General features: G+C 35.0%; 5 protein-coding genes across 7 annotated transcripts in view; 2 read left to right on the top strand and 3 right to left on the bottom strand.

The window, feature by feature from the left end:
- The window catches only part of LOC138321132 (tetratricopeptide repeat protein 28-like), a 20007-nt gene extending 16398 nt beyond the window's left edge, over positions 1 to 3609 (bottom strand). For both annotated transcript variants that reach the window (XM_069264573.1, XM_069264572.1), the window contains exons 1-5: positions 3486 to 3609; positions 3020 to 3203; positions 2564 to 2773; positions 1969 to 2146; positions 84 to 1591 (exon numbers count right to left, since the gene is read on the bottom strand). In XM_069264573.1, the coding sequence (XP_069120674.1) occupies positions 84 to 1591; positions 1969 to 2146; positions 2564 to 2773; positions 3020 to 3124 (2001 nt within the window). In that variant the 5' untranslated portion in view covers positions 3125 to 3203; positions 3486 to 3609. The remainder of the gene's footprint in view (positions 1 to 83; positions 1592 to 1968; positions 2147 to 2563; positions 2774 to 3019; positions 3204 to 3485) is intronic.
- A 5673-nt stretch (positions 3610 to 9282) lies between these two features.
- Positions 9283 to 13691, top strand: LOC138321133 (torsin-1A-like). The gene is made up of 2 exons (XM_069264574.1): positions 9283 to 9345; positions 9732 to 13691. The coding sequence occupies exon 2, from the start codon at positions 9743 to 9745 to the stop codon at positions 11129 to 11131; it is 1389 nt and encodes a 462-aa protein (XP_069120675.1). The 5' UTR covers positions 9283 to 9345; positions 9732 to 9742; the 3' UTR covers positions 11132 to 13691.
- A 770-nt stretch (positions 13692 to 14461) lies between these two features.
- On the bottom strand, positions 14462 to 17235 carry LOC138321134 (ubiquitin conjugating enzyme E2 B-like). The gene is made up of 5 exons (XM_069264576.1): positions 17117 to 17235; positions 16372 to 16496; positions 16250 to 16280; positions 15585 to 15612; positions 14462 to 14905 (listed from the first exon to the last, which is right to left on the bottom strand). The coding sequence occupies exons 1-5, from the start codon at positions 17146 to 17148 to the stop codon at positions 14648 to 14650; spliced, it is 474 nt and encodes a 157-aa protein (XP_069120677.1). The 5' UTR covers positions 17149 to 17235; the 3' UTR covers positions 14462 to 14647.
- A 4154-nt stretch (positions 17236 to 21389) lies between these two features.
- On the top strand, positions 21390 to 105129 carry LOC138321135 (transforming growth factor beta receptor type 3-like). The gene is made up of 17 exons (XM_069264577.1): positions 21390 to 21601; positions 22055 to 22262; positions 39730 to 39945; positions 43871 to 43974; positions 70127 to 70310; positions 70629 to 70752; positions 73994 to 74186; positions 79305 to 79485; positions 81507 to 81679; positions 83127 to 83276; positions 83801 to 84007; positions 84858 to 85008; positions 85490 to 85580; positions 87166 to 87349; positions 88101 to 88245; positions 90673 to 90858; positions 94441 to 105129. Exons 2-17 carry the CDS (start codon positions 22181 to 22183, stop codon positions 94536 to 94538), a joined length of 2469 nt encoding a protein of 822 aa, XP_069120678.1. The 5' UTR covers positions 21390 to 21601; positions 22055 to 22180; the 3' UTR covers positions 94539 to 105129.
- Positions 105130 to 117525: 12396 nt separating this feature from the next.
- Positions 117526 to 128915, bottom strand: LOC138321136 (uncharacterized). 2 transcript variants are annotated; one of them, XM_069264578.1, is made up of 9 exons: positions 128663 to 128915; positions 125573 to 125797; positions 122899 to 122946; positions 121916 to 122113; positions 121357 to 121422; positions 120943 to 121104; positions 119605 to 119694; positions 118812 to 118861; positions 117526 to 118449 (listed from the first exon to the last, which is right to left on the bottom strand). In XM_069264578.1, the coding sequence occupies exons 1-9, from the start codon at positions 128739 to 128741 to the stop codon at positions 118309 to 118311; spliced, it is 1059 nt and encodes a 352-aa protein (XP_069120679.1). In that variant the 5' UTR covers positions 128742 to 128915; the 3' UTR covers positions 117526 to 118308. The 2 variants fall into 2 exon arrangements, with proteins under 2 accessions (XP_069120679.1, XP_069120680.1); XM_069264579.1 differs by lacking the exon at positions 122899 to 122946.
- Between the last annotated feature and the right edge of the window lie 2406 nt (positions 128916 to 131321).

Below are 131321 nucleotides of genomic sequence, written 5' to 3' on the forward strand. Positions count from 1 at the left end.
TTTGATCACACTTTAGTTTCACTACGGTGACTATAGCTTGTGATTGAAATAGCTCATAATTATATTGTTTACTGTATACTGACCTGCTGTACCATGTTTTTGTCGTCCTCAGCCTTACGAGAGTAGAACCGTACAACCCCTTGACCTGGCGCCAGTACCCACAGCAACAAGTGACTGTCTATCAGGGAATAGAACAGTACATACGCACTCTGCTGGCTCACTAAGCGATTGATACGGTCAGGGCTCCACACCTCAAGTACTGAACCATGACTATAACTGGTCAGCCCTAACGACAACGAGGCTAGGTACCCGGGCTGCTGTGTCAGGTGTCGTCGCCGGTACATCTCTGCAAATTGTAGACATTCGTCTTTATTGCCCAGTTTGGCTAGAACAGACTGCATACCATCGTAACACTGCGATAACTGTTGGTGGTATTCTAGGGGACAATGGGTATCTTCATCCTGATGTTCACGTATTTTCATTTCCAAATATGGAATTAATTTCGAAAAATGTTTCCTTGCTAACTCAATGTCCATCATTTGTGTGGAATGTTGTTTTATACAAGCGATGTTAAATTCACAGAGTGTCTGTATGTCAGAGTAGAAGTAGTCCTGAGCTAGGTCGTAGGCCTGCTCGTAGTAATGTATGCTATACTGTTTTCTCTTCAGATCACGAAAAGCGTTTCCCATTTTACACAAAGCAGTAGCTTTACCTCTATAGTCTGTCCGTATACATGCATTATACATAGCTTCATAATTCTGTACTGCTGCCTCATAGTCCCCCTTCAACATGTAAGTATCCGCTAACATTTCCCTGGATATTGTCATCATTCTAGTGTCTTTGGATTTGTCAGCGATTGCGATATATTGGTCATGATAGGTAACAGATAGTTTCCAGTTGCGAAGAGATGCATAAACACTTCCAAGACAGCCATACGCCTGAGCCACACCTTTCTTATCTCCTGCTTCTTTAGAATTTTTTAAATACATTTCATAATTTTTCAAAGCTTCTTTGTAGTTTCCGAGAATTTCATTGAGCATCCCTGCATTGTGATACGACTCACCAATGATTTTTCCAGTCAAGTTGTACTTGTCTAATAGGTTAGTATATTGCCTAGCATGAACCACTGCACAATGCATGTTACCAATAGACTTGTATGCAATGCTGAGATTCAGATGGAGGCCACATTGTAGCTCACGTGTCCAGAAGTCCGGAATATGATCCTCAGTTCCGAACTCCTCTATAAGTTCTGACTCGAGGTGTAGTAGTTTCTCGTAGTAAACTATAGCTTGGTGGAGATCGCCACTCTCTAGGTACAAGGTGGCAATGTTCACCAGCGCTTTGGTCTGGTAGATTTGTTCGTGAGTAGCTATGGCAGTGGACAAACACTCCTGGTAGAGACTGATGGCCTGCTCACTATGCTTCATGGCAGAGTGAGCATTAGCCATGGTTAGTAACACACGCATGGTGATGCCTTTCTGATTTGTTTGGAACTTCTGGGCAGATTCTAGTACTTTAACACAAATGTCGTATTTCTTTGCCTGGAATAGACATACACCAACCTCGCTCAGCTTCTTATAGGCATCCATATCTGTCAAACGAATACAAAATACAACTAAAGTTTTAAAACATGTGCAATCCATCAATAAGATCACAAAGCTGACTATGTTTAATAATAGATAACTACAACATTTCATTTTGAAAAAAAATTCTTCTTCAGCTAATGTTTCTCACAGCATTTTAGTGAAATAATCAATTGCTTAAATAAATCTGAAATGAAAAAGAAAATTTCTTTATTGTTCTTTATTGTAAATGTTATGTAATACTTATCTTATTAAAGACTCATTTGAGATTAATTTTAGGTACTGGTCATGTTTTCAAGCCAAAAGACTTCAAAACCATATTGTGGAAAATGGCACCTATATCTTGTCACCACTCTACAATGTATGAAGAGCACTAAGTTATTACCCAGTAATGTTTCAGCCAGATCTATGGACAAGTTACAAATGTTTCCAACCACAGCAGCAATGTGATCAGTGATGTCCTCGGCATTGTCAGGGTCAAGGTCGAGGGCAGTCAGTAAGGCATTGATGGACTCACGGTTTTGGTGCATGTGGAAAAGAGTAATTCCTTGTAGCTTGTAAACCTGAGATGTCAGATGATAAAAGGTGCACAAGAGACATAACCAATATTATCAAATGATTCATGTATAGTTCTTAATACATGTATTTTAATGTCAATTTTATTTTGTTTTTTTTTAAAAACATTTTTATCTCTAGATACCTTGTAAAAAGATCATGTACATCAAATATAGGGAGATATCTTATATACAATGCATGTTGTCAAATCCTTTGTCAAATTTTTATTGGTGAAATTTGTTGAAACTGAAACTGCACATAGAATAAAATGACATTGTAAATTTGTGGAGAAGGGAAAAGTGTTTCAGATATTATCTTTGACCACATTCTTTGATCAGTCTAGGCTGGAAAGTTCTGGGTAAACCCTGACACATACAGCTAAGGTAAATTTCATTTTTCCATTACACATCCTTATTATAGCCTACCTCTGGGTTGTCTGCCTCAATCAGAATCATCTGTTCTGTATCCCTGAGTGCCCTGATGAAGTCCCCCTCCTCAAGGTAGGCAGCTGTCCGAGCCATCAACACCTCTACATTCTTGTCATCTATTTCCAGGGCTTCATTGTAGAGTTTTACAGCTTCTCCATAGTCATGGATGTGCATGGCTTCATCTCCTCTCTCCTTCAGTGTCTTTACCTATGATGATAATTAACTTACACTTGTAAATCTCTGTAATAGTTTATCAAATAAACCAATTTTAGAGAATCTAACAATTAACTATCTTGCAATCTGTCTTTATTTACCATTTACATGTACTGAAAATATGCCTACATAATATTTCTAATTGTTTATCTTTCATGACACAAATTGAACATGGTACATAACATGTATGTATGATTTACACAAAATAGCAGTTGTAAACTAAAGTGAAACATGTGTCACCTCGAGGAGTTCCTCAGCCTCGCTGATTGGCTCGCTACCCTCAGCCAGGCTAGGCATACTGAAGCTGTGAGACAGGTTGGTACCAAAGTGACTCCTACTCTCCATAGTTCACTGTCTCTTATTCATGCCCTGTCTTAGTCAAAGACCATTCTGACACTCCGGATGCCAATTTTTGACCGATTATCTAATCAAATAAAATAAACAAAATGAGTAATAGTTATTCGTCATTTGTATTATATCGCAATCACGCTCAATATAACACTGATACATCACATTTATGTTGGATGAATCAAATATGTTGTTAATTATTTGGTTACATTGTCCATGTTCTGCACACTGGTTGGTTGCAGCAGGTGCTTGTTCAGTAGAGTGAGCTTGTTATCAATTCTATGATTATGAAGGTGAAAATTCAAAGGCAAACATATGCAATAAATTTCAAATGATGCACTTCAAAGTGACAAATTACCTTTTTATCACGACATTTCTAGAGGTTCGTGTCAAGCCACCATAAACATAATAGATCCAATGATCAATTTTTGGCTTTAATTCACCGGAAGTCCTCGTTACTATACACAACATTCAACGATAACTTAACATGAGTAAGTATAAAATATCAACCGAACCAATCGTATACGAAGAGTTGTCGTTCCTTCAACACTATGCAAACTGTGTCCGTCATCTGGATTATGGAATCGCGGTTTTAGAGACCCTCACTGGGACCGGGGCTGACTGGGACCGGCGCTTGTGAGGCCCATAAAGATAGATAACTCGTCTATGCTTAGAGCAATACTATATGTCTATATGTCTACTGTACACGTGTTAAAATACATCGAGGTTAACCTGATTTTTAAAATAAGTGTGTTAGTGTTATTTCGGACTGAAGAAGGCTCTATAGTGGCTGAATATATATTCCATAGAAATGATTTTGATTTTACTTTGAATTTATTTTGGCCTTTTATTTCGGATATACTAGCTTTATACCGTTTTTCCTCATTATGATTAAAATAAGTGATTTAGTGTATATTGATATTATGTATTTTGTCAGCTCTATACCCCTGGACTATCTCATAGTGAAATTGAAGGCAGTTCAGCCGAAAACATTTGACCAATCACAGGCCAGCAAAGATTTCCTTTGAAGACTACAGAGAGAGCGATGACTAATATCAAAGCCACACAGTCGACCACAGTGTACCGTTATACGCTCTTTTGATGTACATCAAATGACTAAATTACCTGTTCTATTCTGTTGCCTCCAGTTTTACTATGAGATAGTCCAGGGGTGTAGAGATCGCTAGTGATCGGGAGCCCTGGAGTATCGAGGATGGTATTTTGTAGCTTTATCTGAATGTTACTGATAGTTGTTTCTATTTTCTTGCATTTTCATCCACGTTCCCGCTGAGTTATTTACCAATGTATGTTTTCAAATGAATTAGCTATTGACTCCATCCTTTTGAGTTCTTGTTGTTTAAACGCTAAAGAGAAAAAGAAAGATATTTTTTAAACATGTGGCAAAATTGTTTTAAAATAAAGAAATCATTTTAAACTTATGGAAATATTTTAAACGCTTTTAAATACATGCTGACAAAGTCTCAGCTCTAACATTTCTATAAGTATTTTTTTTTATTTAATTCTGATATGGTATATAACATTTGTAATGTTAAAGTACTCTAAAATGATATTTCTTTATTCAAAGCTTGTGCCAATTATCTGTAAGGTTCTAGTAATATTGTATCACTTAAAATTGATATTTGGTTCATCGTTAATTTGACCTATTGCTACGTTTACAAGTACATATCCACTTCACTTTTTGTAAATGTAAAAAAATGTGAAATGGCTTATACATGTGTGTATATGTATATATATATAATATAGAAAGTTAAGAAATGTTCTTTGTACATATATCATATATTTCTTCAAGAAAAAAACCTTCATGACAAAGGTATTTCGCCTTCTTTTTTGTTTACGTTTCTTGTACATTGATTTTCCACTTTTATTTATTTTCTTCTTTGTCTTGTTAAATTTTGTAACAAGCTAAACATGTAACAAGCGTACACATGTACATGTATGTCTGAGATATATATGAACGATTAAAGGGAGGCAAATGCTGTCAAAAAATCAAGAATAAAAAAAAATTGTAATAAAATATATCAAAATTCTCAGTTATCTTGATTTATAATTAGGTAAACCACCTATCACGGCATATATCTCAGGCAAATATTGCTACAAGGTTAAGACATAATGTTGAGGAAAATTGTTTGAAGCGAAATACAACACCACGGTCCTAGCCAGCACCGGGCCCAGTCAGCTCCGGTCGTGGTGAGCGCCAGCTCAGCTGTTTGACACTGTTGGTTTTAGATCGACATGGAAAAAAAAAACACCGTAAAGGCTAACGGTTTGCGATGAATAAGAAAGACAATCTTTGTCGCGTTGCATATTATGCTACAAAAACAAAAGACCCTACACTATCAGATGTATTCTTTGTCGTGATTATGCTTTGCTATTCAACATGAATTTCATTTATCCAAATATTCACATTTTATAGCACATTTTAAAAGGAAGGTTTATTGATTTATCGACCGTTTTTCTGCGAGTTTAGCTAGTAATTCCGATAGGTTTTAAACATCTGTTTTAAACGCAGAATTTGCATTTTTTTTCTTCACATAATTAATTAAGATATGTCAGAGGTTAATTTACATTGCACTGGACATCACTTTCTATAAATACCGCATTAGACTGCTATAAATGTTCACATAAGAAAAACCTTAACCCACTCCGTATCACATCTTTAGGTCACCTGAGACGAAGTCGTGGGTTGTCTGTTGTATGTACGTATACAATTTACATTGTCGACTTCTTCTCCAAAACTGCTCAAGCAATTTCAATGAAATTTTGTACAAACCTTCTAAGGCATAGTGCCAATTTAAACTGTGAATTATATGGCCTCCACGTCCCAGAGAGCTGTGGGAGGGCCAAAGGGGGTTAAAATTGACTAAAATTTCAAAGAATTTCTTCTTCACACACAGATGTGGTAGAATCAAGTATTCGTAATAGATAGAAATAAAAGGTCTTAAAGTCGTTTACAAAATTGTGAAGGAACCCTGTGGTCTCACGTTTCCCCCTGTGGAGGGGGGTCAAGTTTACTTTAGTTTATAAATGGAATACAATTTTCTGAACATTATTTGGTCATTTGTCATAGGAAATGAGTCAAATGTTGTCAGAATTATCAGTATGAGATGGCCATTGAATCATATTAATAAATTTCCCACCCCCATGGTCTTAGGGGCAAGGCCAAAAAGGGTCAAATAGGCTAAAAATTCAAAAAGTTTCTTTTGAAGTTCTTGAAATGGTAAATTCAAATACTCTTCATCGATGAAAAGGTCTTAAGATCCTTTACAAAAATTTTAAATTATATAACACTGTGGTCTCACGTTTCCCTCTGGGCAGGGGCAGGGTCAAGTTTACTATAGTTTATATAGGAAAAACACATTTATGAACATTATTTGCTCAGTTTTCATAGGGGTATTAGTCAAACTTTGTGAGAATTATAAACATGACATACATAAATGTAGTATTTTAAACCTTCTTCTTAAATCACAGATTTGATTGAACCAGATAATCTTCATAGATTACATGGTCTTAAGGCCCTTTACAAAAGTTGTGAATTTAATGGCCGTGGGATCTCAAATTTTCCCTTGGGGAGGGAGTCAAATTTACTAGAGTTTTTATAAGAAAAACACATTTATGAGCATTATTTCCTCATTTTTTTATAGGAAATGAGTTAACCACCAGGGAACAGTGGGACGGGGCCAAACGCGATCAAAATGGCTAAAAATTCAAAAAATCTTCTTCTGAATTCACAGCTTTGATTGAACCAAATACTCTTCGTAGCTTAAAAAGTCAAATTTATAAAGATCACTGACTGACTTCAAGGGTCTGATGGGCTAACATATAGTGTCACATGCCCTTGTTTAATTCTGTATCCAACCTCAGGTGACACTTAAGGATGTACTCCTCTGAGAAGTCATAATTTTTCTTGTATTAAACTTTTTTTCTCATATAGATTTTTGGAAATAGGAGTTCATGCCATAAAAGAAAATAGAAGAAAAAACATATGTCCGTGTGCTCGTTTTTTGAGCTATTGTCACTCAAAGATACCCAATTGACAAAAATATTAGATTTTATATTAATTTTGCCGCTTTGATCATATACACAAGAGATTAAAGCCATAATTTCCTAATGAGGTGTTTGATATGTATGGATGTTTGTAGAATTTATTTTCTGGTTGTCTTCTTTAAAAATATACCAGTTTACTTTTGATCAATAAGACTTATATTTTTTATCAGAATAACGACATATGCTATCCCTACCCCTTAATTTTGAGCTACAAAATGCACCATTTTCAGCAATTTTTGCCAAATTTAGCCCTTAATAGAAAAAGTTCTGGTATTAAACTTTTGTTAATATTTTGCATATCAACAGGGAAAGGGTTGTTCTTTCTAAATTACGCAGAAAAATGGGGGGTCCGTGTGCTTACTTTTTTGTCCCATTTGAATATTTGTTATTTTTCAGTATTTTCGGGTAAAAAATAAATGTGCTCAAATAACCATTAAATGTAAAAATAAAGTGTATCATATCACAAATTAATGCCCAATATTTAATTACCACGAACCCAGTAAAGATTTACAGCAAAAATTAGCTCGATACAGCTAAAAAATACTGGCACAGTGATGATTTAAGTAAACACAATTTCAGTAAAAAATGGTAAAACTGTGGCTCTACTCAAAGCGAAAAAAGACACAATTTCAAAATGGCCGCCAAATGGGCTATTTCTTAAAATCCCCTTATAAAAAAATCCACTAAAAATACAAATGTAATTTTTTGACAAAATTTGCAACTGGTAACTTCTACAGATACTGATAGATTTTATTTGAAAACCTCATAACTTCTTTGATCTATGTCGAAACGAGACTTCAACGGGACTGAAACCTCAGAAGAATACAACCTTAAGACCCATGGACCTCTTGTTAAGAAAATATGCATAAAATGTAATTTGCTCTATCACTTTGAGCAAATATACTGCATCCAAATTTATTTGTTTTAATAAGTCATTAACCCAGTTGTTACTTTAAGGATGCCGAGTGATGCATATAAAATGTATTACACCTGTAAGCAAAGTACTCTCAGTCAAAATATAGTACATGTATCGTATATTTACATCTTTTCAATATGTCGTCTGAAGATACTCCAATAAGTTCTAATCTATTCAGCACTTACTAAACAGACGACGTTTGACTTTATATCTATTCCCAATGAAATGATTTTTAAGTTATTGGGAAACTAAGATAGGAACTTAAAGCTATATATTTGCCATATAGCTTAATAAAGTTGATTTTCGTGGTTGTTTTCCTCGAGAGTATACGTTTTCACGGCGGTATGATACAAAGGATTTATTTCGCGATCTTGCGTCTTCAAACTCTAAATAATATGATGAGAGTTCACTGACATTTTTGTGTTATATATTAGATATTGCCAAATATTGTAACTTGTAATCAAACTAATTTAGCTTAGAGTATGCTTAACCACTGGCATTTGTAGTATTAAAATGATAATCTGACAGCTGTCTTGATAATACATGTGACCAGAATTAGGAAGGTTTCTATTATATTACCTTTCTTAATAAAATTAAGTCTGTGCATGTTTATCAAAAACAAAGCACGATATTTACGTCTTACTTTTATTCTTGAGTTGGAAAAAAGTATAACTTTTCTTTGCAATGAGAAGTCAAACTCCAAGAATATTAAATGAATTTATTTTTTTTTAAAATTAGCTCGCTCGTGTTTTAAAATTTCAAAATGCGAAGCCAAGAAATCGCAAATAATAAAATGCTGGTAAGACTGTTGGAACTCTTCAAGTTAGCGAAGTTGCCCCCGTCCCTAGCTACTGTTGTAGCGGAAAAGATATCACCTTCTGACTGACTCTTTCAGTCTGACTTTCAGTCAGTCAGAAGGTGATATCTTTTCCGCTACAACAGTAGCTACCCCGTCCCCTAAAATAACAATGAAATGAAAACGTAAGATAAAAGCCTTTAATTAATTTACCATAATGCTAGCATCTACCTTTTCCTAAAATTTTGTTAATCTAAAAAAGTATCGATATGGTTTTGAAATTTTAAAAGGAGAAAAAATATATTGTTGCATGTGTGGTTCACTTAAGGCACCTTAGGCGATCTCGTATACGCGAGTCAAGTAGTTTTTAAAGTAAACCGGTTGTGTCAAACTGAAAGTAGGATTACTCATTTACTCAGTCCTCTACCGAAGAAAACACGTGTAAGTGTTGAAAATTGTATTTGAAGTTATGTTCTGTGATCATATATGTGATAGTGTTTAATCATCATATAATCATTCGTTCTACTATGGTAGCGGAAAAGATATCACGACACATCCAGTCAGAAGGCGATATCTCTTCCTCTACCACAGTAGCTAAATTTTAGTAGAAATGGTAAACTGCCTAGTTGTTGCGACAGAACTTTGAACCAGAGTTTTATTCTAGTATAAGGGAATGAGAAACTTTGAAACGGCAAGTGATTGAACTTAACTTTGGGTTGACACTACATGCATATATTGATTGGTAAAGCAACCCAATCACTTACCCCTTAGGCAGTAACATTTGACAGATTATTTTCAGGAATACAGTTGTTTTTTTTTACTTGCAGTGTAAAAAAGCATGGATGAGGAAGAACCAATGGACATTTCTGGAGAGTCATTCTCTTGGGAAAGCCCATCAAGATTTCCTAGAAATTCTGCCAGTAGGGCCATTCCTCGTCGACAGTCATTTCCAATCAAACAACACTCAAGATCCGAGGATCGTCAGTTTCCGAGTAGCAGAACTCCGAAACGTATGTCTCTACCTGCTCAACAATCAAGTCCAAAACTAGATTTCTCTAGAGGATTTTCCCCAAGTAAATCACATCACTATCGGCCAAGTTCTGAGGTGCTACCTCCTTCACTGAGTGAACTGAACCATTCTACACCAATCAGGAGTTTGAGTGATCGGTATGAAAACCAGTCAAAACTTAAACATCGTCATCACAAACATAAATCAGAAGAAGAGGAAGATGAGGAGGAGGAAGACTCATACACGAGACGTAAAAATCTTCGGAGAAAAATTGAACGAAAACGTTCAGAACCTTATATAAGTATTAAGCAGAAATTGTCGTTCATGGGGTTTCTGATTCTGTTGTTTATTATGATCCATATCATAAATAACGCTAGACCTGGTCGGTGTCAGGTAACGTTGGATATTCCTAAACTTAAAGAACATCTGAAGAAGAATGTCTTTGGTCAACACATAGCCTCAGGTATAGTGATGTCGCTGGCAAAAAACTTGTCTGCTCATTTTCGTAAATCACTGAACAACTCTCAGACTGTTGTCTCTTTCCATGGGTGGTCTGGAATAGGTAAAAACCATCTGGCTAAAATACTCAAACAGACGTTTAAGCCGGCGAAGGTGAACACATTCCTAGTACCGTTACATTTCCCTCACAGGTCCCAGGACCAGGAGTACAAAGCCTTGGTTCCTCAATGGATCAAGGCCAACATGTCACTCTGTAACATGAATATATTTATCTTTGACGAGATGGACAAGGCATCTGACGGTGTTATCCAGGGGCTTCATACAGCTTTGACAGAAATCAAAAGTTCTAATATATCTTCAAGAGTCTGGACTTTGTTCATTCTGCTCAGTAACAGTAAAGGGTCGAACATCAACAGTTACTTATTCTCACAGCTGGAGAAAGGTCGTGGCAGAGAAAACTTAACACAAGAGGAATTTATTCCTACACTAACCAGTGATACAGAGGGGAGCTGGTATGAATCTCTCCTGGAGGAGGGACTTATCACACATACAGTGCCATTCCTCCCCCTCACACAGGCACATGTAAGGAGCTGTATCGTACGGGACATGTACCTGAAGAATATAATTCCTAACAAGGAAACTATAGAGAAGATCCTTGAGGAACTTCCGTTTGACCAGCCATGGGAGGAAAGTGACCAATACTCTACAACAGGCTGTAAAAGGGTGTCCTCTAAAGTCGACCTACATATGGACGATTAACTGAGGGATGTGCATATGGACGATTGCTCAGGGGATCTACATTATGGACCAACGTCATTAGTTAAACTCCATGTTAATGACAAAGTCAAATTATGTTTAACAAAGGACATTAGTGGTTATGTATATATAGATGACATATATATATATGACACTAATGTCACGAGTTAAACTCTATATTAAGTGACAAAGTCAAACTACATAAGGGCGACTAACCAAATGACCAACATATACATGTATGATTGGCGAAGAGAGAACTGCATTTTGAAGACTTTCATGTCCACTTAATGGTTAATCTATAGATGACTAAGTCATTGTCTTTTGTACTTAGAAAGTCTAACTAGACATATGGGAACGTTAATATACTAATTGACATCAATTGATTACTCGCTTTTCAATTAATTATCCCTATTTCCAGCATTTTTGATCCTTTATATATGCTGCCTGGCAAAAGGTGACTAAATTTAGGACTTTGCTTCTTTACACACACACTGAGGAGATAGACGACTAAATTTGCATCCTATACCAATGAACACCAAATATTAATATCGTCACACATTTGACGTCACACGTGGCACGCTTTCCAGTCATCGCTCATATGTTAGCATTCTTCCGAACAGCATGGATACAATTTGGTAGATCTGGCCTTCAGCTGCCACTTGCCGAAGGGTGAATTGTGCTCCATTGTGCTGTATAGTTAAATATTTGTCTACTTTGTACCGCATTACTGTTTGTATCCCATTATGTAATCGTGTTCGTTTTGTATGTCTTGATAAAGGGGCAGATCGCCTCGAAAATTTGACAATTTTTTTTTTTTGTCCACACGGTTGGAATTACTTCCTTGTCCCATATTTACCATTTGAAGTAATTTGTAACCAACAGACTTACGTTTGATCTTTGGATCCCATGTCATCTGGAAAATCCTGTTGATATTACTTCTTTGACCCCTATACATATGGGACAAACACTTCTAAGATCTAATTATGAAACACTGTTGATGAAATGCCATACACAATCATGTATATAGTCGTCTTTCTTTTTGTGTGGTTTGGTATTTAGTCTACATTTTTTATAACAAACAGCTTTACTTAACTGTGCAATACTGAGTCAGAGCATATATCAAATGTTTACATTCCATACTGATGAACACTGAGAATTACCATTTAATATGAACTAAATTTTTTAGAGTGTAATACATATATATGAATTAAGGTGTATTGTGTGACATGGGCCAGGTCCCTGTGTGAATTGAGGAATGTAGATGAAATAATTATTCATTAATCTATTTGAACAATTTTATAGTATTTTTTTTCAGGAACAATATTCCACATGAAATATGCCACCAGAACAAAATGAATATTATGATCTCGCTCATACATTTGTATATATAGTAAAACCTGGATAACTTAAAATCGATGGGACCATGACATTTTCTGTATATTCTAATAATGTGTTTATGTTTACTTGATTACATAATGAACATTTCCGTATTTATACACTGGTATCCTCCAGTCATAAGGCTAAAGTGTTTGGGGTAAGCTGGCCACTGGTCTCTAGAATATTTAAATTTGAACAGACAATCAGTGGCATTTGATAACGAGAAAACTTAATATATATAAAAAGTTACCAGTCCCATAATTTTTATACCGACAGATTAAGAGGTGCTTTAGATATAATTTATCATTTTTCTTCTTCTAAATTAAATGTAAGCCTAAATTAACATAAACAAAATTTCAAAATGAGCCACGAAGGCCTATGGTGATCATCAAAATTAAAACATATGCTGTAAATAAAATATGATAAATCATATATTGATTGGTACCAAAATGTGCTTTCATTATTAAATCAATACTTTCTATGCAGAAGTTTTTATTTTACAATGACTAACAATAACTTAAAATGATTATTTATGTCTGTTGCGCTGTAAAGTGAGAACACACTATCAAAAGTTTACAATCTCATTTCACTTCTTTACAGTATTATCACTACAATGGTATACACTGTAGTGACTGTTTTCATCTGAAACAAAGAATAAAGAAACATTTAGAGATTGTACAATATACATTCTGTGAAGTCTAAATTGCTACTGATATTTATGATGCATTGTAGAAGTTTGTCCATGATTTTTCTATAGTTTATTGATTTCTTAAGAGAAAAAAAGTAAAAAAAAAATCAACCAGTTATAGCACAAACTTTAATATCTTTAACCAATTTTAAAACTTTATTTATTAAAAAAGATGTATTAAAAATGATAATTTGTTTGATGATAACGTGTGTTGTAAGTGAAACCTGTCTATAAAGACCGGACAAGAGAAAACTGATCTCTATAGTTTAGTGGTCTTTATATGCATGTCAAAATGTGTTATAAATGGCCATTTGGGACCATAAGTAGCTTTATTATGCAGATTGATGATCTTTATACAGAAGTGCATTGCTAAGGCAGGTCTAACTGTACATGTTGTTATTGGTTGAAATGAAGTGCAGTGATTTATTGACTAATAGCAATACTTTGGATAAGATGTGAGGTGTTGAAGCAATAAATGTTTGAAATTTTGTTATTAAATTGCAATCACAGTTGTTTTTATTTCATTTTTATTTCAATCCATCCCCAATAGCTGTGGCTTTTTTTCTTGACACCATTCTTACAATGGTTAAATCAAAATCACAATTGATCCTTCTCAGTAAGTCTTCTTTAACAACTACTGTTGTCTGTTATTTCATTTTGGATGTTTTAATTTTTATTATCATTTCAATGTGGTAATAGAGGGGTTCCTCTCAGAAAACGTAGAAATGATATTTGACAACCTCTTCTTTAAGTTGATTTCTAGATTCTTATTTAGATGGGACCTCCTTGTAGCATCCTAAACATTCCTGGGGTTGATATCACTACTGTTATATATTTTATCCAACTCCAGACTATGTCATAGCAAACCTGAAGGTTCTGTGTGTGGCAACAGATAGTACACTATAGGTAGTTTGGTCCTTTGATAAACTTATAAACAATCAAATAATGGTACACTGTATGACTTGAAGCTGGGTGTCACTCTTTGTTAATCTTCAAAGCTAGTCTCTGTTTGAATGTGATTTGCCAGGGTTATTTTTCCTGAAATACCACCAGTTTTGCGGTGACATATTCCAAAGATGGATATAACAACAGTGATTATAGCGCCTGGTATATTGAGGATGTTCTTGTAGCTGTTAGCTATCTTGCTTCAGCATTCAGGTGGCATGTTAAATTGTAGGACTTAAGTCAATTTCATATGGGAATGAAACTTACCTACCAACAATGTCTAAACCAATTTTATCTTTTATTTTAAAATAGAAAAAATAGCGATAAGTACACATATAACTTTATTTTGGGAAATTAAATGTATTAGTTCTGTGCATCAAGGTTTCGGTAATATTTAGATTCAGAATCAAAATAAATAAAAAATTTTAACAGAAAGTACATGTAACTAGCCAACAAAACATATGTTACTCTTGATTAGTGAAATGTCACAAGAGCTCACATAATGGCTCTTAATTTTTATTTTTAACACTCTCCTGTGCCTTTGCATTATAATTTATTCGGAAATGGGTGTACTGGTTCAGTAGCTCATGATCCATGGAGTTTTCTGGTTCCGGCCGTGCCAGCAGAGAGAACAGAGCATTTATAATCATCTCCATGGAAGTTCCTGTGGGAGACCAGTTATCCTCGGACAGGAAGCCCAGACACACCTGTCCCAGCCGCTGGTTAACATTCAGGTGGTACGGGATACTGGCCGTGTCAAAGTTGATCTACAACAGTCAAAGCAGGACTGAAGATGACTTGGATAAATCAAGCAAATGTGTGCTCTGTTTTGTTAAATACGTGTATATAAATTCATGTACATGAAAACCAAACATATAATATTACATTATTTGATTATTATCATACTCATATTAAAGTCTGCTGACTTCATTCATTTATGTAAGTTATGTATAAAAGGATCACAAATCAAGATATTTGGGCAGTTAGCAGTTACATTTATATATATATATAGGGGTCAAAGAAGTAATATCAACAGGATTTTCCAGATGACACAGGATCCAATCAAACGTAAGCCTGTTGGATACGTATATATATTGGATATATACTGATATATATATTGGATATATATATATACAGTTCAAATAGTGGTATTCATAGGATTTCTAAATGTTCAAAACAAGGGGGATAACTCGTGTGGGATTGAGTTGTGTCAATAGTGGGTTTCAGCACAGGTGTTTTTTTCTCTCTATTATATTTAATACTGTGTTATATTACATATATATATACAGAGAGAGAAATGACTCTAGAGCCAAACGCCCGTGGTTTCAGTATGCTTTTTGCGTAATACGGTAGCTGATATTGCTGAATGTAAGCTTTGAGTTCAATATGAGACAGATATTGTGTGGTAGATGTAATTCCATGCTGACCTAGCTGGGTATAACTTACTGTCGGTGGCTTTAGTGGATAATCCTCCCTGACAAATCGTTAAGGAGTATACTTTGATCATTTCATGCATCAGCTAAAAAACACAGCCATTTGACAAACCAAATCTCATTATTTCATTGATAACTTGTTTTACAATAATTAGTCAAGCTGTATCCTTTTCTCCAAGATTACGTAATAGTATGCATTAGATGACCATATGATTGTAATCATGACAAGAATAGACAAAAAGGACCCAAAAAGCATTGCAATTAATTGCTTACTTACTAGTGTGTATGCTTCCTTGTGCCTAATGATGATCAAGAAAACGATAATGTTCTGACATCGTCTTATCGTTTGATTGTTATTGAGAAGTCACACAAAGAATGTTTAATCTTGCTTTGATGGCCTATAACACTCTGTATTTAATTTCATCGAGTTTTAATTTGCACCCATGTTGAAGTCTGAAAATGTTCTTCAACATTAGGATAGGTATTGAATTTAAAACTTGGATTGTAGCTAATACCTCCATGGGTATCTGTTAACTTTCCCTATTATAAACAGTATGATATTAATTATTTCAAGCAAAGAATCGTGACTTGACAATAGAAGCAGCACCACAACAGATTCCATTGCCTTGTCTAGCTAGGTACAATCTTGGCATGTTTTTTCATATATGATAAGGATACGGAATTTGGATAATGGCAGTGAAGCTTCCCCCTGAAAGAAGAAAAGATATATTGTTTATAATCAATCTCAATAAAATCAGTCATATAAAATGAAAATGGTCAATTTCATAATCTAGTCTCACCTTTGTAAGGCGAATCCTCTGGCCCTGGGATGACTGCCTGCCAAAGGTGGAGATTGTCATCTATAAGGGAAATTTTGATGCCGCGTGGCTGACTCTTCTCCAGCTGGACAAATTCCTTCTGTAATCTTTTAAAATACTTCATACTGTTTGATATACTTTGATTTTAAAGAATAATATGTACATTGTCACATTATTAATGCAAAAGAAGTGGATAGAGCCTAAACATCTGAAAAAGCCAAATTAACACGCATACATTTTACAGTTATTTGCCTTCAAAATGCTAACGATGTACTTTCGCTTTGCACGTATAATGTACTAATTTGTTGGAAAGACATAAAAGAGGTATATTGACGTAGAACGAAAATTGTTTCTTCGTGATAAATGATGAAAAAATGAATCTGGAAAAATCCCACTGACATCAACAGAAATTGTCAAATGCTCTATTTTAAACCATAGCTCGTATTCCCCTCCCCTGAATCCTCAGTTAATAAAACTATTCCGATGGGAGTACAACTACAATTATTGGATTAACATGTTTTAGTCTATTAGAATGAAAATCGAAGTCTCGATGCTTGATATTCTAAAATGTATGATTTGAAATGGTACAACTGATATTGCCACAGTTATTCCAAACTGTTCAATGTAATTCACTGTAATACTTCATTAAAAGTTTCGAGGGTTAAACATCATGTTGGAATCTGCTTTAACTGTATTCGTCATTCCAGAATATATACGCTTTTGTTACCGTTTCCTGTATTGCTGCTGTAGCGATGCCATCTTGTCCAATATTCTACTTTCTGTTTCGGTATGAAATACCGACTAATTGTGTTATCGTGTGTCTCTATAAATACGCACACGCAATTATTATAGACTGCACTTTCGTTTTGTTGTTTATGTTCAATAAAAGGTATTGAGTGTATTTTACGGAAATTTTGGCACTCTTTGGGGATAATGGTATATATCTAAATACTACCACAGGATCTGAGAATTAGTTACAGTTTACATACATAAGAGCAAGTGCCCTAAGACCATTTTAGACGTTTTTTGAGGCATAGATTTAATTTTTAGACGTTTTAGAGGTCTAGATTCTAGATTTTATCTAGACCTCTACATTACGTATTAAAATGATCTTAGGGCACCCTGGTGGGTCCATACATAATTTTATAAACTGTAACTAATTCTCAGATCCCTGTGAATACTGCCGTTTCGTTATGTCGGACGAGACTATTTTCATTATATATGAATGAACCTAATACGTTTCCATTAAATACGCATCGATTCAAGTGCCCCTGTTCACAACGTGAAATGACATCCATTACATTTCGTGGTGTCGATGTTTCTTAGAAGCCTTTTTACGCTCATGCTACACATACGTTGGCAGGTAAAACAATCGTTGTTAAACCTGAGCTAGATGATTTTCCCTTCGGCCTCGGTGAATATCACCTTTCTCAGATTTAACAATTCCTCGTATTAACCTACAAAAAGTCAATATTTGTATAATCAAACGTCATTCTCTGATCATTAATTGATTACATACATATAATATTTTAATCTTGCTTGGATCATGTGTAATGATCGCAAAATGACTGAAAATCAAAGCCCACGAAAAGCGATGATTTTACATGATCTCAACTCGACAAGTTTTAATTGGCCTTACTATGGGTATCACAGTCATTGCATTTTTGCCAAATATAAAGACATACAAAAATGTATATACGTATGATCTCCTCGGTAAATACTATTTCTGCTGTCATTATATACTGAGATAGTTCTGATACGTATACCAGACATTTCAATAAATATCAATTTTCAACGATAAAAATTACGTTGTCTTTATAAATCAATGTACATTTTCACTTTAGCAAACTTATAATATATATATATCAATCTTCATTGGTTTTTCGTTAACATCGGGACTAAACATTTATAGTATCCACGTATGTTTCTTTGCACTGTCGGTCAAAAATGGTAGCAATGCATACCGTAAATGAAATTATAGATAAAAGACATGACTCTGTTCTACTTGTCACGTTTAAAGGGAATGGAAAATTCGATTTTTTTTATTATTATTATTTCAAGGACGCTGATGTCAAGAGAGCAAATGGCAGTACGTGTAGGTCTACTCTACATATTCACTCACTGCGAATATTTCAAATGTTTCCTTAGCAAAATAACTTTGGGAAATGTTCTTGGTCATATCACAATACAATGAGTCCAAAAACAAATAACTTATGGTAAATTTGTATTTTGAAAATCAATTGTCGTAGTACATATCAAATATATGATTTAGCTATAGGAAACGTGTTGGTGGGGAATAACAGATATATGTTAGGTAAGGCTAATATTCTTGTGCGTGTGTGTAAGGCTGAATATGAATCCCGGGGCACATTTCACTCTTCATATAAAATTTGTATGGAGAATATGTTTATTTTTTTGTTTTTTTTAATGTGTTTGGAAAGCTAGACGAGAACATTCACTGAAGGATTCAAAACTAACAAGAATGCAGGTATTAATTCATATGGTATATTGTGAAATAAATATTGAATCAAAAATCAAGATTGCAAATAACAAGTAAGTAAGAACAAGTCTGAATTTAAATTGTTTAAAAGCGAAAGTAGCATAAAGATACATTGTTATTGAAATAATACAGTCAAATTTAATTAGGAATATTCAACAATAAAAACACTTTACATTTTTAAGATTTTTGTAAAACTATGCACAGTGTGTGAAGCAAAATGTAAATTTTGATTGAATATATACCTATATGCATGTACGTGTAGTTTAAATTTAAAACGGAGATAATTAAAGTTACACGTGATGTATTTTATACTCACGAATCCAGAAGAGCTTTTGATATGTTCTTTGCCACCAAAAGTTATCAACATTTTGAGAATTACAGTACTTAAAATGCATAGGTTTTAAATTTATAAGTACAAATAAGAGTTGAATATGATTTTCGGCATAACTGCCAAAAATCATTATATTTACATCTACAGTGCAGTGCATTGAATACATACGGTCAGACCATGAAGCCAAATTGCAGTCTACAATTTCATTTCACATTTTTACAATGTTATTAGTAATTACAAAGTGCACAATGCAGATATGTTACCATCTACATTTTGTGTACACATACATAAGATAAGGCAAACAAAAATTGTCTGTTTAGGGTTACCCGGTCGAATCTATTTTTTTACCCCGACTTTTTCCACTTTTTTTTACGAAAAAAAATATAAAAGAAGTCGGGATTTAGATCTCAGACTCCGGTTCTGGCCATTATTTTAGGGTTACATTGGCTAAAAAAAAAAAAAAAATCTCCCGCCCTACAGACCCTATTTTTTTTTTTTTCGCCAATGTAACCCTAAACAGACATATTAGTGTTTTGGGCCTAAGACATAAATAGTAAGAATTCAGTTACAGTGCATTTTACTTTTTTGTAACTAACTTACTAGGCATCATGTACGGTTGTCTGTCCATTTATTTGAGTGATTTTCACAGCTTATGTCATCAAATTTTATGGTTTTCAATAGATTACTGAAGAAAAAAATAACATGTCAAAGTGTTCTCCCAGTTACGGCCCATATAACTAAGTCATAATTATACGAATAAGTTTCTGTATGCATGAGCTGTAAAAATGCACATATAAGATATGCTGCATGATATCAAGAATGTAAGAATATTATATAGCATAACATTGAGTTTATAATGAAACTCATTAAAATCTTTCTTTTTTAAACAACTATTTTATTCTTCTCTCATATTCAAATTGAAATCATTCTTCCTAAAAAAAATTAAATTACGTCATTTCCAGTTATCCTCAAACCCATCCGTTTAAGTACATGTGCACTGTTTAGAGATTTAAGAATATAAACCAGTAAGTTACCGTGATTTTACATTTTTTTTCTGTTCTTCATCGGATTTTTCAAACAGCGCTTCGTTGCAAAGACAAATAATCCAATATCTAATAATGTGATTAATAGAAGTAATAATGTTGCATACACATGCATATTTAAAAAGATTGCTTGTAGATAAAGAGAAATTTCTAGTGGACGTGTATTTATACAGGTATCTAGTAGTCATGGATCAAACGTGTGTGGTAACATTGACGACTATTAAAGCGTATGACTGATGTATATATAATATATATATAATAGTTTTGTATCCGGCACCCGTTCATACCATCGCGTATAACGGTGAAATGTAACACTATGGAATGAATTAATTAGAACCTAACGTATTGGCGTTTACCGAATCCGTTGTCATGACAACGGCGAAATCGTTATGTAGTGGGGATGTGTTTATTGATCTTAAACTATTTATTCTTGTTTGCATTTCTGAAAGCACATATTGCAGATTGAAATCATTTCCGGGTTGTTAAATAAAACAAACGACGTTTTTAATTAATAATCGGAAACAATAGACTAATCATGATTGTAAATCCTTTTGATGTTCTCGCTAGGGAGTTGGATCAGATGAGGTTAAATATGTTATTGAAAGAGTTACGATTGATTTTCTGATATAATCTTTACGTGTTATAAAGTCAAACATTTAACGTTTGTATTTGTTAACCCACTCGATATAATGAACCTGAAAAAATGTAAGTTGCTTTATAATAAATTTAAAGTTTTGAATAATAGCAAATAATATCAATTAAGCACTTGAAACAGGTGCTACTGTTATTTTTTTATATGACGTGCTAAAGCAAGATTATTATCAAGCAAACTATTGTAGTTGTTTACGCCTGATTTGTCTTGTGTACAGAAATGCATTGAAACTTTTATAATCGATCTTCGGCTTTATCGTTCTATCGTAATAGTTTGTACACTACGTAACCTCGGTGCAATTTCATTCACAAATTAGTCTAAGTCAATGAAATGCTTGTAGTAGTAAGAACAATTCACATGAGCGCAAGCATGTTTACGATCCTGATCGAGTTCTGGCGCTTTTTGCCTTAGTCGATAGATGTCGCGGCAGTAGGTGTTGTGACGTTTCATTTCCTTATACGGAAATGTGTCAATTACATGCAAAGCAAAACAACATTATAGTGGTTCGCGATGCAAACAAGGTCGATGGCATTATCCTATTTGAGCTTAATATATAAGATGCAATGATTTGTTGATATTGTAATATCTCTTGTTGGATTTATTGTGACTATATTTTCAAGGATTGTTGATTTGAAGCGTGGGGGCTTTCTTAGTGTTTTTCGGCGAGTGGATCAATTCTGGAGGAGGTGAGTAGGGAGAGTTTATTGACATTTTGCCTCGATTATTTGTATTCGATCGACAGTTGCTCTGTCGATATATTTGCCCCATTATTCACATATTAGATGAAAGATACCAATATCACAATTATGCTAATTGATATATATTTCTGCACATCTTTAGCTAACTGTCAGTGTAGCGAGAGAGTTGATCAGTATTTTTTGGACGAATGCCCACGACCTTAGATTGACCAAATTGCGACCACTCTACCGATCACATGTGTACAAACATGAAGCATGCATTCCTCAATTCCTCCCAATGCCATTCCTTTCTAGAATAGTAACAATTATACTCGAATGTGTTTTGAACCTGCCTAGCCTCACGTGCAACGCTGCAATGAGGTTAGGATGTCGTGTGATGGAGTTCTGCGTGATAACATTGTACACGGTTTATTCGAGGTCGCCATTTTTTTTCTTTTGTAGGAGATCGTATCTGGGTCACGTTGATACGGGCTCGCTTTGAGTGGGAGGAAACCAGGTTATAGAGCTGGACTTGATTGCCAATGACTTTAAGACATCCCGATGTGACGGGAATCCATTTTTCTCACTATGCTGTATATTTTGCTTGTTGTGTTTGGATTATGTAGCGGGCTAGGTCTGCTATCGGACCTACAAAGGACTTCAGAAAATGGTAAGGTTACACCGTAAACAACGACAAGTGAGCTCTATTAATCAACCGTATACACGTGTGGAAAAAAACCTTGTTTAAAAATCTACTGAATGAAGTACGGGGGCAATACAACGTAACGGTATGCAAAAAGTAGTTGACCTCACGAGGTCAGGAATGAGTGTCGGGTTAAGGCTATTGCTGAGGAATTTATTAACAAAATTTAAATATCGACATTCTTTCATTCATTGCTATTCATGGAAACAGATGTTTACATGTATTAACACAGCTTGCACATTTTATTTAAGCATTAAAAATATTACATGATAACTGGTGATAAAATGTTCTAACAGTTTTGTGAGTATTTTATTTTGATTAATTTTATAAACAATACACCACATGCTAATGGTGTAATTAACGTGATGTGGAAAATTTCAAAATTTTCCTGTTTTTGGTCTGGTATTTAACACAAGGTACTGCATAATATATATTATACTGTAATAATTTCAAAATTGTGATCTTAATTCTTTTAAAAAGTAGATGCTTTTCAATTTTACCAATAATAGTACATAGCTACACAAAAAATAGATAGTCATTACCTATTATTCTATTATGGAAATAACTCTCAACTACCTTAATGCATGCCTATTTGTATAATATAACTTTTGAACTCCAACAAGATCATACTCTGCTAGTGTATAGTGTCCTTATTTTTTGACAAACATAATGATACAAATATTTAATAGAAAAGAAAAAAAGGAAATGAATCCTGCATACCAATAGAAATACGTAACCTGAAGAGTTTTAACTTTTGTGTGTAGCTATATGTCATAATATTATACATTTTATAATAAGTTTGACATTTGATGCATAAGAACAATATAATTATACTAGAACATGTAGAAAGCAGATCATTATATATATATGGAGTCCTCCATAAATCATAGAAAATTAGGGATCAATTCGGAGGAAGACCTTTGGTCATTGACCGATACTTTTCAAAAGTGGACATTATTCATCCATTCTTCCAGAATTTCCTTGATATTATGTTGTTAAAGGCCCTTAAATTTTTTCGAAATCTTGAAAACCAAAATGATTCCTAATTAGGCTTATTGATAAAATGTAAATAAAAAGAGCTACCTATAAGCACTTTTATATTTTATATATGGCCTTTGTTTATACAAAACCGTACCTGCATTCTGACCTCATTTATTTATTATATCTATATATAGAAACTAAGAGGATTGACATATGTGTACTGAAGATCATGATTAGTTTATTAACATTATTAATATTGTTTTACATTGGTGGAAAACAATCTTAATACAAGAAATGTACATATACTATGAAGAGTTACTTATAAATTCAGGGCATCCAACTTAAGTGTAGACCTAAAGCTTAAATTAGAGAATGTTTTTGACTCTCAAAAATCAGATTTGACTCTTGAGTTTGAAGTGTATTTGTCACTCTTTTGACTCTGATATATATTGAAATTGTGATTTGACACCTCACTCTATCTGCTGAGAGTCAAGGGTCATCTAGATCTGGATGTCCTGTTAATTTATCATTAGCAGCAATAGTAGTAAATGATGGTTAATAAATGATGACACAAAATTAACATTATATAAAATGTACAGTCACTATTTGTATATTGCAACAAAGATAGATATTCTATTTAACTTCCATTCAAGTGTATTTCAAAATACATGTGTTCTACAAAGTTCAAACCCTGTACATTGATGTACATTGTATTGGTGTGATAAGAAAAATCCTTGAATTATGAATGATTGATAGTTACACAGTAAAAGTTCACTTCTAAAACACTAATTCCCAAAATTTGATAGTTCCAGCAGGGATTAAATTAAAGCTCCAAATACAAAAGGTTGAGATAAAAATTACTATAACCAAGTCTAATTGGTCCCCAAACTCATTGATTTATCTTTCTGATACATAATGATGTATGCAATTTGTAGTTATGTCCAATGTAGTTTTCATATCAGTATTTTAAGGTTATAGTCTGGTCAAATAAAAAATATTGTAACACTATTTAAAAAAAGAAGGGTCAGTAAGTAAATAATTTTTATTCAACCTTATATAAACCATGGATTTGATTAACAGGGTATACGTATAATTGCTGTCTTAAATTTACAAAATATTTACCAAAATTCTTGATTTTGTGCAAAACCCAAAAAATCAAAGATGTTATTTGTTTGCTGGATGGTAAAACTGATATGAAGTGTTCAAGTTGGCACTGATTTTACTGGAAACCCAAATATTTTTTTGACATGGCGTTATAGATCTTGCCTATGACAGTGTTAATTTAAAGATGGAAGCTTGTACATAAGATACCAAATTATAAAGTTAATTGATTCCCAACATCTTTATTTATTAGTTATAATTTAACTTGTACTATATAATTAAATGAATAAAAAGCATATTGTATATGATTAAGCTATAAAGTCAATAGCTAATGAAAAACTCTTAATATTGCATGAACTTTTCACTATACCCTTGGTATATAAATTTATGTAGCCAATAGTTCAAGATCTATTTTCCCAAATTTTAATACTAAGATGCTATATAAAAGAATATTTGATAATTATTTGTCATATGATATGTCTAAAAATATATATATTTATTGATTTCTCATCAAATCAACTTTTATTAATATACATGTTTTATCATGTAGTTGAGATAAAATGTTTGATATTAATTAAATTAATTTTGATTACAAATTACATTGAATATTGAAAGATTTACTTTTCTTTTAGGATACTTTCAAATTAATTCTATATTTGGAAGATTGAATTAACCATGCAATATACACATCAATTGGAAAATATACTAGACATCTTTTTATATATCTAGTACTATTGATGAAGGATATATGCTGGGAAAGTGTGTTGATACATTTTATAATGATAATTGTTCGTAAAGCATTACACTCTGTCCTGGGAAAGTGTAGTTAATGATGATAAGAAGATACACGGAGTGGCTGCATGGGAAAAACCTGGGATAATGTACTTTATCGGAAGATACACTGGTGAATTTGTACTTTGTGTAAGGACAATCTATATAGCTACTAGTGATGTGTACTTTACTGGTTTGGTACTGATGTACTCCAAAGCCAATCAGCCTATTTTCTTAGTTCATTCTTAATTGAAAATTTCATATTACTGCTCTCCTATTTAAATATAGAAGATTTAGAAGTCAATTATATCCAGGCTGTGCTTCTAATTATGAAAGGATTAATTAATCAATGATCTGAGTTGCATGCTGACGTTGGGCTTGTAATTATATAATGTAATGTGATTTGTAATTCAACTTTTACTGTGATACGCTATACTGTCATGATCACAACACTGTGACCCTTTTAATGGACATTCCGATCATAATGTTATCATAAATATCTTTACAGTTTCATCAAGTTTGTGTGTTATTTTACAATTTAGTTCTATAACACATTCTACTTTTGGTATAATCACAATTTAGGCTTATTAGATGAATAATGATAATTTTAGATACCGTAGCTATATATAGAGTGAAAATGTTTGCTTAGGAAAAGTTAATATGTTGATGTTATTAGAAAAGGTGGGAATTATGTAAAATACTACAACATATTGATATTACTGACTTTTAAGAAAACAGTGTATAACGAAATGCTGAATTGATCATGATCTTCCTTTAATTAATTAGCTTGGACCTCCAAATGTAATGAAAGATGATCCACCGCTGACAAATAGTTTATTTTTCTTGAGAATAGTTTATTTTTCTCTATCAAACAGAGCAGACAAATTAGTATTTTTCTTCAGTTACAAAAGTAAGTTGTTTACACAATCACCACCATTGAAAAGTATGAGCTTCTAATTTTACTTCAAGATAAAAATCTTACAAAAAAATAAATTGCATTCCGAAGAATTTCGTGGTAGGTATGTACTGCATTTCCTTTATGGAATGTGAGTACTGATTGTACATGCACCAAACACCATACACGATTAAACACCAATTATTGTTCAAATGATAAGTACCATTTGATTTATGCTCTAAGTCGGTGATGGAGCATCTTTTATAGATTAGTATATTATCTCCTTAAGCTTGAATTGTGTTGATGACCTTTGGTGACCTTTTTGTTACCTAGGTCAGATATGATCATTGATATGGCCATGGCCATATATACTAATTGAATATCATATATATCAACAGGAATATATCAATTTAATATTTGAGTAAATATATACAGTTTGTAAATCCTACAAAGTCTGTACCCTTAAGTACATGCACATACACAGACTATAATTAATGATTATATCATAAATGTAAACGTCACTATATATATAAACAAAACATGAACATGACCCCTATATGGCATGGTCTATAATATGGTTTATAGATTTAAAGTATTTATATCAATGGGAATATATGGCTGTAATTCAAGTACTCAGTTTATTGTATATACTATTATAAATAATTTACACTGTATCTCGAAAATAAATGATGTATTAGCTATATATATGTATATATAAGGCTTACATGATGAAGTCCCCACCTAATAACTTAATTTCAGGTCTTCACCTGGATAGACATCTATAAAATGTATATTTCTTGAACTATACTGAACATGAGTAAACCTTCAAATCCCATAGATAATGGCTGGCCAAATATATAAGTAAGGATCAAGTAACACTCCAGGTAAAATCTGTCATTTGTTTGATATTGTGGTAACACAGGTAACCTTTCACAGGTAATCAACAGGTGTGTTGGAATACAGATGGTTAACAGGTGTGTCATTATACAGGTAAATTGTTAGTTGAACAGATATAGGTGAACCACATACCGAGGGAAAGGTTAGAGTTCCTAGGTAGAGATCAATGGGTCTATACCAGCTAATTAGCATTGGTATATATATTTGATGTGTCCTGCTGAGGAAAACTACTGGTAGATATATTTGATGTGTCCTGCTGAGGAAACTGTAAAGATGTTATTTGTAGCTGTGAAGTATGTGTATAGTACACCTTAAATTGTCATATTTTTTCAAAGGAGTCTAGAAAAGCGCAAAATGTTATACTGAACAGAGAAAAACATCCATTTAGCTTAATCTTCCTATCATCAAACATGGACAAATGCAACTTAGTATTTTTTATATATTATTGAAAATATTTTACTAGACAAGGTGAGCACGAGGCTCTATATTTTTCAGTTACATCTAACAACTTGAGTAGATTTTGAGATTTTACATTGACTGTTAAAATGTATCATCCCGATTTGGGACCCCTGGGATAGTAGTCTTATTTAGAAGACCGGTCTAGATTTATAAAGAGGTGGCATGGTTGCTAATTAATTAAGGCAAAGTTTGACTATATATATATAAAATTCCTTTTATCATCATCATCAATATAGGCATGGCTTTATACTACAAATACAATAAAAGGAAGGTCTCTTCTAGATCTCTGTGATAAGTAATAAATAATAAAATTAATTTCTTATAACAATTGTAAATTTCGATATGATGTAAACAAGTAATGTAACAAGCTGAAGAACATAACACTATATTCAGTAATGATTGTAATTTTGCAGACTAAGGAGAAATTTTATGGAAGCCCTGGAGTTGAGCTAACAGATTTTACAGCGTATTTTAAAACTCCTTTAACCTAGAAGTAGTTAAACATTACGTGGGAGGACATGACACAGTCTGAATTTACGGCGTGACAACATGAACATATTATTACAGAATTTCAGGTTGGGTGGCCAACTTTGTCATGCATGGCGTGTTATGAGAATGCTTATGTTCACAAATAAACCATTCTCTTGACACCCTTTTGTGGCTGACTTTGGTTTATACAGTCATTACACATTGCCATGACCTTAATTTATCCAGAAATTTAGTATTCATTTTAATCCCTTGAAGTTGCTACTTAAGACATATTCTATGGTCATCTCTATGTTCATTTCTTGCAATCTTGACAAGCTAAAATATTGGTCTGATCTTGATGATGCAGATTTCTCTAAGAACTGTAGAAACCATATTTAAAACACATATCCAGACTTATCCTTTCTGACCCTCATGACAATCTCTTCAGAATGCAACATGTGATGCTTCTGAGAATCCCTTAATCTCTGTCTTGTACCCCTTGGAATCTCATTAGAAATTCTTGTAGTTAATATATTGACTCCTCACCCTTCTGAAACATCAAATTGATCCCTATTACCTACATTGACTCCTCACCCTTCTGAAACATCAAATTGATCCCTATTACCTACATTGACTCCTCACCCTTCTGAAACATCAAATTGATCCCTATTACCTACATTGACTCCTCACCCTTCTGAAACATCAAATTGATCCCTATTACCTACATTGACTCCTCACCCTTCTGAAACATCAAATTGATCCCTATTACCTACATTGACTCCTCACCCTTCTGAAACATCAAATTGATCCTTCCTACATTGACTCCTCCCTTCTGAAACATCAAATTGATCCCTATTACCTAATTACTCCTCACCTTCTGAAACATCAAATTGATCCCTATTACCTACATTGACTCCTCACCCTTCTGAAACATCAAATTGATCCCTATTACCTACATTGACTCCTCACCCTTCTGAAACATCAAATTGATCCCTATTACCTACATTGACTCCTCACCCTCTGAAACATCAAATTGATCCCTATTGACCTACATTGACTCCACCCTTCTGAAACATCAAATTGATCCCTATTACCTACATTGACTCCTCACCCTTCTGAAACATCAAATTGATCCCTATTACCTACATTGACTCCTCACCCTTCTGAAACATCAAATTGATCCCTATTACCTACATTGACTCCTCACCCTTCTGAAACATCAAATTGATCCCTATTACCTATATTGACTCCTCACCCTTCTGAAACATCAAATTGATCCCTATTACCTACATTGACTCCTCACCCTTCTGAAACATCAAATTGATCCCTATTACCTACATTGACTCCTCACCCTTCTGAAACATCAAATTGATCCCTATTACCTACATTGACTCCTCACCCTTCTGAAACATCAAATTGATCCCTATTACCTACATTGACTCCTCACCCTTCTGAAACATCAAATTGATCCCTATTACCTACATTGACTCCTCACCCTTCTGAAACATCAAATTGATCCCTATTACCTACATTGACTCCTCACCCTTCTGAAACATCAATTGATCCCTATTCCTGATTGACTCCTCACCCTTCTGAAACATCAAATTGATCCCTGTTCCTATTGACTCCTCACCCTTCTGAAACATCAAATTGATCCCTATTACCTACATTGACTCCTCACCCTTCTGAAACATCAAATTGATCCCTATTACCTATGACTCCTCACCCTTCTGAAACATCAAATTGATCCCTATTACCTACATTGACTCCTCACCCTTCTGAAACATCAAATTGATCCCTATTAGGCTATAACCTATGTAATTCCAATATGTTGTATTGCATTTAGAATTAAATTGAGATTGAAAATCCTTTTAGACAGTAATTGTATGAATTGCACATCTTTGGAGGATGCAGTCTGGAATCATGGATAGATGTCACAAATCCCATCACATATAGGTATGATATAGGAACCGTATATGCTATATCTGCTGAAAACCATGCATATACTGGATAGATGTGATATCTCTGCTGAAAACCATATAGATGTGATATCTCTGTGAAAACTATGCAGGTGTGATATCACTGCTTGAAACCATATAGGTATCTCTGTTGAAAACCATATAGCTATATAGGTGTACATGTAATATCACTGCTGAAAACCATATAGATGTGATATCTCTGTGAAAACTATGCAGGTGTGATATCACTGCTTGAAACCATATAGGTATCTCTGTTGAAAACCATATAGCTATATATATAGGTGTACATGTAATATCACTGCTGAAAACCATATAGATGTGATATCTCTGTGAAAACTATGCAGGTGTGATATCACTGCTTGAAACCATATATGTATCTCTGTTGAAAACCATATAGGTGTACATGTAATATCACTGCTGGAAACCATATTGATGTGATATCTCTGTTGAAAACCATATGGAATTGATATCTTTGCTGAAAACCATATAGGTGTGATATCTCTGCTTGAATCCATATAGGTGTGATATCTCTGTTGAAAACCATATATAATTGATATCTCTGCTGAAAACCATAGAGGTGTGATATCTCTGCTGAAAACCATATATATGTGATATCTACTAAAAACCATATTGGTGTGAATACTTTGATATCTCTTCTGAAAACTATATAGGTGTGATATCTCTACTGATAACCATAAAAGTGTAATATCTCTGCTTGAAATCATATAGGTGCGATATCTATCCTAAAACTCCAAAGGTTACTGGTAATCTCCTGAGAAAATTTGTACTGTACAGGAATTGAATGATTAAAGAGCAATCTAATCAACATTAGATCTTCTATGTCGCTGCTCTCCGTAGATCGTCCGCTTGTCCTCTATGGAGAGTGACATAAAAGATCTAATTTTAATTAGATTGGATTACAGGGCATTTATTCTGAAATCTCATAGAGAAATATCTATAAAATTTTGAAGCTATAATATATTTCTTGAATTCCATATCTATAAAAACCTGAAATGAAATCTGTAGAGAACTTAGTAATGGTTCTTAGGAGGACTTTATATCTGTACATGTGATATATCTCAAAGAATTAACAACCGTGATCCCACGATCACAGTCTAATCACAGTTGTGGTATCTAACTCCCTGTTTTGGCCCCAGATATCCCTGTATAGGTGTTATCTTGTTTAGTTACTGATGCTGAAATGGTAATCAGCTTGAATAATGTACCCCATTTAACAAAATATTTCACTTGACCTCCTTTTTGTCTGACCTCTAGAGGTCATACAGGGAGACAAGTCTAAGGTGAAATGTTTGACCCAAAACAAATTCAGTGAACCAAAATCAATTATCACACACATGTTGTAGATGTTGTGATGCCACTATCAGACTGTTTCAGTATATGTAAACAGTGTATAAAGCCAGGAGTACTTGTGGGCCTATGTGTTTTGCCTATAGGTATGTTAGGACTATGAGGTGTGTGAGCCAGAGATGGGAGAGATCTTATCACTATGGATATAGGCTTGGTTTGCCTCCCACTGATCTGGTGAGGTCTCCACAAACCCTGCTATATACTGTACTCCATGTCAATCTCCATAGCCTCACATCACACCATCGGCTTTGTCAGTTTTGGATGAGACTTATAGTGTTGCAGGTGATCTTAAACCAAACTAGAAATGCCAAGGCCCCTTTATCCCCAGCTAGTTAATATCTATTGGGTTAATCCCATAGAAAATCCATCTCTCCACTTGTTCCCAGGAAATGAAACACAATCATCCTACCGTAGTAGGTATTTTTGTACATCGGACTATATCTATCACTTGGACTTGGGACTTGTTCATCCAGGGTGTCCCTATCTGCATGCATTCAGTGTCATTCTATCTACACTTTTTAATATATTCACTACCAGTCAGATTTTGTAGCACTGTAATTCCCACCCATCGCACATATCCTAAAGTTATTCCCACCCTGATTCATGATCATCTGATATGTAGTTTCCCTATCAGATTTTGAAGCACTGTAATTCCCACCCATCGCACATATCCTAAAGCTATTCCCACCCTGATTCATGATCATCTGATATGTAGTTTCCCTATCAGATTTTGAAGCACTGTAATTCCCACCCATCGCACATATCCTAAAGCTATTCCCACCCTGATTCATGATCATCTGATATGTAGTTTCCCTATCAGATTTTGTTTCCCCTCCTGATAGATATTCACCTTTATATAACTCTCTACATCTATATCTAGAAGATATTCCATCTGGGCTCCCTATATCCACCTACCGGACTTTCCTTTCCTACTTAGGACTTCATATGCTTAGAATCTACCAATTCTAGGAATTTCACATCTTTCTCCTCCAATAGGATTCCCACATTATAATTTCCCACTCCATCCATTCCCTACAGGTAAAACCTTCATATATCCTCATGATCATCCACCTAAATGACTTTTCCATTCCCATTTACCTGGTATATATATAGGACATGGACTTTTTCTGTCATTCTTTGTTATAGGTTACTCCAAGCGTCACTCATACCAGAGCTATATGGGTAATCCTGTCTTTTTTATTTATATAGTTCACTTTCTACAATTACACTATAATATGATGTATGATGTGAATCGCTATGCTACATTAGTATGACCTGGGTCTGAACTAAGTGACTTTGGGTGACCTAAAGTTGACATTTCACTGTGAATTTACTCTAAAAATGTCTCATTTTGTGGTTCTTATTCTATTTTCAACACCTCTATTGTCATCTGAAGACAACAATACATTAATATGTTACAGAGCGTCAGTTACACATGTCTGGTAACAATATAACTGCTGTAGATGTAGAGAGTACACGTAGTGCATTGTGACAGTCTCATTGCATTAAATTCATTAACTCATTATTATTATATTCAACCCTGAAGTTCATGAAGAGCTCTTTTGTATGGATAGAACTATTCTTAAGCTTGAATCCCTTTCAATATTTCAGATACCTCATTATTTTATGTACTTTTATTGAGAGCAGGATTTTCAAGCTAGCTGAATTAATGGGAAGTTGATATTTCAAAATCGAGCTTCATTGATCAGTTTTCAGTAATTTTCAACATTCAGAATACCTATTCTGTTCTGTTACATATGGCAAAGGGAATTAACGTCAGAAATTCTGCTAGTTTAATATCCACAAGTCGGTGTGTACCATGGAAGCTAGGGTCATTTAAGGACACATTACTACTAGGTTCAAAGAGAAAGCCAAAGTTCCTTGATGAAAAAACAACAACTAAAGCATTTGGTGAATATATGTGAGCAATATGATGTGATCTCTAGACCCTCATAGATCTCAAACTTGCAATAGTCTACAGCTAGATATCCATTGATAATGGTACTTTGGTCAAGTGCCAAATTATAAAAGTATTCATATGTACCGTTACTCCTTTTTAAGGTAGAATTAAAACCAAACTAATTTGAAGATATCAAATTAAAAGGGTATTCACGGTAAAGTTTACTTTGAATTGATTTTGATGTATCAAAATGTTGGGATATTTGCGGTAATCAAGTAAAAAGCATTTTCCTTATCTGCCCTATCACGTGTATCATGCGTTCACTGATAATGGTTCAGTGACTCCCAAAGGAGTCCTACATGGCCAAATCCCTGTGATCACCGCTATAGCCATCTCAACACCAGAAAAATTAGGAGCACTGTACACTACTCACCTGTTAACCAGCTAATCGAAAGCTAGTGTATATTAATCAAATCAGTGTATGTTTACCTGGGTGAGAAAACCACATTATGTATATACACCTAGATTAACAGTTTTGGCCAGTGAATGGAAGGGTTGAGAATCAATGCCCTCAGAATGTTGTCGCCCTGTTAGGAGTGGTTATAAGTCACTTTTAAAGGTTGTTGGAATTTGTCCTAGCGGTCGCTTCGTCACCCATGGATAACTTTGGTGATATAGGAAGTATAGTTAGTAGTAAAGGCATATGAAGTTGCCTTTTTATCTCTAATGAATAACAATAAACAAAGTATATATCATAAATAGCAAACCTCACCATCCCCACCCAACCACAATGGAGTAATTAATTAAAGGAGGGGTATATATGGGTATTGGAATCATCCTTTTAGGCTTGTCTGTCGCTAGCTAGCTGTTGTCCACAAATCCTGTCTGAACCACTCCTATACAACTGGACCAATTTCAATGAAACTTCGCTGCAATGTTAATGTTAAGGAATATGTTAGATGTGCACGAAGGCTTTATTTTCTAAAACAATTGTTTGCTATGGCAACCAAGCTAATTAAGTCTACAGGTCATCATATACACAGGTTTTATAATAACCAATAACTCATCTGTCCTCGGATCAATTGTTGTCAAACTTTATCAATTTGATGTAACATATGAATACCTATCACATGCATGACTTAATGATGGTTACCATGGAAACATACCATATGCATTAAATAAATAGACTTCTGATTTGTCAAAATTTAGATAACCCCCATTAAAATCTTATTAAGCTGCAATAGTTATAGTATTAAAAAAATCAGATATCATTTTTTTTTTTTTACTTTGGTTACCATTGCATTCGGCCAGTTGACTTAGAATTAAGGAATTATTGAATGGCAGTTTGGATATATGCAGCCATCCACACCTACCTAACTTATTTATTTTATAATATAAACTTTATTTAGTTTACATGGATTGAGAAACAAGTTATACAACTTATGTAAATCACTCTCGATGGCCCAGATGTAAGCGTGCGAGGGGTCTTAGTGTGGGAGAAAACCCACGTGATCGGGCAGGTGACCCTAAACCTATGGGACCATATATAGAGCTTTTTGCCTGTTTGTTGAATTTTTATGATTTTAGTGCAAAGCCAATGCATTATATATGCTAATGGCAGTGACAATGATTTTTCATGAACGTAAAGTGAAGAGAAATACATACCTTAATTTGTTTCATTTATCAGTTAAAATAAAATGATATTTATCACATATCTAGCCTGTCCAGCCATGTCAAACAGCCATGTCGTAAATATTGTAAGACACAATTGTAATAACACTATTATGATGTCACATGTAGTTTTGATGTTATAATATATATATATGACGTCGCATTATTGTTTCAGTAGACGGAAACGTCATATCCGAGCCGGATTTCTATTGTTTTATATAGAGACGAAATCTAAAGTCTTGCTTTTATTTCTATTAATAAAAGTTATGTGATAAATAGAATCTTACACTCGTGACTATGTGATATAAAATTTATCAAACTCTTTAAATATTTTGACATGCCACTAGCCTAAAGGCTTGTGGCATATCAAATTATTGAACTCGTTTGATAAATATCATATCACAGATAGCCACTGATGTTGGATCTTCTATTTGAACAATGCTCCTTTTACACAAATTAACCTATTGTCAGCTAAAGATTGTATGTTAATTGCATTAGGTGTCAGGATTTTGGGCTCCCGAAATCTTGTCAGAACCCTCATTATCTTTTGTTAGAAGGGTGATGGTCTCCATTCAATTGCCATTAAAGTTATTGTTTAGCCTAGTATGTAATATAATACAGTATAATATAGATTACTTATCCAAAATGGCATTAATTTTCTTATTCTATATAGTTTTCAGGGATGTAGCTAGTATGTATGTGAGGATTGTAGTAATTTGAACAATTATGTTTAAATTACTTCAACATGCCAGAGTATTTCAAAGCAAGAGAAGCTCTTAAATCTGAATTAAAGCTATACCTGAAGTGACGATTATGTAGGACAAGATACTTTGAATTCACTATAAGTAGGTTTTGCATTATAGTCTGTATAGTAATGCACGAGTTCACCACCGAAGCTGCCGTAAACCTGTTGCCAACTGAAGTTGAGGCTCTGGTGCCTGGTGTGAGATTTTATGTTAGATTATCTGCATCTACGTTTTTTTATTGGGCTATATTTATACAAGAATGCAAATCGACTTTAATGAAAGAGAGAGTTGATTTATAACACATGTACACGATTTATGTGCAAAAATACAAAGATTTACGAACAGGAAGTAATATGTATGTTTATTGATGTAATAGGTTTACTGTTATTGATATCTAAAGCAATATATTATTGCATTTACATATAAATGCATACACATATGTATAAAGCTTATAAGAGATAGTGTATTAAGTCATATATATATTTAATATTTGTTTGCTATAGTGCTGTATTTGCTGTATTTAACATGGGGAATGGTTAAAAAAGTGAGTCCTATAACTATGTACTAAATGCTCCCACATAAAGTGCATGGGCACACATAGCCAGATAGGTGTTTTTTACAGTGAATGTGGTATTCTTATTTGCAAATGAATCTATATAGTTAATATTTAATGCATAAAATGTACGAATATGGATAGGATCACATATTAATACATACAATTTTTATAGATAAACAAAGTTTAATTTTTTTTTTTTTTTTTTTAAATAATAAAGTTTAATTTCAGCAACATTTTTAGCTCACCTTGCCCGAAGGGCCAGTGAGCTTATGTCATGGCGTGGCGTCCTTCATCCGTCCGTCTGTCGTCCGTCCGTCCGTCCGTCCGTCCGTCAACATTTCCTTTAAATCTTTACTAGTCAGAGAGTTCTGCATGGATTGTAACCAAATTTGGACACAAACATCTTTGGGGAAGGGGAACAGAACTTGTATAAATTTTGGCTCTGACTCCCCGGGGGCAGGAGGAGCGGGGCCCAATAGGGGAAATAGATGTAAATCCTAAAAATTGCTACTTGTCCTAGGGTTCTGCATGTATTGTACCAAATTTGGCCACAAACGTCCTTGTGAGAAGGGGAATAGTACTTGTATGAATTTTGGCTCTGACTCGCCGGGGGCAGGAGGGGCGGGGCCCAATAGAGGAAATAGAGGTAAATCCTATAAATCGCTACTTGTCCTAGAGTTCTGCATGGATTGTAACCAAATTTGGCCACAAACATTCTTCGGGGAAGCGAAACAGGACTTGTTGAAAGGAGTAGATATGATAGGACCAGTATTTGGCCTTAATTTTTCAGGCCGAAAAAAATTAACTCTGATCCCCATCAATTTCATATCAATAAATACTCTCATACTTGCCATTCATCAAAACATATCTTTTTATAACCATGTACACGATGTGTCCCACCTATGACGTCATCATATTGATGATTTTCCTCTTCTCGCCAAATTTTGCTAGAAATTCATCATCTTTAGGTTAGAAAAGGCTTGAAATGGATTTGGCCGCCACCTTGGAGCAACTTTATATTTTGCATGGGTATGCGTAAATACACGATACACAATGTGTGAAAATCTCTTTCTGCTCCACGAAGGCGGCCACATTCATTTTCAGAGAAAACCACTCAAAAAAGTGATTTTTCAAGGATTTTTGTGAAAAAGGCGGGAAACTGCATGTTGATGACGTCATAGTGAACATAATTAGCACATGCGGGATATTTTCGAGATGTAATGTGTTTGCAAATGTATTCAGCTGTTTTATGGCAAAATATGTTGTTCTTTACTGGAGAATTAATTTTGAGGCCATATTCGAGTCTTAACGTACCTTTTCCTTTTGGCTTTGACCCCCCAGGGGCAAGAGGGGCAGGGCCCAATAGAGGAAATAGAGGTAAATCCTATAAATTGCTACTTGTCCTAGAGTTCTGCATGGATTGTAACCAAATTTGGCCACAAACATCCTTGGGGGAAGGGGAACAGAACTTGTATAAATTTTGGCTCTAACCCCCTGGGGGCAAGAAGGGCAGGGCCCAATATGGGAAATAAAAGTAAATCCTATAAATCGCTTCTTGTCCTAGAGTTCTGCATGTATTAATTGTAAACCAAATTTGGCCACAAACATCCTTGGGAGAAGGGGAACAGAACTTGTATAAATTTTGGCTCTAACCCCACCCGGGGCAGGAGTAACGGGGCCCAATAGGGGAATTAGAGGTAAATATTAATATTCCTTCAGAAAAGAAACAATGAACCTGTATTCACAACAGTACTTGGCATTACAAACCAGGTGAGCGATACAGGCCTTTTGGGCCTCTTGTTATTGATATATAGATCAACATATACATTGAACAATGCCCTGAGTTATGTCATTCAAAATAAATATAAATTTCATTGGATATTGTGACTGAATTCAGAATATTAAATATATATATATACTGGGTATAAACCTAAAAATTGGAATGTTTACCAAGCACTTAACTTGCAGTTACAACATGTATGTTATAACTCTTAAAGTCTCACAAAATCATATGTTCAAATGTTCACTGATTCTCTTAGCTTACAAAGCTTATGGCGAATAAACCTTTGTAAAGGAACATTATACACAGAATAAGTGATGAAAGTAGCCACAGTGGCTAAGTGGTTAGAATGTTCCGTCTTAGATGTATACGTAACACAACAAGCACTCCGACTCATGAGCTGCGAGTTAGAATCTCATGTGGGACAGTTGCTAGATATTGACCGCTGGCCAGTCAATTTTCTGTGAATACTCAGTCTTTCCTCCATTATCATAAACATGGCATGTTTGGCTGTTAATAGGATGTTAATTAAAATATAATAATAATGAAAAAACATTAGCTGTGAAGGTCAGATAATAATTCAATATCATGACTGTATGATGACTCAAGTTAACGTTTCAAAACTTTATTGGACTAACCATATGCATTGTAGGGTATAAAGTTTTATAAATTGATAGAGTTTCATGGAACATCGGATTGTGAAAGGAATTGAAAACATGTTGTTTTCACTATACTGTAAATAAAAGGTTAGCTTTGAGTAAAAAGTCTCTGCTGATTCTCTTGCTTCGATGATTAAGTATTTTAAAGAGATTTTAGATTGTAAAGAATGACTAAAAGAAGCTAAACAGAGTGCCTGTGTTTGTGTACTATCAGTGTGCACACTTCCTAAATCTACATCACACAAGCTAATCTTTGCCTGGGTGAGTCTGAAAAACAAACCCGTTAATCCCCATAAGACCTGTTAAGCCCCTCAAAACAGTCGACTGCTAAAGGTGTTGTGTAAACAGAACAAGTATGCCTGGTGCAGTTTCAGAACAAACAGATCGCAAGTGGTTAGGTTCATACAACTTCATGTGTAGCATGTAGTTACAGGAATACTTTAAAGTGATTTATGATTTTATGATTATTGATTTATGAAGAATATTAACAGTTGTCTGTGATGCTCACAAGGGGGTTACTTGCCTTGTATTGCTGCTTGATGCAGACCTAGATTAAATAAGGGCTGTAGTAACTCTAGATTAAACAAAGGGCAATAACTCTATATTTAACAAAGGGCTATAAATCTATATTAAACAAAGGGATATAACTCTAGATTGAATAAAGGGCTATAACTCTATATTGAAAAAGGGCTATAACTCTATATTGAACAAGGGCTATTACTCAATACTGAACAAAGAGTTATAATTCTAGATTGAACAAAGGACTATAACTCTATATTGAACAAAGGGCTATAACTCTATATTGAACAAAGTGCTAAAACTCTATATTAAACAAAGGGTTATAACTCTATATTGAACAAAGGGCTATAACTCTAGATTGAACAAAGGACTATAACTCTGTTTAGGCTTGTAGAAATTCAATACATTCATAATTCAAATTAGACTCCTCTGGATGCTCTGTGATACATATTGTCATAGTGTTGTATAGTATGGAAGTGCAACGGAATAATTACATTTTTAACATACAATTTGTATCTTAATAAAACCATTTGGGTACATATTATAGATTTGTGAATAAACACAGATCAATGTATACACATTTTGTATGAGTGACTCATATGATTTAGAAATATAGGAAGTAGTAATTCATTAAAAATGATGTTATGAAATCTATAATCATACTTGTTAATTTGTAAATTACAGGTGAAGCAAATGCAGCGTGCGCGATAACCTATCCATATGCCACGCCCCACGTTTCGGCATTCTATGAACAGGTGACGTCGGGGATAGGCTGTTCCACCAACTCCACAACAGAGTCAAACCAAGAGGTCCATGTTATTAATCTTCTTAATGCAGGACCAGTGTATCGAAATGATGTGGCAGAGGTCAACCTCCTAATCAAGTCACGAAATGATGAAGGTATGTTATGCTTATGCTGTAACTTGACTTGTATAATTAAGACTTTTTAGGTCATCTGATCCGAAGAAATTTTCATCTAACTATAACTCTAGATTGAACAAAGGGTTATAACTCTATATTGAACAAAGTGCTAAAACTCTATATTAAACAAAGGGTTATAACTCTATATTGAACAAAGGGCTATAACTCTAGATTGAACAAAGGACTATAACTCTGTTTAGGCTTGTAGAAATTCAATACATTCATAATTCAAATTAGACTCCTCTGGATGCTCTGTGATACATATTGTCATAGTGTTGTACAGTATGGAAGTGCAACGGAATAATTACATTTTTAACATACAATTTGTATCTTAATAAAACCATTTGGGTACATATTATAGATTTGTGAATAAACACAGATCAATGTATACACATTTTGTATGAGTGACTCATATGATTTAGAAATATAGGAAGTAGTAATTCATTAAAAATGATGTTATGAAATCTATAATCATACTTGTTAATTTGTAAATTACAGGTGAAGCAAATGCAGCGTGCGCGATAACCTATCCATATGCCACGCCCCACGTTTCGGCATTCTATGAACAGGTGACGTCGGGGATAGGCTGTTCCACCAACTCCACAACAGAGTCAAACCAAGAGGTCCATGTTATTAATCTTCTTAATGCAGGACCAGTGTATCGAAATGATGTGGCAGAGGTCAACCTCCTAATCAAGTCACGAAATGATGAAGGTATGTTATGCTGTAACTTGACTTGTATAATTAAGACTTTTTAGGTCATCTGATCCGAAGGGTCAAGATGAACTAATGTCATTGTGCACCGTCCGTCGTCGTGCGCTGTGCGTCGTGCGCTGTGCGTAAACTTTTCCTTTAAATCGCTACTAGACAAAGAGTGGTGACTCTGACCCCCTTTGGGGCCTGAGGGGCGGGTCAAATAGGGGAAATAGAGGAAAATTCCTTCAAAAAGATACAATTCATAAGGTTCTTATTTGATTTTGACCAGATTTGGCCAGAAACATTTGTAGGGGAAGGGGAACAGGTTTTGTATAAATGGTGACTCTGACCCCCCTGGGGCCTGAGGGGCGGGACCCAATAAGGGAAATGGAGGAAAATTCATTAAAAAAGCTACTAGTCCTAAGGTTCTTATTGGATTTTGACCAGATTTGGCCAGAAACATCCGTAGGGGAAGGGGAACAGAGTTTGTATAAATTGTGACTCTGATCCCTCTGGGGCAGGTTGGGCAGCACCCAATAGGGGACATTTTGGTAATTCTTTAAAACGCTTCTAGTAATAAAGTTCTCATTGGATTTTGACCAAATGTAGTCAGAAACATCTTTGGGGGAATGTGAAGAGATTTTGTATAAATGATGGCTCTGATCCCCCTGGGGCAGGAGGGGCGGGGCTCAATAGGGGAAATAGAGGAAAATTCCTTCAAAACTCTTCTAGTCATAAAGTTCTCATTGGATTTTGACCAAATTTGGTCAGAAACATCTTTGGGGGAATGTGAAGAAATTTTGTGTAAATGATGGCTCTGAGGTAGGAGTTGCGAGGCCCCAATAGAACAAAATGAGGAATTTGTTTTGAAAAAGCTAGTAGTCATAAACCCATCATAAAATTTTGGCCAATTTTTATCAAAAAACCTTTTGGGAATGAGAAAAGATTTTATTTTGTGACTCTGCCCAACACCGTTGTTTCGGTTTCTATTTCACCAAATATTTGTTTTTCCTCCCTCTTGTTATAATTTGTTGAAATGATTTTCAGATGACTGTTAAGGCCCATTGGCCTCTTGTTTGTTATGATTTACAGAAATACTATTTCTTGCCTGTGACAAAATTACGATATGCAAATTTTATGGATTGCTAATGCCAGCGGGACGGGACTGTCATTGGTTTTATCTTGATTAGTGACCAATTCTCTGAATCTTCGATAGAGCAGCAATGCATCGCTCCTGCTGGTGAAGAAATTCTTGGATTCAAACTCTGGTCTGGCAGTTTCATTTCCTCCTCTCTTGCTACAAAATATTTGCAAGATTGCAAACCCCTGATTTAAGCCATCAGAGTATGCTTAGCATGAATTTGAAAAGTAGATACATGTGTATTTAGGGATGAAGACTTGGAAAAAGTAAGGATATTTTGGTGTAAGAGGAAAGTTGAAAAAATGAATCAAAGGGATTGCATCGGATTTGAATGTTAATCCAGACCTCCGAATACTATAGCTGCCCTTCCAATAGAACAACTTACATTGGTCACCAATGGTCAGCTTTGTTGAATCATTTTAACTCGGTCAAGTCCGGTTACAACTATCTTAAAATTAAAAAAAAATGAGTCCCTTCTTGATTACCTGAGAAAGATCTCACTGATGATTTCAATGATAAGCTCGTTGCAATTGAGACATAGAGATATGAAAACTAACTTTTGTTTGTTTAGATACCGTACACCTGTTGTTGTCAGTCTCAACTAACAGGTGCTGCACTTGCAGCACAAATATACATAACTTGAGAAGGATCGGGGGAGGGAGGTGGTAGAGGGGAGGGTCTTGACTTTCAGGGACATGGCCACATGTTGGAAAAACTGGGTAAACAATTCAAGATTTGATGGTACAAATTGAAAGAAGAAAACACATTTATACTGGAACGGATCACAATGGACCAAATTAAAACCTGCCTTGTCACACAACCCCACACTTATTGATATGAATAACGGATTGTCGCAATATAAAAACCCCTATAAATCCAGGTTACGGAATTTCTGATGTCACACCGCAATAACAGTGTTACATTATGTATTATCGTAATAGATACTCAGAGCATTGTGTGTCAATGTGGAGGTAATTTTGCTTTTAGCTAGCATCTACATCTATGTCATATTTTCTGGAGGCCAGTCAGGAATGTGATGGCAAAGTGGCAATGATATATGACATTCTGGCATCATGGCCCTTTATCTCAATGTTAGGTAGACTCCATGCAATATATATGAAATAGTTTATATATATATATGTAGGTATATACATTCGGGATCACAGTGGCCGAGTGGTTAAGATGTCCTGACATATTACCACAACCCCTCGAGCTCCATCTCTGGGATGGGTTTCGAATCCCATGTGGGGCAGTCGTCAGGTACTGACCGCTGTTCGATGGTTTTTCTCCGGGTACTATGGCTTTCCTCCACTAACAAACCTGGCTCGTCCTTACATGACCCTGGCTGTTATTAGGACGCTAAAATCAGAAAACATATTCTAGAAGGTTGATGTTTTTTTAGCTCACCTGTCCCGAAGCTGGGCTGGAAAGCTTATGTGTCATAGCTTGGCGTCCGTCTGTCCGTCCGTCAACATTTCCTTTAAAACGCTGCTAGTCATTGAGTTCTGCATGGATTCTAACCAAATTTGGCCAGAAACATCCTTGGGGGAAGGGGAACAGAGTTTGTATGAATTTTGGCTCTGAACCCCCACCCCACCCACCTGGGGGGGGGGGTGCAGGGGGGATGGGGCCCAATAGGGGAATTAGAGGTAAATATTAGAATTCCTTTAGAAAAGAAGCAAAGAACCTGTATTCAGAACATAACTTGGCATTACAAACCAGGTGAGCGATACAGGCCATCTGGGCCTCTTGTTTCAGGTAACTCTTATCCGACTTTCATTAATTAACTATTAAAATATGGTTAACCTAATTAAAGTTCATTTCATTTTGTGTCTTGCCTTTTAGAATTTATTTTGTAGACTTTTGTGCTATATAGGTTTATAGTATGTTTTCCAAATTAGTAATCAAGATGTTAGTGTTTAAGCCCTTAAAACTGAATGACTATGTAATATAAATGTTTATTGCAAGGGTTATTGAAATATATAATGAGGGTTTAGTGACTAGGGATGCTATTCTACAGTTTTATATTCATTGTATTCATGTTTTTTTTTGTTTTGTTTGTTTCAGTTATGTGGAAACCTGTGATATTTGTTTTGAATTCCCATCAGTCAGTAAAATGGAAAGTAAAAATCGAGATGTTGGCTCCTCCGCGTCAACGACAGATTTTTGTGGTAAGTTATACCTAACACAAAAGAATATTTCTTAAATAGTACTCACCCTAAGTCTTTAACCAAGATTCATTAGCTGAATTTAAAAACCAGATTTGTGTTGTTTGGGTTAGATTTATATTTTATCATACAACTTTGCCTTAAAACTACAAGTGTAGCTTTCAATCCTACCTGTAATTTATGTAAACTACAACCTACTTGTGTTGTTTGTGATCTCCTCAATCCTACCTGTTGTTTACATGAACTATATCCTACCTGTGTTTATGATTTCCTCAATCCTACATGTTGTTTACAAGAACAATATCCTACCTGTGATGTTTATGATTTCCTCAATACTACCTTTTGTTTACATGAACAATATTCTACCTTTGATGTTCATAATTTCCTCAATCCTAACTGTTGTTTATGTAAACTACAGCCCACCTGTATTGTTGGTTATTTTCTCAATCCTACTCTTTATACCTGTAGTTTATACTACAGCCTACCTGTGTTGTTTGTGAATTTCTCAATCCTACCTGTAATTTATGTAAACTACAGCCTACCTGTGTTGTTTGTGATTTTCTCAATCCTACCGGTAGTTTATACTACAGCCTACCTGTGTTGTTTGTGATTTTCTCAATACTACCTGTAATTTATGTAAACTACAGCCTACCTGTGTTGTTTGTGATTTTCTCAATTCTACCTGTTGTTTATGTAAACTACAGCCTACCTGTGTTGTATGTGATTTTCTCAATCCTACCGGTAGTTTATACTACAGCCTACCTGTGTTGTTTGTGATTTTCTCAATACTACCTGTAATTTATGTAAACTACAGCCTACCTGTGTTGTTTGTGATTTTCTCAATTCTACCTGTTGTTTATGTAAACTACAGCCTACCTGTGTTGTTTGTGTTATAGGCAGACAGAGTAAGCTGGTGGTGAATCATGAATATAACCAGCTTTGAGTTCTATGATTAGCTAATGTTGTGTGTTGTTTTTATCCCAGGGCCTGGCCTATTGGCAGCAGTGCCAAGTCTCAATGTTCACCCCAAACTCGCCTGTATTTCCTCCTTCAGTGTACATGCTGCTCACATTATTAACTGAACGGCCACCCTACTGAACTACCATCAAGTAAAACTAAGAGGCTAGGGATAAGTTTTATTACTAACTGGAGTGTTCGGTTCCTTACACTTACATTCGTTTCTATGACATTTGCCAAAGAAGACGTAATTGATAATAAGGTGTAACGTAGGCTTGAAGATAAAAGGAGCTTTTCTGTCAGTAAGGAATGTACGATTAGTGATTTTTATGGACATTTTTTGTGAGTAAAAGGTGCACAGATTAGTCATTTTAAAGGACATTATTGGCAATAGTGAGTCAGGTACCATTCTTCTAGCTACCTGTTAGGACAAAAATAATAAAAGAATAGAAAAGAATAGTGGAAATGAGATTTACTATATATAGACATGTAGAGTTTAACATCATTAAATCAGCGTTTTATAAAGTACCTGTAAATAGCCATGAAAAAAAGGCTTCAGTTTGTGGGTTAACATTATTGGAAAATGGATATACTAAGTATAGTGATCAGATCACATGATCATGAGTGTTCATAGATCAGGTAACTGGCTCACATTGAAATGAATAAGTGTGATCAAGTTTGTGAAAGTGTATGAAAATTAGCCACAGTGCCAAAAATATTGTTTACTTTTGGTGATGGATAGTCTTGGGTGTATATCTACTGGTCTATTGCTATTATGTTTAAACTGGTCAGTGTTAATCATGTTACAGTCATGTGACAGTCATGTGACTTAGAAGATTCAGGAAAGGAATCTTTGATTTGTGACCTTACAATCTTAGGTAGCTATCTCAAGTATGAACACTTTAATCAACAACTTATCTTCTCTGCTCATTATATTTCCAGAAGGGCTATAAAATCAGAGATTGTTTTGTTAATTCTTAATCATGAAATAAATGAATTATAGAAATGTTTGCATGGACCATCTATTATTCTAAATGATCAGAATCAAACAATTAGAAATTATATACATGCAATGGTAGAAAGGTGGAGCTAAAAGTACATTACAACACAAAGGGACATTATAAGGTCACTCCAATCCTTCTCCTATTTTATCACAGCCATACAATAGAAATTTACAACACCCTTGATAATAATTTCACAATATAAGTGAATCTATATAGTCTATATGTATATGTTATTGGTCATATGTCACAATGGTGTCAGTAGCTCCAATTTTCAACTATCCTAGATCAGTTTCCGTGTGGGATATGAGTCCGTTGTGAGTTTGATATTATTGTCAGATTATATGTAGTACAAAATCCCTCCCAAGTAAATTGTAATCTCCAATGACTTACGTTGACATGGAATTATGTCCACTTTATGGTTTTCATGGCAGATCAGAGAATAATGGAGGTACTGAGCAGAATGATAGAGACATATAATGTCTTAGCCTAATGGCCGGCCTGTGATTAATACATCAGATTTAGAATTATCATACAGGGTCGACAAGAGGTTCAGAAGGTATCGCAATGGGTTTTGATTGACAGAGGTTCAGAAGGTATCACAATGGGTTTTTATTGACAGAGGTTCAGAAGGTATTGCACAGGGTATTTATTGACAGAGGTTCAGAAGGTATTGAAAGGGTATTTATTGACAGAGGTCCAGGGTATTTATTGACAGAGGTTCAGGGTATTTATTGATAGAGGTCCAGAAGGTATCGCACAGGATATTTATTGACAGAGGTCCAGAAGTCATCGCACAGGGTTTTTATTGACAAGGGGTCCAGGGAATTTATTGACAGAGGTCCAGGGAATTTATTGACAGAGGTCCAGAAGGTATAGCACAGGGTATTTATTGAAAGAAATCAAGAAGGTATCACAAAGGGTATTTATTGACAGAGGTCCAGGGTATTAATTGACAGAGGTCCTGGGTATTTATTGACAGAGGTCCAGAAGATATCGCAAAGGGTATTTATTGACAGAGGTCCAGAAGGTATTACACAGGGTATTTATTGAAAGAGGTCCAGAAGGTATTACACAGGGTATTTATTGACAGAGGTCCTATAGGTATTGCACAGGGTATTTATTGACAGAGGTCCAGAAGGTATTACACAGGGTATTTATTGACAGAGGTCCTGTAGGTATTGTACAGGGTATTTAATTGACAGAGACCGTCTTTAGCCATTGCAGAACTAGAGAAATAGATGAGAGCTGCTGCCTTTTGTTCTCATGAACACTCTGTATTGGTACCATCTGTTTCTGCTGACTCTGTCTACTTATGTAAATGAAACTGTAAATTCTATTGTACCATTTGCCTGCCCTTCATTCTCAGCATTTTCTGGTAACAAATTCAATTACAAATGCCAGTGGTCATTTGAAGTTATGAATTAGATTAATTGAATCAGAAAATAACATTGGTCATTCAAGGTTGTTGGGGTTATGTATATGTGGCACACTGATTATAATGGCTATCATGATTTATCAGATGAAAACACATGGCATTGGCCCAGATTCCAGGTCAAAAGAGTCAGGGTTTTAAATGATTTATATCGCTTTGATTGAATTCAAGGTCATTTTGGAAATTTACTTAGCAATGTGTCAGAATAGTTAATGGCCTTCTGAATGACTACAGTCCTAAGCTAGTGTCAAGTGATTTTTGAACGTACAATATATTCGGGGATGAAGTGTGCTGTACTGACCTAACTTAATCACCAGTATTTTAATTTGTAGATGTCATATATTAATTATGTCATTAGTGTCTGTATTAATGTAATCTATTAATGTCAGGACTGCTATATTAGCTACATGTTTAATGGTTTATATACTTCCTTATAAACTAATATGACATCGGATGATAAAAACTGCCACAAATCTGCAGAATAATAACTACTTATGTTAACATGATGATTTTGTCCCTAAGACATGTGGACCATTCTAATTTCAAACTGGGGTAGATATCTAATATTAGAATTTGATAAGCATGTAAGGGTCTGATGGCCATGGCCAGCTGTCTATTTGATGAAGCATATTTAGCACACTTAGTTTTAGTATTTTCTGCACACAATGAAAGGGGAAGTACCACACTTTAAGCTTTATTTAGTCCCTTTGTACATGCTTTAGGAGATGAATGCATTATGTACATATGAATCATTGAAAAAATTAATAACGTGTGACTGGTAGCCATTATATTTCTGTTATATACAGTAAATAGCTTGGGCGTAAAGTTAAATGGCTATGTTATGTAGTCTGTGAATTACAGCTTAATGTTGACTGTGTACTTATAGGACTCACGGGATTGGTCATTACTACATACTCTGACTTCATGACAAAGCAAAATTATTGCCTCAGATTATGTTGAATGCTGAGAATAACAGATTGTTGAGACCCATTGATGACCTTTTCAGGAATGCTTTCCCTAACAAAAGAGTTTCTTATTCATACTGGACCCATTTTTCTGCAATTTCAATGATAACAAAAGTACAAAAAAGAATTTTCTATGCAGTCTTTCAGTATGTTTTTCATGTGTTTTGCACTGACTTCCTGTTTATGTTCCATGTGATGTATTTTGCACTTCCTATTTATAGTTTCCAAGTGATGTGTTTTGCACTGAGTTTTGTTTTGTTTTATGTGATATGTTTTTTGCTTTTTCTGTTAATAGTTTCCATGTGATGTGTTTTGCATTTCCTGTTTATAGTTTCCACGTGATGTGTTTTGCACTTCCTGTTTATAGTTTCCATGTGATGTGTTTTGCACTTCCTGTTTATAGTTTCCATGTGATGTGTTTTGCACTGACTTCTGTTTTGTTTCCATGTGATGTGTTTTGCACTGACTTCTGTTTTGTTTCCATGTGATGTGTTTTGTACTGACTTCCTGTTTAGTTTCCATATGACATTTTTTGCACTGACTTCTTTTTTATTTCACATGTGATGTGTTTTGCACTGACTTCCTGTTTAGTTTCCATGTGATGTGTTTTGCTCTAACTTCCTGTTTAGTTTCCATGTGATGTGTTTTGTACTGACTTCCTGTTTAGTTTCCATGTGATGTGTTTTGCTCTAACTTCCTGTTTAGTTTCCATGTGATGTGTTTTGCACTGACTTCCTGTTTAGTTTCCATGTGATGTGTTTTGCTCTAACTTCCTGTTTAGTTTCCATGTGATGTGTTTTGCTCTAACTTCCTGTTTAGTTTCCATGTGATGTGTTTTGCTCTAACTTCCTGTTTAGTTTCCATGTGATGTGTTTTGCTCTAACTTCCTGTTTAGTTTCCATGTGATGTGTTTTGCACTGACTTCCTGTTTAGTTTCCATGTGATGTGTTTTGCACTGACTTCTGTTTTGTTTCCATGTGATGTGTTTTGCTCTAACTTCCTGTTTTGTTTCCATGTGATGTGTTTTGCTCTAACTTCCTGTTTAGTTTCCATGTGATGTGTTTTGTACTGACTTCCTGTTTAGTTTCCATGTGATGTGTTTTGCACTGACTTCTGTTTTGTTTCCATGTGATGTGTTTTACACTGACTTCCTGTTTAGTTTCCATGTGATGTGTTTTGCTCTACCTTCCTGTTTAGTTTCCATGTGATGTGTTTTGCACTGACTTCCTGTTTAGTTTCCATGTGATGTGTTTTGCACTGACTTCCTGTTTAGTTTCCATGTGATGTGTTTTGCTCTACCTTCCTGTTTAGTTTCCATGTGATGTGTTTTGTACTGACTTCCTGTTTAGTTTCCATGTGATGTGTTTTGCACTGACTTCCTGTTTAGTTTCCATGTGATGTGTTTTGCACTGACTTCCTGTTTAGTTTCCATGTGATGTGTTTTGCACTGACTTCCTGTTTAGTTTCCATGTGATGTGTTTTGCACTGACTTCCTGTTTAGTTTCCATGTGATGTGTTTTGCTCTAACTTCCTGTTTAGTTTCCATGTGATGTGTTTTGCTCTGACTTCCTGTTTAGTTTCCATGTGATGTGTTTTGCTCTACCTTCCTGTTTAGTTTCCATGTGATGTGTTTTGCACTGACTTCCTGTTTAGTTTCCATGTGATGTGTTTTGCTCTACCTTCCTGTTTAGTTTCCATGTGATGTGTTTTGCACTGACTTCCTGTTTAGTTTCCATGTGATGTGTTTTGTACTGACTTCCTGTTTAGTTTCCATGTGATGTGTTTTGCTCTACCTTCCTGTTTATAGTTTCCATGTGATGTGTTTTGCACTTCCTGTTTATAGTTTCCATGTGATGTGTTTTGCACTGACTTCCTGTTTAGTTTCCATGTGATGTGTTTTGCTCTAACTTCCTGTTTAGTTTCCATGTGATGTGTTTTGCACTGACTTCCTGTTTAGTTTCCATGTGATGTGTTTTGCTCTAACTTCCTGTTTAGTTTCCATGTGATGTGTTTTGCTCTAACTTCCTGTTTAGTTTCCATGTGATGTATTTTGCACTGACTTCCTGTTTAGTTTCCATGTGATGTGTTTTGCACTGACTTCTGTTTTGTTTCCATGTGATGTGTTTTGCTCTAACTTCCTGTTTTGTTTCCATGTGATGTGTTTTGCTCTAACTTCCTGTTTAGTTTCCATGTGATGTGTTTTGTACTGACTTCCTGTTTAGTTTCCATGTGATGTGTTTTGCACTGACTTCCTGTTTAGTTTCCATGTGATGTGTTTTGTACTGACTTCCTGTTTAGTTTCCATGTGATGTGTTTTGCTCTACCTTCCTGTTTAGTTTCCATGTGATGTGTTTTGCACTGACTTCCTGTTTAGTTTCCATGTGATGTGTTTTGCACTGACTTCCTGTTTAGTTTCCATGTGATGTGTTTTGCTCTACCTTCCTGTTTAGTTTCCATGTGATGTGTTTTGTACTGACTTCCTGTTTAGTTTCCATGTGATGTGTTTTGCACTGACTTCTGTTTAGTTTCCATGTGATGTGTTTTGCACTGACTTCCTGTTTAGTTTCCATGTGATGTGTTTTGTACTGACTTCCTGTTTAGTTTCCATGTGATGTGTTTTGCTCTAACTTCCTGTTTAGTTTCCATGTGATGTGTTTTGCACTGACTTCCTGTTTAGTTTCCATGTGATGTGTTTTGTACTGACTTCCTGTTTAGTTTCCATGTGATGTGTTTTGCTCTGACTTCCTGTTTAGTTTCCATGTGATGTGTTTTGCACTGACTTCCTGTTTAGTTTCCATGTGATGTGTTTTGTACTGACTTCCTGTTTAGTTTCCATGTGATGTATTTTGCACTGACTTCCTGTTTAGTTTCCATGTGATGTGTTTTGCACTGACTTCCTGTTTAGTTTCCATGTGATGTGTTTTGCTCTACCTTCCTGTTTAGTTTCCATGTGATGTGTTTTGTACTGACTTCCTGTTTAGTTTCCATGTGATGTGTTTTGTACTGACTTCCTGTTTAGTTTCCATGTGATGTGTTTTGCTCTAACTTCCTGTTTAGTTTCCATGTGATGTGTTTTGTACTGACTTCCTGTTTAGTTTCCATGTGATGTGTTTTGCTCTACCTTTCTGTTTAGTTTCCATGTGATGTGTTTTGCACTGACTTCCTGTTTAGTTTCCATGTGATGTGTTTTGTACTGACTTCCTGTTTAGTTTCCATGTGATGTGTTTTGCACTGACTTCCTGTTTAGTTTCCATGTGATGTGTTTTGCTCTACCTTCCTGTTTAGTTTCCATGTGATGTGTTTTGTACTGACTTCCTGTTTAGTTTCCATGTGATGTGTTTTGCTCTACTACTTTCTGTTTAGTTTCCATGTGATGTGTTTTGCACTGACTTCCTGTTTAGTTTCCATGTGATGTGTTTTGTACTGACTTCCTGTTTAGTTTCCATGTGATGTGTTTTGTACTGACTTCCTGTTTAGTTTCCATGTGATGTGTTTTGCACTGACTTCCTGTTTAGTTTCCATGTGATGTGTTTTTGCTCTACCTTTCTGTTTAGTTTCCATGTGATGTGTTTTGCTCTACCTTCTGTTTAGTTTCCATGTGATGTGTTTTGTACTGACTTCCTGTTTAGTTTCCATGTGATGTGTTTTGCTCTACCTTTCTGTTTAGTTTTCCATGTGATGTGTTTTGCTACTGACTTCCTGTTTAGTTTCCATGTGATGTGTTTTGTACTAACTTCCTGTTTAGTTTCCATGTGATGTGTTTTGCTCTAACTTCCTGTTTAGTTTCCATGTGATGTGTTTTGCTCTAACTTCCTGTTTAGTTTCCATGTGATGTGTTTTGCTCTAACTTCCTGTTTAGTTTCCATGTGATGTGTTTTGTACTGACTTCCTGTTTAGTTTCCATGTGATGTGTTTTGCTCTAACTTCCTGTTTGTTTAGTTTCCATGTGATGTGTTTTGTACTGACTTCCTGTTTAGTTTCCATGTGATGTGTTTTGCTCTAACTTCCTGTTTAGTTTCCATGTGATGTATTTTGCACTGACTTCCTTTCCATGTATGTGTTTTATGTTCCTGTTGACCTAACTTTGTTTGTGTTCTATGTCCTGTTGACAGCCAGGGTATCTATTTGTTTTTGTATGTGTTTCTATGATCTGTTGACAGCCAGGGTATCTATTTGTTGTGTTTGTGTTCTATTGTCCTGTTGACAGCCATGGGTATCTTTTTGTTTTTTTTGTTTTGTGTTCTATGTCCTGTTGACAGCCAGGGTATCTTTTTGTTTTGTTTGTGTTTTGTCCTGTTGACAGCAAGTGTATCTTTTTGTTTTTTTTGTGTTCTATGTCCTGTTGACAGCCAGGGTATCTTTTTGTTTTGTTTGTGTTCTATGATCCTGTTGACAGCCATTTGTTTTGTATGTGTTCTATGTCCTGTTGACAGCCAGGGTATCTTTTGTTTTTTGTGTTCTATGTCCTGTTGACAGCCAGGGTATCTTTTTGTTTTTGTTTGTGTTCTATGTCCTGTTGACAGCCAGGGTATCTTTTTTTTTGTTTTGTGTTCTATTTGTTGACAGCCAGCGGTATTGTTTTGTGTGTTCTATGTCCTGTTGACAGCCAGGGTATCTATTTTGTTTTGTTTGTGTTCTATGTCCTGTTGACAGCCATCTTTTTGTTTTGTTTGTGTTCTATGATCCTGTTGACAGCCAGGGTATCTATTTGTTTTGTTTGTGTTCTATGTCCTGTTGACAGCCAGGGTATCTATTTGTTTTGTTTGTGTTCTATGTCCTGTTGACAGCCAGGGTATCTATTTGTTTTGTTTGTGTTCTATGTCCTGTTGACAGCCAGGGTATCTATTTGTTTTGTTTGTGTTCTATGTCCTGTTGACAGCCAGGGTATCTTTTTGTTTTGTTTGTGTTCTATGTCCTGTTGACAGCCAGGGTATCTTTTTGTTTTGTTTGTGTTCTATGTCCTGTTGACAGCCAGGGTATCTTTTTGTTTTGTTTGTGTTCTATGTCCTGTTGACAGCCAGGGTATCTTTTTGTTTTGTTATGTGTTCTATGTCCTGTTGACAGCCAGGGTATCTTTTTGTTTTGTTTGTGTTCTATGTCCTGTTGACAGCCAGGGTATCTATTTGTTTTGTTTGTGTTCTATGTCCTGTTGACAGCCAGGGTATCTATTTGTTTTGTTTGTGTTCTATGTCCTGTTGACAGCCAGGGTATCTATTTGTTTTGTTTGTGTTCTATGTCCTGTTGACAGCCAGGGTATCTTTTTGTTTTGTTTGTGTTCTATGTCCTGTTGACAGCCAGGGTATCTATTTGTTTTGTATGTGTTCTATGATCTGTTGACAGCCAGGGTATCTATTTGTTTTGTTTGTGTTCTATGTCCTGTTGACAGCCAGGGTATCTATTTGTTTTGTTTGTGTTCTATGATCTGTTGACAGCCAGGGTATCTTTTTGTTTTGTTTGTGTTCTATGTCCTGTTGACAGCCAGGGTATCTTTTTGTTTTGTTTGTGTTCTATGTCCTGTTGACAGCCAGGGTATCTTTTTGTTTTGTTTGTGTTCTATGTCCTGTTGACAGCCAGGGTATCTTTTTGTTTTGTTTGTGTTCTATGTCCTGTTGACAGCCAGGGTATCTATTTGTTTTGTATGTGTTCTATGATCTGTTGACAGCCAGGGTATCTATTTGTTTTGTTTGTGTTCTATGTCCTGTTGACAGCCAGGGTATCTTTTTGTTTTGTTTGTGTTCTATGTCCTGTTGACAGCCAGGGTATCTATTTGTTTTGTTTGTGTTCTATGTCCTGTTGACAGCCAGGGTATCTATTTGTTTTGTATGTGTTCTATGATCTGTTGACAGCCAGGGTATCTTTTTGTTTTGTTTGTGTTCTATGTCCTGTTGACAGCCAGGGTATCTATTTGTTTTGTTTGTGTTCTATGTCCTGTTGACAGCCAGGGTATCTTTTTGTTTTGTTTGTGTTCTATGTCCTGTTGACAGCCAGGGTATCTTTTTGTTTTGTTTGTGTTCTATGTCCTGTTGACAGCCAGGGTATCTATTTGTTTTGTTTGTGTTCTATGTCCTGTTGACAGCCAGGGTATCTTTTTGTTTTGTTTGTGTTCTATGTCCTGTTGACAGCCAGGGTATCTATTTGTTTTGTTTGTGTTCTATGTCCTGTTGACAGCCAGGGTATCTTTTTGTTTTGTTTGTGTTCTATGTCCTGTTGACAGCCAGGGTATCTTTTTTTTGTTTTTGTTGTGTTCTATGTTCTATGCTGTTGACAGCCAGGGTATCTTTTTGTTTTGTTTGTGTTCTATGTCCTGTTGACAGCCAGGGTATCTTTTTGTTTTGTTTGTGTTCTATGTCCTGTTGACAGCCAGGTATCTTTTTGTTTTGTTTGTGTTCTATGTCCTGTTGACAGCCAGGTATCTTTTTGTTTTGTTTGTGTTCTATGTCCTGTTGACAGCCAGGGTATCTTTTTGTTTTGTTTGTGTTCTATGTCCTGTTGACAGCCAGGGTACTTTTTGTTTTGTTTGTGTTCTATGTCCTGTTGACAGCCAGGGTATCTTTTTGTTTTGTTTGTGTTCTATGTCCTGTTGACAGCCAGGGTATCTTTTTGTTTTGTTTGTGTTCTATGTCCTGTTGACAGCCAGGGTATCTTTTTGTTTTGTTTGTGTTCTATGTCCTGTTGACAGCCAGTGTATCTTTTTGTTTTGTTTGTGTTCTATGTCCTGTTGACAGCCAGGGTATCTTTTTGTTTTGTTTGTGTTCTATGTCCTGTTGACAGCCAGGGTATATCTACTATGTTAGGTTCATATTGTCTTCTTAACATTTATTCCTGATAATCAAATGTAATCAAAATGACTATTTTCAATTAATATAACAGATTATAGTTAAAAGGTAATTTGATGGTCACTGAAAAGACCCTACGACAGTGGTCCAGAACTTTGAATGAGGACCATGTGGTTAGAAGTAGTTAAATGGTCTTGACAGTCTACAGGTGGTTGAGGTGTCTTGACACAGTCTACAGGTGGTTAAGGTGTCTTGACAGTCTACAGGTGGTTAAGGTGTCTTGACAGTCTACAGGTGGTTTAGGTGTCTTGACAGTCTACAGGTGGTTAAGGTGTCTTGACAGTCTACAGGTGGTTGAGGTGTCTTGACAGTCTACAGGTGATTAAGGTGTCTTGACAGTCTACAAGTGATTAAAGTGTCTTGATAGTCTACAGGTGATTAAGGTGTCTTGACAGTCTACAGGTGTTTAAAGTGTCTTAACAGTCTATAAGTGATTTAGGTGTCTTGACAGTCTACATGTGATTAAGGTGTCTTGACAGTCTACAGGTGATTAAGGTGTCTTGACAGTCTACAAGTGATTAAGGTGTCTTGACAGTCTACAGTCTTGACAGTCTACAGGTGGTTGAGGTGTCTTGACACAGTCTACAGGTGGTTAAGGTGTCTTGACAGTCTACAGGTGGTTAAGGTGTCTTGACAGTCTACAGGTGGTTAAGGTGTCTTGACAGTCTACAGGTGGTTAAGGTGTCTTGACAGTCTACAGGTGGTTAAGGTGTCTTGACAGTCTACAGGTGGTTGAGGTGTCTTGACAGTCTACAGGTGGTTAAGGTGTCTTGACAGTCTACAGGTGGTTAAGGTGTCTTGACACAGTCTACAAGTGATTAAGGTGTCTTGACATTCTAAGGTGGTTGAAGTGTCTTGACAGTCTACAAGTGGTGAAGGTGTCTTGACAGTCAACAGGTGATTAAGGTTTCTTGACAGTCTATAGGTGGTTAAAGTGTCTTGAAATTCTACATATGGTTTAGGTGTCTTGATAGTCTACAGGTGATTAAGGTGTATTGACAGTCTACAGATGGTTGAGGAGTCTGGACAGTCTACAGGTGGTTAAGGTGTCTTGACAGTCTACAGGTGGTTAAGGAGTCTGGACAGTCTACATGTGGTTTAGGTGTCTTGACACAGTCTACAGGTGGTTAAGGTGTCTTGACAGTCTACAGATGGTTGAGGAGTCTTGACAGTCTAAAGGTGGTTTAGGTGTCTTGACAGTCTAAAGGTGGTTTAGGCTTGACAGTCTACAGGTGGTTAAAATGTCTTGACAGTCTACAGATGGTTTAGGAGCCTTGACAGTCTACAGATGGTTGAGGAGTCTTGACAGTCTGAAGGTGGTTTAGGTGTCTTGACAGTCTATAGGTGGTTAAAGTGTCTTGAAATTCTACATATGGTTTAGGTGTCTTGATAGTCTACAGGTGATTAAAGTGTCTTGACAGTCTACAGGTGGTTAAGGTGTATTGACAGTCTACAGATGGTTGGGGAGTCTCGACAGTCTACATGTGGTTTAGGTGTCTTGACAGTCTAAAGGTGGTTAAGGTGTCTTGACAGTCTACAGATGGTTGAGGAGTCTTGACAGTCTAAAGGTCGTTTAGGTGTCTTGACAGTCTAAAGGTGGTTTAGGCTTGACAGTCTACAGGTGGTTAAAATGTCTTGACAGTCTACAGATGGTTGAGGAGTCTTGACAGTCTACATATGGTTCAGGAGTCTTGACAGTCTACAGGTGGTTTAGGTGTCTTGACAGTCTAAAGGTGGTTTAGGCTTGACAGTCTACAGGTGGTTAAAATGTCTTGACAGTCTACAGATGGTTGAGGAGTCTTGACAGTCTACAGATGGTTGAGGAGTCTTGACAGTCTACAGATGGTTGAGGAGTCTTGACAGTCTAAAGGTGGTTTAGGTGTCTTGACAGTCTAAAGGTGGTTTAGGCTTGACAGTCTACAGGTGGTTAAAATGTCTTGACAGTCTACAGATGGTTTAGGAGTCTTGACAGTCTACAGATGGTTGAGGAGTCTTGACAGTCTGAAGGTGGTTTAGGTGTCTTGACAGTCTATAGGTGGTTAAAGTGTCTTGAAATTCTACATATGGTTTAGGTGTCTTGATAGTCTACAGGTGATTAAAGTGTCTTGACAGTCTACAGGTGGTTAAGGTGTATTGACAGTCTACAGATGGTTGGGGAGTCTCGACAGTCTACATGTGGTTTAGGTGTCTTGACAGTCTAAAGGTGGTTAAGGTGTCTTGACAGTCTACAGATGGTTGAGGAGTCTTGACAGTCTAAAGGTCGTTTAGGTGTCTTGACAGTCTAAAGGTGGTTTAGGCTTGACAGTCTACAGGTGGTTAAAATGTCTTGACAGTCTACAGATGGTTGAGGAGTCTTGACAGTCTACAGATGGTTGAGGAGTCTTGACAGTCTGAAGGTGGTTTAGGTGTCTTAACAGCCTATAGTTTAGGTGTCTTGACAGTCTATAGGTAGTTTAGGTGTCTTGACAGATTGTACCATGACTTCTCTGTGTCATACATCAGTTCATAGATTTGAAAATCCAGCCAGATTCCAGTCATAGGTTAATGATTTTTTCCAGGATTATCTACTTTCCTCCTACCAAAACGGGGGGAGTCAATAGGAAGTAAGATACAAACAAATGTGATCTCAGGGTTCTCTATTTAGGTTGAAGAGTACTCTAAGATGGAAATGGAGATCATGCTGTTTAATTGAACTTTTATGTTTTAGTAGGTCATGATGGTTTGTAATTCGGGAATATGGTTTGTGTTTATCATATTGTATCCCTCAAACATCTGTACTTTAATATCGCATCCTAGGAACATCTGTACTTTAATATCGCATCCTAGGAACATCTGTACTTTAATATCGCATCCTAGGAACATCTGTACTTTAATATCGCATCCTAGGAACATCTGTACTTTAATATCGCATCCTAGGAACATCTGTACTTTAATATCGCATCCTAGGAACATCTGTACTTTAATATCGCATCCTAGGAACATCTGTACTTTAATATCGCATCCTAGGAACATCTGTACTTTAATATCGCATCCTAGGAACAACTGTACTTTAATTTTGTATTCCTGTAGTACTCGTACTTAAATATGTCCTTTGAACAACCCTACTTTGATATTATGTCTATGGAGTACCCAATATTACGTCCCTGCCGCTGGAGCACCCATACTTTAATAACACGTTCCTGGAGTACCCATACTTTAATATCACGTTCCAGGAGTACCCATACTTTAATATCACGTTCCTGTAGTACCCATACTTCAATATCACGTTCTGGGAGCATCCATACTTTAATATCACGTTCCTGTAGTACCCATACTTCAATATCACGTTCTGGGAGCATCCATACTTTAAAATCACGTTCCTGGAGTACCCATACTTTATAGCTCTGTTTTCCTGGAACATTCTTATTTTGATATCGCATCTCTGGAACACCCCCCCTACTTTAATATCATGTTCCTGGAACACCCATACTTTAATATTGCATCCCTGGAACATCCATACTTTAATATCACATCCATGGAGCATCCTACTTAATATATTGTGTCCTTGGAACAACCATACATTGATATTAATCCCTGCCGCTGGAGCACCCATACTTTAGCTTTGTGTTGCTGGTGCACCCATACTCTAATATTGTATGGTGGAACAATCATATTTTTAGCCCACCATCATCAGATGGTGGGCTATTCAAATCGCCCGTCGTCCGTCCGTATACAATGCTTGTTATCACTATTTCTTAAAAACTGCTGCAGGGATTTTGTTCAAACTTCACATGGAGGGTCCCCTTGGTCCATAGTTGTGCCATACAGGATTTGTGGCTGATTGGAAAAACAAAATGGCTGTCAGGCAGCCATCATTGGTTTTGGCAGTTGAAGATTGTTATCGATATTTCTTGAGAACTACTGAAGGGATTTTGTTCAAACTTCACATGGAGGGTACCCTTGGTCCCTAGTTGTGCCTTACAGATTTTGAGGCTGATCGGAAAAACAAGATGGCCACCAGACAGCCATCTTTGATTTTGGCAGTTGAAGTTTGTTATCGATATTTCTTGTAAAATCTGAAGGGATTTTGTTCAAACTTCACATGGAGGGTACCCTTGGCCCCTAGTTGTGCCATACAGATTTTGAGGCTGATCGGAAAAACAAGATGGCTGCCTAGCAGCCATCTTGGATTTGGGCAGTTGAAGTTTGTTATCGCTATTTCTTGAAAACTATTAAAGGGATTTTGTTCAAACTTCACATGGAATGTTCCATTGGTCCCTAGTTGTGCCATATAGATTTTTAGGCTGATCAGAAAAACAAGATGGCCACCTGGCGGCCATCTTGGATTTTGATAGTTAAGGATTGTTATCACTATTTCTCAGAAAGCGCTGAAGGGATCTTTCTCAAATCTAATATGTAGGTTCCCCTAGGGCCCTAGTTGTGCATATTGCATTTTTGGACCAATCGGTGAACAAGATGGCCGCCAGGCCGCCATCTTGAATTTTGATAGTTAAAGTTTGTTATCGCTATTTCTCAGATAGTACTGAAGGGATCTGTCTCAAATTTCATATGTAGGTACCAATCGGTCAACAAGATGGCCGTCAGGCAGCCATCTTGGATTTTGATATTCAAAGTTTGTTATCGCTGTTTCACAGAAAGTACTGAAGGGATCTGTCTCAAAATTCATATGTAGGTTCCCCTAGGGACCTAGTTGTGCAGATTGCGTTTTGGGACCGATCGGTCAACAAGATTGCCGCCAGGCAGCCATCTTGGAATTTGATAGTTAAAAGTTTGATATCACTATTTCTCAGAAAGTATTGAATGGAACATTCTCAAATTTCACATGTAGGTTCCCTTATGGCCCTAGTTGTGCAAATTGTGATTTTGGGCCGATTGATTGACAAGATGGCTGCCAAGGAGCCATTTTGGATTTTGATAGTTGAAGTTTGTTAATGCTATTTCTCAAAAGGTACTGAAGCGATCTGTCTCAAATTTTATGTGTAGTATGTTTGAAAAAGTTTAAAAAGTAGAGAAAAGATCCATCTTTCCATTGTCAGACATAGATCATTCTTTGGTGGGCGCCAAGATCCCTCTGGGATCTCTTGTATTATTATACCTCATCGATGTATTAGTGCTTCTGATTAGTCAATACAGTATCACGTGATTAAAAACATCGTCATGTCATCTGTAATTGCGCTGCATTGAATTAAATTCCGTTATGTCACCCTCGTAATGTCACCTTCGCGTGAGCTACATCTGGGTAGTCTCTAGATGTAACATACTACTGTTGATGTTTCTAGAGAGGTTCTGAGTAGAAGAGATATGGCGGCTTCAGGACGAATCGTTTGCTTTGGTTAACTTACATTTATACCAGATTATCACCTGATTAAAGGTTATATAAACCAGCATTAATTGAGTGTTATTTAGTATTTCGTAACCATCACTTCATCTCTGTTTCTTTTGTATAATTTTATGGAGACATGTCTGACAGTTTAGACTCTGGGACATGACACGTACTTGTACCTATAGTACTGTACTGGTACTTTCCGTTACTTTAGGCCTAAAGTGTAAATTAACACAGTAGATTACTGCTCAACATTTTCAACATTTTTAATGATAAACAGATTATTGAAATCCACAATATAAGTACCCCACCTTCCCCCTTCATAGCCACAGCTTGGACATATCGGTAATACATGTATGTACATGTAGGGTAATAGTATACCTAATGTATTACTCTGAATACCTGCTCCCGCAAGCTCATGATCAACAAGCTGGGAAAACATAGATGAACTCCAAAACAATAGTTACAACATATACTGTGTGGTTTAAGTGTTTTATGTTATTTCTCACGATTTTAAAGAAATTGCATATGTATCTTGCCTCTACTTAGCATTTTTTTTGGTGCAAACACCGATATTAACCTAGTATGGGCAATTGAAACAGAATATTTTTCAATAAGTCCAATTTGGATATAAACAGTAATATTCGTATAATAAAACAATTGATGCTCTCTGTGATGATGGTTTGACATGACGATTTGCCCACCATCGAGTCGTCATGTCACCCTCAGGCTACACTCTCTAATAGTCAAATCGTCATGTTGCTCCATCACGGGGGCATCAATTGTATAATATTATGTTCCTGCAGGGGCACCCATACTTTACTATTACGTTCCTGGAGCACCCATACTTTAACATGCTTGCTTCAGAAATAAGCTTTTCATTAGAGTGGAAATCTTATAAACGTTGTGATTGATTGTATTTTGGGAGGTTTATTGATTAAAGATTAAGTGAATGGATGGAGATGTTACAACACAGGGTGTTTATCCATCACAGCAACCACAGCTTTGGTAACCAGCGTGTGTGTACAAGCTCAAATTATGTTCAATATAAAAAAAAAACGAAATAAAAACGGCATGTGTATAACAAAGTACAAACAAGATTCCTTTCATGTGATGGTTAATGTCTATGGAAAAATAGGTCGATCATTTGTATTATATCACGACAAATTGCTAAATGCAAACACTTTTAAACATTTGCTATTGGGGAACCCTATACTTTTACAGAGATTTGATATAGTTTAATATTTACAAGGACAAAAAATCATGATTTTCATTGAAATCAACACAATTAATGTTTATATCACTAGTTTATAAAAGTGTATCTAATTGATATATATGTTTCACATATAAAAGTTTTCAACCAGGTGACGTCGGGTCTAGATCTACGAAGTAGTGAACATATTATCTTATCCCTTTACCTTTGGACTGTTACAGTAGTTCAGCCAAGATTTGGTCGGTAGAAGCTGGTGGCTAGCTCACTTATGAATAGCCACAACAGCTTTGACCAATAACATAAGTGTCAGCTTTTGAAGAATCCGGACATGGTCAATGGCATTTATCTGGAATCTTCATATTAATGTTGTGGCCAATCATTTCAATTGGTTATTTTGATGTAATTATGAATATTTTATGTAAAGTTGACTGTTAATGTACCGTATTGCCAATAAACAGATGTTGCTAGACTATACCAATGCGCAAAACTACAAGTTTATATATATGTTAACCAAAACTACAGAATTTCAGTCATGGAAACTGGTAAAAACTAATTAAATGAAATAATGTTTCATTAAAAGCAATTACCAGCAGGTGCTCTCTGCAGTGTGTCATTGGCTGTAGTGTTATAGCACTTATCATGGTAATTATATAGATAGCAAGTTTAGGTTGGTTCAGAGGCGGTTTGCTCTGTGTTATAAATCAAGTACACCCATGTTTTCTGTCAACTTCATACCAGTACAGTGATACCAGTTTAAGTACCATAATTCACTTCTTTAGTAGTGTGAAAAAAGATATAAAGCGTTAAAAGTAATGAAATAATTTCTTGAGTGGTGTTGAAGATAGATTGCACCTCCTTGGTCCTGGATCAAAGTCAGCAAAACGACAGACATGAAACCTCGTGAAAAGTGAACATCTTTGAAGGTGTTACTAGTCAAAAAGAATTGGAAAATGTCAGGAAATGTAACATTGTAAAGAGATGATGTGATTGAAAACTGAAACGTGTTTCTGTAATGAGTTATAGATTGGTTATATTTATATAATATACCAGATTGTTCTTAACTTAGTACACTTAAAGTACTTCAGCTATAGTTAAGTATTGTTTTGTAATGGTAGCAGGACTGTCATGATCATCAGTGATCAGGTAGTTAGCTCAATCGGTAGAACATCAAACTTGAGTTCAGAGGTACGGGGTTCAAATCTCAGTCTGGCCACTACATTTTCTCCTCTCCTGTTACAAAGTTGGTGTTCAACAAAACATGCACTGTGGTGGTATAAGGTTCATGTGTGTCCTCGAAAGTGAAGACTTTGAGAAAGGAGGGAGGAGTGTTGTGGAACTGGACTCGGTCTATGATTCTCGAACAGGTAGCGCAATTCATCACACATTTGATGTTCGGAGGTCCCGCGTTCGTGTTACATAAATAAACATAACACAGTAAAACATGTTTATACCTAACACTTAAAATGAATTTATGGTTATAATGAAGTAATTTTCATTTACCATCATGGTTCCTATAAGATGCCTCTAATATGTGTATGACAAACTATGCTTTTAATGAAGTGATTTTGTTGATCCTCAAAAGGTTCGATAAAATAATATTTTACTGTACTGTATAAATAACATCAAATGAAAACAATTATAATTTTGATTAACAAAACATGTTTGGTATTTAGCTTATAACAGTAAATCTACCAATATCTGCCATGGTCTATAGTAATTACATTTCAGATCACATATTTCACGATCATGATGATATGTGTAATGGGAAGACTTTGTTTTCACAAAATTGTTGAGTTATATAGTTATATTCAAAAGTGTAGAATATTTATCCAAAATAACACACAACATGATCGGAGGGTGATTATTACCAACATCCTGTTACAAAGTGCTGTGTACTGTAACACTGCTTTATGAATGAAGCAGCAGTTCTGATGATTTTCGATAAAGATTTCAGCGATACATAGTTCCGTACCTTAGATGTGCGCTCCCTAAGGCTGTCCTGGGACGCACTGGTGGGCTATGGAATGTACAAGGAATTGGATTTAAAGAAAGAGCTCCTATTTTGATGAGGCTTACTGTAATCTTAGGATGAAGGTTATCATGTTTGGCATTCTGTCAGAATATTTCCTGATATTTACCTACTGTCAAAGTCGGCCATATTATATATGTAATACACAGTTTCATGTGAATAATGCAAGCATAAAAAATACTTTTCTGTTTCTCGGTGCAGTGGCTGTAAAGGAATTTATCAGTAACATAAACAAACAGACCACCGTGTTACCACTATCGAGGGCTTCATTATCAGTGCAGGGAGTGCACATGGTTAGTAGCATAAGGCATATAATGTTCATGTCTTATGTCTCAGATTCAATTTAATGCTCTTATGTTTTAATTTCTGGCTTAACAAAGACAACAACTGGCCGTACATTCCATTTGTGGATTCGTACCAGTTGTACTAGAGTGTTTGTCATGATGTCCGCACCCAAATGAAAGTTTGAATATAAAAGCCAAGTATTTTTTATGTTAACAATAAAATGGATATAAAAGTAATACGTAAATAGTTAGCATACAATGAAATAAATAATCCATTTTATCGTATATATAAACACTCTGACTTGTTTTCAACAAAGAAAGCATTTCGACCACAAATAAAACATCTGAAGTCCGCCATCTTGGATCTAAGTGGTACGTTTCTGAAAACAAACCACTTGTTCATCAGGACAAATATTACTAAGAACATAATCTTAATAGAGAATGAAAGTTTTGAAAAATATTTTGTGTCATGCCAGTATACGTACTGTCAGACATAAAATTATACATGTATATAATTAGGTAAATATGAGCATTGGTTTCTTTTTCTAATTACTTCATTGTGATGGAAAAGAGATAAAAAGGATTGTGGCCTATCACCACTATAGCCTTTCATTTTATATAACTAATACTCGATCACCTTCCATTTCTGGGTTGCCGGTTTGAAACCCATATGGGGTAGATGCCAGGTATAAATATAGGTTGGTGATTTTTCTTCAGGAACTACAACTATGATCCCATTGATAGAATTACTTATACTTATAAGTCATCTCTCAGTCAGCAGGACCAGGGTAAAAATATAAAGTTAAATGTAGTTTATATAGTGTAAACACAATTCTCAGTAGCTAGCTGAATGCATGTTACAGATGTTTGAGTTAATTATCAAGCTTTAAGTTCAACTTTGAGTTTTCACAGTAACATGCATTTCAATTGAGTTCAAGTTAAAGAAATGGCTGGATTTTATGTGTTACCATACTAAACATATTTATCATGTATAAATATACAGCATATACAGATTGTTTATGCAGTGTAAGGGTGTATCCCCCTCCCCTCCACGTTGTTGAATTGCTCTGTGAGTGGCCTGACATTGTAGGGAGGAAGTAACACAAAGTATTTTATTATGACCAAGGTACTGTAGAGCCCTGTTGTTTCTTACTTCAGCCCCATCTTATAACATCTTGATCCATTCAGACAGAGGATCACCCAGCCTGGCCTACCCTATACTACTGAGATTCCCTACTGTGATATTGTTACTCTCAAAAAATATATTTAAAAATCTCACATAATCCCGGAACTAAAATCAGATAAAATGTTAATAAAATGTGTGTTATATACATGAACAGTAAATAAATCCTGCTATTTTACTGTAATCATACTAGTGAACAGAAAGCTATATAATTTGATACAGCGTTGTTGAAGTGGTTACAAGGAGACCAGGTCAGGATGCACCAGGTTTGCGGCAAAGGTTTTATCAAAGCTCCTCACCTATGCTCCACGTTGTTTTGAGTATTTTTGCAACATTGCATGATTCATGGAGACCATACGTTCAAAGTGTTTTGTATTAGTGCTAACAACCCTCTGTATAACCATGGCAACAAACAGAACTCACTTAAAGGTTCATTCTTGAAGGTCAAGGTTAGCTTAATTTCCAATTAGTCTGATTAAGTGGGAAAAGGAAGAGAAGTGTTTCGTGGCTGATCGTGTAACATTGGCTCTATAAGATGGAGAAAGATTTCAGAAAAAGTAAAGAAGTTTGTATGATTGATAAATGTATGAATAAATCAAGCAAGGTGATATTTGTAGCAGATGTGTTCCACAACATAGATTTAGTTTTAATATATAAAGATACCATGTAGATATATGATTGCATAATGGGAGATATTCACCATGACAGGTATGAATTATACTGCTATAGTCATGCAGTCACTGTATGTAACATGTCTTCAGTCACTGTATGTAACATTAAAGGTATTCATCCCATGAACAAGCCTTCAGTGACTATGTAGACCACTTTTATTTAGTTATATAACACTTTATATAACACTATAAATCCCTCACCTTAAAGATCATCTGTAAATGATCACTTTTATAAACTAGATATATAATTACCTACATTTAGAGACCATCTATTATTAAATGTGAATTTAAAGACACCTAAAAAACCTAAGATACCTAATTAATATAAGAAAACCTGTGCTTGGAAACCACCTGTATATAAGAAACCATCTATATGAAAACTGTGCTTAGAAACTACCTGTATATATGAAACTATCTACATAAAAATCTGTGCTTAGAAACTGCCTGTATATATGAAACCATCTATATAAAAACCTGTCCTGAGAAACTGCCTGTATATATGAAACCTTCTATATAAAAACCTGTGCTTAGAAACTGCCTGTGTATATATGAAACCATCTGTATTTAAAACCTGAGCTTAGAAACCACCTGTATATGTAAACCATATATACAATATTTATAAGAATATATAAAAACCTATGTTTAGAGACCATCTTCGATATAAATACTATTCATTGTGCATTTATACAAAACCTATCAACAACATCATTGTAATAACTGTCTATAAGGACGCCTATATATAAACATATGGCGCTAGTAATACCTCCTATAAGGACGCCATATAAACATATGTCGCTAGTAATACTGTCTATAAGGACCACTATATTAACATCTGTCACTAGTAATACCTGTTATAAGGTCGCCTATATATAAACATCTGTCACTAGTAATACCTGTCTATAAGGACCGCCTATATATAAACATCTGTCGTAGTAAATACATCTGTCAGTAATATATCTATAAACCGCCTATATATAAACATCTGTCGCTAGTAATACCTGTCTATAGGACCGCTTATATAAACATGTCGGTTAATACCTGTCTATACGACGCCTTATTATTATAAACATCTGTCGCTAGTAATACCTGTCTATACGGACCCGCCTATATATAAACATCTGTAATACCGGTATCACGTACTAAATCGTAATACCTGTCTATACGGACCGTATTTTCAAATTGAACCTGGGATATATCGGTAGTAATTACCTGTCTACCTGATATATTTACACCCACAAAACCTTAGATACCTAATTAATATAAGAAAAACCTGTGCTTGGAAACCACCTGTATATAAGAAACCATCTATATGAAAACTGTGCTTAGAAACTACCTGTATATATGAAACTATCTACATAAAAATCTGTGCTTAGAAACTGCCTGTATATATGAAACCATCTATATAAAAACCTGTCCTGAGAAACTGCCTGTATATATGAAACCTTCTATATAAAAACCTGTGCTTAGAAACTGCCTGTATATATGAAACCATCTGTATTAAAACCTGAGCTTAGAAACCACCTGTATATGTAAAACCATATATACAATATTTATAAAGATATATAAAAACCTATGTTTAGAGACCATCTTCTATATAAATACATATTCATTGTATCATTTATATCAAAACCTATCAACAACATCATTGTAATACCTGTCTATAAGGACCGCCTATATATAAACATCTGTCGCTAGTAATACCTGTCTATAAGGACAGCCTATATATAAACATCTGTCGCTAGTAATACCTGTCTATAAGGACCGCCTAGATAAAAAAAAAAACATCTGTCGCTAGTAATACCTGTCTATAAGGACCGCCTATATATAAACATCTGTCGGTAGTAATACCTGTCTATACGGACCACCTATATATAAACATCTGTCACTAGTAATACCTGTCTATAAGGACCGCCTATATATAAACATCTGTCGGTAGTAATACCTGCCTATAAGGACCGCCTAGATAAAAAACATCTGTCACTAGTAATACCTGTCTATAAGGACCGCCTATATAAAAAAACATCTGTCACTAGTATAATACCTGTCTATACGGACCGCCTATATATAAACATCTGTCGGTAGTAATACCTGTCTATACGGACCGCCTATATATAAACATCTGTCGGTAGTAATACCTGTCTATACGGACCGCCTATATATAAACATCTGTCGGTAGTAATACCTGTCTATACGGACCGCCTATATATAAACATCTGTCGGTAGTAATACCTGTCTATACGGACCGCCTATATATAAACATCTGTCGGTAGTAATACCTGTCTATACGGACCGCCTATATATAAACATCTGTCGGTAGTAATACCTGTCTATACGGACCGCCTATATATAAACATCTGTCACTAGTAATACCTGTCTATACGGACCGCCTATATATAAACATCTGTCATCTGTAGTAATACCTGTCTATACGGACTGCCTATATATAAACATCTGTCACTAGTAATACCTGTCTATACGGACCGCCTATATATAAACATCTGTCGGTAGTAATACCTGTCTATACGGATCGCCTATATATAAACATCTGTCGCTAGTAATACCTGTCTATAAGGACCGCCTATATATAAACATCTGTCACCTAGTAATACCTGTCTATACGGACCGCCTATATATAAACATCTGTCGCTAGTAATACCTGTCTATACGGACCGCCTATATATAAACATCTGTCGCTAGTAATACCTGTCTATACGGACCGCCTATATATAAACATCTGTCGCTAGTAATACCTGTCTATACGGACCGCCTATATATAAACATCTGTCACTAGTAATACCTGTCTATACGGACCGCCTATATATAAACATCTGTCACTAGTAATACCTGTCTATACGGACCGCCTATATATAAACATCTGTCGGTAGTAATACCTGTCTATACGGACCGCCTATATATAAACATCTGTCGCTAGTAATACCTGTCTATACGGACCGCCTATATATAAACATCTGTCGGTAGTAATACCTGTCTATACGGACCGCCTATATATAAACATCTGTCCTAGTAATACCTGTCTATACGGACCGCCTATATATAAACATCTGTCGGTAGTAATACCTGTCTATACGGACCGCCTATATATAAACATCTGTCGTAGTAATACCGTCTATAAGGACCCCCTATATATAAACAACTGTCGCTAGAGGTCATCTTTATATAAAACTCATCCTGTGTTATAGACCTGTGTGTTATATAGGTACCTGTCTTTATAGTGTGTACTTAATCAGATGTGGGATCAATCAAAAACAAATTCTTTGATAAATCCTTTAAATAATTCTGACAAGAATTTTTTTTATGTGCCAATTTTCTGATATCAACAAGATCAGTTTGTGATATTGTATTATTTTGAAAATATTTGAAAAAGTGACAAAGCATTTTTGTATTGTAAACTGTATCTGACATACATATAGAGATTTATGTAAAGATTACATGTCAATATTTATTCATGTTTCATGCATCATCAATGTCAGGCACTTAAAACATTCATGAGAATTTTCTTTCATGCAAGTGTTTTAAAAGTAAATTATCAATTTCATCTGAAAAACACCATAAATTTACTACACAGTAAATAGTTCTGTTCAAAAGCATTTTCTGGTGTATGGCATGCTTTATGCCAATCTAGGAAGGTGTATTTAAATATATTTTCTGTAACCAAACACATTTAAGGGGTGATCTTATTTCAGCCATTTTTGTGGTGACCACAGTCCTCCAAAATATAAGCCGATTCTTGAATGCGATTAACTACATGAGCTCATTGTGCATAAAGAAGCTTCAGAAAACTTTATCCCCTCAGCTTCATCGTCCCTAGTATGCATGACATAATTTAGATAAGAAATAAATGTATGTCATTACTCTCAGTGCTCAACTTAGAGGTTGAAGCTTTGATCAGATTTATTTCCTGAATGCTATCAATGAAAAAGGCATAGAAGTGCTTGCTTTCCCAGAACTCCTGGATGTACTTTTTCAGGAGTGACAGTAAATTTTATTCATTATTAATCTTTTCCCCTGGTATTGTTGTCTTATCATGTTTGAGTTTTGAATGAAACGTTTTAATTTGTATTCATATTGATGTCCTTTGCTTTTTTAAACACTTCTGCATTATGCAGGGACAGCAGAATTGTGAAACTCTTGTCAAAGATGAAACAGATGGAAAGAGCAAAAGTTTACATCTTGTAAAGGATTAAATGGAAATACTGAGGCAGAATAAGTCACTGATTTGGTTATTTTAAATCTACAGGTACCTGTCCACTCCTCTGTCCGATTGGTCTTCAAGAGCCATATGAGACGGTCAATCAGGAAAGTGACCAATATGCCACAAACGAGGAAGGCCTTGCTGGACTGGGTTAGAGAAGAGCACCATGCAGTCACCTCATTTACGGAGCTGCGTAAGGGCAACAGGATTGAACTGACTGTCGGACCAGGTAAGCTTCAATAATTCGGAACCTATTTGAAAAGATTTGGTATTAATTGTATTTTGCCTCCTACATTTGCATCCATTCTTGTCTTATCACATCCTGGTTTCAAATTGAGACAGACGTTTGTAACTTAATTTTAGTTTTAATTTTTGAAAGATTCTTTAACACATGTTGATAGTAATGATCTATACAATGACTATGCTTATTTTATAGATTTTTTTATGGGAGACAACTCATTATCAAAAGTATAATTATATGGTATTATCAAGACTGGTTTTATATATAGTGAGAATAAATGAGAAATTAATTAATTACTTTTTCCAGTGCCCAATGCCATGCCTACCTGTGAGATAACAGATGAGCAGCCATTAAATGCTGTAGCTCGTATTGAACAGCCTCAGTTACTATCTGGCTGTAGTGCTAGGGGCCATGTCAACTCTAAATCAAGGTAAATATTCATATACTGTGACATAAAACTCGTTCTTGAATACTTTATAACATGAAGAATGTGATAGAGGTCACAAATAATATAGATTTATCAGTATGTGTGATAGAGATCACAAATAATATTGAATTATCAGTATGTGTGATAGAGATCACAAATAATATTGAATTATCAGTATGTGTGATAGAGATCACAAATAATATTTAATTATCAGTATGTGTGATGATAAATTATATTGAATTATCAGTATGTGTGATAGAGCTCACAAATAGTATTGAATTATCAGTATGTGTGATAGAGATCACAAATAATATTGAATTATCAGTATGTGTGATAGAGATCGCAAATAATATTGAATTATCAGTATGTGTGATAGAGATCACAAATAATATTGAATTATCAGTATGTGTGATAGAAATCACAAATAATATTTGATTATCAGTATGTGTGATAGAGATCACAAATAATATCGAATTATCAGTATGTGTGATAGAGATCGCAAATAATATTTGATTATCAGTATGTGTGATAGAGATCACAAATAATATTGAATTATCAGTATGTGTGATAGAGATCACAAATAATATTGAATTATCAGTATGTGTGATAGAGATCGCAAATAATATTGAATTATCAGTATGTGTGATAGAGATCGCAAATAATATTGAATTATCAGTATGTGTGATAGAGATCACAAATAATATTGAATTATCAGTATGTGTGATAGAAATCACAAATAATATTTGATTATCAGTATGTGTGATAGAGATCACAAATAATATCGAATTATCAGTATGTGTGATAGAGATCGCAAATAATATTTGATTATCAGTATGTGTGATAGAGATCACAAATAATATTGAATTATCAGTATGTGTGATAGAGATCGCAAATAATATTTGATTATCAGTATGTGTGATAGAGATCACAAATAATATTGAATTATCAGTATGTGTGATAGAGATCGCAAATAATATTTGATTATCAGTATGTGTGATAGAGATCGCAAATAATATTGAATTATCAGTATGTGTGATAGAGATCACAAATAATATTGAATTATCAGTATGTGTGATAGAGGTCACAAATGATTATTGAGTGTCAGTGGTATTTGTCTCACGAATAAAGATTATTTTGTCAATATCTGATACTTTACAATGATAAAGTGAAAAGGTACTGTCAGTATACACTTCTAATTACACCAATGATAATTCATTATCAATGTTTCTTACTAGCTCATGATACTAGATACTAGTTTATCTATAATATCAAGCTGTTGGTATGTGTTTTGAATTTTGATACTATTGAATTTCACATTTGAGCAAAAGTAGTTGGTTTCAGTTCTTGGTGGTGCAGATATTATAATTAGCATTATTCTGAATGTCATTGAGTGTAACATATTATCGTAGATAACCAGTATTCATTAGCTTTCATGGCAAATTGTTGTAACCAAAATTAAATTAGCTTACCATACACTTCTTTAAGGCTAATGCTGAAGTGAGGCATTTAATACTAGTACACAAAGGTCACATACACATTACAAATACAGAGTGCATATGTCATACATATGTACAGTACTACAGAGTCAGTAAATGCTCAGGGATAAAATATACATCAAAAGCATAACAAAGACCCATTCATTTCGCCTAAACTTGGATTACTACCAAAATCCTTATCAGTTCAAAGAGGAGAAGAAAAATCAATATTGTAATTTTCTTGCTGGTCATGAGGATGATAGATTAGGATGATCTAAATATGTATGTCTCTGACCTACCTGGGGAATACCTTGACCTTGGCAGCATGTTTGTTAGCTCTATTGATTGGATGACCTGGTTCTCGAGTTGTTTACTTGTTACTGCTATCGGGGTCAGGCTCTGCTCAGTGATTGGTCATTCCTGTTGGACTTCATTTGTGATTGTCATTGGTGTCCAGATCAATGATTGTTAGCTATAGTGTGTCTAAATTGGTACAGGAAAGCCGCTGTGATTGACCGATCGTCCATTATTATATGAAGGGCATTTATTCAGAAAAACACTAGCCTAAATCTTTAAAGATTCCAGCTCAGTACTAGTAATTGGCATAAACATGATGAAAACCTGAAACCAAGTTGATAATTTTGATAGAGAACAGGACAACAGTATTCCTATAAAAAGTTATAATGTAACTGATAACACAAGTTTTAGGATCAGGTAATACGTTAGAAATCACAAAAATGTCATCACCGCAAAAATTACAAACTATGCGAAAATGTGACTAATTCACGTACAATATGATACCTGATAAGGTTTGTGCGGGATTATCATTTCTATTGGTGATGGATTGACACTAAAAGAAGATATTCCGCACCAATGTCCTTGTAGCAGAGAGATTACAAAGAGTGACATTCCGTCACCATTAGAGATACTAGTACCACACAAACGTTATTGGGTATCACATGGTACATGAATTAGTCACATTGTAAGGTAATAACTACAAAGATTTGTACAGGTACATATATGTTAACAACTTTAAGACATATATATTTGAAAATATAGCAAAAATAAAAATGTCAACACTGTATCCTTTTTGCTAGGGTTTTCAGGCCTTTAAAGCCATCTTCAGGTGATTGTTAATTTTTTTATTAACACATATATATATATATATATGATATGTGAAATTGGAATTGGGATTTTTTTCAAGTATCTTTCTGTCCTTTCCTTCTTTCTTTACACCGTGCATTATTTTGTCTATACTCTCTCACCTTACCACAAATAGTATGTCAGTCTCTTGGATTCCATCCTTTCATCAAATTGTCATATAATGTATAGCTGGTTATTTTCATGGTGATGATATTTACACAGGTCATTGCTTTGATCATGAAAATTTGATCTTCGAAATATTGAAAAATGGTTGATTGATATCTGTCCGTACATCTAAATCGCAAAAATTTAAAATTATTAAAATAGGGTTTGTTGTTTTTAGATCAAATGGTGAAAATTTTGGTCTTCGAAAATAACTGGCTATGCAGTATAATAGATTTTGGGGAAGTGTAACAAAAGTAGGTCACTGTGAAAGCTACATATTGACTTAATAAAGGTTGGTTCATTAAGTATATATATATTGGTATGACTTGTACCAATATTTGCATTCTCTCAAAACACATACATTTTAACGACATCATTATCTGTATACATGAGAAGTTAAGTCCTGAATGTCTCCAGGTTTTGATATCATACTAAATATGGAGCTTCTTGTTTTGTTTCAGTTTGACATACGTGATTGAACTGGAGAATGTTTACGAAAATAACCCCCAGGAAAAGCCAGTGGAGGTTGAACTTGATATCAAGAGCCCATCAAGAAAGACGGCTAACTGTAATCTGCTGCTCGTCCTTAAATCTCCGAGGTTTGTGATCTGGAAAATCCAAACTAAACGCATCCAAGGAAATCTAGATATTGTGGTAAGTTATATATCTGTTTAACATTAGAAAGTAGTACCGGTAACAGGTGGTGTATAAGTAAAATTTTTATTTTATTGATAGATGATCATTTCATACAAATATAACATATAAATTGTGCCTTGAAGCATGTAAAAATAACATATTCAAATATATTTACTAGGTATATAATATCTATCAAAGAAGTAATACCTTTGGAACACAGGATCCAATAGAATATGAACTGTTTCAAATATCAATATGGGGTAAAGAAGTAATCCTTACCATATAGACTAAATAGATTGTCAAAGATTGTCAAAGGACGATGCAAGGTTTGGGCCATTTTGGGACTCCAAAGCCGACAAATTTTCAAACCTGTTATTTCAAATACTACAGCTTAATTACTTATCACTAAGTTGAACAAATGATGGGTTTTTTGGCCTATAAAGGCCCAAACAGTACATAGTCCTTTTACAATGTAAACATTAAAGATTGTTGAATTTGACAACCTTTTTTGCCTAGAGGTATAGGATTACTTCTTTGCCACATAATCTTCATGATAGAAATACAAAGCCTAGACGCCACATATCTTCATAATATAAATACAAAGCCTAACGCCACATATCCTCATAAATAGAAATACAAAGCCTAGACGCCACATATCTTCATAATAGAAATACAAAGCCTAGACGCCACATATCCTGATAATAGAAATACAAAGCCTAGACGCCACATATCCTCATAATAGAAATACAAAGCCTAGACGACACATATCGTTCATAATAGAAATACAAAGCCTAGACGCCACATAATCCTCATAATAGAAATACAAAGCCTAGACGCCACATATCTTCATAATAGAAATACAAAGCCTAGACGCCACATATCTTCATAATAGAAATACAAAGCCTAGACGTCACATATCTTCATAATAGAAATACAAAGCCTAGACGCCCACATATCCTCATAATAGAAATACACAGCCTAGACGCCACATATCTTCATAATAGTAAATACAAAGCCTAGACGCCACATATCTTCATAATAGAAATACAAAGCCTAGACGCCACATATCTTCATAATAGAAATACAAAGCCTAGACGCCACATATCCTCATAATAGAAATACAAAGCCTAGACGCCACATATCTTCATAATAGAAATACAAAGCCTAGACGCCACATATCTTCATAATAGAAATACAAAGCCTAGACGCCACATATCTTCATAATAGAAATACAAAGCCTAGACGCCTATACACACATCTTCATAATAGAAATAATACAAAGCCTAGTCATAAGGAGAGAAATACAAGAGCCTAGATGCCACATATCTTCATAATAGAAATACAAAGCCTAGACGCCACATATCTTCATAATAGAAATACAAAGCCTAGACGCCACATATCTTCATAATAGAAATACAAAGCCTAGACGCCACATATCTTCATAATAGAAATACAAAGCCTAGACGCCACATATCTTCATAATAGAAATACAAAGCCTAGACGCCACATATCTTCATAATAGAAATACAAAGCCTAGACGCCACATAATCTTCATAATATACAAAGCCTAGACGCCACATAATAATAGAAATACAAAGCCTAGACGCCACATATCCTTCATAATAGAAATACAAAGCCTAGACGTCCACATATCTCATAATAGAATACAAAGCCTAGACGCACAAATATCCCTTCATAATAGCCATGAATAAATACAAAGCCTAGACGCCACATATCCTCATAATAGAAATACAAAGCCTAGACGCCACATCATATCCTTCATCAAAATAGAAATACAAAGCCTAGACGCCACATACCTTCATAATAGAAAATACAAAGCCTAGACGCCACATATCCTCATAATAGAAATACAAAGCCTAGACGCCACATAATCCTTCATAATAGAAATACAAAGCCTAGACGCCACATATCTTCATAATAGAAAAACAAAGCCTAGACGCCACATATCTTCATAATAGAAATACAAAGCCTAGACGCCACATATCTTCATAATAGAAATACAAAGCCTAGACGGCCACATATCTTCATAATAGAAATACAAAGCCTAGACGCCACATATCTTCATAATAGAAATACAAAGCCTAGACGCCACATATCTTCATAATAGAAATACAAACGCATATCCTTAATAATAGACGCCACGCCACATATCTTCATAATAGAAATACAAAGCCTAGACGCCACATATCTTCATAATAGAAATACAAAGCCTAGACGCCACATATCCTCATATAATAGAAATACAAAGCCTAGACGCCACATATCTTTCATAATAGAAATACAAAAGACGCCACATACTAGACGCCATATCTTCATAATAGAAATACAAAGCCTAGACGCCACATATCCTCATAATAGAAATACAAAGCCTAGACGCCACATATCTTCATAATAGAAATACAAAGCCTAGACGCCAACATATCCTCATAAAATAGAAATACAAAGCCCTAGACGACACATATCTCGAAAAAGTAATCATAATCATAATAATATACAAAGCCTAGACGCCACATATCTTCATAATAGAAATACAAAGCCTAGACGCCACATATCTTCATAATAGAAATACAAAGCCTAGACGCCACATATCCTCATAATAGAAATACAAAGCCTAGACGCCACATATCTTCATAATAGAAATACAAAGCCTAGACGCCACATATCTTCATAATAGAAATACAAAGCCTAGACGCCACATATCTTCATAATAGAAATACAAATAGACGCCCACATATCTTCATAATAGAAATACAAAGCCTAGACGCCACATATCTTCATAATAGAAATACAAAGCCTAGACGCCACATATCTTCATAATAGAAATACAAAGCCTAGACGCCACATATCTTCATAATAGAAATACAAAGCCTAGACGCCACATATCCTCATAATAGAAATACAAAGCCTAGACGCCACATATCTTCATAATAGAAATACAAAGCCTAGACGCCACATATCCTCATAATAGAAAACGAAGCCTAGACGCCACATATCTTCATAATAGAAATACAAAGCCTAGACGCCACATATCTTCATAATAGAAATACAAAGCCTAGACGCCACATATCTTCATAATAGAAATACAAAGCCTAGACGCCACATATCTTCATAATAGAAATACAAAGCCTAGACGCCACATATCTTCATAATAGAAATACAAATGCCTAGACGCCACATATCTTCATAATAGAAATACAAGCCTAGACGCCACATATCCTCCATAATAGAAATACAATGCTAGACGCCACATATCATAATTCATAATAGAAATACAAAGCCTAGACGCCACATATCCTCATAATAGAAATAGAACACAAGCCTAAGACGCCACATATCTTCATAATAGAAATACAAAGCCTAGACGCCACATATCTACATCATAATAGAAATACAAAGCCTAGACGCCACATATCCTCATAATAGAAATACAAAGCCTAGACGCCACATATCTTCATAATAGAAATACAAAGCCTAGACGCCATCATAATCTTCATAATAGAAATACAAAGCCTAGACGCCACATATCTTCATAATAGAAATACAAAGCCTAGACGCCACATATCCTTCATAATTAGAAATACAAAGCCTAGACGCCACATATCCTTCATAATAGAAATACAAAGCCTAGAGCCACATATCTTCATAATAGAAAAACAAAGCCTAGACGCCACATATCTTCATAATAGAAATACAAAGCCTAGACGCCACACATATACAAAGCCTTCATAATAGAAATACAAAGCCTAGACGCCACATATCTTCATAATAGAAATACAAAGCCTAGAGCCACATATCCTCATAATAGAAATACAAAGCTAGACGCCACATATCTTCATAATAGAAATACAAAGCCTAGACGCACACTATACCTCATAATAGAAATATACAAAGCCTAGACGCCACATATCTTCATCATAATAGAAATAAACAAAGCCTAGACGACACATATCCTCATAATAGAAATACAAAGCCTAGACGCCACATATCTTCATAATAGAAATACAAAGCCTAGACGCCACATATCTTCATAATAGAAATACAAAGCCTAGACGCCACATATCTTCATAATAGAAATACAAAGCCTAGACGCCACATATCTTCATAATAGAAATACAAAGCCTAGACGCCACATATCTTCATAATAGAAATACAAAGCCTAGACGCCACATATCTTCATAATAGAAATACAAAGCCTAGACGCCACATATCCTTCATAATAGAAATACAAAGCCTAGACGCCACATATCCTTCATAATAGAAATACAAAGCCTAGACGCCACATATCTTCTCATAATAGCCACATTCTCAAATACAAATACAAAGCCTAGAGCCACATATCCTCATAATAGAAATACAAAGCCTAGAACGCCACATATCTTCATAATAGAAATACAAAGCCTAGACGCCACATATCTTCATAATAGAAAATACAAAGCCTAGACGCCACATATCTTCATAATAGAAAATACAAAGCCTAGACGCCACCATATCTTCATAATAGAAATACAAAGCCTAGACGCCACATATCTTCATAATAGAAATACAAAGCCTAGACGCCACATATCTTCATAATAGAAATACAAAGCCTAGACGCCACATATCTTCATAATAGAAATACAAAGCCTAGACGCCACATATCCTCATAATAGAAATACAAAGCCTAGACGCCACATATCTTCATAAATAGAAATACAAAGCCTAGACGCCACATATCTTCATAATAGAAATACAAAGCCTAGACGCCATATATCTTCATAATAGAAATACAAAGCCTAGACGCCACAAATCTTCATAATAGAAAAACAAAGCCTAGACGTCACATATCTTCATAATAGAAATACAAAGCCTAGAAGCCACATATCTTCATAGTAGAAATACAAAGCCTAGACATGGAATAAAAGTTACATATGCATATCAATAAGTGGTTGTTGCATAAGTACTTGCTGAAAGTTGTCATTCTAAATGGATTTTAAACCACGTTGTGGAGACTGATCAGAGATGTGTAACTTTCAGTTTTGTCTAAAATATCATGGTTTCAACTGTCAATCAATTTCTCGAAACTTTAACTTTGATGAGGCCTCCAATAAAAATAAAATGTCTTTCTTTTCTTTTCAGTCAAATGCTGCTGAAGTCAGCATGTTGGGTATAAAGGTGGACAATGCAGGGACTCGCCTGGAAACCATTACTTACAAACGGGAGGGCCTGATACAATGGGTTAACTACCATAATGGACCAGTGTCCCTGTACGCCGGCATCAGTCTCGCTAACAAGATTACGATTACCTTACCACAAATAGGTGAGAATACATCCTTACTCCACACAGGTGAAAATATATCCTTACCGCAAAAAGGTGAAAATACATCCTTATCATACACAGGTGAGAATACATCCTTACCGCAAACAGGTGATAATACATCCTTACCACAAACAGGTAAGAATACATCCTTAAAACAAACAGGTGAAAATACATCCTTACCTGAACAGGCAGAATACATTCAAATCTTAAACAGGTAAAAATACATCCTTACCACAAACAGATGAAAATACATCCTTACCACACACAGGTGAGAATACATCCTTACCACAACAGGTAAGAATACATCCTTATCACAAACAGGTGAGAATATATTCTAACCACAAACAGGTGAGAATATATTCTAACCACAAACAGGTGAGAATATATCCTTACCACAAACAGGTAAGAATACATCCTTACCACAAACAGGTGAGAATATGTCCTTACCTCAACCGACAGAATACATCAAATCTTAAACAGGTAAAAATACATCCTTACCACAGACAGGTGAAAATATATTCTAACCACACACAGGTGATAATACATCCTTACCACACACATGTGATAATACATCATTACCATAAACAGGTGAAAATACATCCTTACCACAAACAGGTGAGAATGCATCCCTATCACAAACAGGTAAGAATACATCCTTCCACAAACAGGTTAGAATACATCCTTACCACAAATAGGTGAGAATACATCCTTACCACAAACAGGTAAGAATACATCCTTACCACAAACAGGTGAGAATACATCCTTACCACAAATAGGTGAGAATACATCCTTACCACAAACAGGTAAGAATACATCCTTACCACAAACAGGTGAGAATACATCCTTACCACAAACAGGTGAGAATACATCCTTTCCACAAACAGGTAAGGATACATCCTTACCACAAACAGGTAAGAATACATCCTTACCACAAACAGGTGAGAATACATCCTTACCACAAACAGGTGAGAATACATCCTTTCCACAAACAGGTAAGGATACATCCTTACCACAACAACCTTACCACAAACAGGTGATAATACATCATTACCATAAACAGGTAAGAAAATATCCATAAGTTTTAAGAGATGATAATACATCGTTCATTAATAAAATAACTGATATATTGATTGTATATTTTTATCCCACCATCATCAGATGGTGGGCTTTTTAAATCGCTTTCCGTCTGTGGTCCATGGTCCCTCCGTCCATTTCAATTCTTGTTATTGCTCTTTTTCAGAAAGTACTGAAGGGATCATTCTCAAATTTCATATGTAGGTTCCACTGGGACCCTTGTTGTACATATTGTATTTTGGGACTGATCGGTCAACAAGATGGCCGCCAGGCAGCCATCTTGGATTTTGATAGTTAAAGTTTTTAATCGCTATTTTTCTGAAAGAACTGAAGGGATCTGTCTCAAATTTCATATGTAGGTTCCCTTAGGACCCTTGTTGTGCATATTGCATTTTGTAACTGATCGGTCAACAAAATGGCCGAGCGGCCGCCATCTTGGATTTAAATAGTTACCGCTATTTCTCTTGGGCCCTAGTTGTGCATAATGTCTTTTGAGACTGATCAGTCAACAATATGGTCAACCGTCTGCCATCTTGGATATCATCATTGAAGTTTGTAATCGCTTTTTCTCAGAAAGTACTCAAGCGATCTGTCTCAAATTTCATATGTTGTATGTTTGAAAAAGTTTGAAAAGCAGGGAAAAGATCCCTCTTTCCATTGTCAGACATAGATCATTCATTGGTAGGTGCCAAGATCCCTCTGGGATCTCTTGTTGTAACAAGCCCTAGATTGTTAAAGGGACATATAATCAATATTGTCATAAAATTATGTTGAAATTGTGTTGCTGCAACTGCAAAATAAACTGTGTGACTTTGTTTAATCTTGCTAATCTTGCTTGTTTGCTCACATAGAACTTTACTGAAAATGTTGTGAAGCGGTATATTAAAATGAATATGTATTAGAAAATAGGCATGTTATTTATTTAGTATGTAATGGATATTTTACAGAAGAACCAGACTCAGATAAAAGCAATGATAAGGGGTCTGCACGGCCGACAGAGATCATTACTCCGCCATTCGACAATATCCCACACACCAAGAGTGTATTCAACAGAGCTATCCATACTGAGTGCCATCCTGAGCGACATATGGTCGTAGCCTTCAGCAAGCTCATTCAACAGGTAAATGTAGACTCGCATATTATATCTGACAAAGTTGTAGTAAGAAGTGGAAATAAGACTGATTTGAAACCTGACTGAAGGTGCTGCTTCCTCAAACTTACTCAATGGAACAATGATAATGCTTCAAGTTATGAGTTTGACTAGTCCTATTTACAGCCAGGGTTATTTTTATTACATGCTTAGTTTAGTTGGAGGAATGCAGAATCACCCGAAGAAAAGGGAAAAAAACCCACCCAGTCTGTGACGTTAATTCTTTTTCGCTGCTAGTCATTTGGACTAGTAAACCCCAAAATTTTACTAGTCCAACTATTCAGTTACTAGTCCAAATTTAATATACAGTCAATTTGCTTCAGCACTTCTGTCATGATAAGTTTACGACTTTTAATCCCAGGGATTTTCCTACAGTAGAATCTTGGGCCGAATAAGGGACCCATTCCCCTCCAAAAAATTAGCTAAAATTCCCAATTTGTAGCTAAAAATTCCCAATCGGATTCTAAAATTGAAAGTCTGAGTAATGTCATTCTTGGTATGAAATTATCATGATATGTTGAATACTAAAATCAAAATAGAAGTCGACTATAATGATTGAATGAACACTACAGTCAACTTGAAATATTTCATATGTACAATAAATAAACAGTTTAAATCATAAAATAGTGTTTTTCTTTATTTAGTCATTTTTCCCAATTTTACAATCGCAAATTCTCATAAAATGATGCACCCAGACTTAAATAATAATTCCATACCTTATATTGCACTCAAAATGTGTTGAAAAATGTAATTCACCACCATATTTGTAAATATAATATTTACCCATTATATTTGGGTGGGGAGCCTCTAGTCCAATCGGGCTATGAATGGGTTATGATAGGCACTATAGTCCGGCTATGAAATTACTAGTCATGGGCATCGGACTAGTGCTTAAAGTTGTAGACTGAAACACTGACCAGTGGTCAGTACCAAGCAATTTCCTGACATGGGATTCAAACTGGCAGAAGTGAAGGGCTTGTGGTAACATGTTCAGACATCTTAACCACTCAGCCACCAAATAAGTTATTACATAAACTTGAATATGTGGTGGAAGTTTTATATTCTGACCAAATGAAATAGGGCCATCATGCTACATAAATTATAGTTAACAAGGTTGACCGCACCTGAAATGTATAATACTGATCATAAAAATTTATTTTCTAAAAATAGTTTCTACATTGTCAAGAAAATGGAAGCATCACATTGATACTAAATTGAGTGCAAAATGCACTAAAATAAGCTGATGGTAAGGTTTATATATTTACAGTGTCCAGTAAAATAAGCTGATGGTAAGGTTTATATATTTACAGTGTCCAGTAATAAGATTATGTAGCTCTGTTAAGTGTTAAAAACATTTTTGACCTTTCTGAAAAAGAATTGATTTTCCAAAGTTAATCTTAGTATTAATTTGTTGTAGAATTTTGGACTAGAAATTGACCAGCTTACTCTCAGGGACCCATCTTGTAAAGCGGCAAAAAATGAGACCCACATCATCCTGGGACTGTCGCCATCAAACTGTGGTACACAGGTGTCTGTCACCGACGACAACACTTACTATAACAACATGGTAAGCAAATTTTACACAGGTGTCTGTCACCGACGGCAACACTTACTATAACAACATGGTAAGCAAATCTTGCACAGGTGTCTGTCACCGATGGCAACACTTACTATAACAACATGGTAAGCAAATCTTTCACAGGTGTCTGTCACCGACGGCAACACTTACTATAACAACATGGTAAGCAAATCTTTCACTGGTTTATACATGTATATAATCAGATTACTGAAGCCTCCAGATCCTAAATGCTGCATTTCCTTTATAATAGTTATGTAATCTCACACTTGAAAACAAACAATTTGACTTCCAGTACTGCATACACTTAATTATATAAAGTGAAGCCTAATTTCAAGCTAACGCAGCATAATCTACAATACAAAATATGATAAAATTAAGTGAATTTGTTGTAGTTGATGGCTAGAGTTACAAGTGGATTATAAATTGTGTCTGATATATATAACCTGATCAAGTAATATTTACCAACATTCTGTGATTCAATGACACTGTCATTACGGTATTGTGTATTTCAGCTTTTGGTTCATCGCTCATCTCCAGACATGTTGGATGAGACTGGTAGTGGATACGATTCTCTGACAGACAATGAGATTTCAGGATCTGGGTCACATGATCCAAAATCGGAAACCTACTTTGATGACGAGGACTTCCAGACTGATGCAATAAAAGTAGAAGTTTCGTGTCAGTTCATTGAACAGGAACGTGTCACTGAGACCCATGTGGTATGTATAGTTGTTACAGATACAAGGTAGTGATTTTTAGAAGAAACTTTTTAAAAATCTGCTGGTGTCTCTTAATTGAATTGCCTTAAAGCTTAATGTAAAGTGTCAGAGGTCACTAATCTTTTTATGTACATCAAAGGACAAGGCATGCATTATCAAAGACGTCATCAATTTTGACGCATTATGACGTTCCTGTATTAGTGGCGTGATGAAAATGCTGGAAAGCAATGAAAATTTCATTTGTTTTGTGCTAAGAAAAAGAATCAAAACGTCGATCTATCAAGTGAACAGGGATATTTCAACCCTAGTAAACGACAAAAGTCACTCCGCAAACCTCGGGTTGAGACACATGACAGACCCATGTAAGATTTTATTAGCTCACCTTGCCAGAAGGCACATCATGGCATGTAATGGCACCAAGTCCCTCTGTCCGTCCCTTCGTCCGTCAGTCAATATTTCCTTTAAAACGCTACTAGTCATAGAATTCTGCATGGATTGTTTCCAAATTTGGCCAGAAACATCCTTGGGGAAGGGGAACAGAGTTTGTATAAATATTGGCTCTAACCCCCCAGGGGCAGGAGGTGCAAGGCGCAATAGGGAAAAATGTGGCAAATCCTTTAAATTGCTTCTAGTGATAGACTTCTGCATGGATTGTACCCAAATTTGGCCAGAAACATCCTTGGATGAAGGGTAAATAGAGGAAAATCCTTTAAATCGCTTCTAGTGATTGAGTTCTGCATGGATTGTACCCAAATTTAGCCAGAAACATCCTTGGATGAAAGGGAACAGAGTTTGTATAAATTTTGGCTCTGACCCCCCACCCACAATTTATAAGACTTATTTCTTTCAGACTGCCCCAATAGACGTTCCCTGGACAGAGACACACAGACACTTTAGTATCCGTCTATTCCGATCCAGTGCAATGAAGGAACCAGTATACCGCTTCCCTATGGAGATCACTCCGTACAGCCAAGTCTACGTAGAGGTGGACATGCGGCCAAGTAAGTGACCTGATTGATCAGCTGATTGACAATTGGTCAGTAGTCATTGTTTTAGTGTTGACTTAAGGTCAGATGGCGACACAGCGCTAACAACATTTTTACAAGGCTTTATTGCTTAGGCTACTTGTGTGTTATATAATTAGATTTCTGATCAGACCATCAAGTGATCATTTCTAAATTGTATACATTAAAAAATATGTAAACATAATATACTTTTATGATATGCCGTTTCCATGACAACAGGCTGGTATTATAAAGTGTTACCCATCTCCACTGTCGCTTCTTCCCTTCTGTATGTCTTTTGAACTTGTTGTCATGTAAAAATTACAGCAGAGCGGTTAAAACACTGAAACGTCCAATATAGAAATAGATAAAGATTAGGACAGGACTAATAAAAAGTACCTCTAATAGTTGGATTTTGTAATCTATTGCATATGGCTGCTATTTTATGCAAAGGATTAAGTAAATGTTTTATTTTCAGTTAAGAATCTTGAAGTTATAATACAGAGCTGCTGGCTTTCCAGTTATATGGATAAGCAGACTGGTCGGCTGATAACTCTCATAGATAAAGGGTAAGTAGTAGTAAATAACAGACTGGTCGGCTGATAACTCTCATAGATAAAGGGTAAGTAGTAGTAAATAACAGACTGGTCGGCTGATAACTCTCATAGATAAAGGGTAAGTAGTAGTAAATAACAGACTGGTCGGCTGATAACTCTCATAGATAAAGGGTAAGTAGTAGTAAATAACAGACAGGTCGGCTGATAACTCTCATAGATAAAGGGTAAGAAGTAGTAGTAAATAACAGACTGGTCGGCTGATAACTCTCATAGATAAAGGGTAAGTAGTAGTAAATAACAGACTGGTCGGCTGATAACTCTCATAGATAAAGGGTAAGTAGTAGTAAATAACAGACTGGTCGGCTGATAACTCTCATAGATAAAGGGTAAGTAGTAGTAAATAACAGACTGGTCGGCTGATAACTCTCATAGATAAAGGGTAAGTAGTAGTAAATAACAGACTGGTCGGCTGATAACTCTCATAGATAAAGGGTAAGTAGTAGTAAATAACAGACTGGTCGGCTGATAACTCTCATAGATAAAGGGTAAGTAGTAGTAAATAACAGACTGGTCGGCTGATAACTCTCATAGATAAAGGGTAAGTAGTAGTAAATAACAGACTGGTCGGCTGATAACTCTCATAGATAAAGGGTAAGTAGTAGTAAATAACAGACTGGTCGGCTGATAACTCTCATAGATAAAGGGTAAGTAGTAGTAAATAACAGACTGGTCGGCTGATAACTCTCATAGATAAAGGGTAAGTAGTAGTAAATAACAGACTGGTCGGCTGATAACTCTCATAGATAAAGGGTAAGTATCGTAAATGTTATTTACTCACCGCTCCAGATCATCAGTGGGTAATTGTACTCACGCTTTTGAAAAGAAAGCTATACAACTCTGACTTCTGTTTAAATCCAAAAGAAAAATTATGTGGTTACAGAATAAAGTAATTGATGAAAAGGTATCATTGGTGCAGATCTATCTGAAACAAGAACACAGTTGATGCAGACTCTTGTACATGACTTTAATTCTTATGATTTTACTACATTCTTTTGATTTTATTTCTGGATGTAAAGCACTCATAACGATTGAGTTGTGTAAATACAAATATTATAGGGGTAATAAGTACACATTCATATTCTTTTTAGGGGTAATTGACAAATTTTAATGGGCATTTTATCATGTATGTGTTTTAATTGGAGCACTGATAGCTGTATATAACAAGTAAATAGTAGTAAACCATATCTACGTAGCTATGTATTTCCTCAAAGGAAAGATGACTGTTTTGACCAAAGAGATAGGGTGTTCCAACCTCTAGTCCTTCACCTCTTAAGCCTTGTGAAGCACGTTCTAGGTGCTAATCAATGGTCGGTTGTTTTCGCCAGATTCATTGTGCTTCATTCTATTTAATGCTTTATAGATTAAAGATTGTTAGACTCTACATAATTATAATTTAATAGTAAATGATAATCATTTGGATTAAGTTTTCTAATTTATTTTTGTACTATATAAATAACTATTTTTTATTGAACAAACACAAATATGATAACCAAATAATACAATACAAAGTTTCTATAGGATATTTATTTTATTTCAGGTGTAGAACAAAACACGGCGCGGTAAGCTGGATCACTGACGAGTCATTCCTTGAAGGCGCCTGGGGAACAAAATCTCATGCCAAGCGATTTAGCTTCAACTTTGATGATCATTACAATACATGGTTTCTTCAGTGCAAAGTGAATTTCTGTACTAGAGACTTCCCTAATACACCTGGAATTCCTGTAAGTTTCCTTTGTTTTACCCCCAGCACCCTGCCCTCTCTCTCAGCACCAGACCCTTTCCTATAGCATGGGAATATAAGGAATTCCTGTAAATTACAGTTGTTGAAATAAGAAACAATGTAATAATATGTGTTTCCAGTATTTGCATTGCAAGACAGATAACTCTAAAATTGCTTAAATCAATAATTTCCTTCATAAGACATGGAAAATATTTAGCTAAAATCAAAACAAAACTCATTATTAATGATATTCATCTGTTATTTAATAGATTTTATTCATTTAAGCATTGATGCTACTATTTATTAACTTCATAGGAGCAAATTTGTTTCATAACCCTATGAAGTTAAAAAATAGTTACATCAATGCTTATTATTAATTTTTTAGACTACTTGATAACATAAAGAACGTTAAAATGTACCATTCTTTTGATTTTCCAATTTATTATTTTCTAAATCAATACACAATGTCGACGTCTCTATGGTGACATCATGATTACCTCGAATTTGCGCACCATTCTCGGATTTTTTCTTTGTAGTATATGAAGGAAAAGAATCTGCCAATCGGAGAGTTGGATTCAGTAAGAAAACAAATAAAAATTAAATATATATATATATATATATATAAATATCTATTGGCCCTGTCCCTTGTGGTCTATCTTGTTTCTTCCCAATATTTCATGTGGAGGTTGGCTTTGTTATGTCAAAGACGTTACTGGTTCAAATGGTGTCCACTTTAAACTTGTATTATGCAGTGTCGAGAGGACATGTGTGGAAAAATTAGTGACAACTTGCGAGGGGAGATGATAGTTCGAGGTCCACTAGAACTCATAGGAACCGGAGTGAGGCCTCCCAAACCCAGTAGGAAAACCATAATAAAACCTCCCATCAATCATCCAGGTACGTTTAGGTAATAGAAAAGATACCATTCAAACTCCAGATATCTGTTCCTTAGGGTAAGATTCTCTATTAACACACTCTCCAAACCAACTTGGAATGAGATTTGCCTTTCTCACTCTCATATGGGTAAAAGGTTCTTTTAGTCTTCACCATAAAGATTTACTGGTAATGTTATTTCAAAACACTGTCATTTAAAACAGTAAATGTTGTCATCTGTTTGTCATAGTAAACAAAGGATGAAAAACAATTTGTTAATAGTATAATATTACCTGTCTGACAGATGTGTTGAAAATATTATATTACCTGTCTAACAGGTGTGTTAATGATATATTACCTGTCTAACAGGTGTGTTAATATTATATTACCTGTCTGACAGATGTGTTGATAATATTATATTACCTGTCTAACTGGTGTGTTAATGATATTATATTACTTGTCAAACAGGTGTGTTAATATTATATTACCTGTCTAACTGGCGTGTTAATGATATTATATTACCTGTCTAACAGGTGTGTTAATGATATTATATTACCTGTCTAACAGGTGTGTTAATATTATATTACCTGTCTAACAGGTGTGTTAATAATATTATATTACCTGTCTAACAGGTGTGTTAATGATATTATATTACCTGTCTAATAGGTGTGTTAATGATATTATATTACCTGTCTAACAGGTGTGTTAATGATCTTATATTACCTATTTAACAGGTGTGTTAATGATATTATATTACCCGTCTAACAGGTGTGTTAATAGTATATTACCTGTCTAACTGGCGTGTTAATGATATTTTATTACCTGTTTAACAGGTGTGTTAATGATATTATATTACCTGTCTAACAGGTGTGTTAATATGATTATTAGCTCACCTGGTCCAAAGGACGAGGTGAGCTTATGGGATACCGCAGCGTCCGGCGTCCGTGTCTGTTGTCCCGGCGTCCGTCGTACCGTCGTCCGTCAACAATCGACTTCTTCTCCATATCCGCTGGTCGGATTTCAATAAAATTTGACTGGTAGCATCCTTATATGGGGTACTAACTGAAAATTGTACAAATGATGGGGCTGACCCCCCGGGGGCCTGAGGGGGCTGGCCAAAAGGGGTCAATTTGGCTATTTCCATATAAACGACTTCTTCTCTGAAACCAAGCTATGGGATAGCACCCATAATGCAATGGTAGCATCCTTTATAGGGTGGGGGATTCAAAATTGTACAAATGATGGGGTGACCCCCCGGGGGCCTGAGGGGCGGGGTCAAATGAGGGTCAATTGGGCTATATTCCATTTAAACGACTTCTTCTCTGAAACTAAAGCATGAGATAGCACTCACTCAAATGCAATTGTAGTATCGTTATAGGGTGGGGATTCAAAATTGTACAAATGATGGGGCTGACCCCGGGGGCCTGAGGGGCGGGGTCAAAAATGGTAAATTTCTATATAAATGACTATTTCTCTGCAACTTAACATGGGATTGCGCTCATAATGCAATGGTTACATCCTTAAAGGGTTTGGATTCAAAATTTTGCAAATGATGGGGCTGACCCCCCCCCAGGAGCCTTAAGGGTGGGGTCAAAAGGGGTCAATTTAGCTATTTCCATATAAACGACTCCATATAAACGACTTCTTCTCTGCAACTAAGAATGGAAGAGCACTTATAATGCAATGGTAGCATCCTTATAGGGTTGGGATTTGAAATTGTACAAATGATAGGGCTGACCCCCGGGGCCTTAAACGGCAATAGATGCGAGGTCAAAAAGGTCAATTAGGCTACTATTAAATATCATATTATATTACCTGTCTAACAGGTGTGTTAAATATATTGATATTACCTGTCTAATGGTGTGTTATGATATTGTATTACCTGTCTAACATGTGTGTTAATGATATATTATTTGTCTAACAGGTGTTTTTGATATTATATTACCTGTCTGACAGGTGTGTTGATAATATTATATTACCTGTCTAACTGGTGTGTTAATGATATTATATTACTTGTCAAACAGGTGTGTTAATATTATATTACCTTTCAAACAGGTGTGTTAATATTATATTACCTGCCTTACAGGTGTGTTAATAATATTATATTACCTTTCTAACAGGTGTGTTAATGATATTATATTACCTGTCTAAGAGATGTGTTAATGATATATTAGCTGTCTAACAGGTGTGTTAATATTATATTACCTGTCTGACAGATGTGTTGATAATATTATATTACCTGTCTAACTGGTGTGTTAATGATATTATATTACTTGTCAAACAGGTGTGTTAATATTATATTACCTATTTAACAGGTGTGTTAATGATATTATATTACCTGTCTCACAGGTGTGTTAATGATATTATATTACCTGTCTAACAGGTGTGTTAATGATATTATATTACCTGTCTCACAGGTGTGTTAATGATATTATATTACCTGTCTCACAGGTGTGGTCCCTCAAGCTGATAAGGGCAATCATCAACACCAGTCCAACGGTCAACACAATTCTGACCATGCTGAAACCTTGGTCATTAAAGGTCTGGATTCTGGAACAGTTGTTGGCATCGCATTTGCAGCATTTATCATTGGAGTTCTACTGATGGCAGCATTGTGGTTCATTCATACACATACGGGTAGGTAACATACACATATGGGTAGGTAACATACACATACGGGTAGGTAACATACACATGAGTAGGTAACATACACATATGAGTAGGTAACATACACATATGAGTAGGTAACATACACATATGAGTAGGTAACATACACATATGAGTAGGTAACATACACATATGAGTAGGTAACATACACATATGAGTAGGTAACATACACATATGAGTAGGTAACATACACATACAGGTAGGTAACATACACATACGGGTAGGTAACATACACATACGGGTAGGTAACATACAAATATGGGTAGGTAACATACACATACAGGTAAGGTAACATACACATATGAGTAGTAACATACACTTACATACACATATGAGTAGGTAACATACACATGAGTAGGTAACATAGTAACATACAGGTAGGTAACATACATATATGGGTAGGTAACAAACACATACGGGTAGGTAACATACAAATATGGGTAGGTAACATACACATACAGGTAGGTAACATACATATACGGGTAGGTAACAAACACTTACGGGTAGGTAACATACACATATGGGTAGGTAAGATACACATACAGGTAGGTAACATAAAAATATGGGTAGGTAACATACACATATGGGTAGGTAACATACATATATTGGTAGGTAACATACATATACAGATAGGTAACATACACATATTGGTAGGTAACATACACATATAGGTAACAACATACAGGTAGGTAACATAACATACAGGTAGGTAACATACAATGGGTAGGTAACATACACATATGGGTAGGTAACATACACATACAGGTAGGTAACATACATATACGGGTAGGTAACATACAAATATGGGTAGGTAACATACACATACAGGTAGGTAACATACACATATGGGTAGGTAACATACACATACAGGTAGGTAACATACACATATGGGTAGGTAACATACACATACAGGTAGGTAACATACACATATGGGTAGGTAACATACACATATGGGTAGGTAACATACACATATGGGTAGGTAACATACACATACAGGTAGGTAACATACACATACAGGTAGGTAACATACACATATGGGTAGGTAACATACACATATGGGTAGGTAACATACACATATGGGTAGGTAACATACACATATCACAGGTAGGTAACATACACATAAATGGGTAGGTAACATACACATATGGTTTAACATACACATATGTAGGTAACATACACATACAGGTAGGTAACATACACATATGGTAGGTATACACATATGGATAGGTAACATACACATATGGGTAGGTAATACATACATTTGGTAATATTATACCTTACGGGTAGGTAACATACACAATATGGGTAGGTAACATACACATTGGATAGGTAACATACACATATGGGTAGGTAAAACATTACATCATCATATGGTGGGTATCGGTAACATACACATACAGGTAGGTAACATACACATATGGGTAGGTAACATACATATATGGTAGGTAACATACATACATACTCAGGTAGGTAACATACATATATGGGTAGGTAACATACACATACAGGTAGGTAACATACACATATGGGTAGGTAACATACACATATCGGTAGGTAACATACACATATGGGTAGGTAACATACATATATGGGTAGGTAACATACACATACAGGTAGGTAACATACACATACAATGGGTAGGTAACATATACATATCGATAGGTATTAGGTAACATACACATATGGGTAGGTAACATACACATATGGGTAGGGTAACATACACATATGGGTAGGTAACAAAATATATATACAGGTAGGTAGGTAACATACACATACAGGTAGGTAACAGCATAAATGGATAGGTATAACATATACGGATAGGTAACATATATATATAGGTGCATTTTGCATTTTGGAACCGATCGGTCAACAAGATGGCCGACAGGCGGCCATCTTGGATTTTGATAGTTAAAGTTTGTTACCGCTATTTCTCAGAAAGTACTGAAGGGATCTTTCTCAAATTTTATATGTAGGTTCCCCTAGGATCCTTGTTGTGCATTTTGCATTTTGGAACCGATTGGTGAACAAGATGGCCGACAGGTGGCCATCTTGGATTTTGCTAGTTAAAGTTTGTAACCGCTATTTCTCAAAAAGTGCTCAAGAGATCTTTCTCAAATTTCATATACAGGTTCCCCTAGGACCCTAGTTGTGCATATTGCATTTTGGGATCGATTGGTGAACAAGATGGCCGACAGGTGGCCATCTTGGATTTTGCTAGTTAAAGTTTGTAACCGCTATTTCTCAAAAAGTGCTTAAGAGATCTTTCTCAAATTTCATATACAGGTTCCCCTAGGACCCTAGTTGTGCATATTGCATTTTAGGATCGATTGGTGAACAAGATGGCCGACAGGTGGCCATCTTGGATTTTGATAGTTAAAGTTTGTTACCGCTATTACTCAAAAAGTACTATAGGTATCATTCACAAATTTCATATGAAGGTTCCCCAAGGACCCTAGTTGTGCATATTATTTTTTGGGACCGATCGGTAAACAAGATGGCCAACCGACGGCCATATTGGATTTTGATTGTTACAGTTTGTTACCGCTAATTCTCAGAAAGTACTGAAGGGATCTTTCTCAAATTTCATATGTAGGTTCCCCTAGGATCCTTGTTGTGCATATTGCATTTTGGTATCGATTGGTGAACAAGATGGCCGACAGGCGGCCATCTTGGATTTTGATAGTTAAAGTTTGTTACCGCTATTTCTCAAAAAGTGCTGAAGGGATCTTTCTCAAATTTCATATATGTGGTTCCCCTAGGACCCTAGTTGTGCATATTGCATTTTGGGATCGATTGGTGAACAAGATGGCCGACAGGTGGCCATCTTGGATTTTGATAGTTAAAGTTTGTAACCGCTATTTCTCAAAAAGTGCTTGAAGAGATCTTTCTCAAATTTCATATATAGGTTCCCCTAGGACCCTAGTTGTGCATATTGCATTTTGGGATCGATTGGTGAACAAGATGGCCGACAGGTGGCCATCTTGGATTTTGATAGTTAAAGTTTGTTACCGCTATTACTCAAAAAGTACTGAAGGTATCGTTCACAAATTTCATATGAAGGTTCCCCAAGGACCCTAGTTGTGCATATTATTATTTGGGACCGATCGGTAAACAAGATGGCCGACCGACGGCCATATTGGATTTTGATTGTTACAGTTTGTTACCGCTAATTCTCAGAAAGTACGGAAGGGATCTTTCTCAAATTTTATATGTAGGTTCCCCTTGTACCCTATTTGTGCATAGTACCTTTTAGGACTGATACATAATGCCTTTCGGGACTGATCGGTAAACAAGATGGCCAACCGGCCGCCATCTTAGATTTCATTGTTGAAGTTTGTTACCACTATTTCTTAGAAAGTACTATAGCGATCTGTCTCAAATTTAATATGTCGTGTGTTTGAAAAAGTTTGAAAAGCAGGAAAAGATCCCTCTTTCCATTGTCAGACATAGATCATTCTTTGGTGGACGCCAAGATCCCTCTGGGATCTCTTGTATCATATTCTAATCACATATAAGTTTCTGGTGTGACCTACCTTACGTGTCTATTTTTAGGTCCTATTAAGCATGCAGTTGCCTCTCGAGGCGGAGTGTTGTCAGGGAGTGGGGAATCGACACCAATGTCTACAGCCCCGATCACCATCAATTCATAGTGACCGGTCATGGTCAGAGAAACATGACTAAATAACTGCTGGCCTTTGTATGTCCAATCTCTGGCCAACTGATGGTTACAGTCAAAACAAATCAATTTTACGGTAAAACGGGTAGCCTAGATGTGCTCTGATCACTATATGGTCAGAACGTTTGTTATCTAGGTGTGGTCAATCTTTCACTGAGTCTGTCTCAGTTATATTATTGTTTCTTTTTTTTCAATTATGATTTTGTTTTTTTGATTAAGTTATGCATATCTTGTTGGTGTAGACAGACTCCAAGGTCCTAGTTCTGCATCATTATTTGATACATTATTAGTAGGATATTTGCAATATTGTAATAGCCAAGTTATGAAACTACCATCTATTTTATTTTATATACACACTGTATCTACTTATTTAAGCGTGCTGAGATTTTCAGGGTTTTGTTGTTGTTGTTTCTGTCTTTATTTGTCAAAAGAAGTGAGTGCTAGAATCCTGGAAAACATTTTATGCCAATTAACAGAACATAAACTGAAAGATATCATAAATAAATTACGATTTCATGAATTACATGCAACTTGTGAGAATAACATGTCATTCAGAGTGTTGATATTTTGTCTGAAACAATTGACTCTGTTCCTGTTTTCAAAAAAACTGACAAAAAACAAAATAACAAATTTTCTTGTATTTTTAGTTTTACAATTTCATTTAAGCTTAAAAACAGTTTGGTTTAAAATTTTGTAAGTTTTATGCAGTATATACAAAAGTTGTATTTGCAACATATAGAAAGCAGGAAGTCTTTAAATGTCAAAATCCAAGTATATTAAAAAAAAATTAGAGGAAAGTTTCATTTTGTTTTTTTAAGAAAATGTTCTTGTTGCAACAAGATGTTATTGGCCCTCAACCATTTTGAAATACTAAACAACCACATAGGTTTTGTCTGTTATGTGGTTTAGGTGATCTTGTGTCAGCAGATTTAACAAGGTAATCGGACCATACAGATAGGGATGTGTAGAAATAGAACGGGTATTTATTGTATAAACTCCTTACCTCACTCACCTTACCTACATATTTGGTAATGGTGTACTTTTCTCTTAGATTAATGCAACATATTGGTGCTTTGTAGTTTTCAAGATTTTGTGTTTGTCAAAAAGGCTACATGTTGTTATATTTGTTTTGCTGTTAGCGATTGTTTAATTCATTTAAAACGCAACTGCATGGTCACATATGCTCCGTGCTTACAAGAAGAATTCAGGGTCAATTTTAGGTGCAAGCATGAAGGTGACAGGGATTTGATGCACAAGCTTCTGACTGACTAAGATTTATGTTGTGAAACTGCATTAATACAAATTTGAAGACGACAGTTTTGATAAATAATTTTTTAGAAGGTGGATGTAAAGGATTAATTATTGTTTTATCATTATTAATTTTAGTGCATGAAGTGATTCAAAGATAAAGCCAACTAAATTATCAAATGTTTTCAAGAAAAGTGCTATATTAGGTAAGAAAAGATAAACAGACATAAGTGCTATTTTGTTATGCTAAATGCTATTTTTGTTACTGGTGTGTTATCTAGTATACTACAATCTGTTTTCTCTGACAGCCTCACAGGTCTTATTATATAGACCTTTCTTAATATTAGCTCATGAATATTCATCTTTGAACTAAAACGAGGCTTAGTGAGCATAGCGGTGGTAGTAATACATGTGCAGTAATAGTATAATGTGTTGTAATTATTTTACTTACCTTATCATTAGATGGAAAAAAACAAATCTAAGTTCACATTATATTCCCATAGGGGTCCATGAATCAATTTGATGCATCAGTCACTGAATTATGGCATAAACATATGTATAAAATATCCCAGAGACAATAAGAAAGAAAATGCAGGTATTCATGTCAATGATTTCCTTTATTGAGGCCAAGCTAAATTACAGTATTGGTACTCGTTGCTTAAACTGGAATAAGGCTATATATTATACATGTATGGTGCCAAATAAACAAGGGACATGAACCAAACAATTAAATAACATAAATACCATTCCTAACCTTCATTATCAGAGTCTCAAGTTGCCTTCCCCATATTCCCTTTAGGCCAGTATTTGGGTCCCAGTCTGTTTATATTTAACAGCTGTCCCCTCTGATCACATTTTGCCATTAATTTCCCTATTAAGGTATACATAAATTAAGTTGTTATTACAAATTTCACCTAGCTCTGGCTGTCCCCTTTACCAATCCTTATTTACTCCAATAATCACCATTTGTCTATGACATGTTAACAATCACAAACACCAATTATGCTCACAATATTGCAAACAAATGATATTTGTAATTAGAGTAAAGCATTCCTTAATGACTATCTCTGTATAACGACCATCTTCTTTAATAAGACCAATTTCTTTATGGCGCAAACAAAATGGTCAATTTTACATTACATGACCTTTTGTTGTGACCATTTGGCTACAAAGCCCATTTTCTCATTGGATTTTTTGGGTTTAGATAGGCTTCCCTGCATATATGTGTTGTCCTAATTTCCTCATTTTTATATATCACAAAATAAAAGTACGTTGTACTTGATATATTGAGTGATAATTAATGCACAAAAAGTGTTGTTTCATTTTTATCAAAAGGTTATGCATGTATATATCAACCGGCACATTCACTTAGAAAATTACGGTCAAGAACTAAACACTTAATTATATATTTGTTCCATTTATGTAAAACACATGTATGGGAATTCTCCACTCTTGTGCTTAAATGTGTGGAAACAAACTACACATGTAAACAGATAAATAACTGATGGTGAAAATATACTGTAATGTAATGTTACACAGATAAATCTACATTGATCTTCAACATTATGCACCCTTTTCTCTGCCTATGTTGATAATCAAACTTCTTTTACACTAAAATTAGATGAAAATGAGCAATTAAACCTATTTTCATGATATTGAACGGACATGTGGTTTGTTTTGTAAGATATGTTGCATTAATTGTATATACGTTGCTACGGTGCCCGTGCTCACTAAGCCTCGATCTGAATTAGGAATGTCAGGCATGCATATAATTTGAGAAAGGTCTATTGGTTTCAATGGTTACCAGTGTGACAAGCTCTTGTTGTCATGGTTTCCATTGCAACCAATATTGTTACCAAGGTAACCACTTTGACATGGTTACCACTGTGAGATTTCTTGTTGTCATGGTAACCACTAGGAAAGTACATCTTCCTTTTGTTTACTGCCTTGACAAGTCTTGTTTCTCCTAATAACAGACTTTGTTGCTATGGCTACAAATGTAACAGATCCTGTTAGTATGGTTGTCACTGTCAGTTTTTCCCTGGAAAGTACAATATTTTAACTGTAAGTCTGATTTGTTTGTCTCTTTTTGAATACTTAGTGTAGCAATATTAAAGAAAGCAACATTGTTTTTTCAAGTTAAAAGATAAGTAAAAAGAATTATCAAATGCTGACATTTGCTAAGCTGTAAAGCTTACAATGTAAGTACTGTAATCCACAAATCCACCTGCTGTATACATGCTTATGGTGTAAACAGTTATTATTAATAAGTTTATATAATTTATTATCTGAGATCTGAAAAAAAATTATTCATGTTTACATGATGTGTATAAAACTTTACAATGAGAAGAAGAATTCTAGATTGCTTCATAAGGATAATTTTGTAGAGATTGAATCCACCAGCTTTTACTTACTCTATAGGTATTGGTTTAGTGGTTTTATAGTGTTACTTTTAACTTATTCTCATATTAAATGAAGTCTTTCTTTTAAAAATGTCAAAATCCCCTTTTTATTGGTTTATACATGCCATCTTAACTTAATTAATTTGTTAATGACTTGTAATCTTACATTTTTTATTTGAACTATTGTTTTTTTGTTTTTTTTTTGGAAATAACAGATAAATGCTTATGCTATTGAGAAGCCAATTATTTTTACTTAAATCATTTTGAACTTGATACATATTAGCATAGTGAAAATGACTGAAACAGTGCTTTGTTATTCTTTATAGGGGTCTGTTTTAATGCTTTGTTTTCAAAACTTTTGTTTTCATTACTTTGAATCAACTTTATCCTTTTAAAATCTCCTAATCTATGGCAGTTACATTAAAATGGTTCATCTTGTGTTGCTTTTGAAAATGAATTAAGATATCTAGGCAGTTTAAAACAATGATCTGTTCAGGTTAGTGGTTTTAATTTTGGCTATTTTACATAACTGTAGAACCTTTTTCTGAGGATTTTTCTTGCACAGTTGAATTTTTATATTCATACTTATATTCTGAAACATGAGAAACCAGAGTTTGGTATAGTTGTGTGGTGTAAATTTGGCTTCAGATTTATTACTTTGTGTTAATATTTGTTCTGCTTTATTGGACATAAGGAAAATGTAATCAGGAATCTGTACAGTTAACAAATTATGCACTGAACATGGGTACTGACATTGATATATATAATCGTGCCATCCAAAAAGCTCAATGACTTACCAATGAAGGTTACACACAACTTGGTTAGTGTTTTACGGGTATGGTCAGAAGCCATTCAGGTTACATAATCAGATTTTGTTTTTACAATTTGAAAAAAAATTATATTTAGGAAACTCCTAAATCTCCTGAATTAAAAAGATTTTTTTTTCACAATGTATAGATTTTTTATGCCATGTTAAATTTCTCATAATAGTCATCCAAAATCATTTAAACATGATTAGCATCAATGTTTTTTATTATCAATGATGAAATCTACTATTTAAGAACACAGTGAGACCCATTGTCTTCATACAGTGTTTATCTCTCTGATGTTAGAGACTTGGAGGAAAATGATGTGAGTGAGCTTGATGGAAGAGTGTGAGAGGATCAGCACTACTTAAACTCTGTTATAGATATACCATTAAAACTCTTTGATGTAACTTTGACAAAAAAAAACACAGGACAAATTCTTGATGTTAATTTAATAATTTTACATACCAGTAATTTGTTTATATGTAGGAAGTCTGTGATAAAATGAAATCTCAATATTTATTTCTAAAAGGGAAAGATCTGTAGCTGATTTTCACTGAATTTCTCAAAACTGTTTCACAAAATTTCTTTCTGATTATTTTAGTTCATGAATAATAGGTATGTATCTGCTTTTCTTAAATAAGTGCCTTTTGTAAAGTGAAATTAGTGAGTGAGTACAATCCAGCAGACTGGTGATTTTTGCAATCAATAGATTGTTGGTTTCTGTATGAGACCACTGACCATGTTTCTGTGTGATTCCAATGACTTGGTGTCTATTGATTATTTGGATTTATTTCTGTAAAAATCAATTGACAGTTGAATTAGGAATCCACTGACTTGGTGTCTATTGATTCGTGGACTTGGTTCTATAAAAATCAATTGACAGTTGAATTAGGAATCCACTGACTTGGTGTCTATTGATTCGTGGACTTGGTTCAGTAAAAATCAATTGACAGTTGAATTAGGAATCCACTGACTTGGTGTCTTTTGATTCGTGGACTTGGTTCAGTAAAAATCAATTGACAGTTGAATTAGGAATCCACTGACTTGGTGTCTATTGATTCGTGGACTTCGTTCAGTAAAAATCAATTGACAGTTGAATTAGGAATCCACTGACTTGGTGTCTATTGATTCGTGGACTTGGTTCAGTAAAAATCAATTGACAGTTGAATTAGGAATCCACTGACTTGGTGTCTATTGATTCATGGACTTTGTTCTATAAAAATCAATTGACTGTTAAATCATTGACTTGGTTTCTGTATGAATTCACCGACTTGTTTTCTGTATGAATCTACTGATTTGGTTTCTGTATGAATCTACTGACTTGGTTTCTGTATGAATCCACTGACTGTTGGTTTCTGTATGAATCCACTGACTTGATTTCTGTATGAATCCACTGACTGTTGGTTTCTTTCTCTATCCATGAATTGATGTGGTTTTTTAATGAATCTATTTGGCTGCTGTATGAATGATGAATATGTATTTCCCGGTGGTTTTGTATTGTTGTGCTTTATGACTTTGTTAATTCTTGGTCAGCAACTCCCTTTTTCTAAGCAAAACCAAACCATTTTGCCAAATTTTGGATCAACTATTACACAGTGTTATAGTTGCCTTTCACTTGATGTTAAGGTCATGTTAGTGTTATGATAGTAATATTTGTTACATGATAGAACTTTTTTTAGTATTAATGTAGAAATTCTCTACAGAGTCTGATTGAAACTGGTACACCTGTGATTTCAGGTTAAGTGCGAGGTTCAATGATAAAACACATACATTGTATTAGGATTCTTTGTCCTCTGTTTCAATATTTGCCCCTCCCATCCCTACTCCCATCTAACTTTGATGTTATATGTCATGGATTAGATATACATTCTTAAATCTCACATCTTCAAATTAAAATTTATTTCCTGTCTAATATTGACCATGACAAGATTTCAAGTTTTGTTTTCCAAAATTCTTGAGAATTTAATATGTTTTACCTCAATATTTTAACTCTGGATCAAAAAGTATATTTTCTTTTATTTAATTGATTCTAAATGTTTGCATGGCAATTAATTGATATTGTGAATGGCTATGTGAAAATCAGACAGTTCCCTGGACTGTAACAATAAAACCTTGTGTGTTAAATCTGTAGCTGAATCCTTCACCATGTAAAACTATGTAAAGTTTTATATGATTGAAGTGTTCAAGCATTGTCACAAATTCATTTTTTTGTTCATAGATATTCTGTTTCAATAATAAGGTTAGGGGAATTCTAGCCATTGCCTCTTGTTATTGTACTGTTCTGTTCAAAAGATGTGTTGGTTTGATTCATGGCTGAGTGAGTATTGACCTTATTACATATTATAACCTTATCTTATTCTACCTGGATAGGACCCTACCTAACTGGAAGCCTTGCAATGTGTGTTCTTATAAATATATATCTTGCAGCTTTGCTTAAAGTCGCAAGTCTGTGGCGTTGAGATTTATTTGTATTGTTAAATTCATGAATGATTACCGGTAACTGATTGTTGAAAGTGAATTTTTTCACCTACATATGATATTGATATACTGTTGTAATTAGAGTTATTTCCCTTGAGGTTTTCTTTCAATACGGGCCTCGTATGCAGGACCCCATTCATTGTGACACATTTGTATTGTAACTTTTTTTAAAAACTTGAAGTGACTACAAAATGGTTTAATGAGTGGTATTACAGGGGAATATCTTAAGTGAAACACTTTTTAAGATGGTTGTATATTGTTAAAATATTATGTATATAGTTAAAATCATTAGGTAAGCAGCATTTTAAACTGAAATTACTTGGAGTGAAATGACGCTTCAGTGAGTGATTATTTTGTGTTTTTCGTGTGCTAACATTGTGGAGCTGACCGTTGTGATTTGGCCATGTTATTGTTTACTTACCTTGTATATGGTGCCTCCTACCTCAATTTGAAACATGTTTTTGGATGTCCATGTGTTTAATTTTAATAAATAAGTATATTTTTTTTCAAAACAGTGATTTTGCTTGATAGATATTGTCAAATATTAAACAAGACTTAACTGTGGATATAAAGAAATACATGTTATCATGTTTGGATTCACGGCTTAATAAAATTTATTAAAAATCAAGTGATAGTTAAAAAAATTTATAAAATAAATTAATTTCAAAATTCCATTAGGATAAGAGGGAAGACTTTTTGTTTGATATTTGACATATCTTCTAAGAGAGCTTGTCTGCAGCATCCACACTCAAATACACTTTGGGTAAAGGTAACAGTTATACTAGAAATCAAAACCTTATTTCATCTAAATGAGTGTATTACCGGGGGTTTATTAACTACAGGTGCTTACAACTTTGAGGCATATGATTTGTTATGACACAAATACTGAGAAATGTGAACATGAACATTGAAAAGTTATATGTATTGCCGTGAATACAGTGTATATCATTTGTTAACTGAAGTACCACCTGTGATGTAGCAAAATCGACCTTTGACATGTTAGTTTCTGTGTTGTGTATAGATCCATGGCGATCAGGTAAATTTCTCTCTAAAAGCATCATGGTAATGTGGATACTGCTAGCAAGCTCTGCCGTCATTTTCGTTGACTGTTGTTGGTTTTAGCTTAACATCTATATCATTTTGAGATATAATAGTGTATCCTGTACATAATGTATATTATGATGTATATGTATTTTACAATGTTTATACTGTATTTTGCATGCAGATGATGTATTGATCAACTTATGTTATACATCACACGTTATTATCATACATCAATCAACTGTTCACCAATAGGAACCATTCTGTTACATCATGTGATCAAGGTCAAGGTCATATGATCACACCTGTTTTATTCTCATTCTCCACTTGGCCAAGATGACAATGATTTCATTACTGTTTATTTGTTTCTTTATATATTATTTGTGTCATGTCTTTTTTCCCTACAATCCAAATCATTAAACTATATTAGAATACAGACACATTATGTCAAAACTATGAAGCTGAACTGCTCTCTTTACCATTTATTATGCAATCTCGTTTGGAAAAAAATCATTATTTATATAATTGGCCAGTAAATTAGGTTATACGCAGACGCTGTTCTATATACCTCATTCTAAAGCTCATTAGGTTGGCTTACTTTTGCAGTAAATCTGCAATTGTTTTTGTCTCTAAATTTTGATTAACATTTTCATTAAATTTCTTAATGTCTTGCTTTTATCCCTTTCATTGCCAAACCCTTTTTCTCTGGGATTATCAATCTGATTGTGGGGATCATCTTACTCCACTGTTTGTTAACCATCAGTTTTAGGTTTAAAGATCCTTGTATGTTTTCTTATGTGTGCTATCTTACACTGCATATTGTTTTATATTTGACTATAGATCTGAACATTCAGGAAAATTATCCTTGATATAATTGTATTTGTTACTGGTTCAAAATTTGAATTATCTACCCTTGTGACTTATCTGCCCTTGTGTACTTTGCTACATGTTCTAAGATTAGATAACTCTATTCAGACAGGATCTTAATTTGGGCCATTTACATTAAAAATGTGCAGGAGAATTGGCGTACTTTGTACCTAAGACGAGCTAACCCCACACTCTACACTTTCATTTTTAGTCCTATTTTGGGTTTGGAAGTGTTTTGCACATTTGACATTTGAATAAGTAGTTTTTCTTGCATAAAATGTGCCATAAGTATTATGATGAGTTGAAACCTCTTCAAAATCAGACCTCTCGCTTTATTGATTCCATTATTTTGAAACCAGACTCTCTGCTTCATATGTTTTAAATGAGTTTTTGTCAAATGCAAGCTGTGATATTCTTCTTTTTTTGTGCTGCTTTTGAATAATTTCATGAAAGCATTGAAAAAAAAATCGTTAATACTTATGAAAATGTATAAGGGAAGCTGGGGAAAGCAGTTCATTTATATAAATAAGAAATCTTGAGCTTTTCCTTCGTTCTGTTAATAGGTATATGTAAATTTAATCACAATATACCTTTCAATCAATTGTATACAAGTTCAATGTTCATATGTAGGTATGTATCGGTGGAATCCATACCGCTGGGCCATACTAGGATACATTTTTATACGGGTTAATACTTCTATATTTTATCTGATAAATATATGCCGGTGTCTATAGACAGTTTTGCGCATGGTAGTGCACAACAATTTTGCAATGGTAGGTTTAGAGAGAGTTTCAATGAAACAATTGATAAACATTCTTGAAGGATATTGTGTATGGACTGTTTTGCTTGATACTACCTGTAAACACTTTGCAAGAGACTGTCTATAAATAAGAAATTATACAAGACTGTCTTTTAAATAGTTTTGTATGAGTGTGTTTATATACAACTGTGGTTTACTACTATCATCCTATTGTCAATACATTGTTTTCACATTTAGTTTGATGTATGTACTTTTCTAAACAAAGCCTGTTTTACATCATATTGTTATCTCGTCTGTTTACATCAATTCTTATTCATTCAACATTTAAACAGCTCATCACAAAACCAGGACATTTATGCTAGCTCACTAAATACAGACGTTTACATCACTTTCTAGCTTACTGAACACATTTTAGTCTGGTTAGCTCACTAAACATGTGTTTCAAGCCTGACTAACTTACTAAAACACATATAAAATACACACGGACACTCACTTAACACATACCAAATCAACACAGATAGACATACATAACATTTGATAATTTTCCCAGTGAGTCAGCTTTGTCCAATGTTCTGATTTGGCATCATGTAGCCAAAGAACATACTCAGTGTCTTGTCGAGATCTTATATATTTTGTATGAAGAGTATTCATTACCCAATTCAATGGATATCATTATATTGTTGGACATCAGGTATAACTCCCAGGTTTTGGTTGTAGTTTGTTAATCATAAGAATAGAACATGGGACAGAGTTGCACCAATTTCATTCCTATTTCACCACCCATCACCAATCACAATATGTTTTTAAATATTTCACCAGTCACCATATCTTGTATAAAGATCTGTTGTCTCGTCTCTCATACTGATTCTATGTTGAAATTGAATCATGTGAATGTTTACATTCATGTATCTTTATAAGCTAAAATTGAATAAAGATTAAAAAAAAAGAGCTGTTGTTGTTCGTTTTAAAGATACGTTTATTTACCGATTTCCGCTTGTAAGTATAACAGAGAACAGATTTCATGTGGCTTAATTGTCAAACATAACACCGCTAATATGTCCAATGGCGTAGCTCTTTTAAATATACCATCATTAATAGAGATTACCTGGCAGAAAAATGTTTAGTTTTGGGATCATGAAAACAAAACAACCGTTGAACTCAATCGTTGCTTAGCCTACCAATATTGCAGTATCTGTTTCTTAGCATTAGACTGAACAGACCTCTTTCACAAACAATGGAACTATGTTCACGAACCAATTTTATTAAAACTTAATGTTATTTGTAGCAACATTTATCCAAACCCTGGAAATACGTTTAACAAATTCAAAAAGTCCAAGGGGCACGTGCTATGGTCAAATTAAAGTTGCCCAGTAGAGGTGTATTGCAGGGTTCCCTTTGTGATCCCAGTAGAGGTGTATTGCAGGGTTCCCTTTGTGATCCCAGTAGAGGTGTATTGCAGGGTTCCCTTTGTGATCCCAAACGATATCAAATCATGTTTTACGTCGTCAAACTGTACTATTTTCTAAAGAGTATAAATTATTACATATTACGATCACAAACATGTTCGTAAAATGTAACAAATAATATTTTGGGTGCTGTTTTTTGCCACGTGACACACCCACTTCAAGTTAAAGTGCACCAAAAATATTTTCTCATATGTTGGCATATTACCTGAAGTAAATATTGTGAAGATTTCAGAAAAAAATCGTTGACCGGTGAATTGGTCGTTAAAAGGTCATAATATGACAAAGTCTGTCTTAGTAACATTACATAATGATCAAAATATGCGAATTTTAGATCATTAAATACGAATCTAGCGGTTTCAACATTGTTATCTATTCTAATACTCATTTGTAAAGCTTTTTAAGATTTCAACATAACAGTAACTGTATAATGGATACAGATTTTGGTTTTTGGTTTCTCCATAGTGGAGAATATGGCTATTACTCGCCAAGGATTTATCCTGGGAGTACGATGGAGCCTCGCAGATCTGGGTAGGTCAACAGGTTATTCGGGTCAGGTACATGAAACTTTGCCAAGGTTAACCCTTGGAGGGTGAGTAGCTGATGTGTCCGGTACCAGTTGGTAAATACTCAGCATAGGGTGCTCACTGTTGCATGTACCTGGATTATACATAATGTAATTCTAGTCATTTGTTAGTTTAGGTAACGTTCCTATCTGCTTTGGTTAACCTGGTGGGAGGAAATTACCTGTTGAGGTAAATCATATTTGCCTGCTCGCCACATCTGAGAATAAGTATCCTGCATTGGTTAACACTTAACAAATATTAGATAGGCTGCGGCCATTTAATCCAAAACTTTTTGTCATTTCAAGTTTAAGAAAACATCATAAAATCAAATTTATTTCTGTGTGTTCTGTCAATTCTCACACTGGCGTTAACACGGTCTTGTCGTGATCTGATGAGGGTATTAACACGCTAGGGTTTTACTGGCTGTCTACCAATTTTATAGTGTAGCTCACTGAAGCTTACAACAGAACGCAACGAGAAGAACACCCCTTCGGTCACATCCGAATCCCTATTTCTCGAAACAAAAATCAAAACTGTGCAGTAAATGTCTTACTCGCGAATCAGGAAGAACTTTTAATGTTATTCACCACCAAGAATTATTATTACCAACATTTTGATAATTACAATACTGAATTGGTTTTCATTTTAAAAAGTCAATTAGGAGTTCAAAAATAATTTTGACATTACTGTCTAAAATCATTATATTTTACATCTACGTTGTAGTAAAATGAGTACCCACGGTCAAACCAAAAGACAAAGTTGTAGTCCACCATTTTTTTAACATTTCAACAGTGGTATCGGTAATTATAAAGTGACTTCTTCAGAAATATCTTCATCTAAATGCACATAAAGAAAAAAAAACCAAGAACTACAATGTATAAAGATGCATATTAACCCATGTGTTTTTTAAACCTATATTAATAAAGCATAATACGTGTTTGTCTGAAGCTTTGAATGATTTTTAAGGCTTAATTTATCAAAACCTAAGTTTTTCAATAGGTTACGAAGAAAAACTAGCATGTCGCAATGGTTGCCTAGTTATAGCTGAAATGTTCTAAAATGCTGAATAACAACGGACTAGCTCCTTTTAATTAACCTCCGGGTACCATGAAAAGTGCACTGTACACATACGCCACTAATAAGGTTGAGTTTTGTAAAAATTAAATAAAATTTAAAAGAAAATGTGGTGTGGATGATCACAAAAATTATAACATTTATACATAGAGACAAAGGCCATACAAAGTGCATTAACCTGGTGTAAAATTTTGTTGCATTTGTGATACACATACAGGGGCGTAGGAAGCGGGGGGGGGGGGGGCAACTGCTGCCCCCCCCCCGTTCCCCAGGACGGGGGGGGGGGCAAACAGTCTTTTTGCCCCCCCCCCCCCATTTTCGCCGTCTGAAATGTTCTAAAAATGCCTATTTGAAAGAAAAAAGGGTCCTCCTGCACATTTTTCGTACTTCATTCTACACAATTTTCCGCTGCGCGGCGGATTTCCTAAAACGTTCAAGCACATAATGTTCAAACCTTCAAAAGTAGAAATTCAATACACATGAACTGCAGTGCACTAAAATGTTCATTAAGGGACTACATTTGTTTTTCAAAAAATGTCTCTTAAAAGATTACTTTGTTTATATGACTTAGCAAGACAATTAATTCATTATTATTTTGAGTTACAAAATAATGTGCCGATGGTGTGAAGCCGGTATGATATGACGACACAATTATCACAATTATCATTTCTAAATGCAGGTTATTTTAAATAGAAAATTTACCGTGGTAAGAACGCTTTAAAATCATTCAAATACATCGTAAAACTCATCCCAGCCATTCTAAATAGTAATTTTTTTCCTCGGGGGAGACCCCCGGACCCCAAACACCAAAATCTCACGCCTTCGGGCGCTAGCAAATTCATTAAAATGCATCGTAAAACTCATCTTAGCCATTCTAAATCGTGATATTTTTCCCCGGGGGAGACCCCCGGACACCCAAACACCAGAAATGTAAAATGAAACACAAAAAAGAGGGGGGGGAGGGGGTTACAAAATATTGAGGACCTTTGCCCCCCATTACGTTTCATCTTCCTACGCCACTGACATACATGGCTGGTCTGAGTATTTCCCCCTCTCTTTCTCTCTGGTGGTATCAGATACCACCAGTTAAGTGTTCGTAGACCAATTGACCCCATGTATATATAAAAATAAACGTCATAACAGCGTAAGTAAATAATGTTGTATTATACATAATGGCTGCAGCAATGGTTAACGAACGGATAGATTGATAAGACAAATTATTTTATAATTTGAGTAACACTTTACATGAATACAGCCAATTATTTTCAATCGCGAGTCTATCTCTAATCCGATTAAATGAAGATGAAATGGCGTGTTTATAAGAATCTGTATTGTAATCAGTTTCAATTGAATTTAGTTTGCAACATAAATGCAGAAAAAACATTTTTTTTAAATATGCCACAAAGAAAAACGTTTACTCCTGAGACAGAGAAAATACAAATACAAATACAAAGTTTCACAGAATGAAATGACAATCAATAGGTGTACTAATGAAACAAAAGTAATGTTTATATTGCAATACCAAATAACGATGTAGTGTATCTCTATCCAATACTAAATAGAAGGGCGATATATTCTGAATACTTGTGAAAGTGGTACCTCCGACATTTTGTCCATACATGCTATGAATGCACCACTTCAGCATATTCACAGCCATCCTGTTGTCTATTTAACAAGGGTTCCTCACTTTGGTTTTGCTCGGATGAGTTACTGAACTCTACATCAAGGTAAATCAGGCCGTCTTTGTTTTGTTTTCCTGAAGCCTGGATAAAAACATAAAAGCTTGAAATTCCATCTAGACCTACAAATGTATATATGACTTGCTGAACAATCATTTTGTATATAAAACTCTCTTATTGGCTATTCCCCAAAAGCCAATGCAAAAATGTTTTTAAACTGAAATCAAAATTATTTCACCAATTAAATTGTTCAATATTATACTTATCATAGACAATATTGACTTCAAAATGTATGAAGAACAAATCTGATATCTTCAGTCTTGTATAAACTGCATATCAAAACAGATATGAAAACAATCTTTACGAGCGTGTATTGTTTTCTATAGCATAGGGCGTTAATACAAATGATAGAAGTAAGTAGCTTGATTGTGATGTTTTACATGTTCCTGTGGCACCAAAAAACTTTCTCAGATGTGGATTATGAAGGATATGGATATTCTACCTGAGGGCCATAACATCTTGTGAAACGATACAAACAATGGTTATCGCTATCCTTCATATTCACTTATGAAATAGCCTTATAGTATTTGTAGAAAATTTCGAAACGTTGGAGAAAAATGAAAAATAGGTGTAGTAGTTTGTTTACCGTGATACAATATAATATATAATTTGATACAGTCAGGACCACCTTACCAGTTATAACGCCTATATGGATGACGGTTTAGATGTTAAGTCTTCTCTGTAAGGCAGAAATGTTGTCCACCATTGTATTATCATACATTTACTTAAATATTTGTTTTTGTCTGAGGTCTTACCCTTTTTACCTATAACGGCTGATTCCAATCGGTGCTCGGGCCTTGTGGATTGTTGAGCGGCCCTATTTCACTGTACACACCTTCTTCGTTTTCAGGTCCGTCCAAATTCACTGGCAGTGATGAAAATAGTTTTTGATATTAAAATTGTTGTTTACGAAAACGCGACGGGGCCTTCAGAATTATCGATTTCTTATGATTGATAAACTTTTATTTGCTAAATAAATATATATCGGCTTATTAGCCTTTAATGTTGCTGTAGGGTTTTAACTATAATGACAGTAAAACCATTTCAAAATACACATTTGGTGGTGTTTTTTTTATTAATTCTTGGCGATCCTTAAACGTTTGATGGGTACGCTGTCGGACTACCTGTCGGACTACCTGTCGGACTACCTGTCGCACTACCTACCTATGTGATTTATGTCTTTTCCTCTCAGAGGTCTGCCGTTGTTCACTACATGGACCGTCTCCTGTTCTGTAGAGAAATATAACATGATAGCTAATTTGGCAGTCAGTCTATTTCAAATTTCAAGATATAATGTTCAAAAGCCTTTCAGCACTATTAATTTTCCTATAGTTTCTATGTAATAATATATGTTTTCAATACATTTTATTTATTCACTGACATATCTTTACCATGTAAACTTTGCATAAGGAAAATAACTGCCCTATCAGCTCAACGTGTATAACTTTCCGATGATTTTTTTTTGTACATAGTTAAAACGTTAAGATATTCCTTTGGTTTTTTTAAAATATATATTTGTCAAAATGTTACTAAAATGTTAGCTTCGTTATGATGATTTTAGACCATTTACTATAACAACGTGACATAGGGATGATGATATAATTTATTCCATAACTATGCATGTTTAAATTCACAATGGAAAACATATGTGATAAATTGTTTACACAACTCAGTATGTTAACACCTACGGCGCCTCTGATTGGTCAACTCTAAGATCTCTTGAATCCAATTGGCTCTAAATTTGGGGCTACTTTGTAAATTAGCTAACTCGAGTTTGTTAAACATGATAAACAAGAGTCACTTGTTGGAGAACCTCTATTAATCCAACTCGTCACACTTCTATAACTAGACATGGATACATCGTGAGATTCTTATACAATTAGTTGATCTCGAGATTTTATACACGTGGTATAACTATACAAACTGAGATGTGTCCGCCGTAGTTTCACCATAAGCACAATTATTACGACAACTAGACCCAGCACCACCACAGAGCAGACGACAGCCACCGCCACCACCACTGTCGAGGAGTACCCCTCCGTCCCTCTGCTGGCTGGAGAATAGTTGGTATTTTTTGTCGAAACAGTTGTAGTCACTTGAAAAGGAAATGAATCTAGTGAAACTCTATTTAATATATTTGAGATTAATTTATAAATCATAGCTAAGAAAAGATCCTCTGATTCATCAATACGCTACAAAAATGATATAAAATGCGGTTAGTTAAGTAACTTCTGGTAATGCTATTGTATTTGTATGATCCATTGGTTAAATTAAGCTACAAAAAGAACAGCGAAAATAAAAGACTTTCACACAAAAATATCTATGATTCATTTAAAATCTCACAATGATCTCATACATCACCACGTCAGCATAGAGTAAAGTTCAAACGATAAGTTACTTAAATTAATCGAAAAAAGAAAAAAAGCATTTTCGTAATATTTTTCATATCTTCCCAAAAGGCAAGTGCCAACGAAACATCAACACATATTATGGCAATTAAAGAAATGTAAATGAGACATCAAAAGTCATGGAGAATTAAATCACAAAAAGCTATAAGGTAAAATATGCAGGCACTACATAGATCAAGCACAGCAGTAGTTCTAACATAGCTTTGGCTTCTGATAGAACGGAATAAAAAAAAAACCCAGCAAAAACACTTAACGTTCCAATACGACAAGAAGCATACGAAAATAAAAATAGCGTTATCCAATGAAATAGGTAAGAGTCATCGAGGTAGTCGTCACTTAGACGAAACAAGTGTTAAAATTGTTAGGTTTTTCCTTTCTCTTCGCTTTCTTTGTTAATTTAAGTTTTGTTGATAACAAAGATTTAATTTACTGTACTTTCCACATTATACACTCCAATTGAAACCCAAATATCATATATAAATTAGGAGTTTAAACTCTTTAGTTAAATTCCAACGTAAACCGAAAGGCAACTGTAGTATAATTTCCTCAATGTATATTCCGATTATCTGAAGTTAAGAAATCATAAAAGTAAGAGACCGAGTATAATTCTAAGTAATTACAAGTTGTCACACAAAGTTAATAGATGTTATATATCAACACAACACTACACAACACAGTGGAAATAAGATCCAAAAATCAGAACTCAAAACAATTGTAAACTCTACCACAACTTTCTGATTTCCGCTAAAATTCACAACTTTTAACGCGGTTTCAAAACTCTAACATAACAACTCCACGCACTTCAAGAAAAAGTCCATACAACGAACTGCAAAACTAAAAAGATATTTTTAACTAATGACATCACTTTCTACGTACTACTTAAGTCCATTATTAGAATTACATCATAATATATGCTCAAAATACAAATGTAGACTCTTCACTGGAAGTGTCCACCATGACCAACTACCGCTCTCCAAATGACCTCATATTAGTCCTGTGGCTGGGAGCGTGACCAACCCGATCTCTCCCGACTATCATTGATGGGACGTTAACTCGCATAGGTGTGATCTTATAGTTTTGAAATGTTAAATCCCCGACACCGGTCAACAGACGAATCAATGAGCTGGTTAGAGACAGCTTAACCCAAGTTCATAAGGATTTGGTGGAGCAATTTAATCACATATCAACAAATACCTTGTATAATGTCAATTAAGTTTTCATATGATGTTGAATTGATAATATACGTGTAAACAATAACAAAAGAAGTATAGAGATTATAGAAGTATTTACGGAGATAGCATACCGCTAACACTAGTCCGTACGTGTTCCTGCTGAGAGCCGAGCTTATACCCAACACCCAATCTTATTCCCTCCCTCCTCTCTGCTAACTCCACAACAGCCCCCTTCCTAAATTACGTTTAACACCTTAAATGCCCTAACGCAAGTACGTATGCTGTTATCCGGCCATGCAAGTCGTCCATTTTGTGATTCGTTGATCGGGCTTTACATCCTTGTTCCGATTATTACCGAGCCTAGGACACTAGTCCACCATTTAATTGATTTATTGATGAGACTTAACGTCCTTGTTCCGGTTATAACCGAGCGTAGAAGTGAAGAGTTTTTCTATAACTCAATGCCCATGGTACTACATGCGACGTCGCACACCCATTTTGATTGGTCCTACCTATGGCATATGCGCAGTGAGCGCGGAACCTCATCCGGCAACTCACCAATATCCTGTCGTCTCGAGAGTACAACAAGTTAACCTAGACTGCTCAAGGATACAAACGATAGCCGCTATAATACTAAGTTTTATATAGCCCTACCCTATCGCTATCACATCACACTGATGGTAACAATGAAAGGGACCACAGCAATCATGGTGCATACACTAAAATAATGAACATCATATATAAGACCAGTGACCTATATTCACACACTACTTTTAATAGTATCTTATGATATATCATACATGTACTGATATAGAACGAACAGTCATATGTCTACATCTTATAGAGATAATTAACTATAAGATCACTTATCCAACCAGTCAAATTCACTTTTACCTTTAGTGACAGTCAGATCCCTGACGAAAGTGCAGTCACCATTACATATGAGGGAGGACATGCCTCTTATCTTTATCAGCATAGGCGATGACGTTAGCACAGTATCAACAATTTCATTCTTAGCTGGACCTGATCGAAACCAAAACGGGCCACATCCCTCTCCAAGCTGTGACCACGTGAGATAGTGTCCAGTCCCGTTTTGTTTAATTTCTACGTTGTTGGCACATGGTTCTAAAAAGAAAACAAAATTTAAAAATTACTTAATAGAATAATAAACATTTTATAACTTCGTGATGATATCAAATAAGTCTCGGGGAATAATTGATAAATTGAATGATTCGATCTTGGTTGTAACTCGAATTATTTTGCGTTATCAGCTGAAAACGCACAAGTGACGCCGCCTTCCGCATGTGCTACATTCGCTCCTGACTGACTAATACAAGAAGAAAGTATTTCTCTAGAAGAAAAATGCCATGAAAAAGGTTTGAAATTTCAATTTAGAAAATGACACTTTTTGGTTTCGGCCCAGAATGACAGTCTGATCTTTTAAAGTTATATGGCCCTGATTTTCAAGAACTGCTTTTGATATGTATTTACCACCAAACGTTAGCAACATTTTGGGAATTACGAAACTGGTTTAATTTTATAAAAATACAAGTAAGAGCTGAAAAATGATTTTTTGCCGTACTGTCAATAATCATTATAATTACATCTGCATTGCAGTGAAATTCATACATACGGTAAGACCATGATGCCAATGTATGATCTGTACTTTCAATTGAATGATCTCTGCAGGTATGTTTCCATCTAAGGCATACAAATCAATAAGTTTGACGTCTTTATCATCATTATGATTGTCTTTGCATTTGAATGATTTTCACAGCTTATTCATAAACTTTCAATTCAGAATATGACACTGTTTGGTTTCGGTTTCCAGATGTCAGTCTGACCATAGATTTGCATCCAAATATCATTGAAAGGATGAGGGGTACATTCCTGAGCAGAGATAGCACTCTAAACAACCAGTCACAAGTCAGCATTCCTATCGATAGTTATTAGCATACCATTAGGTGGTGCAGGGCCGACCAATCAATGGGTTCTACACAATGACACTATCTCGCTTTGGTCACAAATACTTTTATTCCATGAAATTCCTTGTCTCCATTACACTCATGCTATCACGGGGAGAAGTTGAATAAAGTCAACAAATTATTATGTAAACAAGGCGGCTGATCAAACACACACTCTTGATTTTAAAAACATTAGTAAACGTAAAGTTGCTAAGGTGCATACGTACCTCCTGACGATGTGTTGATCACGAAAATCCAAAGAACACATACACAGCCTATTGTTGTTATCCCAAACATTGTAGTCAAAAAGTATAGGAGCTTAATTGTAAAGGATAGATAAGACTATTGATCGCTTTGACGTGTTACTTTTAGAATTTTGTTGTCGCTGATATATGTTTTATTGATAATATTCCATCGATGTCCAAATACAAAATACTGATGATTAATTCTATATGAAACAAAATCTAATAAAATCCGAATAATGCAACTAACATATAATAATGATAATTTTGTGCTATTACACCAATATTGCGAACATTGTAAGCCAGAGAGTGTGATAGGTAAGTAAGGATTTGATAGCCACATGAAGAATGGATGTTGTAAAAGATAATCTGCATAGGTTGTGTAGGGCCTAAATTTTGTCTATTATTTCTTGGTTTGCTAAATGAGCGTCCTTCTTACAGCCAGGGTCCTGTTTTTATAACAATTAACACTGAATAATGACAGTCAGAGGAAAGCTTCAGCACCAATAATCCAAAAACAAACGAAGCCATAATGAGAAACTAAGACATTGGTAATCCGACTGTTGCAATGACACCTGCTTTGCCTTAAATATTAATAACCCAAATATCAATTACATATATTAAGTCACATGTAAGGAAAGTTTCTGCTATTACACTGATAATCCAGATATTTAGTCATATGTAAGAACAGTTTGTGTTATTACACTAAAATCCAGATATTGTAGTCACATACGGGCGAACAGTTTGATAAGTGACGCGAATACTGTACAGACAGGAAAAGTATACAAAAACACAAAGAATATGGATTGATTTTTCCCTGATAAATGCTGACGTCAATGTAACTGCCCACAGTCCTTTTCACTTCCAGTTTGAGTAAGGAGGCCTTAACAAAAACGGATGATCGGCTTGAAAATGCATTCAACTCTGAACAACAATAAGCGCATTGCTTAATTACTAATGGAAAGTCTGTTGAAGTTCCAGGAAATACAGAATTGTAGCAGGTTTCAACACAATATCAGTTGCTATAAGGAAGTGTCTATATTAGGTTTCAGACCTTGTTTAAACTTATGATATTGTTCATGGCTATATATCACTTCTTAGGCGAACTTGAATATAACTAAATTGATAGATAGTTTGTTTACACCAGTGCTAACATAAGGTATTGTTGTTTGTAAATTTATCAAAATATGTAAAATTGCAGTTTAGTACGTCCACGTGGCTCGCCACATATTTCTGTCACTGAATAACAGTGCCTCTCGACTTTATAAAATATCGAGTCCTTTTTTTGATGTTAATGGCATATATGGAAGCGTTCCAATGAGTCTATTCAATGTTTTAACGCCATCTGAACATAGTGGAAATACTGTTTTTAAATGTTAAATATAGGAGATTCAGTGTATTTCCCATTACAGTGGGTGAACATTTTTTCTTTGTTTCATGTTCAGTAATCCTAAAACTATATGAGTATTGGTGATGATATTATAAAACTGGCTCATACGGATTTATTGATGTGGAAAAGCGTGGTGTTAGAAAAATCAATTGATAGAAACAACAAATCTAAATATTCAAATTTATTTCCGTGTATTTTAGAGGAACTATAAGACTATAGTTTTGAGTTTATTTCCTTATTAATGTGTAACGTGTATTTCATACAAACAGAACAAAAATTATTCCACATTTTTCTTCAGTTTGTTGTTATTGAAAAAAACCCACTTAAAAATCAAAAAATAAATGTTTGTTTTCTAATTTACTCCAACATTCAATACTATTGATGATGACCAGTCAACGAACTCAAATGAAATGCATGATGTATTTTATTGAAATAATTATCTAATTTGTTCTTTATCAGAAATATAACATGAATTTTACTTAAAACATGCCATAATATAGTACTTAAATCCACTATAAATGATAAACCAATTTCTTTATCCCTTTGTTTGAGTCCTTCATTCACAGTATCAGCATAACACCCAACCCAACATACCAAGGAGTGTCAAAATATAACCGTCAATGTTTATCACTTGTTGTTTCTGTTATAAAAAAGAAATTAGATTTAAAATAAAACTTATACATCTGCATGGATCGTGAAAAAATGATTTGATGGAACAACCGATGATTTCGCAAGACATTCCAGTGGGTTCCGGCTGTTACCATTGGGCAACTGACTAAACAGCGACAGTAAATCAAAAAGTCCCATCCATAAACCGGATATAAAAAAAAAACAAATGAACAACACTTTAGTCCGTTTCACATCTTTTAATTACATTGTAATTTATTTCTTGATCTTTCGAAAATCTCAAACTGGCGTGAACCTACATATTCTCTTTTCGTGACGTCTTGAACGCTGATGAAGGCATGAACACGCCAGAGCTAAACTGCTTATGCAAATGGTTGTCTGTGCATTTGAATGATTTTCAAAACGTAATTCATCAAAACCTATGGTATTCAATATATTACCTAAGAAAAAAAAATGCATGTCAAGATGTTCAACCTTTTATGGCGCATATAACTTAAATGGAACTTATATGAACATTTTTAATTAGGTCAGCTTTTTACTTTAGTTGGTTTCAAAAAATCGGGGTCATGAGTCACACACCCACTATGCTGAATTGCTTATTAACAGAGGACTTTCGTTTTTTAAAACATCTGGGTGCGATGGATTTGCACCTGGACCAATGTAGTGAATATATATATACAAAGTCACTTTAATAAGGCTGAGTTTTGTAAAAAGAAAAACAAAATCTTCAACCTAACACTTTAAAGGAAAATGTATTTAGGATGAGCACAAACATATAACGATATAGAAGCAAAGACCATACAAAGTACACTGGTTTAACAAATTCTTGATACATTTGTAACACACATACATGGCTTGTCTGAGCGTTTCCTCTCTCTCTCTCTCTCTCTCTCTCTCTCTCTCTCTGGTGATATTAGATACGACCAGTTGAGTGGTCGTGTATCCATATATATTTCTCATCGTGTATGATAAATAGACCACATGTATATATATTCAAATAAACGCCATAACAGCGTACAACTTATCTTTAAGTTTTGGAGTAAATAATGTTATACATAATGGCTGCAGCAATGGTGTTACGAACGATTAATACGACAAATTATTTTACATTTGAGTAACGTTATGCATGAATACAACAAATTATTGTAAATGTGAGTAACATGTAGATGATTACAACAAATTATTTTACATCTCCAATCCGATTAAAATGTAGATGAAGTGAAAGGTTAATAAGAATCTAAAAAGACAATTCTTTAGAATATGCCACAAAGAAATCCTTCCTTCCTGACGACAGAGAAAATACAAATATATAGTAAATAATATATATATCCTTTTTACCGAATGACAATAAATAAGTGTACTAATGAAATAAAAGTAATGTTTATATTGCAAAATCAATAACGATGTAGTGTATCTCTATCCAATACTAAATAGAAGGGCGATATATTCTGAATACTTGTGAAGTTGGTACCTCCGACATTTTGTCCATACATGCTATGAATGCGCCACTTCAGCATATTCACAGCCATCCTGTTGACTATTTAACAAGGGTTCCTCACTTTGGTTTTGCTCGGATGAGTTACTGAACTCCACATCGAGGTAAATCAGGCCGTCTTTGTTTTGTTTTCGTGAAGCCTGGAAAAAACAAATGTCAATGTATATAACCTATCATATTAATAAGTCGCGAAGGACAAAGTTTATGCTCCCTTTAAACCCACAAATGTATTTATGACTCTTGCTGAACAATCAATGAGTCTACAAAGGCTATCTTACAGTTTATCCCCCAAAGGCCAAGAGAAAGTAGAGCTATTTCACCAATTACATTATGTTAACTTCTCATTATCATACTAGTAATAAACAATAATGACTTAACGTGTGTTAAGTATGTGCTGTGTGTTCAGTCTTGTACAAATGGAAAATTAAATCGGTATGAAAGAAAACAATATTTAAGTGCGTTCATTGTCACACAGGGCGATCAAAGTAAATACGAGATATACCTCTTGATTCTGATGGTGTTCATGTTCCTGTGGCACCAAAGGTTGTGCAGCTGTAAAATAATATATTTTACTTGTAGAAAGTTTGGAAACATTGAAGAAATTTGCAAAATTGGGTTGTAATTAGCTTACCGTGATACGATATACTATTCATTCAAATCAGAATATAATTCCATACAACTATGGATATCTCATCAATTATAATACTTTGATAATATACTATTCCATCAAACTACATATAATGTACGTTCAGAAGGATCTGAGAATAAGCTACAGTTTAGATCAACTTGGACCCAAAAGAGTGCATATGGACCAATTTTAGACGATTTAGGGGTCTAGATAAAAATCGATAAATTTATATTCTACATAGTAAATCAGAAGATTGGAAATCTGACCAAGGAAAAAATTTGCCCCTCCTAGTTTTATCAGAAAACATGTCTACATATGTATCACGTAAACGTTTCAGACTGTGACGTATCCGATAAAAAGGAAACATGCACGATGAATTTAAAAAAAAAATGAAGATGTATTTTTTTTAGCATTTCCAGCCCCAAAAAGTACCTGCGAAAATTATACTGGTGCAAATTTTATAGTTTTTACGGTATTAAGTTTTACATAATTTCTCTGCAAGGAATCCAAGGCTTACTTTCAAGTGCGGCCTATTTTCAAAGCCGGTATATTTTCAAGATACGTTTGACAGAGGAAATCCAAGGCTTTCTTTTTAAACCGTCCTATTTTCGATTTCGACTTATTATCGAGATTTTAGGGTATGCAACCATTACAAGTTTACAAATACCTTTTGTTGGTTTCTGCACCTGTGCATACATTGACGCCGGATCAACAGTGACGTCATTTGCAAGGTCATCGTCGCCATGATTTTGTACGTCTGAAACACGAAATGAACTTATATAGCTATCCTAAATAACTGAACTTGATTAGTTTTACAATATGGCGTATAATGATTCGAATTATATCATCAATAGGACTGATTGGAGTGGTACGCTAACATGGCTGGGAGTTTTTACGCCGTAGGTGATTTAACAACGGATTATAGAAATTTAAGCGTCAATGTTTGTGTAATCAAGTTGCCAGTGAGATACATTAGATCTTTTGTAGATTTCCATGGAGCTGTAACTGAAGGATCGACATTAAAAGATAACAATAAATCTCCTCAGTCATATTGTATTGTATAAATCCATAATCAATATACGATGGGTGAACAAAATGCCAATTTAAAAATGGTATTTCTAATTTACTAGACATCCAATAATAATGAAAATCAGGACAAAATCACCATCCATGATCCCAATTAAGGTCGATAAAAAGGACAAGGACATATTTAAACAAATAATAGTAGGAACATATGTTTCGAAAGATTAAACCCCCTCAACAACATTCTATTTACATCTAGTGAAATATATCATATATGAATAAGTTAAAACGGATAAATAACTTTGAATCAACTAGCTTACTTATTCCAGCGGTGCAATTTCACCATTCGAACGACATCCTTATTTCCGCTTTTGAAGTCTGGTGTAATTGTTTTACATTCGGATATGTCGGTTTCTGTTTGAACTGATAACACTAGTGTGTATTCTTTATCTCTTGCATTGTTAAACAACTTTCTTCCCTATCACTATGAACATATTTACATTCACAGTTTTTGTTGTGGGCGTACATCTCATTTTCAGAAGCAACTTTATATGCATTACTAAATATGTACACGTTATGAATGACTTAGGTCTGCATTAAATATCAAAGAATTCGCAATGTCATTTTCCGAGATTGTACAAATGTATATTTTGGAATTGTGTATAGTCTACCTAACGTTTGATTTAAAAATTCCTGTTCATAAAAACAATACTGCAATGTTCTTGTCTAGAACAATGTATTCACACACTTGATTCTTTTGTAGCATTTTGACAGAGAGAAGGGTCTTATTCTTCCCTTAAAGGGGACACACACTCAACATGAGACCAGCATTGATACATTGGCCATAAACCAAAACAATACGAGAATAGAAACTTTCCAAATGTACGTTTCTAAAAATCTATCCCTGATGAAGGCAAGTGGTTTCCACCATAGTATTTTCATACATCTATCTGAATACATATATTTCGGTCTGTGGTCTTACCCTTTTTGGGTTTCTGTACGATAGCGTACATGTCTCCGACAGCGGCTGGTTCCTGCCGGTGATCGGGCCTAGCCGCTATTTGGCGTGTCCCATTTGGTCGATTGCTGACTGCTCCTATTTCACTGTACGTGCCGTCTTCGTTTTCGGGTCCGTCCACATGCACTGGAATTGATGAAAATTATTTCTATAATCAAAACCATTCTATACGAAAACGCGGCGTTGCGTCATTGCTTATATTTGCTACATAATAATACATCAGCTCATTAGCCTTTGATGTTGCTATAGAATTTTAACTATAATGACATTAATCCATTTCAAAATACACATTTGGTGTCTTTTTGGATTAATCTTTGGCGATCCTTCAACCAAAGGTGTGACGGATATAATTGTGAGATATACTGTCGGACTACTCACCTATGTGATTTATGTCTTCTCGTCTCAATGTTCTGCCGTTGTTCACTGCAGGGACCGTCTCTGGTTCTGTAAGAAAACATCAGATTATCACTGATTTGGCAATTACTATATTTCAACTTTTATCGTATAATGCAGTGTCAAAAGTCTTTCCGTACTATTACTTTACCTATATTTTCCATGTAATTATATATGTTTTCATTACATTTACTTATTTTTTATTCTCAAAAAGATCTTCTTCGCATGATAATAATATACATATGAAATGAGGTAAATGCAATGAGTAAATGTGTTGGATACGACAGGTGTCAGTGTTGGTACTGCCTGTCCAATATATAGCAACAAAGAATCGTGCATGGAGCCACAGTTCACACAATTCATAATGGATTAGACTCAAGAAACTAATATAACTATGCAAGGAGATGTTATATAATATTTACAAAATCTCGAGATTTTAGTACAATTAGTCGACCTCCAGATGTTAACATAATATTTACTAAATATAAAGATTCTATTTCAATAAGTCGACCTCGAGAAGTATACGTGATATAACTATACAAACTGTGATGTGGCCGCCGTCGTTTCACCACACACACGATCAATACGACAACTAGACCCAGCACCACCACAGAGCAGATGGCAGCCACCGCCACCACCACTGTCGAGGAGTCCCCCTCCGTTCCTCTGCTGGCTGGAGTATCGTTGGTATTTCCCAATGGCTCTGATGTTGTTGTTCGCTTTGTCGAAACGGATGTAATCACTTCAAACAGAGTACATTTACTGAAAATCTACTTATATATATTAGATGTTAATACATAAATTAGAATCAAGAAAATATCCACTGATTCATCAATATGTTACAAAGATAACATAATAATACTTCCAATTTGGGTGACTTTATTTCAAAGACTGGCGAAGTAAATCTACAAATAGGTCAAAAAAAAGATTTTCATATAAAAATACAATATTAAAGCGTTTTCGCATTTGTGTGATATTAAATGTGTGTAGAAATATGAGAATCTTAATTTCATTAACAAATTTTGAACAGATATCAAATAGCATATTCTAAAATAATAACTGATCTCACAAATCTGCTCGTTACCAAAGAGTATAGTTCAAACGATAAGTTAATTTATTAAATATATAACTGACACCCAAAACGTGACCATTATGACGTCACTAATGTTGACGTGGTGACTTCAACTGATCACCGTCAAAATGACTGTTCCATCTTGTGGATTAAATCGGAATAAACGGTTTTCTTGGTCTAGTTAAAATAATGTTAATGCAGACACCCTAAAATGACTTGATAATGTAAATATAATATGGCATCTATGGTCTATATATATGCCAGAGCATTGCAGACAATCATCTCATAATGCGCGCATTTAAAACATGCTAGCACTATATATCAAGTTTCAAGTTTTAATTTATAGGAATTTAAAGCTATATAGCAAGTAGGTCTCTTAAAAACACCAAAAAATTAATTTCCCAACAAGGCAAGAAGCATACGAAAACAAAACAGTGTTATCCAATGAAACATACCGATAGAAGTTTGTGTTGTTGGTAGAGTCGTCGAAGCAGTTGTCGTCACTTGAACGAAACGCGTGTAAAAATGTTATTGTGATGATAAAATATTAACATGATTGAGTACATATGTTGAATTCTTATGAAGGTAATAGAACATTAGATGATTGGGTCTGTATATGTCTAAGGGAACGTACAACTATTAATTGTACAGTATAATCAACATTTAGTAGGAAGAGTAGTCTTTGTTTTTTCTTCATCAATAGCACAATAGAACGGGAACAACATCAAACCTACTAATTCCCCATAACATGTCAGTGCAGTAAGGTGAAAGACCATACGAAACAGAGTGCATATTGGTAGAAACCAAATTGATTTACAGGTCACTTCAGCAAGTAACGTTATGTCGGATGGCCAGTCAAAAGACGGGCATTTAGACAAGATAAGGCTATCATCGTCGTCATTTATCGAATAACAGTACCAATGCGTATAGTGGAACTCTTGCCCATTTTAGTGCTTTATCACTGAAGCATGCTGCCGAAGGCACCAAGCAACAACCCCCAAAAGTATAAATTTGGAAGAGAATGCAACTCAAACTCTGGTATCTTTCCCTCTTATGTAGGAAAACTTTACAAAAATAAATTAAAAAAAAAGATTAAGGAGCGAAACAGAACTACATTACAAAGGGTACAATCTGAAATTTGACCACTCAGGGGCCTTGATTTTGTTACCACGGTAACAAGGCATTTTAAAAATGTTACTATATTATTTGGCATACCTCATAACCCATATATAGCCATTTGTAATTTTCACTTTTATCTGACATGATAGTTTCAACCAAATGATGGCCTTCATTTTGTGAACATTTGGTACAATGGATGACATTTGACATGCATAACTCTTTTATGACTGTTCAGTTCTCGAACAGATTAGATAATTAGTTCATCTATCCCGTCTTTGCATATTGCAGAGTTACCCCACTTGCGGGTAGGTATCTCATAGTAACGTCATTATTTTGTGAGTGAAGCTCACGTCGTTTTCTCTGAAAAGTATGACGTTACGCTCGCAAGCAGATGACGTCACAATCAATACCTACATACAATTCTGTAATATACATATATGGAAATGTCCGTGCCGTAAAGTATCATATATGTAAAATTACCAGTTTGTCAATTTACGTCAAACGGTATTTAAGTGAAAGACACATTGGATACCTTATGTTCAATTTTGTGTTAGATCTAGAGTAATCACTTTAAAGCTATGCTTTATTTTATCTTGAACCATAAATGTATACACTACATATATTTAAATTAAATTGTTTGAGAGGTTATAATGAGTATATGATGAATATATCTGAAATTAATGTGAAAGTGGTGGAAGTTTGTGTTGAAATATAGAATATTATGTTCGAATATGGAAATTGATGTGAGAGTTCTTCTGTGAAAGGGAAACATTGTTATTTACATGTCTATTGAATATACATATATATACTAAATAGATATAGAATACAACATCTTCTGATGAGCAGCGAAGCTGCGAAAGCGCAAGAGATTGCAGACCTTTTTTTAAAAATATATATATATATATAAGTAGTGATCGTATGAGAAAGATTTTTGAAAACCATACAATTTTGCAAAGTAAAAGACAACCTAAAAATTTAAAACAAATGTTGACAAGTTCCAGGTTCAATAAATCTATTGCTGACCCCGTGGTGTCGAAATGTAAGATACCTAGATGCGGTACATGTCCAATTATTATTGAATGTAGTACATATGTTTTTAAAAATGGCTTGCATTTTACTGTAAAAGCAAACATGAATTGCAAATCGAAGTGTGTGATATATGCTATAATTTGTTCTCGTTGTGGTGATTTTTTACATCGGCCAAACTAGTAATGAACTTAGAACACGTATGACTGTTCATAGGCAACAAACAAGAACGGATTATCTACGTTATTTGAATGTCAATAAGCATGTTCATGATTGTGCAGGTGATCAATTTAATGTTATACCTTTATATCAATTACATTCTTCAGACTCTGTTTTGTTGGAAAACAAAGAAAATCAACTTATAAAAATATTAAAACCAACTCTCAATAGGCCATAATAGAAAATGGCGCAACTTCATATTATTGTAATGTAAACGTGTGTACCTTGTGACGTCACGCTATTTGTGATGTCATTAATTTGTTCTTTGAAAAATAAACATTTCTACTCCTGAAGAGCCATCATGAAATGGTGAATGTACAAGAGGAAAGTCGTTGACTTTTATTTTTGATATATTCAGCTCTACATGGACACGTACTTTTTTTGGTTTATATATATATATATATATATATATATATTTAAAGACAAATAAAAAAACATATTTTCATTGTTGCTGTGTTTTCAATATCCATATAAGCGACATAGGTTTTCCCATTTTAAAAAGAAATTGCTCTACATTTACTTGCAGACAAACGCAGATGGAAATGATAGTCCAAAATTATCTTCACAATGCGTCTGTAAACGTTCTCAGCAGTTCCCCTTGATTACTCTTGGAAATCCTTTGTTGGTCTTTTTATGATATAACAAATAGTCACGGTCACGGAGTTATTTTCTTTCCATTCTTATTCTGATATGGAAATCATAAAAAGAGCAAATCGTAGCGATAAAACATAGCAGCTTAGCATTAAATACTTTAAGGTGTCTTACCTTTAGAAACATTCAAATTCCTGACGGAGGCACAGTCACCACTACATATAAGGGAGGAAGCACCTCTAATCGTTATCAGCATAGGCGAGGGCGTTAGCGGAGCATCATAGTAAGCTCTACCTGATCGAAACCAAAACCTAGGGCCACATCCCTCTCCAAAGTCTGACCACGTGAGATAGTGTCCAGTCCCGTTTTTTTTAATTTCTACGTTTTGAGCACATGGTTCTAAAAAGAAAAGAAAATTAACTTTACCACAAGCGTATGCCTATTAGAATAATAGATATTTTCAACTTCGTCGATGATGTCAAAGAAGTCTAAAGAAATATTTGATAAATAAAATAATTCCATCTTGCTTGCATCAATGTGTTTAGATTTATCGTTACGTTGCCACATGAAAACGCACAAATGACGGCGCCATCTGAATCTGCTACATTTGCATTCGTTTGTACAAGATAATATACGATAATACAAGAAAAAGTACTACTAGAGGAAAAAACCATCACAATGGCAATATGGCTCTTTTTTGTCATTCGAGCCATGTGAGCAAAAACGTGAACTTAGTATATTGCATTAAGCCGATTATATCGTTTATCTTACAAGTTACAAAACAATTTACGAGTCAACAGTAAGGTTAGTTATAATGCATACACACTTTTGATCACTCAACTGCTCCAAAAATGTTATATATAGACATGCAACATATCACTAATTTAATGATATTTATGTTTTTCTATCAACAATTTATGTTGACCACAGCAATGTTTTGGCAGAACCCTTCATAGACCCTTAGAAACTGACCGCATGAATACCAATACAATATGGCATATCAGCGACACCTAAGTAACACGTAATTTCGAATGGGAGTGATAGTTTATTTGTTTGTTTGATTAACCAATGTCCTATTACAGCCAGGGTCATGCTCGGGCGGCCTCCCATGTATGTTGTGTATGGCGTGTCTGAAGTGCGATTTACGTGTTTCGGGAGATTGTGATATGCTTGTGTTACGTCTTCTTGTATACAGCGAAACACGTTTACAACGATTTCGTGGTTATAACGTAGCAATGTTCATTCGATGTGAATGTTCTTATAATATTAACTAAATAGCCAGTTACTGACCCCTATAAAGACAAAGAGGGTCAGCAAGATTTATAATTGTTAATCACATAAATGCATGGCTTCCAATTCACAACTCAAAATGTTTTGAGCCCCAATTTTCAAACTAAGAGTAGCTAGCCCGAGCCTCCTTTACTTCTTACTGACCCTCTATGCCTTCCGTCACTTCAATACAGACGAAAAGGTTCGACGCCATTCAAGTGTATAGGATTCTTAAAGATATTGACAATTCAGGGAAGGATATATTTGATATTGTGGAAAACAACAGGACAAGGGGAAGCAACTCCAAAATCAGGCAACAACACTCTAGGTTGAACTGCAGAAAAAGACTTCTTTGGTGTCCGAGTTATTAAAGACTGAAATAGCTTACCAAATGACGTGTCAAATGCACCATCATTGAACATCTTCAAGTAAAGGCTTACAATCACTGGAGAGGTATAGATATCAAATTCTTCCCTAACTGCTGTTGATACAGAACAAGTGACTTTTTTAAATGAAGAAGTTCAACAGAAACAATTCAGATTAATAAGTGGAAATGTGAACTTGCAAGGTGTGTTTTTATTTGTTTTAACCATCTTAAAGACCTTAGCGATTTTAAACAATTGCGCATGCGCAACCCTGAACGCATTGATGAAGAAAATGTCAGGTGGTCAAGAAGCTTACAGCTTAAACAGATCGAGGATCTGGTATATCATGTATATAGGGGGTCTGTAACTGGCTATACCATTGGTTTGTTTCATAAGGTCTTTGTTACTTATTTGTTTTGTCAAGAATCTGAAATCAAACAATCGCCTCTTTTAATATAATTCATAAGTGTCATGAGCCTACATATTTATTGATGTATTTCTTTTCGGAATCTATAAATAGACTGTTTAAGGAACCTTCAGAACAAGTAATAAATAATTTATAAATTAACAGTAATTTCGAGATTCCTTGTGCACAGTAACTTAGGCCTTCCTCAATACGACGCAAGACTGGTTGTATATTGGAAGCATCACAAAGTGACACATCCATCTAACATTTAACATCATCTCAATGATCCTCTCTGCATTCTCTCTGAGATAATCACTTAGTTAAGCCGATAAATTGATTGTAGAGTGAAGACGATCTTTAGGTTCTATGAACCCCTCCATTTATTTATAATCATTTGTTTTTAATTAGAAAGAAAAGATAAAATCCAAAATTTTAGTCGCTCGTTTACCATCATGCAATATGGGCAGCAGGTAACGCCTTACATGGCGAGCACGGGGGATAGAACAACACATACTTGTTTATTCCGAGTAATTTCCTGCCACCGGAGCACCCATGCTACCATGGAGAGAAGAATATGAATGAAATCAACAAATTTAGCAAACAAAACGGCTGTGCAAACGACGAAAAAAACCGCTCTTGATATGAGAAACCTTAGTAAATATAATTACGCTTAGTTGCATACTTGTTTGTTTGTTTGATTATTTTAACGTCCTATGAACAGCTATGATCATGTAAGGAAGGCCTCCTATGTATGCAGTGTGTAGTACGTCTGACGTGCAGGGTGCGTGTTTTGGGAGATTGCGGTATGTTTGTGTTGTGTCTTCTTGTATAGTGGAACTGTTGCCCTTTTTGTTGTGCTATATCACTGACTCATGCCGCCGAAGACACCAAGCAACATAACCCACATTATACTGACAATGGGCGAACCAGTCGTCCTTCTCCCTGTATGCTGAACTCTAAGCAGGAGTAGAAACAACCACTTTTATAGACTTTGGTGTGTTTCTGCCAGGGGACAGAACCCAGAGCCTACCTCACATAGGCGAGCACTCAACAAAAGACCAAAAGTGAGGCGGTGTCAAGGGAGACGTTAGGAAGAACAAAGTCGGTTAGGAAAAAGAGAAAAGATAAGATCTTAAATTAAGTTACCTTTTACGATCATGCAATAGGGGCAGCAGGTACAATTCTAACGTCCTACCTGCATGGCAGTAGTATTTGCATACATACCTCCGCTATCTCCCGATGAATTGTTGATGAAGGAAATCCAAAGAACACCTATAAAGCATATTGATGTTATTCTAAACATTGTAGTCACTGGGTGTGATTCAAAAGGATAATCTATAGACCTCTCTGATGTGTTATTTGTAGTCGCTGAAATATATTCTATTGATGATGTTTCATCGATGTCCTATGCCCCCATGCATAAGAAAGATAAAAGGACATTTTCAAATAACGAAGCCATTTTCGAACATTTTTCTAATACATTGTTAATCCGACAACCGTAAAGAAATCAGGTGTGTCAATAACACTGAAAATCGAAATATCAATTCAAGCTTAAGACAGATGATCCAAACAGTAAACAAAAAAGAAAACAGTGGACATGTCTGGACAATTCGTGCTATTACACAGATAATCCAGGCATTATATTCACATGTGAAGATAGTTCGTACTATTACACAAACAATCAAGATGTTGTAATCATATGTGTAGTTAGTTCGTGCTGTTACACCGGTAATCCAGATATTGTAGTCACAAGGGAGGATACTTCCTGCTATAATATCGGTAATCCAGATATTGTAGCCACACGGGATGATAGTTCTTGCTAAAACACCGGTAATCCAGATATTGTAGCCACACGGGATGATAGTTCTTGCTAAAACATCGGTAATCCAGATATTGTAGACACATGGGAGGACACTTCTTGCTAAAACACTGGTTATCCAGATATTGTAGTCACACTGAAGGACATTTCTTGCTATAACACCGGTAATCCAGATATTGTAGTAACACCGGTAATCCAGATATTGTAGCCACACGGGAGGACAGTTCTGTAACACCTGTAATCCAGATATTGTAGTCACACGGGAGGGCAGTTCGTGTTATTACACAGATAATCCGAGCTTATAGTCACCTATGGGGACAGTTCGTTCTAGTCACATCTAAGGCCAGTTCGTTCTAGTCACATCTAAGGACAGTTCGTGTTTTAATACTGATGGTCCGAATACTGTACCAACCAGGAAGACAATGAAACCCAGTGAATATAGTTATATATAAACATATATATTTTACGACAGCGCATCAACACTTAACAGGTCATTAGGTGACACCGTTTCATCAGATATACACTCCCTTCACTGTAACTGCCCACAGTTTCAAGTCCCCTTCACTTCCGGTTTGAGATTGAGACATAACACAGACAGATCGGCTTACAAATGCATCCAACCCTGAACAACAATAAGCACATTGCATAATTATTATGGGATAGTCTCTTTAAGTTCCGGGTTCCAGAAATGAAGCAGGTTTTAACACAACGTCAGTTTCCATTGGCTTCTACTAGGAAGTGTTCTATTAACATGTGTGTTTAGTACTAGCAGTGCTATTTAAAGATTACACTTTGTATACACAACATTCTCCATAATCTAACTGACATCACGCAATATACAGAATTCGAGGCTATTAAAGCGCTACCCGTAACTAATATCTTTGTTCGGTAGGAAACCTTACCCTTTTAGTTCATATTGTCACAAAACAGTGTCGGTAAATATACCTATGCTTAAATATACCAACAAACTCTCCACTAAAATAATACACGTGTTACCTGTATCCTGTTGATGTTTTTCATGTAAATTTGTTTATTTTTCCAACGAAGGTAATGTAACATTCTGATAATACAAATAAAAAAAATTAATATCAATAAATGTGCTAATGTGTGATAATCTGTAACAATCTTTTCAGGGGTACACCTCGATAACATTGTACAATATATGTCTTTTCTAGATATCACAATAAACAATAAACGAACGACTGGGCCACTATATAAACAGTTAGCGTCTGTCCCCTGGTCGATGTATCATGTCAATAATCATCTTGAGAAGATGATATTGAGTATAAATAACTTCAAGCGTTAACTAGCACATGTGTATTGGGCGGAAGTGAAGTGAACAGAGTCTGCGCAGGCGCAGTACATGCTAAGTAAATATAACGGAATGAGATAGTTATCTTAGATCTACAAAAGCGAAACGCATATTGTTACATCCTTTCTCCTTTAAGAAATTAAATTATCAAATTAATGATTAGAATGAGTTGATATAAGAGTCAAATTTTCACTTTTGAAAAAGTATACATATTAATAAATCCTTTATGTTTCAGAACAAGTTCTTGTACTGTTTTCCTTATTAGTAATTATTCAAACTGTAAAGTTTTTAGTCCAATTAAACTGTCTCTACTGATATGTATATATCAGATGTTGATTGTTGATACAAATTAACTTTAACACTGTTACACTTAAGAAGTCAATCAATTGAACTAAATTATAAGTCACATGAAACTACTTGGAATCACGCGAGTTTCTCTTTATGAGAAATTGTCAGTCTAAGTCACATATCCAACTTCACTGGTTTGATCACACTCCTGCCTGATCGTGTTACTATGGGAGCGTTCTGAGACAATGCCACCTCTGGTTGGTTTTCCTTAGGGGTAGGCCTTGGGGAGGCACTAATAGATGGTTCTGGGATCTCGTTGCGTACTGGTTGTTGATCCTTGATATGTGGTGTCGGATAATCATGGTCACCACTATGCACCATTGCCGGTTCCGGTTTCCTTTCCATGGACTTCCAGAGATGACGGCGGTTGCGACGAAGAACTTGTCCTGAGTGTGTCTTTATAT

This window comes from Argopecten irradians, chromosome 4 (assembly GCF_041381155.1).
Source record: "Argopecten irradians isolate NY chromosome 4, Ai_NY, whole genome shotgun sequence".
NCBI lineage: Eukaryota > Metazoa > Mollusca > Bivalvia > Pectinida > Pectinidae > Argopecten > Argopecten irradians.

Bases quoted from the DNA above. Each gene is read 5' to 3' on its own strand.
- LOC138321135 (XM_069264577.1), top strand. From the start codon at position 22,181: ATGCTGTATATTTTGCTTGTTGTGTTTGGATTATGTAGCGGGCTAGGT. The intron at 39,946-43,870 runs GTATGTTATGCT...TGTTTGTTTCAG, and splicing joins CAAGTCACGAAATGATGAAG to TTATGTGGAAACCTGTGATA. The intron at 87,350-88,100 runs GTAAGTTTCCTT...TGTATTATGCAG, and splicing joins CTAATACACCTGGAATTCCT to TGTCGAGAGGACATGTGTGG.
- LOC138321134 (XM_069264576.1), bottom strand. From the start codon at position 17,148: ATGGCATCGCTACAGCAGCAATACAGGAAACG. The intron at 15,613-16,249 runs GTATCCTTATCA...ACGATTTGTCAG, and splicing joins ACTGCCATTATCCAAATTCC to GGAGGATTATCCACTAAAGC. The intron at 14,906-15,584 runs GTAAGTTATACC...TGACTGTTGTAG, and splicing joins ATCCACTAAAGCCACCGACA to ATCAACTTTGACACGGCCAG.
- LOC138321133 (XM_069264574.1), top strand. From the start codon at position 9,743: ATGGATGAGGAAGAACCAATGGACATTTCTGGAGAGTCATTCTCTTGG.
- LOC138321136 (XM_069264578.1), bottom strand. From the start codon at position 128,741: ATGTTTAGAATAACATCAATATGCTTTATAGGTGTTCTTTGGATTTCC. The intron at 119,695-120,942 runs GTAAGACCACAG...TTCGTGTTTCAG, and splicing joins CGTACAGAAACCCAAAAAGG to ACGTACAAAATCATGGCGAC. The intron at 118,450-118,811 runs GTATATCTCGTA...TGTTTTTTCCAG, and splicing joins AACACCATCAGAATCAAGAG to GCTTCACGAAAACAAAACAA.